At 39.0% G+C, this 144179-nt stretch overlaps 4 protein-coding genes across 4 annotated transcripts in view; 2 read left to right on the forward strand and 2 right to left on the reverse strand.

Annotated features, from left to right (window-relative positions):
- onecut2 (one cut homeobox 2) overlaps positions 1-3833 on the forward strand; it is a 43332-nt gene extending 39499 nt beyond the window's left edge. The window contains exon 2 of the mRNA XM_067424447.1: positions 1-3833. This exon is cut by the window's left edge and continues 542 nt beyond it. The gene's annotated coding sequence lies outside the window, so the exon portion shown is untranslated.
- Positions 3834-44490: 40657 nt separating this feature from the next.
- Positions 44491-64630, reverse strand: fech (ferrochelatase). The gene is made up of 11 exons (XM_067424449.1): positions 64412-64630; positions 62398-62512; positions 57686-57805; positions 57457-57605; positions 50044-50178; positions 48321-48427; positions 48114-48212; positions 47296-47403; positions 46424-46588; positions 45927-45986; positions 44491-44942 (listed from the first exon to the last, which is right to left on the reverse strand). Exons 1-11 carry the CDS (start codon positions 64449-64451, stop codon positions 44808-44810), a joined length of 1233 nt encoding a protein of 410 aa, XP_067280550.1. The 5' UTR covers positions 64452-64630; the 3' UTR covers positions 44491-44807.
- A 2283-nt stretch (positions 64631-66913) lies between these two features.
- On the reverse strand, positions 66914-103635 carry nars1 (asparaginyl-tRNA synthetase 1). The gene is made up of 15 exons (XM_067422947.1): positions 103471-103635; positions 91993-92075; positions 90951-91016; positions 88130-88222; positions 87945-88034; positions 86299-86377; positions 84971-85041; positions 84504-84590; positions 82968-83189; positions 82015-82214; positions 74524-74659; positions 74315-74428; positions 73634-73765; positions 68687-68818; positions 66914-67217 (listed from the first exon to the last, which is right to left on the reverse strand). Exons 1-15 carry the CDS (start codon positions 103502-103504, stop codon positions 67086-67088), a joined length of 1671 nt encoding a protein of 556 aa, XP_067279048.1. The 5' UTR covers positions 103505-103635; the 3' UTR covers positions 66914-67085.
- Positions 103636-106781: 3146 nt separating this feature from the next.
- Positions 106782-118839, forward strand: txnl1 (thioredoxin-like 1). The gene is made up of 8 exons (XM_067422968.1): positions 106782-107031; positions 108186-108282; positions 108826-108999; positions 111789-111911; positions 113267-113336; positions 116852-117024; positions 118303-118407; positions 118543-118839. The coding sequence occupies exons 1-8, from the start codon at positions 106934-106936 to the stop codon at positions 118570-118572; spliced, it is 870 nt and encodes a 289-aa protein (XP_067279069.1). The 5' UTR covers positions 106782-106933; the 3' UTR covers positions 118573-118839.
- The last annotated feature ends 25340 nt before the right edge of the window (positions 118840-144179 follow it).

Consider the following 144179-nt stretch of genomic DNA (forward strand, 5'->3'; position numbering starts at 1 on the left):
ACTTTCCATTTGGCTTTGAACTGAAGAGAAGACAAAGGGTTTGCATTTCACATCTGCATTCACTCTAAATTAGCTTTGATTTTCATTTCCTGAAGTGTGTGTGTGTGTGTGTGTGTGTGTGGGGGGATGTTTTTGTGTAATATCTGGACACAAATGTGTATAATGCCATGGGTATGACACAGGTATTACAGGAGAGGGTGAAATATGAGGACATTACCCATGGCCCCACTTTACAAAAGGCTTATAAATCACACAGGAGGAGTTTTTATGAGAAAGTAAAAATGCAGAATGTTTCCTGTGATGGGTAGGTTTAGGGGCTGTGTGTGTGTGTGTGTGTGTGTGTGTGTGTGTGTGTGTGTGTGTGTGTGTGTGTGTGTGTTTAGGGGCAGGGGCAGAGTAGGGGGATAGAAAATACAGTTTGTACAGTATAAAAACCATTACGCCTATGGAATGTCCCCACATTTCACAAAAACAAACGTGTGTGTGTGTGTATGTGTGTGTGTGTCTCTCGAGGTTTTAAACTATAAGGGTAAATCTCATAAACACACGTCCAGGTCACATTCTATGTAATTCAATGCAAAAAAAGTCTTATTTTCCAGTACAAATATCGAAACATTCTTAAAGCAAGATAAGATCTCCCAATGAGGTCCGAAAAATACATTTAATTCATAGAGAAAATTAATTCAAATATAATTATAAAAAAATTATTATTATATTATATAATGATAAAATATACAAATATATTAAATGTTATAAATTATATTATTCATAGTTTTTTATTTATATTGTGCATAATTAAGTGCATATTGATTTAATGTTTAGATATTTTTACTGGAAACTACAAAAATTCTTAGTAAGAAAAGCATTTGCAGTATCAGTGGCAATTTTTCAATTATAATAATAATGATCATTAATGTCAAAAGTAATTCTCATTAGATTATCATTATTGTAATCATTCTTTTTATTGTAGTAATGAGAATGGAATTTTTTAGGTTTGCATTATGGCAAATCATTTTCAGCAAAACAAAATATTAATGCATTTTGGAGTGAAATCTGGCCGGTTTTTGTGAGATTCACCCATCATAGCAGCATTTTCTAACACACTGCACCTGGTTTCAGCTAGAAAAACAGCCGTCAGAAGCACAAAGCACAACAAACACGCAGATCTCTCACACCGTTATTGGCCGGCCGGGTTTGTGAGCACAATCCTGAAGCACATTCAATTTGCAATAGAACAGGGGCTGGACCACACCGATCGTTCTTCTTTGGTTTAAAAATAACTCAGGATGATAAAGCCGAAGAATGAGCTTCTGTTTCTCAAACACACTTGATGAAATTGCAAACACACACACACACACACACACATCAGCTTCACGTTGTGTATCTGTATTATGCTAAGAAACCAAACTGGCATTGGTGATCAGGGCCTTTACAAGAGTTTAAGAGGACAATCTCCACACCAACGCCAACCAGTTTAGCTTTCCAAAGGTCTTTCTCTCGTAGTTGTAGCTACTTTCCAACTTTACTGAGCTCTTTCATATACTCATTTCAAGTTCCATCACTCGTGCTCATTTATTATTGAACCGAGAGCCGGTAAGCAGTTTTCTCCCGGGTAACGCTTGAGGGCCTCTTCGGATCGCTCAAAACGGACACTAAAGACTTTTTCTATTTATTGACAAATCGACACCAAAGAAACTTTTTTCTGCACCTAACTGTTCTGCAAACAAAGGACAACAAAAAGGAAAAAAAAAACACAAAAAAACAACAACAACCAAAAAAAAACTGCAAAGATGACAAAGGTGGGGCGCCGAGCCGGCGTCTTTGTTGTGTTCGGATCGGTGGAGACACTGGGAAACAGGAAGCAGAATGGGATCGGAAGGGTTTTAACGGAGCTTTTCCCACAGCATCGGCGGCTCCCGAATGATGCGTCTCTCAAACGAAGTTGAAGATTGTCTTTAATGTGTGCCTATGCAGTTTTTTCAACCCAAATGGAAAGAACAACAAGAACCTCATCAGCTACAATACCAAAGATTCAGAGTTACTCCCGCCGCAATTCCATTCCCACAATGCATCGGTGCGGCGTTGCCTCTCTCCAAACATGGGGCGTTTAGGTTTTCGGCTCTTTGGGTCCAACACCCCCGCATCCGTCTCACCGCTAAAACTTAAGGTGTAACTCAAGCCTGACGGGCATACCAAAGATAAAACACCTTTAAGCACATGCAATCCCAAGTAGTTCCATATCCCAAATGATCTGTATACCAAAGAGTTGCAAAATCTTCCAGCCATCTTTGAACACATATGCACGTGGTTTCCGGGAGCCGAATCCGCACGTGTCCCATGTTTGAGAGAGCCGTTGGCGTTATTGCAAGGCACCAATGCAGCTGGTACAGAATACATTATAATCCAACTGAAAAGCCAATAATCTGCCAAAATGCTCACTTAATTCTGTAGAGAGGAAACTGCAGACTGTAGGTCGAATAGCTTTATCCTTTAGGTTTCTCTCTTTAAAAGCTTCTAGTCCAAAGATTCTCCAGCGGAGAATTCATCTGCTCTTCACGACAGTCAGGTCTTTTAGGAACATGGGCCAAAGAGCTTTTCTTTGCGTAGTACTTAAATTTTGCCAATGCCTCTGTACAATGTCTTACCCAGGTTTTGCAATATGTGATTTATTTATGTAATTTATATTTGCTATGATTGAACTTAATTTAAGTTGCCAAACCCCCATCCCTTTTATCCTGATTAGCTTGCCAAAGTTTACATTTACTTCTTTTGCATGTTGGACACCATCAGACTTATTTATTTATGACTAAATGTGCTAGAAGTTTGTTATTATTATTATTTGTTTTCTTTGTTATTTAATTAGACGTAATTGTGTGGATGACTAATAGCGCATCAAAGATGCTGTTAATTTATTAGTTAGCTTTACTTTAAAAAGCAAGACAAAGGGTGTATTTAATTTTTCGTAGACAGAATAATTCTGGAAACATGTTAGCGATCAGGTTTTAGTTGCAATGTTTGTATGTTTGTCAAGATTTTATGTCAATCGTTTCGTTGATTTTCTTTCGAATGAAAACAATCTGTCTTTGCGATCGATATTAGCAAGGACAAGCACCGAATTTCAAGCCTGATGTTTTCGAGATCGTACACGGGGCCACACGTTAACGGAGATCAACGCAGGACTCACCAAAGATAAAACCCACGGACGCTGAGAGGCCGTTTATTCATTGCTTCACTCGTAGAAGGACATAGAGGAATCCCTTGAAAACTAGAAAAAGCTGCTTCCAAGACTGACTTGTGTGTGTGTATAAAAGTCTTTCTATCTCTATAGTGAGAACCACAGAGGCTACCTCACTGAATTTTCCATTTGTAATTTTAATCGTGTTGATGAAACCAAAGATACCAAAGATTTCTTTTTTTCTCGAGGACGGTCTGCGCTTGACGCCATGCTTGGGATATTTTGATAACCTGTTCCACTCTTTTTTCTTCTTCCTCTTTCAGACTCGAGTTCCTCCTCTCCTCGGAAAAATAAGTGCAATGGAGCGGATGGGACTCGACGTCGAGCTGTAGTTTTTAGTGCTGTGTGGTTCTGATCGTCCGTAAAAATAACTGGATGCAAAAACCAACCCACTAAGAAAGATCTGTCTGGCACAGAAACATTAACACCCCTCAACCACATGGGACATGATATTGAAATTGCTTGGAAATGTTCTGATATTCAACGTTGTGTTGGTTTTTTTAGTCAGTGCATTGCTTTTAATCATATGCTGCATTGCATTTATTTCCAAAAACACTAATTTTCACTCAGAAATAGTATTTTTTTTTTTTTTTTTTTTTTTACAAAAAAATGGCAACACATTAAATTAACATTAAATATTGAAGTCAAAAGATTAAAATTACTATATTTTCTTGTCAAATTTACAACTTTTTTAATATAGTGTAGGCTACCTACTTGGAAAAGTGCAATAAAATATCACTTCAGATTGCAAAAATTATTTTTTTAATCAGTATTTTTGTCTTGTTTTCTAATACAAATACCGTATTCATTCATCAATATACATTTACTGGAGATGCAAAATGACTCAAGTCTTGTTTTATGTTTTGTTTTAAGCCAAAGATCTGCCAGTGGAGTCCAATAAATGGCAACACATTAAATTAAACACAATTTTAGTTGAAGTTGAAAGACTGAAATAGAATTTTTTTCATAAACCATGCTCCTATAATATTTTATTTACATTAAAAATATTTTTTTACAGTGTACCTACTGTGAAAAATCCAACAAAATGCCACTTCAGACTTAGAAACTTCTTAGAAACTGCACCTCAAAAATGATATACTTTACCAGTTTTTTTGTCTTGTTTTCTAATACAAATATCAAATTCATAAGCCAAGATACTGCAGAAGAAGAATGAAAAAGTGTATCAAAATTGTTCAAAACAAAGGCAAATATCTGCCTTTGAAGTCAGAAAAATTATCTAGTGTTCCCTTTGAATTAAGTTTATCTTTCTGATGCCACTGGCAGATATTTGCCTTTGTTTTAAGCTTAAACTCACTTAATTGTTATGTTTCATTAAACAAGACTCATCTTTAAGTCATTTTGCTTCTCCGGTAAATGCATCTTGATTTAAGAATGCTTAGATGATTGTGCTGGAAAAGATACAAATATTGAGGAAGAACATTGTTTTCGCTAAAATGATAGACATTCACTTGTAAACAAATAAAATAGGCCTACATCAATTACTCAAAACATGACATGTTGATGTAACCAGTTTAAGTAGAGTTTTACTTTTAAGCCATTTAAAATAAACTTCCTCAAAGATCTAAGTCTATTCTGTTAAAAACAACGTTGGTGTTTCTGTGCACGACAAACTCCGAAACCAAAGACCAAATCGAATCATCTCGTACCAAACCGAAGCGACTCGATATATGGGAAGACTCCCAAATGCAGATGGGATCGTATTGATCCGTTCAGCTATTGGTCATACATCATTCCGTCATGTTGGAAATGTAACCTATTTACATGTGGGAAAAAATAGTTAATAGAATATGTTAACGGAGACACGAGCGTGGACGGTTATTAGGTCAATGCTCAGTGATTTCGTATTTATGATGTGGAGAAAATCTGATCCTTCCTCAGTGTTTTTGTCTCGTTTTCCAGTACAGTACAGATATCTAAACATCTGTAGGGAGTACAAAAATAATGTTATATTGTTCTACGACTTTAAATAGGAGTTGGGGGATCATAATATCGCGAGAACAAATTTGCGCGGCAGTTGCGGAGAGAGAGATGAGACGCACTATAATCGGCTGTGGCTAATTCATGATATTCGCCTCAAAATGTTAAATAAAGCTCCTGGTCGGTGTCCTCCATACAACGGTGATAAACCTATCGACAGAGCAAATCCAAGAATCAACGCAGCGCTAGGTAAGATCTGTGAAGCTAACGTGAAGACCATAACGTAGACTGTAAAAAAAAACAAAAAAAAAACGCGTCGCCTTCATGTGCTATGGAAATTTCCTACTTGTGATTACGAGCTCGTCCCGTCCAAGTGCTTTATTGTCGGAAAGAACGGGAATCATTGAGGACACCATGCTTATTCTTGCCTATTTGTGGGAAAATACTATATAAACCCAAAATAATATATTTAGCGTCCCCCATTCATTGACAACAATAAACATTCAATGCGCGATCTGTAGCTTGCTGATGACTCAGTAAATTTAAAATACAGGATCTTTTCACTGTGTATAAAATATGCTTCAAATGAATTGTAGCCTACTGTAAACATGCAGGACTTTAACTACAATGCTTTAACTACAATACTTAGTAAATTTGAAATACAGGATATTTTCATTGTGTATAAAATATGCTTCAAATGAATTGTACTGTAAGTGTGCAGTTATTTAACTACAATACGATGTAGCTTTTGTGGAAAAATCTAATAAACAGTATCAGTCGTTTTCCCACCATGTTTAAAGTTTATGGGAACACGGGTATCAAAGTTTCCCAGTGTTAAATACTACTTGAGAAGTCGTTCATGTCCAATTTTTAACTAGGAAACTTGTTTACCATAGGCTAGCATGTGAAAGCAGCATAAAATCAAGATACATTTGCTCGGAAGCAAAATGACTTGTTGTCTGATATTAAGTGAGGTAATACGGAGTCACTAAAGGGACATAGTGATGACAAAAAGATATGAGATGTGAGGATAAATTATATTTTAATGCTTTTGCGTTCTGTCTCTAGCATCCCCAGAGAATCCTTTTGGGTTCTTTGCGACCAAACGTAAAGTTTCTTGAGGGAACTTAAAGGTTTTTTGAGAAGAAACAAACAAAAAAAGGTTTTGAGAGCGAACGTGCTTCTTTACGGACTCCGTAAGTTTATGCTTTAAACAAGAACAAATATATGCCTTTGGGGTCAGAAAATAGTTTTCCTTCGAATGCTTTGCAATAAAAGCTTTTCCTATTTATTACTTTTGTCTTGTTTGCAGTCCAAATATCTAAACAAATTCTTAAATCAAGATGCTTTTACTAAAGTAGTAAAATGCAATACGATATTTTGTCTAGTTTTCTGGGGAAATAAATCAAAATGAAGTGAGTTTTTGCTTAAAACAAGCAAAAGTTTTCTTACCACATTGGTAGATAATTCAGCTTTTTTTCCCTTTTTTTTTGGAGAGCAGCAACTCACTTCGTTTTGATTTATTTCCCAGAAAACGAGACATATTTTATGTAATTTTACTAATCTAGTAATTGCATATTAATTAAAAAATGTAGATAATGGACTGGAAACAAGACAAAAATATATTTTAAATTGGTTTAATTGGCAGATATCTGTTCTTGTTTCTCAGTTGATGTAAAACTTTAGATATTACTGGAAAACAAGACAGAAATACTTAGGAAGAACAACATTTGGTTATATGTTATTTTGATTGTCCATATCTAAAGGGACCATCGAAATAAGTGTCACCAATAGTTTTTTGCAGTGTTCATTGATTAAATCAAAACAGATTCTCTCCAAAGTTGTATTGTTTTTTAAAAAAGAACCTCCTGACATAGATGTAGATAGCGCTTTTGTTGTAAAGTATGAGATATTGTTGGATGAGTGCCTTGCTTGAACCAAAGCGACGTTTCGACCTCTTTTTTTCTTCTTCTGTTAGTACCTCAGCGACAAACTCGGGCGTTATGGTGCTTTGCAATGCAATCCTGCAAAGAACAAAGATTAACTCTATACCAAAGGCTTTCTAGACTTCTGTTCTCTCTCTGCTTTCCTATCCTTTGAATGGTTGCAAAGCTTTAAAAAAAAAAAAAAAAAAAGAAAGAAAAGAAAACCCCTGGAGCATGTTGAGGGCGCAGACCGTGCTTTTCTTACCAAATTTTTCTCGGATATACCTCATAGAAGATAGTGTTAGGGTATTGTTATTATAGCGTATGTATTAAATTATTCACTTACTCTTATTTTTTAGTAACTGTGACTTAAGACAAACCAAGAAAAAAGCTTTATACATCTTAAGTTGTGATTTTTGTAATAGCTGAGGTTCGCTTAACAAAAACACAATGCTTGTCTTTTTCTCTCTTGTTAATAATGTGACAACTTTCACGATTGTTTTGTGGTGCAAGTTTTACAAAAATCTGATTTGTTTCTTATTTTGTGAAGGGTGGCTCATATTCTCAACAAGGATGTTATTTTTGGATTGGGAAAGGTTGGTTGCTAGAATGAGCCTCAAGTTTACAGTTTTCATGGCTTCTGTTGTACAGTTCACTTCGATTTCATTTACAACATCCATTTCTCTTCCAATTCGTTTCTCGTTCTGTGTGGAAATGTAGCATTACAGCCGACCCTTGATTTTATGCATGAGTATCTTTGCGGTTCTAGCTAGTGTGTAATGCATTGTCGTTAAATAGCGTTTAAGTTCTGGATCCGTCTCAGTTTCATTTGGTTTGTTTTTTTAACCGAGCCTCATTTTTTGCATGTTGGCCTGATCTAATTCTTGAAGAGTTCATCTCAGATGTGTATAGAAACGTCATGCACTTGATCAGTTCGGTTTTCAAAGTCACATTTACCCAAGTGATCAAAATGATCGCTTTCCATTTGAGCAAATCTTTCTGATCAAGTGTATCGTGACTGTTAATCTTCCACTATCTCAGAAACCGAACCGCTGTATGTGTGTTGGACTCAATTTTGACAGATAAGAACTTGTTTAGACGGTTTATCGGTCTGTACCGAATCATTCTGCACTAGATGTGTCGACTATACCAATCCTGTTCAAAAATACAACAGCTAAACATCCTCAAACACAGGATGAAATGTACCAGACAATCTACTGCTAAAGTAAAAACACTTCATTCTTTTGAGAACCAAAGTCCACACAGACGTTGCAGGAGTTAAAGTGAGTTTTGACGTCTTGTGTTTTCAACTGAAGGAAATTCCAAAGGTTGTGTATAAATGGATGTTACGCTTGAACCGACTGCAGGATATTGTGGACTGTATTTCAAAGATCTGCTTTGAAAATGGATTGGAAACGGATTATTTTCTTTTTCAGTTTCATCATTTGACATTTTGTTCATTTGTTGGTTTGTTAAATCATTATATTCATGTAAAAAAAATGGATTTTTGTTGTTGGAATCACAAGAGAAAATTGATCAAATTTTTGTTTTGCATTCATGATCAACATATTTGAAACATTCAAAGTACATGTTCTTCCACAAAATGTTTGACCATAAATAAAGAGAACAAGTGATTTTATTCGGAAACCATTTGTTTGGTTAATAATCACAACAATAAAACCTGTCTCATGATGTAAATACATTTTTTATTTTTCACAACTCAAAACAATGACATGATTTCCACTCATTGATAAATTGAACAGTAGTTTATAGAGTTGATTTTCCAGTGGCTTTGGTTCTGGAAGGATGTTTTCCATTCATTCCTCCCATAGGGATTTTTAAAAAGTCTTTGTTACACCGTTATAAGCAACAAAGAAGCAAACTAACCAGCTATGAGGAGAATCACAACATTACTTTGATTGATAATCAAACAAAAATACAAGACTGTGACCTTGGAGAAAGAAATACAGTCCCATGATAATCCCAAATAAAACATAATTAAGAAATATAAAACTACTAATTTAAACATGTTGATGATTTATATCAAAACGTATGTATAGCATACATACATATAAGGGACTTGATTACTATATACTTGATGAGTGGGTGGAGCTAACAAGGTGTATTTTTCTGCACAGCATCATGGGTAATGTAGTTTTTAGCATGAATTCTGCTGGTAACACAATTATTTTAAAATAAGCTTAACTAATGTGTGCTGACGCCTTAACACAGAAGCAAATACCATTGATTAACAACATCGCAGCTCACAGCAGAGCGGTCTTCAACAGCTTATAAGTCATCATTAAAAATGTGTGTCCCTATGGAGAAAATGAATGGAGTTTTTTCCTCCGGAACTCAAATGTTGTGCTCTATTTATGCAACAGTTTCAGAGCTTTTGAGTTGTCACTTAATTTCCTTACACACACAGCAAACATGGGTATATAGAACGAAAACGTAATTGGATTTAAAAAAAAAAAACTTGCGCACAATTTTTCACATTTTCATTCAAACTTCACGAAGAAATGATATTGTCAAAACATGGAATGTGTGCAAATTTTAGCTTAAGCTTAACATCAGAATTCAAAGCTATTCTTTCACGTTGCAAACACCAGCGCACCCGAATAGATGTCAGAAAATCAAGAACAATTCATTAAACACCTGAGAAGAAGCTTCTGCCTTTTTTTGCATGTGTTTGAGTCGTTCTCACATCTGAATCTTCCATCATCTCAGTGTATAAACTTTCCTACAATCAGGTGGGATTTACCAAATAGTATTTGAGCCTCTCATCTGTGCAATATTAATATGTTTGCAAAAAAAAACAAAAAAAACGATAAAAAAACAAAAAAACAATGCTACTTAAAGTACAAACTCAGTGTTGTTATTGTCGACTGTTTCTGCATCGTTTTCTTTCTTTCAGGCAGTGTTGAAAGTTGTTGCTCAACAAAGTGAAACATCGTTTTTTTTTCTTCTTCCAGCACATTTTGTTTTCCTGTCTTTTACCGGATTACATTTCACCATTGCTCAAGGCATTAGTGTTTCTGTCTGCGTCATTCTCACAGATTTATTTTGGCTTTGAGTTTCTTGTTTTTTTTGGTCACTATCATCAGATGGTAGTGTTGTGCTCTTTGCTCTTCAATAAATGACCTTGATTCATCATGTAAAAAACTGTGGCATTTGTCTTTACTAATGAATAATGTTGATTTTTGTTCCTCCCTTGTTACAGTAAGTCTCTGTTTGTAGTAACAAAAGTTTGAAGTTAAAATAACACCAGTAAACTAGAAATATACTGTGATTCACACACATTTTAGTGGTGTAAAAATTCCAACATAAAAGAAGATTAAACATTAACACATCTATTCTTGTTATTTTGTGCAAAAACACATGACTGAGGTGTGGTCAAGACCAGACCAATCGAGACCTGAGGTGTGGTCAAGACCAGACCAATCAAGACCTGAGGTGTTGTCAAGACCAGACCAATCAAGACCTGAGGTGTTGTCAAGACCAGACCAATCAAGACCTGAGGTGTTGTCAAGACCAAACCAATAAATACCTGAGGTGTTGTCAAGACCAGACCAATCGAGACCTGAGGTGTGGTCAAGACCAGACCAATCGAGACCATTGGTGTGGTCAAGACCAGACCAATCGAGACCTGAGGTGTGGTCAAGACCAGACCAATCAAGACCTGAGGTGTGGTCAAGACCAGACCAATCAAGACCTGAGGTGTGGTCAAGACCAGACCAATCGAGACCTGAGGTGTGGTCAAGACCAGACCTCCAAGACAAATCAAGAGCTGAGGTGTTGTAAAGACCAGACCAATCAAGACCCGAGGTGTGGTCAAGACAAGACCAATCAAGACCTGAGGTGGGGTCAAGACCAGACCAATCGAGACCTGAGGTGTGGTCAAGACCAGATCAACTGAGACCTGAGGTGTTGTCAAGACCAGACTAGGGCTGGGACAACGCGTCGACGTCATCGATGACGTCGTCGCAAAAAATACGTCGACGCAAAATATGCGCGTCGATTCGTCAGACTCAAAATAAAGATGGTGGCGCCGGAGAGTAGTAGCAACCATAGATATACATAATAAAGTATATTATGTAATTAAGTATATTATTTATTATGTATATCTATGGTTGCAACACGAGTGGCTCCTCAGACTTTCAGAAGTGCAAGGCTTGCGGGTTGGCGCGCGGCGCGCACGGAGCACAGGTGCGCATGCACGCGTTTTGTCACTGCTACGTAAACAAATTTCTGCACACAGGAAGACAGATGTTTAAATTAAGTTACGGTACCGACATCCAGTTATGGTGTCCCGCCTTTGTTTTACTGTCTATTAAAGTCTGCCGCGTTAAAGTTACGGTGTAGCCTGTGTACTGTCATACATGTTTTCATAATGCAGAATATTCACTCAGCGCGCTGTCAGGCAGTTTGGGGCTGCCCGACTGTGTGCACTCGAATGCCGTGACAGCGTGCGCTCACGCATACAATCAGTAGTAACAGTTCGCAATTATATCCATATATCCTACCTTTTCTTGTAAACCCGATTAAATCCATGGCAATGAACGTCATCTGGGATGTTTAATCCACAAGCATTCTGAGAATTATTCCTACTTGTCGTTCACATCAATCTAAAAGTTGTCCTTTTAGGCGATAGGCGATTTTCATTCAAAGATGTAAAAGTAATTAAGCTATGTAGCCTATTGTATCATTTTTTTTAATAGATAAAAACATTAAAAACATATTGCAATAAATAATTACTCTGTTTAGCCTATGAATGGGCAATCCGTTCCAGTCAGCGCTGTCATTAGAGTGTGATAGCCAAACTTAACCCTTGATTAACCAGCGGCACTATTTGCTATTTATCTTATTCCAATCCCATGCATTTTTACATGATTTATTTGTTCTATCTTTGCATTATATATGCAAATGTTTACTCATAAGAAATAATCTTATCTTGTTCATATAATTCAGTGTCACCTATCAACCTGTAAGTTTTGCTGCACAGCAATGAAGATACTCTTTACAAGACGTATTGTGTCCTTAATAATGGCATCAGAATGCAACCAAAGCACATGATGGTAATAAGAAGATGGCTATAATTAATTGTAAATCATCCAAAATAAATGCCATGATCATTAGATTTTATACAGGTGTTACTATATTGATTTTGTAAAAGGTGATCAGCAACCAAATATTGATAATATGGAAGTTACTGCCTTTTGCCTTGGCATGACTCCACATTTTTTGCAGACAATACAAAGGCAGAGTGCAGTAACTTCAAAATAGGGTGTGTGTGTGTGTGTGCACTTTATGATTTTATTGAATGCATTGTTCTTGTATAGTCTTTTACTTTGGAATTTTAAGAGCAATAAACATATATTGCAATGTTAAGGAATTAGTTTTTTTCATTCAGATAATTAAATCAACATGTATAAATTGCTATTAGGCAATTAATGGGGAGATAATCGATAATCGAATCGAATCGTAACCGAATCGGACAGGGAAAATTAACCGTTAGATTAATCGATGCATCGAAAAAATAATCGCTAGATTAATCGTTTAAAAAATAATCGTTTATCCCAGCCCTAGACCAGACCAATCGAGACCTGAGGTGTGGTCAAGACCAGACCAATCGAGACCTGAGGTGTGGTCAAGACCAGACCTCCAAGACCAATCAAGACCTGAGGTGTGGTCAAGACCAGACCAATCAAGACCTGAGGTGTGGTCAAGACCAGTCCTCCAAGACCTGAGGTGTGGTCAAGACAAGATCAGTCAAGACCTGAGGTGTGGTCAAGACCAGACCTCCAAGACCTGAGGTGTGGTCAAGACCAGACCTCCAAGACCAATCAAGACCTGAGGTGTGGTCAAGACCAGACCAATCAAGACCTGAGGTGTGGTCAAGACCAGACCAATCGAGACCTGAGGTGTGGTCAAGACCAGATCAATTGAGACCTGAGGTGTTGTCAAGACCAGACCAATCGAGACCTGAGGTGTGGTCAAGACCAGACCAATCGAGACCTGAGGTGTGGTCAAGACCAGACCAATCAAGACCTGAGGTGTGGTCAAGACCAGACCTCCAAGACCTGAGGTGTGGTCAAGACAAGATCAGTCAAGACCTGAGGTGTGGTCAAGACCAGACCTCCAAGACCAATCAAGACCTGAGGTGTGGTCAAGACTAGACCTCCAAGACCAATCAAGACCAGACCTCCAAGACCAATCAAGACCTGAGGTGTGTCCAAGACCAGACCAATCAAGAGCAGAGGTATAGTCAAAACCAGACCTCCAAAGCCAATAGCAAGACAAAACAAGACCAGAGGTTTAATCAAGACCACACCTTCAGTACCAAAACTAAGACCAGAGGTGTAGACAAGACCTCCATGACTAGGAGCAAGACTAATCAAGACCTGAGGTGTGGTCAAGACCAGACCAATCAAGACCTGAGGTGTGGTCAAGACCAGACCAATCAAGACCTGAGGTGTGGTCAAGATCAGACCAATCGAGACCTGAGGTGTGGTCAAGACCAGGGGCCGTATTCACAAAACATTTTAATTTACCACTAAGAGCTCCTAAATGGCAGTAAAAGTTCTTAGTTAAAACCTATTCACAAAGCTGCTGAGAGCAACTTTTACTTAGGAATAGAGAGAAGTCTTAAGCTAAGAGTCAGGGCGGGGTTGACCTCATTGCTATAGATGATGTCATCACGCTTGCTAACTATTCCCCCTTTTCCACCAAGGCAGTGCTGGTGCTAAATCAGAGCCAGAGCGTAGTTTAAAATCGGTTCTTTGTGTTTCCACAGCCAAAGCACCAGCTCCGAGCCAGGAAAAGTGGTTCTTAAGTAGCACCAAAACATTGTAGGGCTAGAAGTAAGAACCGCTTGCGTCACCGGCTGGGGGCGGCGTTACCGTGACCAACAAGACCAACAAAAACTTGTGACCGCCATTTTTAAATATCAGCTATTCAAGCTAACAGCTGTAATCTCCATCTATACAAATCATGGAGAGCTGCACGAATGCTTTGGATTTGCGGCATTTTGATGCTATTATAGGATCATAAAGCCATGAGCCATTGAGGGAAGGCTTGCTTGAGATGCATCGGCGCTGTGCAGACTGATCGCGTATGACATCAAAGTACAGCAAGTGCAAACGACTCCTTATACTTTTGAATCGCTCACGTGGTATTTTGATATCATACACGGATCAGTCTGAGCAGCGCCAATGCATCTCGAACAAGCATTGCTAAAACGCTCGCGAGAAAGATGAGACGTATACAGTGACGTAAGACCTAGCTCTGTGGTGGCTCTAGTCTGTGGAAAGCCAAACCAGTTCTTAAAGGCTCTCAAGTCGAACCAACTTAGAACTGACACTAGCACTGGTTCTGAACTCGCACCGGGTTCATTCCGGTGGAAAATTGGTATATGATCACAGTGATTGGCTGATAGACGAGACGTCCCTGTCCAGGATTTAATTATATAAATATTTAGTTGAACCAGGTTTCATGTTGTTCATGTTGTAAAATTGTTTAAAATAAGAACATTGCCATATTCAAAATAAAGATTTTAAGGCTAAGTGTCAGTAATTAAACCACTATATGTTCAGCTAATTGTCAGCCTCTTACATGTGTGCATCTTAAGTGATTGCAGAATTCAAGTGAAAATAATGTTTAATAAGCAAAGTTAATGAGGAGCATGTTCAAACTGTCTATCTATCAGTGCGAGAGGAGCAGCCGAGAGCCGACTCGCCTAATGTTAGTTACCTCCACAGTTTTCTGCACTAAGTGTGAACTCGTAAAGCCAAATACCACAGGTAATCTGACATAATACATTTTTTAATTAAAGATACATTAATTATCACTATTGCCTCAATGTTGTATAGTGTCTTTGGGTGGATCATGATTGCCATCAGGATTGTTTGTGATTTGGTCTTAGTGACTTAGGAGTCCTCTTGACTACTCCTAGCGTTTCATGGATTTAGGAGCTAGTTTTAGTGCTAAAATGTATTGTGAAATACTTGTAGAACAAAAATTATCTAAAATGAGGAGACACGCCCATTATTTTTAAGACTTTCTCCTAAATCGGCAAGTTAGGAGCTACTTTTAGCCTTAAGATGTTTTGTGAATACAGCCCCAGAGGTAGTGTCATGATCTATGGACTGAAATGGTATTACCCAGAAATGAGGTCAAACTGGTTAGTAATTAATGAACTTGTAATGTTGGTAATTTTCGATCCAATAAATGCAGCCTTCGCGACCAGAAGAGACTCTTTCAAAACCATTAAAAAATCGTAACGACCACAAACTTCTGAATGCACATTGAATGTTTGTCAAGTCAATAGAAACAATGTATTTAAAGCGTATAAATAAACACAAGTAAAGACCAAAACACAAACGTAATGTTTGCATTTTATCCCCATTCACTTCTTCATCAAATGTATGAAACTCTCAGCTTTCCTCTGGTAAGTGGCTTATGTTGGTGTGATTTCTGTCAAACATCTTTCTCTCAATCTGTTCCTTCTTTCCGTCATGGCTGCTGGGGTAACTGCCGTTTGTGCTCCCATCTTATCGGGTGACATTTGGCTTTTCATTACTTGTGAGGAGGATAAGAGCTGAGAGATAAGGTGTGACATTAAGAGATTGTTCATACTCGCATGATGTGGAGAGACAGACGCCGGTCAAAGTAAACGCTGACAGCTGCCATCGACGAGTTTCATTCTTAAAACAGAGCTGGAAAAGGGCATAGTGGCCACATAAATCCATCCAAACATGAGAACAGACGGAGAAGATTCGCCCTCAAACTCAAACTGGAGTTTATGCAGTGTAGCAGAGTTTCTTTGAAAACACCAAGTAACAAAGTTTTCTGCCTAAAGAAAGGACCAGTCCTTTTGGCAATTCGGTTCAAAAATTGCATGGACGTCAACGTCCTTAAAAGTATGTTTATTAATGGTAAACATTATACCCATTCTTTCAAAGGATTTTTAATTTAATTACCAAGTTCATAAATAATCTCACTCATTTGGTTTGTAATGGCAAAATAATTAACTCCGTCGCTTCACTGAATAAGAGACAAACATTAGCCAATTTTAATTATAAAGGTTTATTTAATAATAAAAAAAATTCTTGCAAGAAAGAGGCACGGTTGATGCAACCATAAGGCCACACCAAGCGTACACTGAAGTCATAACAGAAGTCACAATCTCTAATACTGTTGGCAGCATCCTCCCCCCTCTGTACATTTCCATACAGGCCGTTGTTTAAGTCAGGATGTATAGCTCATAGTACATGTATGTCATGTACTGCATATCTCACACCATGGGAAGCTAAACATATGGTTATACCAAGATTTGCATTTTGCCACAACAGGTTAAAAACACACAATGACTTATTTTCAATATAAAAAGTGATAGTGGACTTTGCACAGGCTTATCAAAAGGGTTAATGGTGTTAAAAATTACACATTTTTACCTCTTCCCAACAGGGAAAACCACCAATGAGTATATGGTACCAAAAATATAGATGAATATTTCGATTTCAGGAAATTTACTTTATAATGTAAAATATAATGAGCTAAATCTATAATATAAATTAGCTTTCACGGATAAGTTAACTAGCAATATCGCTAGCTATTTTAGTCTGACTGATTCTGATGGCCAACTAACGTCACCATTACTAATTATATAATGACCAAATGCAACCAGAAACAAATATTTAGTTTTACTTGTGAAAAATAATTCCCGAGACATGTTTTCCAATTATGTGGCCAATTGTACAACCCCAAGGAGCACATGACGCAGGCATATTTCTCAATTCCAGTTATTAGAGTTATGGGGAAGTTACCCTCCGCAATATGGCGGCGCTGTTGACATACGATTCAGCGGCCAATAGCGCGTCTATGTATTTATGTCTATTAATTTCACCTTGGGCAGTTACTGTGGGCAAATTCAGACTCAACAGCACCCCATAGTGGAAAAAAAATCCTCAACATAGCATAAGAGTTAACTGGTTGTAAAAAATGTGTAATCTGTACTTACATACTATGTTTTGTTTACTCTAGGTAGTACAAATAACAGCTTTGCGTAAAAACGGCCATGCGTTTAATTGTCCAATAGGGGGATAATTACACAAAGGGAACAAGGTGGATGAAATAATAACTGGGTGGATGAAATGATAACGGTGGATTAAAATTAATAATGGTGGATGAAATAACAGGGTGGATGAACTGATTCCTGGGTGGATGAACTGATTCCTGGGTGGATGAACTGATAACAGGGTGGATGACACTGCGTGCTGCTTCCTATTATCGGGCGGCCACTACATAAATGGGAAGTTGTATGTCTTTGTGTTTTCGGCTCCTGTTCAGCTCTGGAAGGCTCTAGGGACACCAGACTGGCGTTCCTGTCTACACCTCAGCGCCCTCTATCAGAATCTAGAGTTTCGAGAAGATCAGAGAAACTCAAAAATGTCCCCCCAAAAAACACAAAGGGGTACCACTTACATATTTTTTGAGTCAGAAAATAAAGTTTGTCCAATCTTCTCGAAACTCTGGATTCTGATAAAGGGCGTTGAGACGTAGACAGGAGCGCAAGTCTGGTGGCCCTAGAACCTTCCAGAGCTGAACGGGAGGCGAAAACACAAAGACATACAACTTCAAGGTGGATGAACTGATATCTGAGTGAATGAAATGATAACAGGGTGGATTAAATAATTGGGTGCATGAAATAAGGTGGATGATTAAATGGGAAGTCGTATGTCTTTGTGTTTGCGGCTCCCGTTCAGCTCTGGAAGGCTCTAGGGACACCAGACTGGCGTTCCTGTCTACACCTCAGTGCCAAGCCTGCACTCTCCCTCTCATTTACTGAAGCTTTCGCGCCTCGATCGCCCCCCGGTGACCGGTCCCAGTATAGCCGCCCCTCTGTGTTTTCTAATGGACGCGAGGCAAACTAAATAATAAAATTATACTTCAAATATTTTTCCCCCAAAGTTAGTTTATGTCACTGAAGGTAGTTATCATCACGATGATTTCATTTCAAGTGTTCGTTTTTAAAATAAGTTTAGTTTGAGTTAGTTATTTAATGCTATAAAAACGGGGGGTGTGACGTCATGATTGACAGCTGAGACTGAAGGCTTCTCTGAGTGAAGCTGTCACTGAAGCACTAACTGACTTTTTTCGAACTTTTTGGGAGCAGATTGGAGCTTTAGCTTTAATTTCTACATTTCCATAACTATTTATTTCACACCAACATAATTAATTGTTCTGCATCTGCGAGAGTGTGGGCGGCTTTAGATATCGCAGCTGTACTACCTGCTCTACTTCCTGCGCTCTACTGCGCAACTCCGGTCCCGAAATCGCTACTGCGCAACTCCGGTCCCGAAATCGCTACTGCGCAACTCCGGTCCCGAAATTGCTACTGTGCAGACTCGGTCCCCTCGGCTTTCCTGTAGCTCAACCAGTAGAGCATGGTGCTAGCAACGCCAAAGTCATGGGTTCGATTCCCAGGGAAAGCAAGAACTTACGATAATGTAAAAAATGTGTAGCTTGAATGCAATGTAAGTCGCTTTGGATAAAAGCGTCTGCCAAATGCATAAATGTAAAATGTAAATGTAAGATGTCCGCGCCGTGCAGGCCGCCTAAAAGCTTCAAATCTGCCAAGCGGAAACGGATGATGTCGAGTTGTCCATATTTTTTTACGGTCTATGCTCAGCGCCCTCTATAAGAATCTAGAGTCTCCAGAGAAGATCGGACAAACTTTATTTTACGACCTAAAAAAAATATATAAGTGGTACCCCTTTGTGTTTTTTGTGAAAACCTTGTGAAACTCTGGATTCTGATAGAGAGTGCTGAGGTGTAGACAGGAACGCCAGTCTGGTGTCCCTAGAGCCTTCCAGAGCTGAACGGGAGCTGCAAACACAAAGACATACAACTTCCCATTTATTTAGAGCTACCAGATAACCGGTCCAAAGACACAGTGTTTATAGATATTTCACATTTAAAATAAATTTTCATATGAAATGGATGAAATGATAACGGTGGATGAAACTGATAAAAGGGTGGATGAAATAACAGGGTGGATGGAATGATAACAATGGATGAAATGATAACAGGGTGGATGAACTGATAACTGGGTAGATTAAATAATAACAGGGTAGATGAACTGATAACCGGGTGGATGAAATAATAACGGGGTATTTCACAATTGCTAAAACACTAAACCCCATTCTCTGAACCCAATGCTCAGTGGCCTAACCCATTTGTCAAATCAGTCACTCTGTAGGCAAACCCTTAAACAAGCTCAGGTAGTTAAGAGTTAAGACAATGTTTGAAAATTTCATCCACTCTTTTTGCAAAACTCTAAACACATTCTTACTCACTCACATTTTGCACTGTGTGGCAAAATGGTACATACATGTGGCAAAAGTAAAACACAACTACAACACAGCTGTCATCTTTTAAACACAACAAACTCCAGTTTGTTCACACTCCTTTCTAATGATGTGATCAAATCAGTTGTCTAGAATATAAGCCAGTTCAGAGTAAACAGGTGGCTCAGGTACGATTAGTGTTGAGACCACAATGATGGAAACAATGTGAGAGACAGAGGAGGAAGAGTACAAGGATAACAAAGAGCAATACCAAGAATAGTAATTTCAGATCACATTCGGGCAACTGTGATAGACCATGTTCTGGTGTAACTAAAAAATTGACTGTATATTTCATATAATACAAGATTTACAATATATTTTACATATGAATGTGATTTCCATTACTATTGTTTCTATATGTATACATTTGTAAGAGCATTTTCCCTTTTGTAGAATTGCAAGAGTACCAAATGAGGGTGGCAGGACTCCTCTGTTCTCCCAACAGCAAGAGGCTCTCATTGACTTTGATTTTGCAATTGCACAATATTTTGTATAATACGCTTTTCATTTAGAGTTGTCTTTGTTCTGTGGGCTTTATTTTTATGCTGAAAATACAGAAATTCAATACAGTATGCAATATATTTGCTGCACTGAGTTGTGAATTATTTACTTTTATTTATTGCAAAATTACTTTCTATATGCAATAAACATTTTTTTATCTGTAACTACATGCCCTGGACGCTGTGTTCTCAATTTTTTTATGTAGTGTCTAATGAATTCTGATTAATTTGTATATATTGACTGGCTGTGTTTATGTTTTGAAAGCATTGTTTGATTTTGAGCACAGGTCAAATGGTTTTGAGGCAAGTGTTTGATTTTGCCAGAAGAGTAGGGGTTTTGTGAATGTAGTTTAAAGACTGGGTTTTGTGTTTAAAGTTTTAAGTTTGAAGGTTTCAAAAAATGTCTTTTAGCAATTGTGAAATACTGTAATAACAGGGTGGATGAAACTGATAATAGGGTGTATATGAACTGATAACAGGGTGGATGAAACTGATAACAGAGTGAACAAAATAAAAGGGTGGATGAAACTGATAACAGAGTGAACAAAATAAAAGGGTGGATGAAACTGATAATGGGGTGTATGAAAAGATAACAGGGTGGACAAACTGATAACAGGGTGGATGAAATAATATCAGAGTGGATGAAACTGATAGCAGAGTGAATAAAATAAAATGGTGGATGAACTAATAACAGAATAGATAAAAGAAAAAACAGGGTGGACAAACTGATAAAAGGGTGGATGACACTGCGTGCTGCTTCCTATTATCGGGCGGCCACTACATAAATGGGAAGTTGTATGTCTTTGTGTTTGCGGCTCCCGTTCAGCTCTGGAAGGCTCTAGGGACACCAGACTTGTGTTCCTGTCTACACCTCAGCGCCCTCTATCAGAATCCAGAGTTTCGAGAAGATCAGAGAAACTCAAAAATGTCCCCCCAAAAAACACAAAGGGGTACTACCAACGTATATATTTTTTGGGTCAGAAAATAAAGTTTTATAGTTGTTATTTCACATTTAATACAATTTTCATATGAAGTATGAAATGGATGAAACTGATAACGGTAGATAAAACTGATAACTGGGTAAATAAAATAACAGGGTGAATAAAATAGGGTAGATGACCTCATTTCTGGGTGGATGAACTAATAATAGGATGGATGAAATAATAGCAGGGTGAATGAAATGATAACATGGTGGATGAACTGATAACTGGGTGGATGAACTGATAAAATGGTGGATGAAATAATATGGTGGATGAAATGACGGTGGATGGAATAACAGGGTGGATGTACTGATTACTGGGTGGATGGACTGATAACTAGGTGAATGAAACACTGTGTCTTCGATGTACTGATTACTGGGTGGATGAAAAGATAACTGGGTGGATGAACAAATAACAGGGTGGTTGAAATGATAACAGGGTGGATGAAATGATAAAAGGGTGGATGTACTGATTACTGGGTGGATGAAATGATAACAGGGTGGAGGAAATTATAAGAGGGTGGATAAAATAATATCAGGGTGGATGGAATGATAAAAGGGTGGATGAAATGATAACAGGGTGGATGTGCTGATTACTGGGTGGATGAAATGATCATTGGGTGGATGAACAAATATCAGGGTGGATGAAATGATAACAGGGTGGATGAAATTATAAAAGGGTGGATGTACTGATTACTGGGTGGATGAAATGATAACAGGGTGGATGAAATAATAACTGGGTGGATGAACTGATAACTCGGTGGATGAACCAATAACTGGTTGGATGAACTGATTACAGGGTGGATGAAATGATAACAGGGTGGATGAACTGATAACCAGGTGGATAAAAGAATAAAGGTGGATGAAATAACAGGGTAGATGAAACAAGGTGGATGACACTGCGTGCTGCTTCCTATTATCGGGCGACGGGCGGCCACTACATAAATGCAAAGTTGTATGTCTTTGTGTTTGCGGCTCCCGTTCAGCTCTGGAAGGCTCTAGGGACACCAGACTGGGGTTCCTGTCTACACCTCAGCGCCCTCTATCAGAATCCAGAGTTTCGAGAAGATCAGAGAAACTCAAAAATGTCCCCCCAAAAAACACACAGGGTATTATATTTTTTATATACCACTTATATTTTTTTTGGGTCTGAAAAAAAAGTTTGTCCGATCTTCTCTAAACTCTGGATTCTGATAAAGGGCGTTTAGACGTAGACAGTAGCACAAATCTGGTGGCCCTAGAGCCTTCCAGAGCTGAAGGGGAGCCGAAAACACAAAGCCATGCCACTTCCCATTTATTTAGAGCCGCCATATAACCGGTCTGAAGATGCAGTGTTTATAGATGATATTTCACATTTAAAATCAATGTTCATATAAAATAGATGAAACTGATAACAGGGTGGATGAACTGATAAAGGGTTGATTAAATAATATGGTGGATAAAATGATAACAGGGTGGATGTACTGATTACTGGGTGGATGGATTGATAACAGGGTGGATGTACTGATTACTGGGTGGATGGACTTATAACTAGGTGAATGAAACAACAGGGTGAACTGATAACTGGGTGGATAAAATAATATCAGGCTGGTTGAAATGATAACAGGGTGGATGAAATAATATCAGGCTGGATGAACTAATAACAGGGTGGTTGTACTGATTATTGGGTGGATGAACTGATAACTAGGTGGATGAAATAACTGGGTGGATGAACTGATATCTCTCGGTGGATGACCTAATAACTGGTTGGATGAACTGATTACAGGGTGGATGAAATGGTAACAGGGTGGATGAACTGATAACCAGGTGGATAAAATAATAAAGGTGGATGAAATAACAGGGTAGATGAAACAAGGTGGATGAAATGATAACAGGGTGGATGACACTGCGTGCCGCTTCCTGTTATTGGGTGGCCACTACATAAATGGGAAGTTGTATGTCTTTGTGTTTTCGTCTCCTGTTCAGCTTTGGAAGGCTCTAGGGACACCAGACTTGTGTTCCTGTCTACACCTCAGCGCCCTCTATCAGAATCCAGAGTTTCGAGAAGATCAGAGAAACTCAAAAATGTCCCCCCCAAAAACACAAAGGGGTACCACTTACATATTTTTTTGGGTCTGAAAAAAAAAGTTAGTCCGATCTTCTCGAAACTCTGGATTCTGATAAAGGGCGTTGAGACGTAGACAGGAGCGCAAGTCTGGTGGCGCTAGAACCTTCCAGAGCTGAAGGGGAGCCGAAAACACAAAGCCATGCCACTTCCCATTTATTTAGAGCCGCCAGATAACCGGTCCAAAGACACAGTGTTTATAGATGATATTTCACATTTAAAATCAATATTCATATGAAATGGATGAAACTGACAACAGGGTGGATGAACTGATAAAAGGGTGGATGAAATAATATGGTGGATAAAATGATAACAGGGTGGATGAAATAACAGGGTGGATGGAATGATAACAGGGTGGATGGAATTATAACAGGGTGGATGAAATAACAGGGTGGATGTACTGATTACTGGCTGGATAAAATAATATCAGAGTGGATGGAATGATAAAAGGGTGGATGAAATGATAACAGGGTGGATGAAACTGATAACAGGGTGGATGAAATAACAGGGTGGATGAAACTGACAACAGGGTGGATGAACTGATAAAAGGGTGGATGAAATGATAACAGGGTGGATGAAATAACAGGGTGGATGGAATGATAACAGGGTGGATGAAATAACAGGGTGGATGAACTGATAACTGGGTGGATAAAATAATATCAGGGTGGATGGAATGATAAAAGGGTGGATGAAATGATAACAGGGTGGATGAAACTGATAACAGGGTGGATGAAATGATGACATGGTGGATGTACTGATTACTGGGTGGATGAAATGATAACTGGGTGGATGAAATGATAACAGGGTGGATGAACAAATAACAGGGTGGATGGAATGATAACAGGGTGGATGTACTGATTACTGGGTGGATGAAATGATAACAGGGTGGATGAAATGATAAAAGGGTGGATGTACTGATTACTGGGTGGATGAAATGATAACAGGGTGGATGAAATTATAAGAGGGTGGATAAAATAATAACAGGGTGGATGAACTAATAACAGGGTGGTTGTACTGATTATTGGGTGGATGAACTGATAACTCGGTGGATGAAATAACTGGGTGGATGAACTGATAACTCGGTGGATGAACCAATAACTGGTTGGATGAACTGATTACAGGGTGGATGAAATGATAACAGGGTGGATGAACTGATAACCAGGTGGATAAAATAATAACGGTGGATGAAATAACAGGGTAGATGAAACAAGGTGGATGACACTGCGTGCTGCTTCCTATTATCGGGCGGCCACTACATAAATGCGAAGTTGTATGTCTTTGTGTTTGCGGCTCCCGTTCAGCTCTGGAAGGCTCTAGGGACACCAGACTGCCGTTCCTGTCTACACCTCAGCGCCCTCTATCAGAATCCAGAGTTTCGAGAAGATCAGAGAAACTCAAAAATGTCCCCCCAAAAAACACAAAGTTGGGTCAGAAAATAAAGTTTTATAGATGTTATTTCACATTTAATACAATTTTCATATGAAGTATGAAATGGATGAAACTGATAACGGTGGATAAAACTGATAACTGGGTAAATAAAATAACAGGGTGAATAAAATAGGGTAGATGACCTCATTACTGGGTGGATGAACTAATAATAGGATGGATGAAATAATAGCAGGGTGAATGAAATGATAACATGGTGGATGAACTGATAACTGGGTGGATGAACTGATAAAAGGGTGGATGAAATAATATGGTGGATGAAATGATAACAGGGTGGATGAAATAACGGTGGATGGAATACCAGGGTGGATGTACTGATTACTGGGTGGATGGACTGATAACTAGGTGAATGAAACACTGTGTCTTCGATGTACTGATTACTGGGTGGATGAAAAGATAACTGGGTGGATGAACAAATAACAGGGTGGTTGAAATGATAACAGGGTGGATGAAATGATAAAAGGGTGGATGTACTGATTACTGGGTGGATGAAATGATAACAGGGTGGAGGAAATTATAAGAGGGTGGATAAAATAATATCAGGGTGGATGGAATGATAAAAGGGTGGATGAAATGATAACAGGGTGGATGTGCTGATTACTGGGTGGATGAAATGATAACAAGGTGGATGAACAAATATCAGGGTGGATGAAATGATAACAGGGTGGATGAAATGATAAAAGGGTGGACGTACTGATTACTGGGTGGATGAAATGATAACAGGGTGGATGAAATAATAACTGGGTGGATGAACTGATAACTCGGTGGATGAACCAATAACTGGTTGGATGAACTGATTACAGGGTGGATGAAATGATAACAGGGTGGATGAACTGATAACCAGGTGGATAAAAGAATAAAGGTGGATGAAATAACAGGGTAGATGAAACAAGGTGGATGACACTGCGTGCTGCTTCCTATTATCGGGCGGCCACTACATAAATGCAAAGTTGTATGTCTTTGTGTTTGCGGCTCCCGTTCAGCTCTGGAAGGCTCTAGGGACACCAGACTGGCGTTCCTGTCTACACCTCAGCGCCCTCTATCAGAATCCAGAGTTTCGAGAAGATCAGAGAAACTCAAAAATGTCCCCCCAAAAAACACAAAGGGGTACCACTTACATATTTTTTTGGGTCTGAAAAAAAGTTTGTCCGATCTTCTCGACACTCTGGATTCTGATAAAGGGCGTTTAGACGTAGACAGGAGCACAAATCTTGTGGCCCTTAAGCCTTCCAGAGCTGAAGGGGAGCCGAAAACACAAAGCCATGCCACTTACCATTTATTTAGAGCCGCCATATAACCGGTCTGAAGATGCAGTGTTTATAGATGATGTTTCACATTTAAAATCAATGTTCATATGAAATAGATGAAACTGATAACAGGGTGGATGAACTGATAAAGGGTTGATTAAATAATATGGTGGATAAAATGATAACAGGGTGGATGTACTGATTACTGGGTGGATGGATTGATAACAGGGTGGATGAAATAACAGGGTGGATGTACTGATTACTGGGTGGATGGACTTGTAACTAGGTGAATGAAACAACAGGGTGAACTGATAACTGGGTGGATAAAATAATATCAGGCTGGTTGAAATGATAACAGGGTGGATGAAATAATATCAGGCTGGATGAACTAATAACAGGGTGGTTGTACTGATTATTGGGTGGATGAACTGATAACTAGGTGGATGAAATAACTGGGTGGATGAACTGATATCTCTCGGTGGATGAACTAATAACTGGTTGGATGAACTGATTACAGGGTGGATGAAATGGTAACAGGGTGGATGAACTGATAACCAGGTGGATAAAATAATAAAGGTGGATGAAATAACAGGGTAGATGAAACAAGGTGGATGAAATGATAACAGGGTGGATGACACTGCGTGCCGCTTCCTGTTATCGGGTGGCCACTACATAAATGGGAAGTTGTATGTCTTTGTGTTTTCGTCTCCTGTTCAGCTTTGGAAGGCTCTAGGGACACCAGACTTGTGTTCCTGTCTACACCTCAGCGCCCTCAATCAGAATCCAGAGTTTCGAGAAGATCAGAGAAACTCAAAAATGTCCCCCCCAAAAACACAAAGGGGTACCACTTACATATTTTTTTGGGTCTGAAAAAAAAGTTAGTCCGATCTTCTCGAAACTCTGGATTCTGATAAAGGGCGTTGAGACGTAGACAGGAGCGCAAGTCTGGTGGCGCTAGAACCTTCCAGAGCTGAAAGGGAGCCGAAAACACAAAGCCATGCCACTTCCCATTTATTTAGAGCCGCCAGATAACCGGTCCAAAGACACAGTGTTTATAGATGATATTTCACATTTAAAATCAATATTCATATGAAATGGATGAAACTGACAACAGGGTGGATGAACTGATAAAAGGGTGGATGAAATAATATGGTGGATAAAATGATAACAGGGTGGATGAAATAACAGGGTGGATGGAATGATAACAGGGTGGATGGAATTATAACAGGGTGGATGAAATAACAGGGTGGATGTACTGATTACTGGCTGGATAAAATAATATCAGAGTGGATGGAATGATAAAAGGGTGGATGAAATGATAACAGGGTGGATGAAACTGATAACAGGGTGGATGAAATGATAACAGGGTGGATGAAATAACAGGGTGGATGGAATGATAACAGGGTGGATGAAATAACAAGGTGGATGTACTGATTACTGGGTGGATAAAATAATATCAGGGAGGATGGAATGATAAAAGGGTGGATGAAATGATAACAGGATGGATGAACTGATAAAAGGGTGGATGAAATGATAACAGGGTGGATGAAATAACAGGGTGGATGGAATGATAACAGGGTGGATGAAATAACAGGGTGGATGAACTGATAACTGGGTGGATAAAATAATATCAGGGTGGATGGAATGATAAAAGGGTGGATGGAAATGATAACAGGGTGGATGAAACTGATAACAGGGTGGATGAAATGATAACATGGTGGATGTACTGATTACTGGGTGGATGAAATGATAACTGGGTGGATGAAATGATAACAGGGTGGATGAACAAATAACAGGGTGGATGAAATGATAACAAGGTGGATGAAATGATAAAAGGGTGGATGTACTGATTACTGGGTGGATGAAATGATAACAGGGTGGATGAAATTATAAGAGGGTGGATAAAATAATAACAGGGTGGATGAACTAATAACAGGGTGGTTGTACTGATTATTGGGTGGATGAACTGATAACTAGGTGGATGAAATAACTGGGTGGATGAACTGATAACTCGGTGGATGAACCAATAACTGGTTGGATGAACTGATTACAGGGTGGATGAAATGATAACAGGGTGGATGAACTGATAACCAGGTGGATAAAATAATAACGGTGGATGAAATAACAGGGTAGATGAAACAAGGTGGATGACACTGCGTGCTGCTTCCTATTATCGGGCGACGGGCGGCCACTACATAAATGCGAAGTTGTATGTCTTTGTGTTTGCGGCTCCCGTTCAGCTCTGGAAGGCTCTAGGGACACCAGACTGGCGTTCCTGTCTACACCTCAGCGCCCTCTATCAGAATCCAGAGTTTCGAGAAGATCAGAGAAACTCAAAATGTCCCCCCAAAAAACACAAAGGGGTACTACCAACTTATATATTTTTTGGTTCTGAAAAAAAAGTTTTTCCGATCTTCTCAAAACTCTGGATTCTGATAAAGGGCGTTGAGACGTAGACAGGAGCGCAAGTCTGGTGGCCCTAGAACCTTCCAGAGCTGAAGGGGAGCCGAAAACACAAAGCCATGCCACTTCCCATTTATTTAGAGCCGCCAGATAACCGGTCCGAAGACACAGTGTTTATAGATGATATTTCACTTTTAAAATCAATATTCATATGAAATGGATGAAACTGATAACAGGGTGGATGAACTGATAAAAGGGTGAATAAAATAATATGGTGGATGAAATGAAAACAGGGTGGATGAAATAACAGGGCTGATGGAATGATAACAGGGCGGATGAAATAACAGGGTGGATGGAATGATTACTGGTGGATGGACTGATAACTAGGTGAATGAAACAACAGGGTGGATGAACTGATAACTGGGTGGATAAAATAATATCAGGGTGGATGAAATGATAAAAGGGTGGATGAAATGATAACAGGGTGGATGAAACTGATAACAGGGTGGATGAAATGATAATAGGGTGGATGTACTGATTACTGGGTGGATGAAATGATAACAGGTTGGATGAACAAATAACAGGGTGGATGAAATGATAAAAGGGTGGATGTACTGATTACTGGCTGGATGAAATGATAACAGGGTGGATGAAATTATAAGAGGGTGGATAAAATAGTAACAGGGTGGATGAACTAATAACAGGGTGATTGAACTGATAACTAGGTGGATGAACTGATAACTCGGTGGATGAACCAATAACTGGTTGGATGAACTGATCACAGGGTGGATGAAATGATAACAGGGTGGATGAAATAACAGGGTGGATGTACTGATTACTGGGTAGATGGACTGATAACTAGGTGGATGAAACAACAGGGTGGATGAACTGATAACTGGGTGGATAAAATAATATCATGGTGGATGAAATTATAAGAGGGTGGATAAAATAATAACAGGGTGGATGAACTAATAACAGGGTGGTTGTACTGATTATTGGGTGGATGAACTGATAACTAGGTGGATGAAATAACTGGGTGGATGAACTAATAACTGGTTGGATGAACTGATTACAGGGTGGATGAAATGGTAACAGGGTGGATGAACTGATAACCAGGTGGATAAAATAATAAAGGTGGATGAAATAACAGGGTAGATGAAACAAGGTGGATGAAATGATAACAGGGTGGATGACACTGTGTGCCGCTTCCTATTATCGGGTGGCCACTACATAATTGGGAAGTTGTATGTCTTTGTGTTTGCGGCTCCCGTTCAGCTCTGGAAGGCTCTAGGGACACCAGACTGCCGTTCCTGTCTACACCTCAGCACTCTCTATCAGAATCCAGAGTTTCGAGAAGATCAGAAAAACTCAAAAATGTCCCCCCAAAAAACACAAAGGGGTACCACTTATATATTTTTTTGGGTCTGAAAAAAAAGTTTTTCCGATCTTCTCAAAACTCTGGATTCTGATAAAGGGCGTTGAGACGTAGACAGGAGCGCAAGTCTGGTGGCCCTAGAACCTTCCAGAGCTGAAGGGGAGCCGAAAACACAAAGCCATGCCACTTCCCATTTATTTAGAGCCGCCAGATAACCGGTCCGAAGACACAGTGTTTATAGATGATATTTCACATTTAAAATCAATGTTCATATGAAATGGATGAAACTGATAACAGGGTGGATGAACTGATAAAAGGGTGAATGAAATATTATGGTGAATGAAATGAAAACAGGGTGGATGAAGTAACAGGGTGGATGGAATGATAACAGGGTTGATAAAATAACAGGGTGGATGGAATGATTACTGGTGGATGGACTGATAACTAGGTGAATGAAACAACAGGGTGGATGAACTGATAACTGGGTGGATAAAATAATATCAGGGTGGATGGAATGATAAAAGGGTGGATGAAATGATAACAGGGTGGATGAAACTGATAACAGGGTGGATGAAATGATAATAGGGTGGATGTACTCATTACTGGGTGGATGAAATGATAACAGGGTGGATGAACAAATAACAGGGTGGATGAAATGATAAAAGGGTGGATGTACTGATTACTGGCTGGATGAAATGATAACAGGGTGGATGAAATTATAAGAGGGTGGATAAAATAGTAACAGGGTGGATGAACAAATAACAGGGTGATTGAACTGATAACTAGGTGGATGAACTGATAACTCGTGGATGAACCAATAACTGGTTGGATGAACTGATCACAGGGTGGATGAAATGATAACAGGGTGGATGAAATAACAGGGTGGATGTACTGATTACTGGGTAGATGGACTGATAACTAGGTGAATGAAACAACAGGGTGGATGAACTGATAACTGGGTGGATAAAATAATATCAGGGTGGTTGAAATTATAAGAGGGTGGATAAAATAATAACAGGGTGGATGAACTAATAACAGGGTGGTTGTACTAATTATTGGGTGGATGAACTGATAACTAGGTGGATGAAATAACTGGGTGGATGAACTAATAACTGGTTGGATGAACTGATTACAGGGTGGATGACACTGTGTGCCGCTTCCTATTATCGGGTGGCCACTACATAAATGGGAAGTTGTATGTCTTTGTGTTTTCGTCTCCTGTTCAGCTTTGGAAGGCTCTAGGGACACCAGACTTGTGTTTCTGTCTACACCTCAGCGCCCTCTATCAGAATCCAGAGTTTCGAGAAGATCAGAGAAACTCAAAAATGTCCCCCCCAAAAAACACAAAGGGGTACCACTTACATATTTTTTTGGGTCTGAAAAAAAGTTTGTCCGATCTTCTCGAAACTCTGGATTCTGATAAAGGGCGTTGAGACGTAGACAGGAGCGCAAGTCTGGTGGCCCTAGAACCTTCCAGAGCTGAACGGGAGCCAAAAACACAAAGCCATGCCACTTCCCATTTATTTAGAGCCGCCAGATAACCAGTCCGAAGACACAGTGTTTATAGATGATATTTCACATTTAAAATCAATATTCATATGAAATGTATGAAACTGAAAACAGGGTGGATGAACTGATAAAAGGGTTGATTAAATCATATGGTGGATGAAATAATATGGTGGATGAAATGATAACAGGGTGGATGAAATAACAGGGTGGATGGAATGATAACAGGGTGGATGAAATAACAGGGTGGATGTAGTGATTACTGGGTGAATGGACTGATAACTAGGTGAATGAAACAACAGGGTGGATGAACTAATAACTGGGTGGATAAAATAATATCAGGGTGGATGGAATGATAACAGGGTGGATGAAATGATAACAGGGTGGATGAAACTGATAACATGGTGGATGAAATGATAACAGGGTGGATGTACTGATTACTGGGTGGATGAAATGATAACTGGGTGGATGAAATGATAACAGGGTGGATGAACAAATAACAGGGTGGATGAAATGATAAAAGGGTGGATGTACTGATTACTGGGTGGATGAAATGATAACAGGGTGGATGAAATTATAAGAGGGTGGATAAAATAATAACAGGGTGGATGAACTAATAACAGGGTGGTTGTACTGAATATTGGGTGGATGAACTGATAACTAGGTGGATGAAATAACTGGGTGGATGAACTGATAACTTGGTGGATGAACCAATAACTTGTTGGATGAACTGATTACAGGGTGGATGAAATGATAACAGGGTGGATGAACTGATAACCAGGTGGATAAAATAATAACGGTGGATGAAATAACAGGGTAGATGAAACAAGGTGGATGACACTGCGTGCTGCTTCCTATTCTCGGGCGACGGGCGGCCACTACATAAATGCGAAGTTGTATGTCTTTGTGTTTGCGGCTCCCGTTCAGCTCTGGAAGGCTCTAGGGACACCAGACTGGCGTTCCTGTCTACACCTCAGCGCCCTCTATCAGAATCCAGAGTTTCGAGAAGATCAGAGAAACTCAAAAATGTCCCCCCAAAAAACACAAAGGGGTACCACTTATATATTTTTTGGGTCTGAAAAAAAAGTTTTTCCGATCTTCTCAAAACTCTGGATTCTGATAAAGGGCGTTGAGACGTAGACAGGAGCGCAAGTCTGGTGGCCCTAGAACCTTCCAGAGCTGAAGGGGAGCCAAAAACACAAAGCCATGCCACTTCCCATTTATTTAGAGCCGCCAGATAACCGGTCCGAAGACACAGTGTTTATAGATGATATTTCACTTTTAAAATCAATATTCATATGAAATGGATGAAACTGATAACAGGGTGGATGAACTGATAAAAGGGTGAATGAAATAATATGGTGGATGAAATGAAAACAGGGTGGATGAAATAACAGGGCTGATGGAATGATAACAGGGCGGATGAAATAACAGGGTGGATGGAATGATTACTGGTGGATGGACTGATAACTAGGTGAATGAAACAACAGGGTAGATGAACTGATAACTGGGTGGATAAAATAATATCAGGGTGGATGGAATGATAAAAGGGTGGATGAAATGATAACAGGGTGGATGAAACTGATAACAGGGTGGATGAAATGATAATAGGGTGGATGTACTGATTACTGGGTGGATGAAATGATAACAGGGTGGATGAACAAATAACAGGGTGGATGAAATGATAACAGGGTGGATGAAATGATAAAAGGGTGGATGTACTGATTACTGGGTGGATGAAATGATAACAAGGTGGATGAAATTATAAGAGGGTGGATAAAATAATAACAGGGTGGATGAACTAATAACAGGGTGGTTGCACTGATTATTGGCTGGATGAACTGATAACTAGGTGGATGAAATAACTGGGTGGATGAACTGATAACTCGGTGGATGAACCAATAACTGGTTGGATGAACTGATCACAGGGTGGATGAAATGATAATAGGGTGGATGTACTCATTACTGGGTGGATGAAATGATAACAGGGTGGATGAACAAATAACAGGGTGGATGAAATGATAAAAGGGTGGATGTACTGATTACTGGCTGGATGAAATGATAACAGGGTGGATGAAATTATAAGAGGGTGGATAAAATAGTAACAGGGTGGATGAACAAATAACAGGGTGATTGAACTGATAACTAGGTGGATGAACTGATAACTCGTGGATGAACCAATAACTGGTTGGATGAACTGATCACAGGGTGGATGAAATGATAACAGGGTGGATGAAATAACAGGGTGGATGTACTGATTACTGGGTAGATGGACTGATAACTAGGTGAATGAAACAACAGGGTGGATGAACTGATAACTGGGTGGATAAAATAATATCAGGGTGGATGAAATTATAAGAGGGTGGATAAAATAATAACAGGGTGGATGAACTAATAACAGGGTGGTTGTACTAATTATTGGGTGGATGAACTGATAACTAGGTGGATGAAATAACTGGGTGGATGAACTAATAACTGGTTGGATGAACTGATTACAGGGTGGATGACACTGTGTGCCGCTTCCTTTTATCGGGTGGCCACTACATAAATGGGAAGTTGTATGTCTTTGTGTTTTCGTCTCCTGTTCAGCTTTGGAAGGCTCTAGGGACACCAGACTTGTGTTTCTGTCTACACCTCAGCGCCCTCTATCAGAATCCAGAGTTTCGAGAAGATCAGAGAAACTCAAAAATGTCCCCCCCAAAAAACACAAAGGGGTACCACTTACATATTTTTTTGGGTCTGAAAAAAAGTTTGTCCGATCTTCTCGAAACTCTGGATTCTGATAAAGGGCGTTGAGACGTAGACAGGAGCGCAAGTCTGGTGGCCCTAGAACCTTCCAGAGCTGAACGGGAGCCAAAAACACAAAGCCATGCCACTTCCCATTTATTTAGAGCCGCCAGATAACCAGTCCGAAGACACAGTGTTTATAGATGATATTTCACATTTAAAATCAATATTCATATGAAATGTATGAAACTGAAAACAGGGTGGATGAACTGATAAAAGGGTTGATTAAATCATATGGTGGATGAAATAATATGGTGGATGAAATGATAACAGGGTGGATGAAATAACAGGGTGGATGGAATGATAACAGGGTGGATGAAATAACAGGGTGGATGTAGTGATTACTGGGTGAATGGACTGATAACTAGGTGAATGAAACAACAGGGTGGATGAACTAATAACTGGGTGGATAAAATAATATCAGGGTGGATGGAATGATAACAGGGTGGATGAAATGATAACAGGGTGGATGAAACTGATAACATGGTGGATGAAATGATAACAGGGTGGATGTACTGATTACTGGGTGGATGAAATGATAACTGGGTGGATGAAATGATAACAGGGTGGATGAACAAATAACAGGGTGGATGAAATGATAAAAGGGTGGATGTACTGATTACTGGGTGGATGAAATGATAACAAGGTGGATGAAATTATAAGAGGGTGGATAAAATAATAACAGGGTGGATGAACTAATAACAGGGTGGTTGTACTGAATATTGGGTGGATGAACTGATAACTAGGTGGATGAAATAACTGGGTGGATGAACTGATAACTTGGTGGATGAACCAATAACTTGTTGGATGAACTGATTACAGGGTGGATGAAATGATAACAGGGTGGATGAACTGATAACCAGGTGGATAAAATAATAACGGTGGATGAAATAACAGGGTAGATGAAACAAGGTGGATGACACTGCGTGCTGCTTCCTATTATCGGGCGACGGGCGGCCACTACATAAATGCGAAGTTGTATGTCTTTGTGTTTGCGGCTCCCGTTCAGCTCTGGAAGGCTCTAGGGACACCAGACTGGCGTTCCTGTCTACACCTCAGCGCCCTCTATCAGAATCCAGAGTTTCGAGAAGATCAGAGAAACTCAAAAATGTCCCCCCAAAAAACACAAAGGGGTACCACTTATATATTTTTTGGGTCTGAAAAAAAAGTTTTTCCGATCTTCTCAAAACTCTGGATTCCGATAAAGGGCGTTGAGACGTAGACAGGAGCGCAAGTCTGGTGGCCCTAGAACCTTCCAGAGCTGAAGGGGAGCCAAAAACACAAAGCCATGCCACTTCCCATTTATTTAGAGCCGCCAGATAACCGGTCCGAAGACACAGTGTTTATAGATGATATTTCACTTTTAAAATCAATATTCATATGAAATGGATGAAACTGATAACAGGGTGGATGAACTGATAAAAGGGTGAATGAAATAATATGGTGGATGAAATGAAAACAGGGTGGATGAAATAACAGGGCTGATGGAATGATAACAGGGCGGATGAAATAACAGGGTGGATGGAATGATTACTGGTGGATGGACTGATAACTAGGTGAATGAAACAACAGGGTGGATGAACTGATAACTGGGTGGATAAAATAATATCAGGGTGGATGGAATGATAAAAGGGTGGATGAAATGATAACAGGGTGGATGAAACTGATAACAGGGTGGATGAAATGATAATAGGGTGGATGTACTGATTACTGGGTGGATGAAATGATAACAGGGTGGATGAACAAATAACAGGGTGGATGAACAAATAACAGGGTGGATGAAATGATAACAGGGTGGATGAAATGATAAAAGGGTGGATGTACTGATTACTGGGTGGATGAAATGATAACAAGGTGGATGAAATTATAAGAGGGTGGATAAAATAATAACAGGGTGGATGAACTAATAACAGGGTGGTTGCACTGATTATTGGGTGGATGAACTGATAACTAGGTGGATGAAATAACTGGGTGGATGAACTGATAACTCGGTGGATGAACCAATAACTGGTTGGATGAACTGATCACAGGGTGGATGAAATGATAACAGGGTGGATGAACTGATAACCAGGTGAATAAAATAATAACGGTGGATGAAATAACAGGGTAGATGAAACAAGCTGGATGACACTGCGTGCTGCTTCCTGTTATCGGGTGGCCACTACATAAATGGGAAGTTGTATGTCTTTGTGTTTTCGGCTCCTGTTCAGCTCTGGAAGGCTCTAGGGACACCAGACTTGTGTTCCTGTCTACACCTCAGCGCCCTCTATCAGAATCCAGAGTTTCGAGAAGATCAGAGAAACTCAAAAACGTCCCCCCAAAAAACACAAAGGGGTACCACTTACATATTTTTTTGGGTCTGAAAAAAAGTTTGTCCGATCTTCTCGAAACTCTGGATTCTGATAAAGGGCGTTGAGACGTAGACAGGAGCGCAAGTCTGGTGGCCCTAGAACCTTCCAGAGCTGAACGGGAGCCAAAAACACAAAGCCATGCCACTTCCCATTTATTTAGAGCCGCCAGATAACCAGTCCGAAGACACAGTGTTTATAGATGATATTTCACATTTAAAATCAATATTCATATGAAATGTATGAAACTGAAAACAGGGTGGATGAACTGATAAAAGGGTTGATTAAATCATATGGTGGATGAAATAATATGGTGGATGAAATGATAACAGGGTGGATGAAATAACAGGGTGGATGGAATGATAACAGGGTGGATGAAATAACAGGGTGGATGTAGTGATTACTGGGTGAATGGACTGATAACTAGGTGAATGAAACAACAGGGTGGATGAACTAATAACTGGGTGGATAAAATAATATCAGGGTGGATGGAATGATAACAGGGTGGATGAAATGATAACAGGGTGGATGAAACTGATAACATGGTGGATGAAATGATAACAGGGTGGATGTACTGATTACTGGGTGGATGAAATGATAACTGGGTGGATGAAATGATAACAGGGTGGATGAACAAATAACAGGGTGGATGAAATGATAAAAGGGTGGATGTACTGATTACTGGGTGGATGAAATGATAACAGGGTGGATGAAATTATAAGAGGGTGGATAAAATAATAACAGGGTGGATGAACTAATAACAGGGTGGTTGTACTGAATATTGGGTGGATGAACTGATAACTAGGTGGATGAAATAACTGGGTGGATGAACTGATAACTTGGTGGATGAACCAATAACTTGTTGGATGAACTGATTACAGGGTGGATGAAATGATAACAGGGTGGATGAACTGATAACCAGGTGGATAAAATAATAACGGTGGATGAAATAACAGGGTAGATGAAACAAGGTGGATGACACTGCGTGCTGCTTCCTATTCTCGGGCGACGGGCGGCCACTACATAAATGCGAAGTTGTATGTCTTTGTGTTTGCGGCTCCCGTTCAGCTCTGGAAGGCTCTAGGGACACCAGACTGGCGTTCCTGTCTACACCTCAGCGCCCTCTATCAGAATCCAGAGTTTCGAGAAGATCAGAGAAACTCAAAAATGTCCCCCCAAAAAACACAAAGGGGTACCACTTATATATTTTTTGGGTCTGAAAAAAAAGTTTTTCCGATCTTCTCAAAACTCTGGATTCTGATAAAGGGCGTTGAGACGTAGACAGGAGCGCAAGTCTGGTGGCCCTAGAACCTTCCAGAGCTGAAGGGGAGCCAAAAACACAAAGCCATGCCATTTCCCATTTATTTAGAGCCGCCAGATAACCGGTCCGAAGACACAGTGTTTATAGATGATATTTCACTTTTAAAATCAATATTCATATGAAATGGATGAAACTGATAACAGGGTGGATGAACTGATAAAAGGGTGAATGAAATAATATGGTGGATGAAATGAAAACAGGGTGGATGAAATAACAGGGCTAATGGAATGATAAGAGGGTGGATAAAATAATAACAGGGTGGATGAACTAATAACAGGGTGGTTGTACTGATTATTGGGTGGATGAACTGATAACTAGGTGGATGAAATAACTGGGTGGATGAACTAATAACTGGTTGGATGAACTGATTACAGGGTGGATGAAATGGTAACAGGGTGGATGAACTGATAACCAGGTGGATAAAATAATAAAGGTGGATGAAATAACAGGGTAGATGAAACAAGGTGGATGAAATGATAACAGGGTGGATGACACTGTGTGCCGCTTCCTATTATCGGGTGGCCACTACATAAATGGGAAGTTGTATGTCCTGTCACATTTAAAATCAATATTCATATGAAATAGATGAAACTGACAACAGGGTGGATGAAATAATATGGTGGATGAAATAATATGGTGGATGAAATGATAACAGGGTGGATGAAATAACAGGGTGGATGGAATGATAACAGGGTGGATGAAATAACAGGGTGGATGTACTGATTACTGGGTGGATGGACTGATAACTAGGTGAATGAAACAACAGGGTGGATGAACTGATAACTGGGTGGATAAAATAATATCAGGGTGGATGGAATGATAAAAGGGTGGATGAAATGATAACTGGGTGGATGAACTAATAACATAATGGATGAACTGATAACTGGGTGGATGAAATGATAACTGGGTGGATGAAATGATAACTGGGTGGATGAACTGATTACTGGGTGGATGAAATGATAACAGGGTGGATGAAATGATAACAGGGTGGATGAACTAATAACAGGGTGGATGAACTGATAACTGGGTGGATGAAATGATAACAGGGTGGATGAAATGATAACAGGGTGGATGAAATTATAACTGGGTGGATGAAATGATAACAGGGTGGATGAACTGATAACTGGGTAGATGAAATGATAACAGGGTGGATGAAATGATAACTGGGTGGATGAACTAATAACTGGGTGGATGAAATGATAACTGGGTGGATGAAATGATAATAGGGTGGATGAAATGATAACAGGGTGGATAAAATGATAACAGGGTGGATGAACTAATAACAGGGTGGATGAACTGATAACTGGGTGGATGAAATGTTAACTGGGTGGATGAAATGATAACAGGGTGGATGAAATGATAACAGGGTGGATGAACTAATAACAGGGTGGATGAACTGATAACTGGGTGGATGAAATGATAACAGGGTGGATGAAATGATATCAGGGTGGATGAAATGATAACAGGGTGGATGAAATGATAACTGGGTGGATGAAATGATAACAGGGTGGATGAAATGATAACTGGGTGGATGAACTAATAACAGGGTGGATGAACTGATAACTGGGTGGATGAAATGATAACTGGGTGGATGAAATGATATCAGGGTGGATGAACTAATAACAGGGTGGATGAACTGATAACTGGGTGGATGAAATGATAACAGGGTGGATGAAACTGAAAACAGGGTGGATGAACTGATAAAAGGGTGGATGAAATAATATGGTGGATGAAATGATAACAGGGTGGATGAAATAACAGGGTGGATGAAATAACAGGGTGGATGTACTAATAACTGGGTGGGTAAAATAATATCAGGGTGGATGGAATGATAACAGGGTGGATGAAATGATAACAGGGTGGATGAAATGATAATTGGGTGGATGAAATGATAACTGGGTGGATGTACTGATTACTGGGTGGATGAAATGATAACTGGGTGGATGAAATGATAACAGGGTGGATGTACTGGTTACTGGGTGGATGAAATGATAACAGGGTGGATGTACTGATTACTGGGTGGATGAAATGATAACAGGGTGGATGTACTGATTACTGAGTGGATGAAATGATAACAGGGTGGATGTACTGATAACTGGGTGGGTGAAATGATAACAGGGTGGATGTACTGATAACAGGGTGGATGTACTGATTACTGAGTGGATAAAATGATAACAGGGTGGATGTACTGATAACTGGGTGGGTGAAATGATAACAGGGTGGATGTACTGATAACTGGGTGGGTGAAATGATAGGGTAACAGGGTTACAAGGTATAACAGTAATTATTTTTTATTTCTTTTAGTTACCTGTTGTTTTATTTCAAGTAAGGAAAATATATATTTTTTTAATCATGGTTTTTAGATCAAAGCAAAACAAAAGACACTTGCAAACTGATGATGCAACAAATACATTTATTTCTAACAAACACAGATGCAAATATCTGATCATCTTAGATATGTACACGATTCATTCACCTCTGCTTTCAGTGTAAATACATGTTTAATAAATTCAGACATCCACACAAACTACAGATGGCTTGAATCAGAAGGACCTCCGACTCCTGAAACTGCTACACAACAACGACATGAATTGTGCAGAGAAAGAAATGAACTTGGACGACTTGTTTTGGAAGCATTTAATTCAGTGTTTTCTCTGATGAACAGAGCGGATGATGAAGTGGGTTTCCTCATTTCACTCCTGCATTAAATAATAAAGATTCTAGTCTGTGTTTTTGGCGTGAAAGACCAGAACAGTTCGTAAGGCAGTCGACAATGAAAACTAGCAATTCAGACACACAGTCTGACCATGGCTGAAAAATGAAGAATTAAGCATACTTAAAAATAAAATAAAACATTTGTATTGTGGCATTGCTTTCATGATAATTAAACACAAATGTGAAGCGTCCTGACCATCTGAATAATAAATCAAGTGTTTGCATTACAGCAATAATGAGATTTTTTTATTCTGTAACAGTAAAAATGCTTTTTGGGGGGAAATGTGCTTGACTGTCATGATAATAAAATCACAATACAAAATATTGTAACGAACCTCAAACTAATAAAGTTCACTATTTAGAATTTAATCTTTTTTTTAAACAACTTTTTTGGGCGTAATAAAGCATTCACACAGTGATCAAACAGCAGCGAGACTATATTTTGTGCGTTTCTGCAGCTGAATCCAGAATAAAATCTGGTGGAAGTTACGATTAATCGAGAAAAACATATATATACAGCTACCTTATCCAGTGATTTAAACTTATCGTAAGTGTTAAGAAGCATCATTTTACCTTCTAAGTCTTAATCAATAAACACTAACACAGGCTGGAAAAAATCAAATGTGAAAGTAGTGCTTCTTAGAATTACAATTTTACATGGATTTAATTTTATCCTGAAAAAATGGCAAGTTCTTGAACAGATGATGAAGTCGTCACTACACTACATAATCGACTAAAATCTGAGCGTAAAAACGAGAACAAAGATAAAGTGCTGGCTTTATCCATACATTTAGTTCTCATCAAAATATGCATATTTGCTAATAAGGCAAAGTTAGAAACACGTCTGAGGACAAAAGACATCCGAAAGAAGCAGAAATCCAGTGTACAGGATTATTATACATCACACAAACAAACGCTATGGAAACTAATTTATGACTCGCAGACGCTTCAAAGCTTCCACTGAAGCTCAAGATCTCTCTCACATAAATAATAAATAATCATTTTAATACATTTTCAATTGATTTACAGATTTCAAAATACATTTTTACTCGTATTGGGATTAGAATATAAGACGCTGTGCAGAACAAGCGAAAACTAAGATGTGTGTGTGTGTGTGTGTGTGTGTGAGAACGGCCCATGGAGGAGAACTGTAATTTCTCTCTCTCCACTCCATGCTGTCTCTCTCTCACTCCATGTGTCTGTCTTTCAGCACATCTGTCCTTTCCAATCATCCATCTGATCAGTCTCTCCTCCAGAATCACTCACTGCTTCATTTCTCCTTTCTGCTCCATCATCCCTCTGTTTCTCTCTCTCCCTGCAGAAATCAATGCTCCCTCTCAATTAGAGGTCACAGAGCCGCTGCTGCAGCGTTACACTTTTCAATTACCAGGAGACTCCTGCGGCCCAGGAGCGTCACACACACGCTCACTCACACACAACACCTCCCAACACTCATGCACACACTCTAACTCTCGTCACACATGCGGGCGCTCACACACACACACACACACACACACACACCTCCAACACTCTCACACACACGCTCACACTCACTCTCACTCACACTCAAAACCTCCCAACACTCACTCACACACTCACTCACACACACACTCACACACACACTCTCACACACACTCTCACACACACTCTCACACACACACTCTCCCACACACTCTCACTCTCACACACACTCTCTCTCACACTCTCTCTCACACACACTCTCTCTCACACACACTCTCTCACACACACTCTCTCACACACACTCTCTCTCTCACACTCTCTCACACACACTCTCTCTCACACACATTTTCTCACACACTCTCTCTCACACACTCTCTCTCACACACTCTCTCTCACACTCTCTCTCACACTCTCTCACACACACTCTCACACTCTCACACACTCTCTCACACTCTCTCACACTCTCTCACACACACTCTCTCTCTCACACACACTCTCTCTCACACACTCTCTCTCTCACACACTCTCTCTCTCTCACACACTCTCTCTCTCTCACACACTCTCTCTCTCACACACTCTCTCACACACTCTCTCTCTCACACTCTCTCTCTCACACACTCTCTCTCTCACATACTCTCTCTCTCTCTCTCTCTCTCACACACACACACACACACAATATTGAAGTATTTATACATGATGGTAGTACTTGTTGTACTGCCTTGAATTTTAATTGAGAATCATCTTTAACAATAAAACAATACAGAAAATTACACTAATGTATGTAATTTTCACGGAAATAACGAGAAAAAAAGTCCTATTGTCCAACTAGTGTCATTTGTTATGCACATTATAATTTATTAATATTACCCATTTCTTTTCATTTTGAGGTGAAACATGGCGTGGATGTTTTCTTGAGATTCACCCATGACCAGAACAGACCATAATACAGAGAGAGAAACAACAGGAAATGACATGAGCAGCAAGGAAACGGAAGACATGGCAACACTTCTCCATCATTGTAAAGGCACGAGATATCAAGGTGTAGGCACGCAGGGGTCAAAGGTCAGAGACGCCGAGCAGGGGCTAATCAAAGCAAGAGTTCAGCCATGAGTGACGTCTGTTCCTCTGCGGAGACATCATATTTAATAACCAAAACATGTTGCACACAATCATAGTATCCTTTTAGTGTAATTGTGCAAACATCCATCTTTATCAAGTAAACATAAGCACAACATATTGTTAGTAATATTTCAACTGCACTGAAGCAGGTTTACTTTATTATCCTTATTTTGAAAAATAAGTATCAAATTTAAATCATCAGGCTTTTATTTTTTCATCTGTCAATCAACATTGTATTGCATTGATATTTTAAAAATACAGAGCTTTATCATAAAGCACAGCATTAAATATATTACTGGCAGATATTGATATTTATCATTTTATGCAACTATCTGCTATCCTTATTTACATATCAGAATGATTTCACTTTTTGGCCCTTTAAATATCAGCACCTGCCCAAAAATAAACATTTGTGCTAATTTTATTATACATTAGTGCTGTTGAATCGATTAATTCTGTCCAAAATAAGTCATATAAGCATATACATACTTTTATTTTAGATGCAATTAATCGATTCGACAACACTAATATAAAGATCAGCGTCTGCACAAAAATGCTATTTTTTTATATATTGTAGTGCTGTCATATCCATTAATCACAATTAATTATACCCAAAATAAAAGTATGTTCACATATATACATGCATGTGAGTGTATTTATATATACATAATTATACACAGTACACTTATTTGTAATGTATTTTTGCGCTTAATTGATTCAACAGCACTAATATAAAGATCAACATCTGCACAAAAATGCAATTTTTTGCTCATTTTGTGCCTCTGAATAAAATTTAGCTGTTTATTTCACTATATGAGCCATAAAAGCCTGATGTATTAAATATGATACTCAATAAAAACACATGCACACTTTCTTTTTTTGATTTTCTTTTATATTTTGTCTAAATGTTTCAATTGAATGTGCACTATATTCAGCTGCACTGAGTCATGAGTTGTGTTTTAATGGCGTTTTCAGCTCAACGTCTCCACAGAAGGAATGAAATCACACAGGTCTGAAGCCGCATGAATGAATGAATGCCAACTCTCGCGATTTTAGCCCCATGTTATGTTATGTTATGCGTTTATACTGGATAATTTGTTCCACGCTGACTGTTTTTGCATTGTTGTGGTCTGCGTTTAGTTGTTTAAAGGAACACTCCACCGTTTTTAGAAATAGGGCAACTTCTTTCCTACATTTAGATATGTGGGCAAATGCATTTTTATTTTAGTTTGGCAGGGTCGCCGCTAGCTTAGCTTAGCATAATGAATGGAATCCTATGTTGCCAGCTAGCATGTCCAGAGTAAAAGTGATCAAAAAACCCCCGCCTAATTACTTCTTGTGGCCTGCGTATTTACAACGAGTACAAATAGCGATGCAGATTAAGACTAGGCAATTTCCTAGGCAGATATTGACTTGGGACTATATTATGGAGAAGCAGAGATATCACAACACATTGCGATCGCTCAACAGCCGGAGGACGTGAGGATGAGAGCCGTGATATGTTGTGAAAATATACTCGTTGTGAATACGCAGGCCACAAGTAGTAATTAGGTGTTTTCTTTATTTTTTTTTATCACTTTTACTCAGGACATGCTAGCTGGCAACATAGGATTCCATTCATTGTGCTAAGCTAAGCTATCGGCGACCCTGCCAAACTAAAACAAATCATGCACTGAGACAAAAATGCATTTGCCCATATACCTAAATGTAGGAGAGAAGTTGAATAAGCCCTTTTTCTGAAATGGGTGGCGCGTTCCTTTAAAGGGGAAGACATGATCACATGCACGGAAAAAAACTGGACAGAAAGAAAAAAGGCGAGAGGTTTCAGCTGTAATGAATGCCGGGATTAGTGCGTTTATCTTGCATGTTTATTCGTCTCCAGATTCCCGACACTCTCCTCTCCGGGGTCAAGCTAACCTAGAGCCGCCATGTCGGTCCTGCCCTTCATCGGTAAATGTCCGTCTTCACGGCTGGCGAGGGGTCAGAGGTCAGGGTTTCTGGCTGGCGAAGAAGGCCTTGGTCTGAGCACAGGTGGGGTTGATGCACAGCGGACAGCGGAGGGTGAGCTGCCGGGAACACGGCTCGTTGGTCTTCAGATGGGCCTGAACCAGATCAGCCAACGCCTGAGAGAAAGAGAGAGAGATGAAGAGTGTGAACGTGTGTGTGTGTGTGTGTGTGTGTGTGTGTGTGTGTGTGTGTGTGTGTGTGTGTTCCTTGTATGGCAATACTTGTGAGGGCACAAATGTCCTCACTTATATAGCAAAATATGAAAACAACTCACTAGTGAGGACATTGGACTGGTCCTCACTAGTTAAAAAGGCTTATAAATCGGCCAAAACAAGTTTTTATTCATAATAATCACAATAATAATTTGTTACATTTATATAGCGCTTTTCTAGGCACTCAAATCGCTTTACATAGAAGGGGGGAATCTCCTGAACCACCCCCAATGTGCAGCACCACCTGGATGATGCAACGGCAGCCATGTTGCGCCAGAACACACACACACACACACACCAGCTGATTGGTGGAGAGGAGACCGAGTGATGAAGCCAATCGTTATATGGGGATTATTAGGAGGCCATGATGGACAGAGGCCAATGGGCAAATTTGGCCAGGATGCCGGGGTTACACCCCTACTCTTTATCGAAGGACATCCTGGGATTTTTAACGACCACAGAGAGTCAGGACCTCGGTTTAACGTCTCATCCGAAAGACGGATTTAGATCTATTGTTCTGCTCATGTTTCTGTGATGGGTAGGTTTAAGGATAGAAAATATCATTAACCTGATATAAAATCAATGGAAGTCTATGTAATATCCTCAATAATATAGTGAAACAAACGTGTGTGTGTGTGTGTGTGTGTGTGTGTGTGTGTGTGTGTGTGTGTGTGTGTGTGTGTGGTTGCACTGGAGTGCACACCTGCATGATTTCCTAACAGCAACATCCGTTGTAACTCCCAGCGTTAATGCAGGGAAGTGAATTTTAGTCAGGGAAGCTGACTTTTGGCTACTACTTTTGACAGTGTGTGTGTGTGTGTGTGTGTGTGTGTTAAGGCTCGCAACATCTTCCACAATGTAGACTGTCGCATGATGAAGAACTCTTACCCTGAAGAACAGTGGATTTCCATTCAGAGATTCTGCTCGTCTGATGTTCTCCACTCCACACTGAAAACACACACAAACATGTTGCGTTTTTTTGTGAATTGTGGGGACTTTCCATAGGCTTAGTGCATTTTACACTGTACAAACTGTACATTCTATCCCTACACTGCCCCTAAACCTACCCATCTCATACACACACACACACACACACACACACACGCGCGCGCACACACACACCCTAAACCTACCCATCTCACTCACTCACACACACACACACACACAGCCCCTAAACCTACCCATCACAGACACAAACTGCCCCTGCCCCTAAACCTACCCATCACACACACGCCCTAAACCTACCTATCACAGGAAAGATTCTGCATTTTTACATTTTCCAAAAAACATAATTTAGTATGTTTATAAATCCATTTACATTGTAGGGACCACTGGCTGCTAATCTGAGGTTTATAAAACACACACACACACACACACACACACACCTCTTCCCCGAGGATCTGCGAGTACTCGATGTCGAGTTCGTGCAGAGTCTCGATGTGATCGCTGGTGAAGGCGATCGGCACCAGCAGGAGGTTCTTCTTCCCGCGCTGACACAGGCCCTTGATGACATCATCAGTCTGCGGCCCCAGCCACGGCATCGGCCCCACCTACAGGAGCCCAGCAGGGACACACAGAGCCCGCTTACAGCACACACCAAAAATCAGGCTTTTCCAAATCAGAATTATGACATAAAAAGCCACATTTATGAGATTTAAAAGACTTAAAGAGTCAAATTATGACATAGTAAGTAGCATAAGCCAAATTTATGATCTAAAAAGACATACTTGCGTAAATTTCGACTTTCTCTCAATTTCAAGTTCAACTTCATAGTCAAAATATTAGCACATTATAATGAAGCATGATTTATCTGTGATGTGGCAGAAATGGGCTTCAGTGCAGTTACAGCAAATTACCACAAGATGCCTCTGTTTATCAGCTGGTCTGAAGCTACAGGACACTCATTTATGACACATGTGTGTGTGTATGTGTGTGTGTGTGTGTGTGTGTGTGTGTTTCGCCTGATGCTCTGAGACAACTCATTTATGATGATGATGTGTGTGTGTGTGTGCGTTTCGCCTGACGCTCTGAGAAGAAACTCATTTATGATGGAGGGAAAAGAGCCTGATTGAGAAACTTACAGTTTATGACTGATATTTTGTGCTAATTTCCCAGGAAGTGACGATTTTGTTTGATGGAAACGCTGCTTTATTAGCAAATGTTTTTTTATGCCACATTCCAATTTAAATTCGGATGGATTTGGATAATTTTGGATGGAAACACAGATAGACATGTGGCTTTATGAAGCGATCGTAACCTTTGACTGCCAGACGAGTCTGTACGGGTTACAGTGGCCTAATCGGTCCATCACCCTCTGAACGGTAGCGCCAACCTCCTGTGGGTACGGATCGCCCCTGTTCACCACCTGAAAACACACACACACACACACACACACACACACACACACACACACACACACACACACACACACACACACACACACACACACACACACTTCATTACGGTTTCCTCTAAACTAGGGGTTTTCAAACTTTATTATGCCAAGGACCCCCAAATATAATGAACCTTTTATGAGGGACCCCCTTCCTAAAATCCATCTTTATAGTTTTATGTATGAAAAAAACATTTAAAAACATTTAAACTGTTAGATAATAGTAAGTGTGTCATTATAAATACAACATTTTGTTTCCAAACTTAAGAAGAACATTTTCAATAAGAAATGATTTGTAGAAGCAACTTTAACAATAAGTGTGTGTAAGCAGCTCACTTACTGCGTTAAGAATACCGCCTTACAACCCCAATGAGCAGGATAAAGGGGACTATAGTGTGAGAAACTCACCAGAAAGATACAGAGCAAACATATATAATCCTAGAAACGGTATGTTTATACCTGATATGTAATTCTGGTATGCATTCGGCAAGAAATAAGAGAAAATGTAACCATTAGAATGTTTGGTAGACTTTTTTTGTGTCTTTTTATTCTGTGAAATTTTTTGGGGACCCCATAGAACCTTCTGGAGGACCCCCGGACCCCAGTTTGAAAACCCCTGCACTAAACAACACGAGTGCGCATCACACGTTGTGTGTGTGTGTGTGTGTGTGTGTGTAACTCACAGAGAGCGGCAGAGAGTGAGCCGAGAACAGAATCACCACATCATCTCTCTTCTCAGAAGGAAACTTCTCCAGCTCGTTACGGATATGTTCAGCAAAACACTGAGAGAAACGACAGAAATCCTCTTAAATTGCAGCCAGAGACGTGGCATAATAATGGACATTTCAGTTCAAATCAATTGGGTTCAGAAGAGTGTGTGCATGTGTTACCTCAATCAGTAGAGGGTGTGTCGGCCACCTGTCAATCACACTCCAGCGCATCTTTGGCCTGTCGGCGCGGGTATTGTAGTATCTGTATATAGCGTTCAGACTGCTGCCTGATCTCACACACACACACACACACACACACACACACACACACACACACACACACACACACACACACACACACACACACACACACACACACACACACACACACACACACACACACGACTTCAGATGATTTTACAAAAACAAGGGGCAATTTCAAACACTAAGGGCCAGATTTACTACCAGAGAAAACCCTCTTCAGGCGTTAAAAACTACTGTCAGGATTAACTAAAGACGTGCAGTGAAAGATTAGCGCTGTAAAGGTGCATTTGTTGGTGTTTTCCTCTCAGATGCTACATTTATAGGAGGAGGGTATTTAAAGAGACCATTATGCCCTTTATGACTCTTGATTGTGTGTTTGTTCTCTACTGGAGCAGGTTTTCCTGCTTGAATGTTGATTATTTCCTCATGTTCTCCATTGTTGCAGCTCCTCTCTTCCCAGTCTGTCAGTAACGCTCTGTTTAGTTCCTGTCTCTATGAAGCCCCTCCCTCTGAAACGCACACTGTGCTCTGATTGGTCGGCTGGAGCAGAGTGTTGTGATTGGTCAAGCATGTTTAAGGAAATGATCCCGGTCCTTACCATAACCAAAACACTACTAATTAACTCAACCAGGCCCCGCCCCTTTTAGTCTGCATATTAATTATTTAAATTAGGAATATTGTGACCTGTTCGTTCCCGGAAGAATAGCTGTCCTGTCAGTCTAATCAAGGTAACAGTCAACACAAATGGAAGGCCCACCTCTCCGTTCATTCAGTTGGACGTTGGGGAAAAATAGAGATGATGTCGGGCACTTTTCTGCTCAGAGTTTGTTTATTTTTTACAATTTCATGTGTTCAGAGCGCTCCTTCAAACACGCGAGGCGCCAGGGGGCATACACAACGCATATAATGCTCTCTGCCAACAGAACTCATTCAAAAGACACGCCCCCACCACCTACTGATTGGCTCATTCTCTCCTCCCCTATCATAAGTGGACACACCCCCTACTGCTGATTGGCTCACTCCTCCCTCATCATGAGTGGACACACCCCCTACTGCTGATTGGCTCACATCTCCCCCATCATGAGTGGACACACCCCCTACTGCTGATTGGCTCACTCCTCCCTCATCATGAGTGGACACACCCCCTACTGCTGATTGGCTCACATCTCCCCCATCATGAGTGGACACACCCCCTACTGCTGATTGGCTCACTCCTCCCTCATCATGAGTGGACACACCCCCTATTGCTGATTGGCTCACTCCTCCCCCATCATGAGTGGACACGCCCCCTACTGCTGATTGGCTCACATCTCCCCCATCATGAGTGGACACACCCCCTACTGCTGATTGGCTCACTCCTCCCGCATCATGAGTGGACACACCCCCTAATGCTGACTGGCTCATTCTCTCCGCCCCCAGCATGAGTGGACACACCCCCTGCTGCCAATTGGCTATAAGTCTGTTGTGCTGCTCAGTCCGATGCACTGTCAACATCGCTTCTCAGAAATCCCTTACTGTGCCTTTAATTTGCTCATTATCAGTAGATCAGCCGCAGAACTTCCCACTAGCATGGGATTGCTAATGCTGCTGTTTAGTAAATCCAGCCCTGATTCTTTTAAAGGTGAAAAGCGAGCCTCACCTGTGGTGGAGCAGCTGTATTGTGGGTACTGCGTAAAGGCCACGGCTCTCTGGACTCCATCTTTCTCCATCTGCTCGATGGCCTCCTCCGTCAGAGGATGAACGTACCGGAAACCGATATAAAACTTATGTGGAGCTACACACACACACACACACACACACACACACACACACACACACACACACACACACACACACAGATGATTAACACTGATTATCACACACATTAATTATTAATGGCACATTTCATCTTATATTATTCATTTAAGCTTAATTACTGTTTTTGCTTTTTGTTACATTTTGTTTATTCTGCCGTTTATTCCATTATATTTTACTTTTATTTATTATACCTATTTTGAGTTTTCATATTCATTTTAGTTTAATATTTTAATAATTTCACTGTGTGCTTTTATAATTGTATTATTTTAGCTTTTTAAATATTGCTATTTAGGTTTAAGTATTAGTTATTTATTTCCAGTTAATAATTTTAGTGCTTTAATTTGAATTCACTTCAGTTTATTGCCAATGCATTATTTCCAATTTTGGTTTAGTTTATGCTTTTCGAATAATATTTATATACAGTGGTGGAATGTAACGAAGTACAAATACTTCGTTACTTTACTTAAGTACATTTTTCACGTATCTCTACTTTACTTAAGTAGAATAAATAGTGCATACATTTTACTTTTACTTCGTTACATTTTGCAGCAATTATTATACTTTCTACTCCACTACATTTCTACAACGTTTCGTTACATTTTCGTTACATTTTCTGATCAGTTTCAGGGCTCGAGATTAAGGCTTGCCCGGATAGTAATATATAATGTACGTTATAGGCTAACGTTAATGAATTGACGGTTGCGCTGTTGAGGCTCGCGCAGCCTCTCGAGGAGAAATGGAAACAAATCAGCCCTGCTCACACAAAGAAACTCAGTAACATACTATATTAAAAATTCAAAATGTTTAGTTTTTATATTTTATAACAGTTAAAAAAAACATCACATGACACGACCAACGAGTGTAGTTTTCCTGAATACCATCACGACAGAAAATGTGACACTGATTTCATTTGACAGTTCCATAAACAAATAATTAACATCAAGTCACTTACATTTTATTGATTGCTTTATTGCTTTTGTTCTATTTCAGCAGCGAAAATATTTCCAAGATCAGATTTCCACACCCGAGCCATAACGTATTGCACAGCAACAGTGCGTTACTGAATCAAAGATTCAATGCCCTATTCATAAACGGCTGCCTCATTTATGAACGAATCAGCCATTTGAACGAATCGACTCAATGACTCTCTCATAAGGATTCACCTGCCGCCATCTACTGGTGGTTTAGTTCACTTTAACTTTTTTAAACAATCTCATAGCATTATTTAGTGCAGTTGTAATTTTTCAGTGTTAATTATTTAATTTGATTGGTAACAACCCAATTGTATCTTATTATAATTTAATTTATTAATCAAATGTAAGAATATAAAGGGAAAGCTGAAGCAAAGCCTATATTTAATAAGATTAGGGGAAAATGTCCTTTATAAAAGGTAAAAATATCATAAATATGAAGATTTAAATACATCAAAGCTGATGAGAATGTTGCTTCAGAAAAATGACATTTAACTTTGCAGATAACCAGAAATGTAAGTCAGAATGTAAACTAGGCAACAGATGAACAATTACATTACCCAAAACTAACCAAATTAAAATGCCCCCGCTCATACTGTTTTCTTCTTTTTAATTATTAGAATTAGACATTAAGAGAATACATTTTTATGCAAGTACTTTTACTTTTAATACTTTTACAACATTTAAAATCAGGTACTTTTTACTTAAGTAGGGTTGTCGTTGTAGTACTTCTACTTTTACTAAAGTAAATATATTTCTGGTTACTTGTACTTTACTTAAGTACTGAGATTCAGTACTTCCTCCACCACTGTTTATATACTATTCTAGATTTCAATTAACAAATGTTTTAATAGTTTTAGTTAATGATAATAATCCTGATTTGCACAATGATTTCTCATCTCTTTTGTTGATATTAGCTAGATATTATAATTTATAAATGTATATATATGTATGTATATATATATATATATATATATATATATATATATATATATATATATATATATATATATATATATATATATATTATTATTATTATTATTATGCCATTCCAACATTTTACTATAAATTGAGAGTTAATTTTTTAGTTAATATTATTTGATCATTAAATTGAAAACATGTTTGGAGGGAAATTCAAGCATTTTGTTGTAAATACTTCATATTTAATGCTCAGAAGCAAATCCTAACACAGATACTGGCATATTTCCACATGCTTAAGTATTATTATTATTATTTGGAAGATCAATTCACTATTGTACATTTGTTGATTGCTACTCTCAGGGGCGTAAATTTCCTCTAAGACTTGGGGGGGGGGGGGGGGGGGGGACAATAAACATAACATTTCTCAAGAGCAATTTTTGAAGGGGAAATAATACAGCCAAAATTGTACTTGTTAGGATATCTGCAACACAAAAAACACGTATTTGTCGGTTTGCATGCATTAATCCAATAATGTCGCCAGGTTTATAATCAGTGAGATCACAAATGTTAGGGAGGTTGGGGGGCATGCTCCCCCGAGAAAATGTATATTTCTATGATCTACATATGTGCATTTTAAGATGTTCTGAAGGCCAAAAAATTAGACAACAATTGCTTGAAAACCGGGAAGCAATGGGCAGATTATTTGTCTCTTATCTGCACATCTGTTTTTTTTTATCTTGCCCTGTTTCTTCCCGTCATAATCGTCAGTAAAGAAAGTAAACATATGGTTTACATATTAACATACTGATATTTATATGTTTTATTAATAATTTTCTTAGACACATTATTTTACTGTTTATTAAAGTTTTAAGTTTATTAAATTATTTCACAATATGCTCACATTCATTACTAATCTTATGCCCAATACAGGCTGAAAAAAAGATGAGTTTTTTTTTTATTTACTGAAGGTTACAAATGGAATGATATTAATTTACAAAATATACACAATCATTATTAATCTTCTGCCTAATCTGATGAAAACGGCTTTGTTAATATGTCTTGTTCATTAATTAGGCCTACATAGGCATATTTGCCTACTAGAAACGGCACTGCGGCAGCACAGAGGGGGCGGGTTGCTTGAATTTTTATTAGCGGGTAGGCTAATAAACCTCGGGTTTATTAGCCTATTATTCTTAATGAAAAACACAGCAAGAAAACAGTGCAATGACACACTCCCTTAGGCGCTTGTACATTTCGCTTTGAAGCCAAATCTTCTGTGATGATCATGTCTGTCAGTCTCTATGGTTTGCTCTCGAGAAGAATGAAATGTTTCTAAACTTAAAAATATTTTTTTTGTCCCGTTTGCATTAGTATTGTTTTACTACTTACACATTTATTTTAAGTATATATATATATAATTATATTAATTACAATACTCAGCATGGTTTTTAGAGGGGTCCTCCCGCGATTTATGCCCCTGGCTACTCTATTGGTTTACACTGCACAGTTGTTGTTTTTTGTTTTTATTGTTGATATGACCAGACTGATTTATTTTCCTCATATATAATAACATACATATTTATTTATATGTGTGGATCACAATTAAATCTTGTCCGTTAATGAAACAATGCCAACCTTATGAAAAGAGGAATGTGCCGCTGTTCAAGCAGGAAGTCCCACTAAAGTCATTCATGAGTTTATCAGAGGTGTGTGTGTGTGAGGGTCACAGGGGTGTGTGAAACACTCCTCTGAAGTTCATCTATCTCTCTCTCACACACACACACACACACACACACACACACACACACACACACACACACACACACACACACACACACACACACACACACACACACACACACACACACACACACACACACACACACCTTTATCAGCACTCAGCACTGCCTGCCTATCGTTTCAACAAAGATGGCAGTTTGTCTGTTTGGCTCGGATTATTTTATGAGCCGTTACAAACGACAATCAACCCCATCAGACTCCGCCTCGATGAAATGCTTGTCAGCATGAGCGATTGAATTTCAACCTCGAACCTTCCTTTGATATTTGCACTATTTTATACACCACAGACCTCACTAATGGAAGCTATGTCTTAATTTATAAAGACAGTTCATAAGTTGGTATTGCACTCTAAAAAATAAAGGTTCTGGTGTTTATGAAGAACTTTTAACATCCACAGAAACTTTTATTTTTTATTAGATCACCAAAATGTTCTTATAACCAAGAAAAAAAATGGTTCTTTTAACTATTATTCTTTACTTTAAGGAATCACAAATTATTCTTCTATCACATCACTTTGAAATATTAAATTTTGAAACCTTTATGTTTAAGAGTGTATTACATTGTGACTATATGACTGTACTGTAAGATTTATTATAACTTTTTTATTTATGTGAATGTAATTTTTAAAAACATTTATTTTTATTATTTATGTAAATCTATAACTTATTGTAACATATTTCATTAACTTTTTATTTAAATAAATAGTTAAAATAATAAAAAAAATTGTATGCATGAATTTAATTTAATCTTTTTGTCCCTACATTAACTTTTTTTTTACATATACTAATGTAAATGACATTCAGACATGAATGAAAATCATCCCATAATTTCATCACCCACAATACCCTAACTAAAGTCATAATCAAATCCTTAAAGGGTTAGTTCACCCAAAAAGGAAATTTCTTTTATTAACTCCTCCCCCTAATGTCGTTCCACACCCATAAGACCTCCGTTCATCTTCACACACAGTTTAAGATATTTTAGATTTAGTCCGAGGGCTTTCTGTCCTTTGAATGTAAGTATATGCACACTATACTGTCCATGTCCAGAAGGGAATAAAAACATCATCAGAGTAGTCCATATGAGACATCAGTGGGTTAATTAGTCTTTTGAAGCATCGGAAATACATTTGGGTCCAAAAATAACAAAAACTACGACTTTATTCAGCATTGTGTTCTCTTCCGCGTTTGTGTTCAATCCTCAAATAAAGATTCAAACGGTTATGAATCAGAGAATCGATTCATGATTTCCGCAGTTTGCCAGTTTGACACGCGATTCGAATCTTAAATCATGACCGCTTGATTATTTATTTGAGGAACGCGGAAGGGAAGACAATGCTGAATAAAATCGTAGTTTTTGTTATTTTTGGACCAAAGTGTATTTCCGATGCTTCAAGAGACTCTAATTAACCCACTGATGTCTCATATGGACTACTCTGATGATGTTTTTATTCCCTTCTGGACAGGGGCGGAGCCAGACGATGTAAACATTCGGGGCTTGGCCCAAACCTAGGGGGGTCCGGGGGCATACTCCCCCGGGGAGATTTTTTCCCCATATACATCAGCTAAATGCACTATTTTTCAGGCTGTTTGAGATAATAGAATGCCTAATAAGTTACTAAAAGAAAAAAAATCACCCAGTAGAGCCTACAACCTGTTTTGTATTTAACTGTTCTCCAGCTGTAGTGAATCAAAAACACCAAAAATGTTAAGGATGACTCATTTTCACCGCTGGCAAATAAAAAAAGGCAACCATTATCTGACTATTGACATGTTTCTGTGAATGGAGACGGCACGGGAACTCACGTTAGAATAACTTTGGATGATTTCAGGTAGAAATCTAAAGGCGTACAGTGATGAAATAACCACCTTAAATGTGTAATGTTGCCTTTTTTTTATTTTGACATGAAAGCTTACAAGTTAAGGCAGTAAACTGGCCCAAAATCTCAAAATTGACTATGTTTTCACCTGTCGTGTCTCGCCTTAATAAGTAACACCTAACGTTAACTCGCTAGCAGGCCAGCAATACAGTCATGTAACTCAAGTGTTACAACAGCGGATTCACAAACCTGTAACACTTTCGTCTGACGCAGAATCTCTCTCTGGCCGGTGAGGTTTAGTGTTCCTTTTTAAAAAATGTGTAATGTCCATGTTAACTATAGTTAACTACGACGCCGGTGAAATACAAAAGCCCGCCAATCCCTGATGACAACGACGAAGAAGAAGATGTATATTCTTCTTCATTAGTTTTTATTGGCAGTTGGCATTGGCAAACAAACTGATTGATGTGCGACTGCCACACACACGGTAAAGGAGCTTTTGTTTCATTTTTTGCCGCTCCAGTCTGAAAGACTGAGAGGAAATTAAACAACGTTTAAGGAATTTTGTTTTTTTCAACTAAAAGATTCGGGGCTTTTGACAAATCAATCGTGGCTTAAGTCCAATTAGCCATTTATTGTGTGGATTTTGAAGGTATCACACACCCCTAACATGTCAGGAGCGCAGGAACAGTGTTTGCTCACTTAGCCCGGCTTCCAGATATGAAATATGGATTTGTTTTTCATTTAATTTATTATACTTTACATTTCCTGAAACACTAAATAGTCAAGATGAATATTGCCTGTGCTATTGTCTGTACCTCTCACTGAGAGAAAGCACATGCTATCAGTGTGTTTTGGGTCAGAACTGGAGCTTAATCAGCTCCAACCTTGAAGAGGCTGTGTATCTGTGTGCGCAGTATTCTGCTTTGAGTATGGACATACTAAGAGATAAGCTGGCGCCTGCTCCAGATCTGGAAGGTCACTACGGGCCTAATTTCGGGGTGAAAGCATCAACACGTGATCTATGGACACTAGGGATGTCACAATACTCTATATATTATATTATATTATATTATATATAAATAGTATAATATTTAACCGTTCAGTACAGCATTCACGGTTCAATACGCGCTTGCAATACGACCGCCGCCGTTCGCCAGTTTCTGTGTTTACTAGAAGCACGCAAACGCAACTCGGCCGTCGTCATTATGGCCCCGCCCTCCGACTCTATACACGATGTGATTGGTCCGGCAAGAGTTTGGCGAACACAACTCATAAGGGTATTGAGAGTTGCTAGACGACACTTGCGGGCAGATTAAATTTGCTGCCGCTAGGGTGCGTCTAGATTTCTAGGCTAGCTTAATCTAAGAATTTTTAGATATTTAGACTAGAAAGTAGACAAAAATACTAAGTAAGAAAAGCATTTTTTGCAGTGTATTATGACTGCGTGGTGAACCTTACTTATATTTAAACAACTATCGCTTTGTGCTGTTGGTCAGATAAACAGAGAAAAGAAAAACAGACATTGGAGAATTCTTCAGTGCACCAAAACGCCAAATAAAGTATGATTTTGGCTGTATTATTTCTGTCCCCTTAAAAAACTGTTTTTGAGAATTTTTATGTTTATTGTCCCCCCCAATGTTAGATGAAAATTACTCCCCTGGCTTGAGGATATTTGGGGGATCTCTTTAAGCGTCCGCGTACACTTTATTAGTGTACGTGGGCCACATTTCTGCGCTCTCACCCGTCTCTGGACACATCTCGTCCAGCAGTTTGACCATTCCTTCCCCCTGCATGGTGGTCCAGGCTTTGATAGGAGAGCCTCCTCCGATCTTGCTGTACTGCTCTTGGATCTTTGGTGTGCGTCTTTTGGCAATGAAAGGGCCGAGTTTACTGCGACACATGCAAAACAGACATATTTGAGAACACTTTTCCCTTCAACAATTTTTTTCAGTCACTTCAGGAATTCTTACTTTTGCACAGGAAGTTGAATGAGGTCTGTGTCCATGAAGAGCCGCAAGAGAAAATCATGCACATCTTCGAGTTTCTCCGGGCCGCCCATGTTCAACATCAGGATCCCTGTTTTGGGTTTTCTGCAGATTAAACAGAGATGGACAGTAACTAAGTGCATTTACTCGAGTCCTGTACTTAAGCACACTTTTTTGAGTGTCTGTACTTTACTGGAGTATAATTTTTTTCTGGAAACTTTGAGGATATTATATGCTATATGGATATTATATTGCATATTTGTCATCCTCATAAATACTACACACTGCAGATTTAAAGGTCCCGTTCTTCGTGATCCCATCTTTCAAACTTTAGTTAGTGTGTAATGTTGCTGTTGGAGCATAAATAATACCTGTAAAATTATAAAGCTCAAAGTTCAATGCCAAGCGAGATATTTTATTTAACAGAAGTTCCCTTTCAAAGCCGACAGCGAGCGGCCGGTTTGGACTACACCGCTGCACTTCCTGCTGTGATGACGTCACTAGAACCGTTTGTTGACTAAAGCTCCGCCCACAAGAACACGCAAAATAGGGGGCGTGGTCTCGTTGCTCTCCCACGTGGAGAAGAGCCGCATTCAGCGCTGGCATCTCCCCGTTACGGTAAGAGGTGGGACCTTTCCGGGCAAAGTGCGCTAAGCTGCTGTCCAATCACAACACGGGAAGCGCTGGCCCAATCAGAACTCGTTACGTGTTAAGGAAATCATCAGGCCGTTTTTAGTACAGAGGAAACAGCGCTGTACAGATAAGTCAATTGTGGGAAAAATACAGTGTTTTTGCACGCGAAACAGGAATGAAACATGTTATATTGCACACTGTAAACATAATCAAACATATTTATTGTTTATTGTTGGGACCTAGTAACATTGCGGGATTCGACCCGGGACGAGCGCTGTGTGAACAAAAGCCAAAACTAATGATGCAACGTGTACGTAGTTATCGTGCGACTCCTACAGCTTGTTTTTTCAATAACACAACCCTGCAGTGCCAGTAGAGCTCGTCGGTGTTTTAAACGCAGAGAGTTTCCGTATACAAAAGAAACTAAAATTAAACAAGCAGAAATGTGCGCAAACTGGACACAAGTCGAGACCACGGAGCTCCTTACTATCCGCGCTGAGGTGGTATGGCAAATGGTAAATGGACTGCATTTATATAGCTCTTTTATCCAAAGCGCTTTACATTTTTGCCTCACATTCACCCATTCATACACCGACGGCGATGTCAGCCAAGGCGCCATCCAGCTCGTCGGGAGCAGCTGGGGTTAGGTGTCTTGCTCATGGACACCTCGACACTTGGTCAGGTGTAACCGGGGATTGAACCACCAACCTTCTGGTTTGTAGACAACCTACATGAACCACTGAGCCACTGCCGCCCCGAGATCGCTCGCCGTTATACGTCACATCCGGATGTCACGTGTCAACTCGATCCGGGAACGTTAAGCGTTGAGTGTGAAATAGAGCTGCAGCTATCGATTCTTTTTGTAATCGATTAATCTACCACTTAATCTATCGATTAATCGGATAATAATTACTTTTCCTTTATTAAAGAGCAATAAGAGACAATAAGACGGGTATCTTAAAATTAACATCTAATTTGTTTTCTTTTTAGAAAAATGTAGTTTTATTGCTGAAATTGCATATATTAATGACTGTGAAACTAAATTTTAATGCATACAATTGCCATTTATTAAATAAAAATCTATTTCAAATTACTTTAAAAAGGTAAACATAGTTCAATCTAAAACTAAACCTACAACCAATAAATCTAAATAGTAGTAATATAAATAACAATAATGCCAATATAAATAATATAAATTTTCTATAAATTCTATATAATATAAATATTCTAATATTCTATAAATATTCAATAAATAATATAAATAACTAAACATTGTATTTATGTTGTGCAACTTAACTTTCATGTTTCAGCTTCAGCTCAGGCATGACATAAGCATTTACTGTCTTATTTACTCCTTTACTGAAGCAAAACATATTGGACAGGTTAACCTGGAACAAGAGATGTGCGGATCAGCTCTATCGTCACCGAATCAGCTGTTAGAAGCAAACCATCCACCCGCAAGTCACAACTTCAAATCCTCAGTGTTATAGGAATAACCGCTAGAACGTGATCAAACGCGAGATATGTTTAATTCAGTTAAAGTACATCACACATGCTCATCTTTAGAGCTAATCATTCATCATTGTAACACAGCTTGTTTTAAGTTAGTAGCTATAAATATAATTAAAGTGTGATATTTAAATTACACAAATCAATGAAAGCACGCAGCTCTGAGCTCTGAAAGCACGAGCGCTGCTCATCACAAACACGCGTGCGTGCACATTACAGCTTGTTCTTATGTTTGTTGCGCCTAGTATTGAGAATATCTAATGGTGCATTTCGAAGATATTATCAAGTAGGATATATCAAGTCTCATTAAAGATTTCACACACATCACAATGACGGTGATCCATGTGCAAAGCTGCAAACTCCATCGAGTTCATGCGTTTGGAGTTGCTCGTATCTCCTCAGCTGACGCGTGAACTGCAGCAAATGAAACTTAAATGTTCAGCATCGCATCCTGAAGCTCAACACACAGTTGTCTTCATTTAAAAACAGCGATATTAAATGATATTACCAGTCATGATGCCCGCCCGCTCTCTCTCTCGCGCATTGCGGTCTTTGATCTCGACATGAGCTGAAAACGAAAGTTAAAGAACGACGCGCATTCATTGCGTTTTAGCGTGATATGAGAGTTCCGCGTCTTTATTAAAATCAACATATTAACGATTTCTCTCATCCACCTGCAATGTTTGGGATGTTTACGCACCTGAACCGCGGATATAACCGCAATCCGCTCATACTCCGAGTCCTTACACAAAAAATGTCTTTCTGCAATATCTGTGTGTAGTTAAATGGACTAAGCGAAGCGTCGAGGCAGATGATTTTGCCTCGAGGATTTTTTTGATTCGATTAACTCGAGTTACTCGATGAATCGTTTCAGCCCTAGTGTGAAAGCGCACATATTACAGCATTTCGCTGGCAGTGTGAATGGACCAAATCTAGCGGCCCGGGAACAAATGCCGGGTGGCATTATCCGTGTATTTGCCGGAATCGCAGTGTGAAAGGGGCTTTAGTAACTTAAAACTTTCATTTGTTTGATACTTTAAATTTGTTAAAATGAACAGTCCCTTCTAAAGCATCTTAGTTAATATTAGTTTCAACATTTACTAATATATTATTAAAATCAAAAGTAATATTATTAAATAGACCTGAACTATGAAGTTATGGTTTTATTAACTAACATTAACAAAGATTCATAAATACTGTAACATGCATGGCTCATTGCAGAACTAACGGGAGCTTATTTTAAAGTGTTACCTTGATTTTTAATATTTTTAGTAAACAATAACAACAAACTAACGAGAATACGTTAAAGCGGCTTTAAAGCAGCACTTGGCTACTTTTGCTCTCGGGGTCCCCCTACAGTTTGGAAAAAATAATGTCCTCCACTACTGTCGTAAGAGCTGTCATCCTACATCAGGGGATGCCATCGCGCGTGCATTTGTTGACATGACAGCCCTGATAGCCCTGAACTAGTGATGCGCGGGTCGTCTCATAACCCGCGACCCCGTATGTCAATTTAATGGTCGCGGGTGCGCGGCGGGTTGTAAAAATATATACAGTGGTGCGGGGCGGGCCAAATAACTTCATAAAAGCGTCCCGCGGGTCGGTGCAGCACTAACAGTTCCCCTGAACACTGCAGGAGGAGTTCACATGCAGGTGTTCTTCTGGCGGCGCGTGGGAAATGTCTTCATCCCAGGTAACGTTACAGTCAGTAGCATGTGCTTCAGCATGTCATATGAATATAATTTCATGGGTTTTATTTTTTTCAAACGCCAAATAATCACGACGCTCACGTTTACAAGCCAGCGTCATTATAGTAGTCTATTGGTTAGCGTTTTCCAGAATCTATATGATGCTTCAGGTCAATGTTTGAGTGGTAGCTCACCGTAACAAGCAGGACAGCATCGGTCGGGCACGCCTCCTTCAGCTCACGCCGACGAGCAAACGCTGGTCACATGTTGATCCTCGTCCTGCCTTTAATCACATCACTTTTTCGTTTCCTCTTATTGCTTTCCTCCAACTAAACCTTTTCTTTCTTATTTGTCTGTGCTGCTTCGCACACGTCCGAATTTAAGGAAGTGTGTGTGTTGGTGGAAGTGACGTATATGCCGTAAAGCAGTCGAATTTTGTAGTTCTTTTTGTTCTCGTGTTACTACCCGAAACCCGAAGTTTAAAAGTACGATTAAAAACGATACAGACCCCATCAGGCTATGGCAGACGTGTCATTCAACCTATTGTTAGTCGATTTATCATCACAAGAGTCTTAAAAAATATATTATGAAGGTTGAAAAGTTACCTAGTGCTGCTTTAACAGTTCTGTCCACCAAAAGCTGGAAAATGCTGTTTTTTGTCATGATTTGAGCATTTAGAAACAACTTTTACAAGACAGTTGTTGTCAGATGTCATAAAATATGAAATGTAATGGTGTAGAATTTATGTGATTCAAGGGAAGAGACTTTGGTGCATCAGTAATCGAGGGTTTTCCACAGAACAACACGGTGTGTGTGTTTGAGGATGTGTGTGTGAGTTCCCAGCAGGCATTGAGTGTTTAACTGTACCTGTTCTCTTGAGTCTCTGGAGTGGGTGAGCTGGCAAACGCAGCCGCTGTGGCCGTCGAGCGTCGTCTGAGGAACACACTCGTGCACAGACTCACGGAGGGACTGCATCTGACCACTGACACACACACAGCAAATTTATGGCGGGAAAATAAAAATATACATTTTGCATGAAGTAAATGAATTCATTTTTGCATTGTGCACAAAACCAAATCACCCCAATATCAGTATATCATCAAAACTACATCATGATTATGAGTGAGCTCATTTTATAGCTCATTTAAAATAGACGCAGCATTCATTTTCTTTTTTAGTGTGAAATGTATTGTTTGATTTATAAAGGCTCAAAACTGCATAATTAATCACATAAATAATATGAAAATAAATAAAACAATAGTGATTTTTTTTAATTTCATATTTAGGCCTGATTTTATATTTTGCATTTTTTTTTAACAACAAATGCACATTAAAAAGTTATGCATCAAACATATGGAGGAAAATATACAAATAAATATACAATAAATACACAATGATTACGAGTCTGCATTTCATTTGATTAATTAAAAGCAGCGTTTATACTTTATTTAAAACAGACACAGCATTAATAGTCTTTTAGTGTGTCATTTCAGACTTTTCTTTAAATTATGAAGGCTCACAACGGCATAAATATTATGAATATATATATATATATATAAATGAATATATTTTGCATAAAGTAGATTTTTATTTATGAAGGTTAGAAACTGCTCGAATAAATGCATTAATAATATGACAATAAATAAATTAATATAGGACTTCATAAAACAATACAGTTCATTTTTTTTGTTATATTTAGGCCTGAATGGTATTAATATTATTATTTTAAACAAATGCACATTAAACAGTTTTGCTGAAAAATGTATGTGGAGGGAAAAATATAAAAAGAAATATATTTTGCATATGTACATTTTTATTTATGAAGACTTGAAACATCAGAAATAAACGTGAAAATAAATAAACGGACAAGATAAAACAATACACTAAATTATTTGAAAGGACTGATTTTAGTGTGCTATATTAATACTAATAATTATTATTATTTTTGTTGTTGTTTTTTAAACAAATGCATATTAAACTGTTTTGCTAATTAAATTTATGCATGTATGCATGTTATATATATATATATATATATATATATACACATACATACATAAGTTATGTAATCAAATAATTTTTGCATAATTGTCATTAAAAATTGTGTTTACATATACATATATATACACACACATACATACATACACACATACATATATATACTATATATATATATATATATATATATATATATATATAGACACACACTATTCTTAATGCCAATTATGCAAAAAATTATTTGATTACATAACTTATTTTATACATAAATTATGCATTAATACACTGTTTACACACTTGCATCAGCTTTATGTTGTTTTATAAGTCTATTGTCTATGCACAGTTTCTAATTTCTTGCACTGTTATTTTTTTATTGAATGTATATTATTACATTCATTACACATTATTTTAACAGCATTTCAATATTAACACCACCATATAATACGACACATTACTTGGTCTGTATAGTTTTTTAAGCCTGAACACAATAGCAGTGGCATTGTTTGATGAATAAACGCATGAGAGGCTGCAGTGGCGCGCGCGGCCGCCGGGAGGCGCTGGTGACGCAGTTACGCAAGTTGTGAAAGCGCGTGTTGTGTAACATGACGTTTAACGCCACAGAAACTTTAACTCCTGCTTTATGTTGACGACTCTCGCGTGCAAACCCCGTGCACTCATTAAGCATTAATACATTAATACATAAATGAAAACACCTCACAGAGATGTGAGGAACTACGGGAGGAAAGTCCTTTAGACACTTTAACCTTCATGAGCTGAGCTGACACACACACACCGCTCATTCCGCACGGTTAATCACACACACGATTACACAACCATCTCAATGAATGAACGCCATGTGTGTGTTTAGACTCATAAACACACTTACGCTGCATCAGCCGGCACGCGCCTCCCCTAACCGCCATCATCTCCCGCTCGGGTGTGAAGTCTGCTCGTGTCCCGACGGAAAGAAGCGGAGAAGTGTTTACACCGGAGATTTAACAGGCTCTCCGGTCTCTCTTCTGTCTCGAAAGCGCTGAAATTCCGATATATAGAGCTGCGGATCGGTGTCACTGTTATCAGAGCGTCATGACGTGCACTGCTGGCCCCGCCCCCGCGCACACACCCTCACGTACGTCATCACGCAGGAGTGACGCCGCGATGTTAGCGCGTGCAAAATTAGCAAGGGGGTAATCTAGCGCTCGGAAAGCGTTCCACCCCTAGGGGCTGCCATTGCTAACCAAACCATCACCTGCTGTTAGCATCCCATTGACTCCCATTCATTTTTGAGTCACTTTGACAGTGAATAACTTTGCATCTGAGACGTTTAAAGACTCCATTTGTCCATTGTTTATTTCTAAAGAAACACGACAATGCATAAAAGGCTCCATTACCTTGTATCTTACACTATCGCCCCGCAGAAGCTGTTTTTGTAAAAATAGGCTAATGATTGCGTCATAACCAACGCGACCCTGTCGCACAGTTGAGAAATTACCGTATAGACCTGAGGAGACGCTCGCAGGCAATCTTTACTGTCTATGAGACCGTCGGGGGGACGTGGAGACATGTCCTGGAGACTAGTCTGATAAAGTCAAGGGGGAAGAATGGGGAGAAGCCCATAGTGAGCCAAAAGCAGCGGGAGAAAATATTTAAACAACGTGATTCAGATTTCGCTTTCCACATCTACTAGAAGACCTACAGCTGTCCGACAGGAGGCTCACGTCACATCTACGTCCTCAAGCTCAGTCTGAGCCTGCGCAGTTCGCTCAGCCATCAGGAAGTGAGCGCCCCTAGGTTGACTTCATTCTTTCGCCGTTGCCTGTTAGCTTCATTTGAGCTAGTCACACTTTTTTTTACGGTCTATGGTCACACTCTCTATGGTTTACTGCACAAAACAAACTTTGCCAAACCGCATGTGTATGTATAAAAAAAAAAAAAAAAAAAAAAAAAAAATATATATATATATATATATATATATATATATATATATATATATATATATATATAATGTAATTATTATTAAATTAATAATGATTGTTAATTTTTACAATAAAATTAATAAATATATATATATATAATACATACACACGCGGATTGGCAAAGTAATAAATTAAAATAATAATTAAAATAAGTAATAAGTAAATAAATTAATAAGTAAAAAGCTAAAAAAAAATAGCTTTTTAAGTTTAGCAGTTGCTTTAACATTTTTTATTTTCCCAATATTCGTTTGTTTTATTTTATTATTTTTCACCTCTCACATTTAATTATTTATAGCTAAATGTATTTATGCGGAATATATAAGCCTATGGAAGCCCGTTTCTGCCACAAAAAAAAGTAATTGCAATTATCTCAGAATTCTGACTTTTTTACTCACAATTGCGAGTTATAAAGTCACAATTCTGAGATATAAACTCGCAATTACTCTTTTTATATATTTTTTTATTTAGTGGTGGAAACAGGCTTCCATAGGGAATATGTAGATTTATTTTTTTTATTTGCACATGTATATATTTATGCAGCAATATGTGGATTTTTGTATTTATGTGCACATTTATATATTTATTTATGCAGGAATATGTGGATTTTTGTATTTATGTGCAGATTTATATATTTATTTATGCAGGAATATGTGGATTTTTGTATTTATGTGCAGATTTATATATTTATTTATGCAGGAATATGTGGATTTTTGTATTTATGTGCACATTTATATATTTATTTATGCAGGAATATGTGGATTTTTGTATTTATGTGCACATTTATATATTTATTTATGCAGGAATATGTGGATTTATTTGTACATGATATTTATGTAGAATTTTGTGGATATATTTGTTATTTATCGCGTTTGCAGGTTTTGTCCTCAAGTCTATGAATAATTTAACTTTTTTTTAAATATAATAAACAGGCCTAAAAATAAAATCTTTTTGCATGTGACTGAAAAAACAACAATCCTTTCTAAAGTTCATCTTCCCCTCGCGCATCACGTTTGCCCAGATGGGATTGCTTCTTTTATTAGAAGGAAGTGAAAAGCACAGCCGTTAGATTTTTAACAGGCATTTCCTGTAGTAACTGGTTCTGTTACAATACATAAACTGCTTTTCTCTCGCATTACATAACCAACAAATCATCATAATTTGTTCTTATACGTTTTTTTTTTTGTTATTCAGTGTGTCGTTAAACAATTAAAATCTCTATCCTTTTGCAATGGGTCAGAATTATCCAAATTTTCATTTTACTACCTCAACATAATGCTCGCAGATATTAGATTTGACAAAAAACATGAATTGCCTCTGGCAACACTTTCCCTCTGTTATATGTCATTTCTTCTGAATGTGATTATAGTGGAGCTTCTCTGTGGTGCCCTCTGGTGGAATCAAACACAAGTGCATCATCTCATAGATTTATTATGCCACATATGAACATACAGACACTGAAACCTCGTGTGATTAGATGTTTAAGCATGACATGCGTGTATAACTCTGGTCTCCAGCGTTGAGGGTGAGTGCTGTAGTGTTGAAGCTGGTCTCGTGCGGTGTGTGTGTATGTATATGTGTGTGTGCTCAGGGCCGGCAGCGCTGAATGAAGCGCGGGTACAGACAGACGTCACGGATATGGTGGCGGTTCAGCAGCCAGGTCAGGAAGCGCTCCAGTCCTAAACCGTACCCACCGTGAGGACACGTGCCGAACTTCCTCTGCAACACACACACACCGTTACACGCTTACATGCTGAACGTGTCAATACTTCAACCAAAATATTCAATATTCAAGATGATATCAAATCTCTTCTGCTCACCAGGGATGCATTTATTTGATCAAAAATACAGTATAAAATGTGAAATATTATTATAAATTAGAATAACTGTAAATATATAGTAAAGAGTAATTTCTTCCTGTGGTCAAAGCTGAATTTATCATCATTACTCTAGTCTTCAGTGTCACATGATCCTTCACTAATCACTCTCAGATGAGGATTTGATACTCATTAATGATTATTATCAGTAGGGCTGCGAAATATATTGAAATTGTTGAAATACCGCAAATGTACATATCGCGAAATGCATATTGCAACGGCACGCAATATCTAAATGATTTAATTAGGCTACTTCAACATAGTAAAAAAAAAAAACACGACTACTGTTACTTTTGTGACTTGCTTGATGTTAAAAAGAGTTTTTAAATGCAATAACTTGTGTAAAACAACTGAAGTCTCGTGCTGTCTTGACACACACACACCGAAACGGGAGCACAAGCGGCCTCTCTAAAAATGTGTGATCCCTTCAGTTCTGTTTCGCGTCTTGTCACTCAAACTACCAAATACACACACTCATTTTTTAACATAAATTTTTGCTAAAACACGGCTGGTCACGTTCAGAAGTTTTTTCCCCTAGAAAGAATGTGAAACACATAAATGGTATCATTCTCAGTTTTTAAATACTTTGTTAAAGGGGTGGTTCTGTGTTTTTTTTCTAGGCTTGGTTGTGTTTATGGGGCGCAGTATAACATGTCTTAATACTTCCTTTTTTTTTTTTTTACGCCGTATTTTTCTTCTATTCTCTCTTTATTCTACACTGCTGTCTGTCCTCTGAACGGCTCGTTTGCTTCCTGCTTCTATGAAGCCCCTCCCTCTGAAAAACGCAATGGTCTTAGATTGGTCAGATGGCCAAATGTAGTTTCCTGTATTTTTATTGGCTGAAGTGCCAAGCACAGGTTGCCGAAAGCCACGCCCCTTCCCATTACGGGCAGAAGTCACATCTGCGTAGACTAGCGAGGGTTTATGATGTCACCAACCCAGGAAGAAGCTCGTTGTAGTCCAAACCGGCCATCTTTGTAGGCAATAAACTGCCGTAACTTTAAAAGACAATTTCTCCGTTTGCATTGAACTTTCAGCGCTGTAACTTTGCAGATACTGTTTATGCTCAAGCAGCGACATTACACACTTACTAAAGTTAAACAAGTCAAATCGCATGACACCACCCCTTTAAAATATAATTTAAATAGATTTTACACACTAAAAGCAATATCTTATAGCATATTGAAGATCACATTATTAAGGTATTGCATATTGCAATTTTCTTCAATATCGCACAGCCCTCGTTATCAGTGTTGAAAACAGTTCATATGTTTGTGTAAACTGTGATATGTATTGTCAGAAGGCTGTTACCTGGTCAGTGTACCAGTAGTAGGGTGTGGAGTCGATTCCCTCTCTCTTATACCCGTCCAGCAGCTCCTCCGCATCCCAGATACGCATCGAGCCGCCCACTATCTCCCCGACATTGGGCATCAGCACATCCACCTGACCAACACAAACACACCCACCATTAATGTTACAGCAATTTTACCCTTTTGCATATTAAACTGCATCTGTTATGCTATTTTAAAGGCGTCTGATCTCCTACAATAGTTTCACATGCACCCGAGGTCAAAAACACTTTAATATTCTCTTATAATCTCCACTGCAGAATCAGCTCTTTTCTCTCAGCGTCTGAAACGGTTTGTGTGAAGATTCAGTCTCTCTAAACCCCGCCTCTCTGAGAGCTGCTCTGCTGTGATTGGTCAGAAACCAAACGCTCATTATCATATGTGAATCTCAGCTCTCCTATCACAGTGATGCGAACAGTACCGATGGCGTGGGTTTGACCGTATCGATCTCAGCAGAAAACAGCGTCTTCTCCACATGAACAACACCAGCCAAACTCTTCCAGCCTCAGACACGACTACAGGGATTGAGGGCGGGGCTAAGAGACGCTGCTCGGCCAATCAAGACCAGAGGCGGGCATTATGCAAATTAGTTGCAAACCTACGCAGCTTTTACATTCAGAAACAGCTTTATTACACACTACAAAATAAGAAAAGATAACACTTAAAATACAGTGCCACATTATCAGAATCAGCTCCGCCTCATTTTGAGCCTGGCTGGTAGCTCCGCCCACAGTAAAATCCCATTGGTCCACATAACTGCATGCTAAATCACTAAATGCGTTTTGATGGGCTGTAAAAGTGCTGGTTTCTCCGAGATGGTTCTCCGGAAATAAATGGCGTTTGGAGGGTAAATTGTGTTATTTTGGCAAGGTTGCCTTCTAAAATTTGCATTCATTGGTCTATATAATCACAAAATTGAGGTCGCTTCAACCCGCGAGAAAACCACAGACAGTTGAGCTCTGTTGACATCTGACTAGGGCTGCACGTTTTCAAGTTTTTCATTAACCGTTAACCGAGGCCCTTAGCGGTTAATACTCGGTTAACCATAGTGTGCGTCAGGGTTATTTTTAGTTTATTAATTTGATGACCGCCATCTCCGTAGTGAACGCGCCTATAGAGAGAAATGCACATCATGGATTACATAATCAGAGAGTAGCCTATTTCTTTTCGTTTTAAATTGTTAAAACAGGGTATATACAGCAATCCTTAAGTTAAATTTACTACTTTTTAATACCTTTTTTACTACCTTCAGAATATTTTTTAAAACCATCACAACACTGAATTGCAAGTGTTAATCAGCGGCCTATTATTTACACAGATTTTGACATATATAACATACAAAAAAAGAATAGATTTAGAATCGACACCAGGAGGAAATCTGTTATAAGTTATCATTCAGACACAGTAAAATAGATCTCAACATTCACAAAGGTTGGTTAAGGAGAAGCATTACTGCATACACATCTGATTTCAATTAATAATTGGTAATTCAGCAATTAAATTATTTAGTTTTTTTTTTTTCCAACAATAAAACCTTAGCCAAATATTACATTTCTATAGCTGTGATAAGTTGTTTAATTTAACAAAATACTAAAAACTAGAGCTGTCAATCGATTAAAAACTTTAACAAGATTAATCACACATTTTTTCTGTGATTAATCACAATAAAAAAGAAATGTTTTTGTACGTTTTTAATATATCTTTTAATATAATAATTTCACAGTTAATCAAATTAAAGTAGAAACAACATAAAGACAGTATATTTTAAATACTTGTTTAAATGGCATCTTTTTATGAATGAAGGTCAGTATTACTGATATTAATACAGCTACTGATTTTTTTTTATACATTCATTACATTTTTTAACAGTTTTTAATTTAAGTAAACTTAAAACAATGCTAACATAAACCCATAATATGTTTACTCCTGCCCTTCCTGTTTTAACAGTTAGAAAATATACAGGCATTTAATAAAGTTATCAAAGTTATATGCAGTCTGCACTGCATAAACTATTAATTAAATAGTTAATCCTTATTAAAGCTACAAAAGTTATTTAGTCAAGAGCAGCGAGTCCTTTTCTCTGTTCCCTTTGTTCTTTAACTTTACTGACAGGAAGCTTTATTGGCTGCTGTCCCTTTAAGAGCAGACAGACACGCGGATCTCACTGTTTATATACCGTCTATGGATCGCGCCTCATTCTCTCACAACTCTTTTTGTTTATTTTAGACTTTATATAAATCATTTAAGATTGCTCTTATGAGGATAGTCGTTGAAGATATGCCTTGAAGCAAGTCTAAAATAAACCGTAAGCCAGCCACTTCTGTTGAGCGCGCAGTGTTCTGAGATGATGCCGAACGACCACTGAATATGACGTCAGCATCAAACATACGCCGAGACGGAGACGAAAGATCTTTGATTATGTGCCCAGATATGCTAAAGCCCATATTTAAACGAACTAACGCGAACGCAGATACAATTTCAATCAGAATAGGACACCTGATAGTCTGAAAAAATAATACCTAATTTGAAAAAAATAATACCTCTGAGACCACATTTAACACTTTTAATGGCCTTAAATTTGACAATTTTGATTTATCACTTTTTAATACTTTTTAAAACCCCGCGGACACCCTGTAAAAGACATTTCAAGCTTTCTTAAGATATATTTCATGTCTGTGAAGCGTACGCTGAGTTTCGTTAAATTAGGATGAGATGCGCTCCAGTTCACGAGCAATGCGAGTGGCCGCGAGGGCGCCGTCATGATTAGAGCATGTAACGTTAGTAAAATATGCAGCCGAGAATGATTCCCACAGCGTTTGACTCGCGCGGCTGAGCCTCTCCCGGCAGAGAGTTCAAGCATCTGTGGACTCGTCCCTTCAGCTCTGGCCATCTTGCTTTCAGTCCGCGATCAGCTTTTTTGTTTTCTTCATTAACGTTACAGTTAAAGTAACGTCTGCTTTTCTCTAGTCATTCACAAGTTTCTCACTTCAAACTTTCTTTCTTCTGATCCGTTATGCACAGCGCGCGCGGCTCCCGCTCTGCTTCTGCCCTAATGCGACTTTTAGTCCAATGCGACGTATGTTATTTTCCTCTTCATGACGCATATTTTGACTGATGCGACTCATACTCCGGAGCGACTTATAGCCTGAAAAATGCGGTAAGCACTGCATTGCAATACTTGCATTTCGCCCCGTCACTCTCATTTTTAAAGTGCTCCCACGCTTTCTTTGCCCGCTTAGAAAGCTGGTCATGACTTCTTCTTGTGGATATTACAAATGTCTGGCAGCGCTCTAACGGTCTATAGGGGTGCAAACATATATTACAACTAAATTCAAAGAACGTCATTGACGCCACTTAACCGAGCAAAATGTTTCACTCGGTTACGCAATTTTTAACGGTTAATCGGTCAATCGGTTAACCATGGACACCCCTACATCTGACGACTAATGTTATGCGTCGCTCCGTTGCTCTGATTGGTTGTAGGTCTATCCAATTGAGGTCTTTCCTGGTTCAGTTGAAACGCCCCATAATCACAGCCCAATGGAGACTCAGACTCATATTCTGACTAGAGTTGAGGCTAGTATACAGTATTGTTCAAAATAATAGCAGTACAATGTGACTAACCAGAATAATCAAGGTTTTTAGTATATTTTTTATTGCTACGTGGCAAACAAGTTACCAGTAGGTTCAGTAGATTCTCAGAAAACAAATGAGACCCAGCATTCATGATATGCACGCTCTTAAGGCTGTGCAATTGGGCAATTAGTTGAAAGGGGTGTGTTCAAAAAAATAGCAGTGTTTAAAGACCCCGTTTACTAGTGTGTTTTGGGTCATTGTCTTGTTGAAACAACCGTTTCAAGGGCCTGTCCTCTTCAGCATAGGGCAACATGACCTCTTCAAGTATTTTAACATATGCAAACTGATCCATGATCCCTGGTATGCGATAAATAGGCCCAACACCATAGTAGGAGAAACATGCCCATATCATGATGCTTGCACCTCCATGCTTCACTGTCTTCACTGTGTACTGTGGCTTGAATTCAGAGTTTGGGGGTCGTCTCACAAACTGCCTGTGGCCCTTGGACCCAAAAAGAACAATTTTACTCTCATCAGTCCACAAAATGTTCCTCCATTTCTCTTTAGGCCAGTTGATGTGTTCTTTGGCAAATTGTAACCTCTTCTGCACATGCCTTTTTTTTAACAGAGGGACTTTGCGGGGGATTCTTGAAAATAGATTAGCTTCACACAGACGTCTTCTAACTGTCACAGTACTTACAGGTAACTCCAGACTGTCTTTGATCATCCTGGAGGTGATCATTGGCTGAGCCTTTGCCATTCTGGTTATTCTTCTATCCATTTTGATGGTTGTCTTCCGTTTTCTTCCACGTCTCTCTGGTTTTGCTCTCCATTTTAAGGCATTGGAGATCATTTTAGCTGAACAGCCTATCATTTTTTGCACCTCTTTATAGGTTTTCCCCTCTCTAATCAACTTTTTAATCAAAGTACGCTGTTCTTCTGAACAATGTCTTGAACGACCCATTTTCCTCAGCTTTCAAATGCATGTTCAACAAGTGTTGGCTTCATCCTTAAATAGGGGCCACCTGATTCACACCTGTTTCTTCACAAAATTGATGACCTCAGTGATTGAATGCCACACTGCTATTTTTTTGAACACACCCCTTTCAACTAATTCAACTAATTGCCCAATTGCACAGCCTTAAGAGCGTGCATATCATGAATGCTGGGTCGCATTTGTTTTCTGAGAATCTACTGAACCTACTGGTAACTTGTTTGCCACGTAGCAATAAAAAAATATACGAAAAACCTTGATTATTCTGGTTAGTCACATTGTACTGCTATTATTTTGAACAATACTGTATGTGTGTTTTGTGGCGTTTCTGATCCTGACCGATTCAGTGAGGCGACGGTCCTCAGCACAGCGCTGCATGTAGAAGGACTTTATCTCAGCTGGGAAACGGCACAGCAGGATCGTCTCGTTAATGGAGTCGGTCATCAGGCGCTCGGGGGCTTCTGGGATATCCTACAGGAATGACACACACACACACACGGTCAAACATCATAACTTCTAGGGATGCCACAATTCTCAATATAATATTGAACCGTTCAGTACAGCATTCACGGTTTAATACGCGCTAAAAAAAACTTTAATACAGTAGCTTTTAATCAATGTTGTATATTAAAGACTATGTAGTTTTAATTTTAGCCTACATTTATTCATTCAAATTCATACTTAAATGCTGCTGTAGATCTCTGAGCTGCCACTGTAAATCTTTATATATATTTACTTTATATTATACAATACACTGGGAATGTGTACACGGGGTTTTTAAGTAAAGTTAAGTTTAAGTAAGGGTCTTTCAAGCGTTTTAAGTGAAATAAAGAAAGAGCATTACAATAAAAACATTTTCTCCTTAACCCTTTTCTATCCCTGTCGCCTAAGAATTGAATAGCAAAAAACCGAACCGAAAACCGTGGTTAAAAACCGAGGTGTGCATTGAACCGTGGACTAACTGTATGGTTGCATCCCTAATAACTTCAGCAATAACGTTTGAGACTTGTCATAACAAACCTCTCCAAACTCATAAAACGTCCCATCGTCCTTCTTGACGTTGTGCTCTCGCAGCCACTCAATGGCCTCGGTGTAGTTCATCCTCTTGAACGGACGTTTGGGAGGCTTGAAGTCCTGCAAGAGAGACAAAGAGAGAATAGATGTTAGTTTAGGGATGTGTTAGGACACGTCTGGTGGGGTTGTGTGAGGTCAGGGGTCAGAGGTCGTACAGGGTTGACGTCGTAGAGCAGTTGCGCAGCCGGAGACTTCAGGACCCGGTCCACCACGTCACACACCAGATCCTCCAGCCGGTTCAGAAGGTCTTCATAACTCATGAAGGGACATTCAGCCTCAATGTGGGTGTACCTGAGAACACACACACACACGTTTAATGGGGACTCCATTGACGTAATGGTTTTCATACTGTACAGACTGTAGATTCCCTCCCCTTACACTAACCTTTAACCAATCACTCACTCACTCAGACCCTCACTCAGACCCTCACTCACTCCCTCACTCACTCAGACCCTCACTCACTCACTCAGACCCTCACTCCCTCACTCACTCAGACCCTCACTCACTCCCTCACTCACTCAGACCCTCACTCACTCCCTCACTCACTCCCTCACTCACTCACTCAGACCCTCACTCACTCAGACCCTCACTCACTCAGACCCTCACTCACTCAGACCCTCACTCACTCAGACCCTCACTCACTCAGACCCTCACTCACTCAGACCCTCACTCCCTCACTCACTCCCTCACTCACTCACTCAGACCCTCACTCACTCCCTCACTCACTCCCTCACTCACTCAGACCCTCACTCACTCAGACCCTCACTCACTCAGACCCTCACTCACTCCCTCACTCAGACCCTCACTCACTCAGACCCTCACTCACTCAGACCCTCACTCACTCCCTCACTCACTCCCTCACTCACTCCCTCACTCACTCCCTCACTCACTCCCTCACTCACTCCCTCACTCACTCCCTCACTCAGACCCTCACTCAGACCCTCACTCAGACCCTCACTCACTCCCTCACTCAGACCCTCACTCACTCAGACCCTCACTCACTCAGACCCTCACTCACTCCCTCACTCACTCCCTCACTCACTCACTCAGACCCTCACTCACTCCCTCACTCACTCAGACCCTCACTCACTCAGACCCTCACTCACTCCCTCACTCAGACCCTCACTCAGACCCTCACTCAGACCCTCACTCAGACCCTCACTCACTCCCTCACTCAGACCCTCACTCACTCCCTCACTCAGACCCTCACTCAGACCCTCACTCAGACCCTCACTCACTCCCTCACTCAGACCCTCACTCACTCCCTCACTCACTCAGACCCTCACTCACTCAGACCCTCACTCACTCAGACCCTCACTCACTCAGACCCTCACTCACTCAGACCCTCACTCACTCAGACCCTCACTCCCTCACTCACTCAGACCCTCACTCACTCAGACCCTCACTCACTCAGACCCTCACTCACTCAGACCCTCACTCACTCAGACCCTCACTCACTCAGACCCTCACTCAGACCCTCACTCACTCCCTCACTCACTCCCTCACTCACTCAGACCCTCACTCACTCAGACCCTCACTCACTCAGACCCTCACTCAGACCCTCACTCACTCAGACCCTCACTCACTCAGACCCTCACTCACTCAGACCCTCACTCAGACCCTCACTCACTCAGACCCTCACTCCCTCACTCACTCCCTCACTCACTCAGACCCTCACTCACTCAGACCCTCACTCACTCCGACCCTCACTCCCTCACTCACTCCCTCACTCACTCCCTCACTCACTCCCTCACTCACTCCCTCACTCACTCCCTCACTCACTCCCTCACTCACTCCCTCACTCACTCCCTCACTCACTCACTCAGACCCTCACTCACTCCCTCACTCACTCAGACCCTCACTCACTCAGACCCTCACTCACTCCCTCACTCAGACCCTCACTCACTCCCTCACTCAGACCCTCACTCACTCAGACCCTCACTCAGACCCTCACTCACTCCCTCACTCACTCCCTCACTCAGACCCTCACTCACTCCCTCACTCAGACCCTCACTCACTCCCTCACTCACTCAGACCCTCACTCACTCAGACCCTCACTCACTCAGACCCTCACTCACTCAGACCCTCACTCACTCAGACCCTCACTCACTCAGACCCTCACTCACTCAGACCCTCACTCACTCCCTCACTCACTCTCTCACTCACTCCCTCACTCAGACCCTCACTCACTCAGACCCTCACTCACTCCCTCACTCAGACCCTCACTCACTCCCTCACTCACTCTCTCACTCACTCCCTCACTCAGACCCTCACTCACTCACTCACTCAGACCCTCACTCACTCCCTCACTCACTCTCTCACTCACTCCCTCTCTCACTCCCTCACTCACTCAGACCCTCACTCACTCCCTCACTCAGACCCTCACTCACTCCCTCACTCAGACCCTCACTCACTCCCTCACTCAGACCCTCACTCACTCAGACCCTCACTCAGACCCTCACTCACTCCCTCACTCACTCCCTCACTCAGACCCTCACTCACTCCCTCACTCAGACCCTCACTCACTCCCTCACTCACTCAGACCCTCACTCACTTCCTCACTCACTCAGACCCTCACTCACTCAGACCCTCACTCACTCCCTCACTCACTCTCTCACTCACTCCCTCACTCACTCAGACCCTCACTCACTCCCTCACTCAGACCCTCACTCACTCCCTCACTCACTCAGACCCTCACTCACTCAGACCCTCACTCACTCAGACCCTCACTCCCTCACTCACTCCCTCACTCACTCCCTCACTCACTCCCTCACTCACTCACTCAGACCCTCACTCACTCCCTCACTCACTCACTCCCTCACTCACTCCCTCACTCACTCCCTCACTCACTCCCTCACTCACTCAGACCCTCACTCACTCAGACCCTCACTCACTCCCTCACTCACTCAGACCCTCACTCACTCAGACCCTCACTCACTCAGACCCTCACTCACTCCCTCACTCAGACCCTCACTCACTCAGACCCTCACTCACTCCCTCACTCAGACCCTCACTCACTCAGACCCTCACTCCCTCACTCACTCAGACCCTCACTCCCTCACTCACTCAGACCCTCACTCCCTCCCTCACACACTCACACACACACACACACACTCCCTCCCTCACACACTCACACACTCAGACACTCACTCACTCACTCACTCACTCACTCACTCACTCACTCACTCACTCACTCACTCACTCACTCAGACACTCAGACACTCAGACACTCAGACACTCAGACACTCAGACACTCAGACACTCAGACACTCAGACACTCAGACACTCAGACACTCAGACACTCACTCACTCAGACACACACTCACTCAGACACACACTCACTCAGACACACACTCACTCAGACACACACTCACTCAGACACACACTCACTCAGACACACACTCACTCAGACACACACTCACTCAGACACACACTCACTCAGACACACACTCACTCAGACACACACTCACTCAGACACACACTCACTCAGACACTCCCTCACTCAGACACTCCCTCACTCAGACACTCCCTCACTCACACACTCCCACACTCACACACTCCCACACTCAGACACACACTCCCACAGACACACACTCACTCAGACACACACTCACTCAGACACACACTCACTCAGACACACACTCACTCAGACACACACTCACTCAGACACACACTCACTCAGACACACACTCACTCAGACACACACTCACTCAGACACACACTCACTCCCTCCCTCAGACACTCCCTCCCTCAGACACTCACTCACTCAGACACTCACTCACTCAGACACTCCCTCACTCAGACACTCCCTCACTCAGACACTCCCTCACTCACACACTCCCTCACTCACACACTCCCTCACTCACACACTCCCACACTCAGACACTCACTCACTCAGACACTCAGACACTCAGACACACACTCACTCAGACACACACTCACTCAGACACACACTCACTCAGACACACACTCACTCAGACACACACTCACTCAGACACACACTCACTCAGACACACACTCACTCCCTCCCTCAGACACTCCCTCACACAGACACTCACTCACTCAGACACTCACTCACTCAGACACTCCCTCACTCACACACTCCCACACTCAGACACTCACTCACTCAGACACTCACTCCCTCAGACACACACTCACTCAGACACACACTCACTCAGACACTCCCTCACTCAGACACTCCCTCACTCAGACACTCCCTCACTCAGACACTCCCTCACTCACACACTCCCACACTCAGACACTCCCACACTCAGACACACACTCACTCAGACACACACTCACTCAGACACACACTCACTCAGACACACACTCACTCAGACACACACTCACTCCCTCCCTCAGACACTTCCTCACTCAGACACTCCCTCACTCAGACACTCACTCACTCAGACACTCCCTCACTCACACACTCCCACACTCAGACACTCACTCACTCAGACACTCAGACACTCAGACACTCACTCCCTCAGACACTCACTCACTCACTCAGACACTCACTCACTCACTCAGACACTCACTCAGACACTCACTCACTCAGACACTCACTCAGACACTCACTCACTCAGACACTCACTCACTCAGACACTCACTCACTCAGACACTCACTCACTCAGACACTCACTCACTCAGACACTCACTCACTTACTCAGACACTCACTCACTTACTCAGACACTCACTCACTTACTCAGACACTCACTCACTCACTTACTCAGACACTCACTCACTCACTTACTCAGACACTCACTCACTCACTTACTCAGACACTCACTCACTCACTTACTCAGACACTCACTCACTCACTCACTCAGACACTCACTCACTCACTCACTCACTCACTCACTCACTCACTCACTCACTCACTCACTCACTCACTCACTCACTCACTCACTCACTCACTCACTCACTCACTCACTCACTCAGACACTCACTCACTCACTCACTCAGACCCTCACACACACTCCCTCCCTCACACACTCACACACTCAGACACTCACTCACTCACACACTCACACACTCACACACTCACTCACTCACTCACTCACTCACTCACTCACTCACTCACTCACTCACTCACTCACTCACTCACTCACTCACTCACTCACTCACTCACTCACTCACTCACTCACTCACTCACTCACTCACTCACTCACTCACTCACTCAGACACTCACTCAGACACTCAGACACTCAGACACTCAGACACTCAGACACTCAGACACTCACTCACTCAGACACTCACTCACTCAGACACACACTCACTCAGACACACACTCACTCAGACACACACTCACTCAGACACACACTCACTCAGACACACACTCACTCAGACACACACTCACTCAGACACACACTCACTCAGACACACACTCACTCAGACACACACTCACTCAGACACACACTCACTCAGACACTCCCTCACTCAGACACTCCCTCACTCAGACACTCCCTCACTCAGACACTCCCTCACTCACACACTCCCACACTCACACACTCCCACACTCAGACACACACTCACTCAGACACACACTCACTCAGACACACACTCACTCAGACACACACTCACTCAGACACACACTCACTCAGACACACACTCACTCAGACACACACTCACTCAGACACACACTCACTCAGACACACACTCACTCCCTCCCTCAGACACTCCCTCCCTCAGACACTCACTCACTCAGACACTCACTCACTCAGACACTCCCTCACTCACACACTCCCTCACTCACACACTCCCTCACTCACACACTCCCACACTCAGACACTCACTCACTCAGACACTCAGACACTCAGACACTCAGACACACACTCACTCAGACACACACTCACTCAGACACACACTCACTCAGACACACACTCACTCAGACACACACTCACTCCCTCCCTCAGACACTCCCTCACACAGACACTCACTCACTCAGACACTCACTCACTCAGACACTCACTCACTCAGACACTCCCTCACTCACACACTCCCACACTCAGACACTCACTCACTCAGACACTCACTCCCTCAGACACACACTCACTCAGACACACACTCACTCAGACACTCCCTCACTCAGACACTCCCTCACTCAGACACTCCCTCACTCAGACACTCCCTCACTCAGACACTCCCTCACTCAGACACTCCCTCACTCACACACTCCCACACTCAGACACACACTCACTCAGACACACACTCACTCAGACACACACTCACTCAGACACACACTCACTCAGACACACACTCACTCAGACACACACTCACTCAGACACACACTCACTCCCTCCCTCAGACACTTCCTCACTCAGACACTCCCTCACTCAGACACTCACTCACTCAGACACTCCCTCACTCACACACTCCCACACTCAGACACTCACTCACTCAGACACTCAGACACTCAGACACTCACTCCCTCAGACACTCACTCACTCACTCAGACACTCACTCACTCACTCAGACACTCACTCAGACACTCACTCACTCACTCAGACACTCACTCAGACACTCACTCACTCAGACACTCACTCACTTACTCAGACACTCACTCACTTACTCAGACACTCACTCACTTACTCAGACACTCACTCACTTACTCAGACACTCACTCACTTACTCAGACACTCACTCACTCACTTACTCAGACACTCACTCACTCACTTACTCAGACACTCACTCACTCACTTACTCAGACACTCACTCACTCACTTACTCAGACACTCACTCACTCACTTACTCAGACACTCACTCACTCACTTACTCAGACACTCACTCACTCACTCACTCACTCACTCACTCACTCACTCACTCACTCACTCACTCACTCACTCACTCAGACACTCACTCACTCAGACACTCAGACACTCAGACACTCAGACACTCAGACACTCAGACACTCAGACACTCAGACACTCAGACACTCAGACACTCACTCACTCAGACACTCAGACACTCACTCACTCAGACACTCACTCACTCAGACACTCACTCACTCAGACACTCACTCACTCAGACACTCACTCACTCAGACACTCACTCACTCAGACACTCACTCACTCACTCAGACACTCACTCACTCACTCAGACACTCACTCACTCACTCAGACACTCACTCACTCACTCAGACACTCACTCACTCACTCAGACACTCACTCACTCACTCAGACACTCACTCACTCACTCAGACACTCACTCACTCACTCAGACACTCACTCACTCACTCAGACACTCACTCACTCACTCAGACACTCACTCACTCACTCAGACACTCACTCACTCACTCAGACACTCACTCACTCACTCAGACACTCACTCACTCACTCAGACACTCACTCACTCACTCAGACACTCACTCACTCACTCACTCACTCACTCACTCAGACACTCACTCACTCACTCACTCACTCAGACACTCACTCACTCACTCACTCACTCACTCACTCACTCACTCACTCACTCACTCACTCACTCACTCACTCACTCACTCACTCACTCACTCACTCACTCACTCACTCACTCACTCACTCACTCACTCACTCACTCACTCACTCACTCACTCACTCACTCACTCACTCACTCACTCACTCACTCTCACTCACTCACTCACTCACTCACTCACTCACTCACTCACTCAGACAGGTGTCTGCGGGTGCGGGACTGCTCTGCGCGGTAGGACTGGGCGATGCAGAAAGTGTCTCCGAGCGCAGGGATGCAGGTCTCCAGGTAGAGCTGAGAGGACTGGGTCAGGTACGCGTTCTCACCGAAGTAGTTGAGACTGAAGAGGGTGGAGCCGCCCTCCACCTGCGTCTGCACCAGAGTGGGCGGAGTTATCTGAGGACGGATACAAAACAAACCTCCACGTTTACCTCAATCCAATGAAGTTAAAAATCCATAAAAAAACTGGAAAAAAATTCTGGTCAAAAATGACTGAATAGTGTTAAAAAACACTCAATAATAAAAAATAAACAATATATATATATATATATATATATATATATATATTTTGTTTTTGTTTTTTGCACAATTACTTTAAGGGCATCTGCAGGATTTAATTTTTTTAAATTATAATTAAGACATTTCCTAAAGCATTTACGATATTTAAGACTTTTGATGGCCTTTAATTTGCTAAACCTGATTTCAAATGTCCTGATATACCTCAAGCAAAACGGAAAAACGAACTGGTGTGACGTCATTTCAAACTAAATCAGTTGTGAGAGTTTGAAAAAAAGTTTTGGCTGCGAAACAACTTCGAACTCACATTGGTCCGTGGTCAGGATGTAATATGTGGGTAAATCCGTTTTTTCTTCCGTTCTGTCCATCGAGGTCACGAGTCAAAACATAAGAGCCGCTTTATAGTAGAAACTGAAGGCGTCTCATTCTAATCTGAAGCGACACTCGCACTGTTTTTCATGTTTAATACAGTAAATCTACTGCATAAAAAAAGATTAAATGCACACACTCAGACGAGAGAGGTACGGTTTAAGTTGTCTTAGTTAAGGGAATAACAGTTTATTAAGAAAAAGCGGTGAAGTATCACTTTAAAGCGTCATGGCAGAGCATTAAAGTCGACTAGACAACCCCTACCTCGCAGTAGCCCCGGCTGAAGAAATGATCCCGGAAACACTGCGTGACGGCGGACCGCACTTTGAGGATCTTGGAGACGTTTTCCCCGCGGATCATCATGTGCCTGTTGTTCAGCTGCACGTCCACATCAGACTCCTCATTCAGCAGGTTATCAGCGCCGCCCGCCGGAGCCAGACCAATCAGCTCCCAGAAATCACAGATCAGCTCGTGGCCGCCCGGAGCCTTGCAAAACACAACAAAATCATCAAATGCATGGAGGAAAAAAATCAGTTCTTGTGTTTCAGGTAGGGCTGAACGATATATCGTTATCGTATCTTTATCTCGCTATGAACTTTCAAGATATTACTATCAAAAAAAGCAACGATATCGACGATATAGATTTCCTCTCTCCGCGCTCACCCTGCATATACAACTCTGGCAGTCACAACAAACATCAGTTTTACGAGTGCCCTTGGATTCACCGCTAAATCCAGCGCACACACACTACCTGTTGGCGTTTCCATGGTGACGCATCATTGCTCGTCACGTGACACACCGCAGCAGCAACAGTGCTGAATGAATGATGATTTGCTTTTATGTAATTTTTCCTTTTTTATTCAGAATATTCAGAAATGTGTTCGCTGTGGCATGAAATATCTGATATTCCGATTGTCAAATACATGCAAGTGGAAGTATATTGTTGTTTAAACACCTTTATAACGATGGCGTTAGTTGAGCTGTATGCTCGATGGGCGCCGCCATGTTAGTTTGTGCCGCAGACGCAGTTCAGAGAATCGCATCTGTTGGATTTACAACCTCTATGTTTACAACACGTGAATTCATCCACTTCTCCCGAAATACTTAAAAGTAAGCGGCTGGTGAACTGGGAATAGAATAGAGCAAACATTGAAGTTACTTACACAATGTGTGTATTTGATATGAATAAAGCGTGACTATTACCTCTTCCAGAGACATCAGTGTGTATTTTACAAACTACGTATGTGAATTTATATGTTTGAAACCTAAAATAAACAGTATGTGGTTGAAAACACTGAAAAGTTGTGATATATGACAGCTCTGAGCGCCTGTCTCGGTTGATCGTGATGCACTTGATCATACACAGGACCAGCCTAGACTGATTACACCTGAGTGATCGTACGTGCGAAAGGGTTATAAACAATACATTTTGTGACACAAATTTTTTAATGTAGGCTTAAATCTTTTTATTTTTCTGAGAAATGCTTGGCTTTCACGGAGCACGTAGTCATATCGCATTGTATCGATATCGAGATATATGTCATGAAAATCGAGATATGAAATTTTGTCCATATCGTTCAGCCCTAGATTCAGCCAAAGGGTCAATTCCCGACAGGTTTGCAACGGCTTCAATTCACTCTCATTGAGTTAAAAACATCAAAGTTTCCCACAAATGCACGCTGCAATTTACCATTACATGCTACACAATAAACACATGGTTTTGCACCTTACATTTTGATGAACTATCCTTTTAAATATAGGTAATTAATATGAATTATTATTATATTCAAATCATATTACCTGTTTGCCCTCAGGAACAGGTTTCACGGTTCCATAGAGAGCGACGGTGCTCTCGGTAGATAACATCAGTCCATTATAACATTGACACTGCACACACACACACACACACACACACACACACACACACACACACACACACACACACACACACACACACACACACACACACACACACAGAGATATCCATCATCTCATCTCATTTCAATAATACCTTTACTGTGTTTCACAGTTACATGTAATATCATTAAACATCCTGTTTCAGACAACTGAATAAAAATAAGAGATTTTAAGAAAAAGTAAGAAAAATCTTACAGACCCTAAACTTCTGAGTGTATTATATTTCATTTATACAATTTTTTTTTAAATTTTCTTTTAATTAGGGCATCACATAGTCTCAATCCTAATAACTAACAGGACTAATTTTCCCATTTATAATTGCGTAAAATATCAACAAACACACACAGTACCAGTTTGTCCGTGAGAACACACTGCAGGAAACCGGTCCCGTCGCGAAGCACAATAAACAAAAGGTTTTTTCCTGAGAAAACATTAGCAAATACATTTTAAACTATGGATTGTTTTGTATTGAGCTTTATAAATGCAGTAGTGACAAAAATTGACGTCCGGAAAATCTTTTACGTGTTTATGACACAAGATTGATTAAACCAGCATAACACGAGGGGAAATATATATATATATATATATATATATATATATATATATATATATATATATATATATATATATATATATATATATATATATATATATATATATATATATATATATATATATATGTGTGTATATATAAATAAATATTTTAAATATGAGTGAAGAACAAAACACAGATTTGGTTAAGGTATTTTTTACAGGTTTTATTTTACTGTGCAAAAGCAGGCGACAGGAAAAAGCATACATTAACAACAACATAATCAGTTATTAATATTTAGCTGTTTCTCTCGCTTTTGCATGTTTTCATAAGTTTTTGTTATTAAACAGTCTGGCCAACAATTATGTCGGCACAATTTGTCATGTTTCATTAGAAATTGAATTACTATCACGAATAAAACAATTGAGTGCAAGCACAATTACGCAAAATGATTACAAAATCTTTAATAAATTTTTAATATTTGAAAATGAGACAATTTTCCTAATGGGTCCTGCACACTGTGCGATTTTTCAAAATCCTTTGCGAATGTCCCTTGTCAGACTGTACGAACATGATCGCCATGTCACACTGTAAGATCTCAGTTGACATTAATGTCAAACTGCACGATAGTGAAGGCGCGCTAAAAACGGACGCGCGCAAGAAAACTCGTCCGGAGTTTTATATCATCAATGAATGACGCGTTCAGTGACGGTGAGCTGCATTACACGCGGGACTGAAATGCTGGCTACAAAGAAATCTCTAGCTCTCGTTTTGGTCATAGTTTGTCTTGAAAAACGGAGATATTTGACTGTCGTCGTAGCAGAAGTCACACTGCAGGATTGTGTGCCAAATCTTCTGACACTGCCAGAATTTCGTCTGAGGTAAAATTTGATCGCAGCGCTCATTAATCGGCGGCCGGTGAACATGTCAAACTAACGACCAAAGACGGCAGATTTTAGCCTCGGATCAGAGGAATCTTTTAGGATTTGCTAAATTTGTCCCAGACGGCCAAATCGTGGCCAAAATCGCACAGTGTGCACCCGGCTTTAGTCAGACATCACTCTTGGCCACTACTGTATGTGAAGCTCAAAGCAGATTCAGGCGTTCAATAATTCTAAATGAACATACACACACAATCCTACTCACCTTGTCTGCGTAACCGATGGACCCAGCCGAACACCTTCACCCTCTGCTCTCGGAGCGGCTCCAGTTTATCAATCTTCACCTGAGCAGGACAGAAAATAAACCAGAAAGTCGTCAGAAATGTGGGATGTAAACTCAGAATTCCAAGAAGTCAAAAATGTGGGATGTAAACTCAGAATTCCAAGAAGTCAGAATTGCGGGATGTAAACTCAGAATTCCAAGAAGTCAGAATTGCGGGATGTAAACTCAGAATTCCAAGAAGTCAGAAATGTGGAATGTAAACTCAGAATTCCGAGAAGAAAGTCAGAAATGTGGGATGTAAACTCAGAATTCCGAGAAGTCAGAAATGCGGGATGTAAACTCAGAATTCCGAGAAGTCAGAAAAGCGGGATGTAAACTCAGAATTCCGAGAGGAAAGTAATAACTGTGGGATATTAACTCAGAATTCCGAGACAAAAGTCAGAATTGCGGGATGTAAACTCAGAATTCCGAGAGGAAAGTAATAATTAATAAAATAATAACTGGTGGTGGTTGAGGAGAGACCCCTGACATGAGTGTGAAGCGCTTTGGGTGTACAGTAGTACATTTGAAAGCGCTATATAAATGCCTCATTCATTCATTCATAATTGCGGGATGTAAACTCAGAATTCCGAGACAAAAGTCAGAATTGCGGGATGTAAACTCAGAATTCCGAGAGGAAAGTAATAATTAATAAAATAATAACTGGTGGTGGTTGAGGAGAGACCCCTGACATGAGTGTGAAGCGCTTTGGGTGTACAGTAGTACATTTGAAAGCGCTATATAAATGCCTCATTCATTCATTCATTCATTCATAATTGCGGGATGTAAACTCAGAATTCCGAGACGAAAGTCAGAATTGTGGGATGTAAACTCAGAATTCCAAGAAGTCAGAAATGTGGGATGTAAACTCAGAATTCCGAGAAGTCAGAATTGTGGGATGTAAACTCAGAATTCCAAGATGAAAGTCAGAAATGTGGGATGTAAACTCAGAATTCCGAGACGAAAGTCAGAAATGTGGGATGTAAACTCAGAATTCCGAGAAGTCAGAATTGCGGGATGTAAACTCAGAAATCCGAGAATAAAGTCGGAATTGTGGGAAATTAACTCAGAAATCCGAGAAGTCAGAATTGTGGGATGTAAACTCAGAATTCCGAGAAAGTCAGAATTGTTGGATGTAAACTCAGAATTCCTAGAAGAAAGTAAGAATTGTGGGATGCAAACTCAGAATTCCAAGATGAAAGTCAGAATTGTGGGATGTAAACTCAGAATTCCAAGAAGAAAGTAAGAATTGTGGGATGCAAACTCAGAATTCCAAGATGAAAGTCAGAATTGCGGGATGTAAACTCAGAATTCCGAGAAGAAAGTTAGAAATGTGGGATGTAAACTCAGAATTCCTAGAAGAAAGTAAGAATTGTGGGATGCAAACTCAGAATTCCAAGAAGAAAGTAAGAATTGTGGGATGTAAACTCAGAATTCCAAGATGAAAGTCAGAATTGCAGGATGTAAACTCAGAATTCCGAGAAGAAAGTCAGAAATGCAAAATGTAAACTTTTCAGAGAAAAAAAAGTTTGTGCTATTATATCAATATTATATTCTGTATGTAATTCAGAAAATCCTCTGAAACTCACGGTTTTGGGTGCAGGAAGGCTGGGGTCGTTCTTGATGATGATCTTTTTAGCTTCATCCAGATTCTTCTCTCTGCGTTCGGCATCTTCAGTCTGTCAATCATGAGGTCAAAACATGATAGATTTATTGTTTAATTATTACGGGTCTATAGAGGGTCTACAGCTGAATCAAAGAAAGCTCAAGGCACCTCCTTCTTGTCTTTGCTCTCACTCTTCATATGCTCTCGATTGAAGAGCTTCTTTGTGTTCTTCATTTGAGTCTTAGAGATGATGGCCCAACGCTGACGACACAAACACACCACAATGTTAAAACTACTCAGGCCAAACTCTACAAGTCAAATGCTATTCCTGTGAAACTCCTGTGCCCAATCATTATGAACCACCTTAAAGGACAACTCCGGTGAGAAATGACCCTAGGGGTAATTAACAGATGGTTAGCGAGTAGATCGTTCTCTGGGATGAGTTTTCATGGAAATCGAATGTAAAGAGTTTTATCTCTAAAAACAGATTAGCTTATAACGCTAGTCTATGGGGCACAGAGTAAGTGAAATTAAACCGCTAGTTAATACCACTAACAAGACTCAAAATAGCCTCACACTAACACGGCAGCATAATGAGGGTCCCTACATGCAAACCGAAGCATTGAGAACTTTGTAAGTGGACAAACAGTTTAATAAGAAGATACTTTATAAACACAGTGCATTAAGCGTTCACGGACAGGCGAAAACAGTCTCGACTCATCGAGCCACGAGCGCTGTGCTAAGTGATGAACTGTGACTGTGAATCTCATATGGTCCGTTGTTTCCGGAAGAAAACACCGAACACAACAGAGAAAATAAATAAATAAAAATAAAAATGTCCATGTTATTACATTTCACAAACTTAATTCCTATCGACCAGCTCACTTAGAACAGCACTCGTGGATCGATTCGTCGAGACTGTTTTCCAAGATGGCTGCCGTCCGTAAACGCGTAATGCACTGTGTTTATAAAGTATCTTCTTATTAAACTGTTTGTACTCTTACAAAGTTCTCAATGCTTCGGTTTGCATGTAGGGACCCTCATTATGCTGAAGTGTTAGTGTGAGGCTATTTTGAGCCTTGTTAGTGGTATTAACTAGCGGTTTAATTTTACTACCCGGTGCCCCATAGACTAGCGCTATAAGCTAAGCTGTTTTTAGAGATAAAACTCTTTACATTTGATTTTCATGAAAACACATCCCAGAGAACGATCTACTCGCTAACCATCTGTTTATTACCCCTAGGGTCATTTCTCACCGGAGTTGTCCCTTAAAACATGTTCTTGTGCAAAATGTGCATATAAACTAATGTTTGCTAATACGCATACATTACTTAAAAATACATGCATCATGAAAAGAAAAATGCACATTTGTGACTATGTCTGCATTTTTGTTGGGAAAATCACTGTACAGGGAGTGGAGAATTATTAGGCAAATGACTATTTTGACCACATCATCCTCGTTATGCATGTTGTCTTACTCCAAGCTGTATAGGCTGGAAAGCCTACTACCAATTAGGCATATTAGGTGATGTGCATCTCTGTAATGAGAAGGGGTGTGGTCTAATGACATCAACACCCTATATCAGGTGTGCATAATTATTAGGCAACTTCCTTTCCTTTGGCAAAATGGGTCAAAAGAAGGACTTGGCAGGCTCAGAAAAGTCAAAAATAGTGTGATATATTGCAGAGGGATGCAGCAGTCTTAAAATAGCCAAGCTTCTGAAGCGTGATCATCGAACAATCAAGCGTTTCATTCAAAATAGTCAACAGGGTCGCAAGAAGCGTGTGGAAAAACCAAGGCACAAAATCACTGCCCGTGAACTGAGAAAAGTCAAGCGTGCAGCTGCCAAGATACCACTTGCCACCAGTTTGGCCATATTTCAGAGCTGCAACATCACTGGAGTGCCCAAAAGCACAAGGTGTGCAATACTCAGAGACATGGCCAAGGTAAGAAAGGCAGAAAGTCGACCACCACTGAACAAGACACACAAGCTGCAACGTCAAGACTGGGCCAAGAAATATCTCAAGACTGATTTTTCTAAGGTTTTATGGACTGATGAAATGAGAGTGAGTCTTGATGGGCCAGATGGAAGGGCCCGTGGCTGGATTGGTAAAGGGCAGAGAGCTCCAGTCCGACTCAGACGCCAGCAAGGTGGAGGTGGAGTACTGGTTTGGGCTGGTATCATCAAAGATGAGCTTGTGGGGCCTTTTCGGGTTGAGGATGTAGTCAAGCTCAACTCCCAGTCCTACTGCCAGTTTCTGGAAGACACCTTCTTCAAGCAGTGGTACAGGAAGAAGTCTGCATCCTTCAAGAAAAACATGATTTTCATGCAGGACAATGCTCCATCACACGCGTCCAAGTACTCCACAGCGTGGCTGGCAAGAAAGGGTATAAAAGAAGAAAATCTAATGATATGGCCTCCTTGTTCACCTGATCTGAACCCCATTGAGAACCTGTGGTCCATCATCAAATGTGCGATTTACAAGGAGGGAAAACAGTACACCTCTCTGAACAGTGTCTGGGAGGCTGTGGTTGCTGCTGCACGCAATGTTGATGGTGAACAGATCAAAACACTGACAGAATCCATGGATGGCAGGCTTTTGAGTGTCCTTGCAAAGAAAGGTGGCTATATTGGTCCCTGATTTGTTTTTGTTTGGTTTTTGAATGTCAGAAATGTATATTTGTGAATGTTGAGATGTTATATTGGTTTCACTGGTAAAAATAAATAATTGAAATGGGTATAAATTTGTTTTTTGTTAAGTTGCCTAATAATTATGCACAGTAATAGTCACCTGCACACACAGATATCCCCCTAAAATAGCTAAAACTAAAAACTTCCAAAAATATTCAGCTTTGATATTAATGAGTTTTTTGTGTTCATTGAGAACATGGTTGTTGTTCAATAATAAAATTAATCCTCAAAAATACAACTTGCCTAATAATTCTGCACTCCCTGTATATATAGACTGGGAAAATAATTGTGTTTACCTCTCCTTCCTTCTGTGAATCCACATAGATCACTGGGAACGGCTCTTTTCCCACAGACAACAGTGCCTGAGAACATTTAAGAAATTGATATGAATGAAAAAGTATGAAACAGATATAGCATATCTGCATTGGTCTAATAAAAACAATGGCCACGCTTCATACAGATGTCTTCTCTGTTTATTTTTGTCTCTCTCTCTCTCTTCAGTAGACACCATGAAAACGTGTGCGCCTCAGACCATGCAGACAAAAACAACTCTCTTCAGGCCAAATGTAATTTTCTCCTTGTTAATGCTCGACCTTTCCAAATGACACAGACCCGCTATCAACTCAAACCGGGTCATGTGACACATTACGTCTCATAAATCCCACCCAAAGAACACACAACTTCAAACATTTCAAAGGGCATACATTATAAATATTTTTGTTGCTGTTATTGTTTTAATTAAACGAATAAACTCAAAGTGAAATGAATTTATAACAAACATAAAATACCCATCTTAACAAAAAACACATCCTTTGACAGTTACATACAGAAAATGACCAGAATCATAGTTCCCATTATATTTCATGAGAAAACGATCCCGTATGACTAGGCTGAGGGAATGCAGTGCAAAAAAGGATTTTCTTACTTAGTATTTTTGTCTTGTTTCTGGTCAAACTATCTAAAAATTCTTACATTAAGAAACATTTACTAGACAAGTAAAAACTAATGTCTTGTTTTGGGGGAAAAAATTACTCAAAATTAAGAGAGTTTTTGGTTAAAATTAGCTAAATAATTTGCCAATGGGGTGAGAAAAATAATCGTGTTTTCTGTTTGAGTTAAGATTATTTTTCTCACCCCATTGGCAGATTATTTTGCTTATTTTAACCAAAAACTCTCTTCATTTTGAGTTGTTTTGGGAAAAAAATAAGACAATTACTTTTACTTGTCTAGGAAATACTTCTTGTTTTAAGAATTTTTAGATGTTTGGACTAGAAACAAGACAAAAATACTAAGTTAGAAGAGCATTTTTTGCAGTGTGATCATCAGGTGGTGTGGCACCTTGAGTGGCGTTTTAAAGGGCTTCTGCTCGGATCCGTCTCCATCCACATCACTGCCCTGTTTATCAGACACGTACAGTTCTTCTGCAGGAGAAACAACAGCACATTCAACATTTCACCAAGGCTTGCTGACAGTGTTCAGACACAACACCGGTTACATCCCACCGTGGCACCGCCCCAAACCATCGTTTTTTTATAGCTAGTAAAAAAATTATTTAGTTCAGTTAGAGAACAGATAATTAAAGGGTTAGTTCAGCCATTCCTCCTGTGGTTGGACAGCCGTCAGACCTCCGTTCATCTTCACACACAGATGAAGATATTAGTAATTATTAGAGTAATTATTAAAGGGGGGGTGAAACACTCAGTTTCAGTCAATCTCATGTCAATCTTGAGTACCTCGAGTAGTATTGCATCCTTCATATCTCCGAAAAGTCTTTAGTTTTATCATATTTATAAAAGAAATATGGGCTGTACCGAGTCTTTCCGGAAAAAACCGAGCGCCTGGAGGCGTATCGTGTGGGCGGAGCTAAAGAATGACAAGCGCGCAAAGCGGTGACGTCCTCAAGCGTGGAGAAACCCATCTATCTCAGCTAATACAGATAATGATCCACAATCAAATCTGAGGGAAATAAATTGAACAGGAGAAACGGCAACAGCAGGACGTCCGTCTCTGTGGTATGTAAGTTACTGTATTTAATGGCCTCTCCACATTTCTGTGTGTTTACTCGCAGTGTATGAGGACATGATTCGGTTTATGGACTATTGTATGCGACTAGACCTTAGAAGTAGCAAGCATACTGTAACGTTATACACAGAACAACAATGGAGTAACCGTTAGCGCATTTGAATGACGAAGCACGCGATCGTGTCGTTTACTGATGTTTACTCATGCGACGGTAGCCAACAGCAGAGACATTTGAAGCAGTTTAAGTTAACTCACCATCGAAGCTTTATCGCCGGGATTGCTCCGTCAGAAACACACTTCTTTGGTATGATTTGGTAAAGTCCTGTGACAGCAGTGGCGTGTAAATCCATTTTGAGACGGAACTGAAACGATGTTGTCAAGCTTCCCGTCATTTCTGCGTTCAAATCGGTTCAAATGCAGCGCTGCCTTCCCGGAATGCTGTGCTGAAGCGTTGAAGTCGCTCGACGTCACCCATAGGAATAAAGTGGAGCGCGGCGCCACATAAGTGTTCACGGACGACTGGATCTGCATCTGAGGGACTGTTTACAGCGTGCTCTAGTCACGCGCGCGCGCACCCTACCGGGAGAAGAGCCCGTACGGCCCATACAAGGACCTTCCGTTCTATTAACGTCAAGTAGACCCATACTCGAAAAAAACTCGCCGAAACTTGTGAGAAACCGGAAGGAGTATTTTTGACACAGAAATACTCCATCAAACGTCCAACATTAGTTTTTGAAACTTTGTCTATGTTTAGGATGGGAATCCAAGTCTTTAACAGTGGAAAAAGATCAGTATGCATCAAACAGCATTTCACCGCCCCTTTAACAGAATTTTCATTTTTGGGTGAACTAACCCATTAAAAACTGCTCAATACAGCGAGAGCCGAACGAGAGACGCAGCAGCAGTCAGATCTCATTCATCACGAGAGATTGACAAGATGACAGCGGAAGATTTGGTTTCAAAGTGCCTATTTAAGGTAGGTTGTCATTGTACTGTTTGTTGAATAATAGTCTAATGAACCCAAAGTTCAAGCAATTCTAAACTGAAAGTACATTGCGCACTGCCGTTCGTTCACTGCAGTGTTTATTTCGTTGCCAAATAATTTGTCATAATTTTCGTCCATTACCTTTTTTTACAGACAGAAAAAAACAGACGATAAAATAAAAACCAGTCTTGGATGGCAAAAACTATGACGAAAATGTACTGCCATTATCGTCAACAAATAAAAATGAGACTAATGTTAGCCAGAACTGATGTCCTGTATAACAGAATTATTATTATTTAGTTTTTTTAATAACACACATTTATGACAGGGAATGTTTATGAACTAATGCTGAGGAATAATGACACCGTTAACTTTACTATGTGTATATAGTGTTAGACGGTTGTAAAAATGCCTATTTGATCTCCCTCAGTCATCTGAACTTTAATGAGGAGGAGTGGCATCTGCATTAGTAAGGCACAGGCATTTCACAATAAGATATTTTTTAAATCAATGTTTATTTCGAGCTTGTTTGTAGTTAAAGGTCATGAATTATTTACACATTTTTGGTTACACAATACACTGTATTTAATTTCATTCCCATTTATTTCTTAGTCAGAAGGAAAGACCAGAATTTGACACATTATTCAGTAAAGTATCAGGTAGGGATGGCTCGATACCACAATTTTGGCTTCGGTACGGTACCACAATCTAATACCGAAGTACCGATATTAAATCGATACCACAAGGTCTGATATTAGCGCGGGTATATTGCACGCGAATGAGAACAATTATGCAAGTTTTGAGTTTATAAAGTGGGAAATTACCACAAATGTTTATTAGTAAATTAATCAGCGAAGCTTATCACATCAAATCAGTCATTTGAAAACTTTCTTGTGAGAAATAATTTCAGCAAAAATCTCTCAAAATTAGCAAATTGCTTCTGGTTTCAAAAGACATCGCACTACACTAAAGCAATCTGCATAATCCGATTCAACATTTCACGCTCGTCTCGGGATGGAGAACGGAAATCATTTGAACACGCAAGAGATTTTATAGCATTTCGTAATAACAGTTACAGGAGACATGAGCTTATAACAACGACACACACACACACACACACACACACACACACACACACACACACACACACACACACACACACACACACACACACACACACGCCTGTCACTTAGTCACGCTCGCACATTACACATTAAGTTTCCTTAAACAGTCAAATACACAGAATTATGTACAAATGTCCGTCTTTAGTGAGTATTCACATAAACACAGTCGGTTGTGTCTAACGCGAATGTAAACAGTGCAATAGTATGCGTGCAAATATAATGAGATCTAAATGTCATTGGTTGAAACGAATGCTGGAGATTGTGATATTTGATCTTATGTTAGGCTGTGTGTGTGCGTTGATCAGTGTTAAAAAAACAAAAATGTCTAAATGAGATGGTTTGAATGATCCACTGACCTGTCGATCTCTTCAGAAGTCTTAAAGTCAGGATAGTGACAGATGCTTCTTGGCTAGGTTTGATGGTTCTTCATCAGTTTTATAAGCAAAGTCATTACAAATGTCACTTCTACTCCTCTCTTTATTCATTCGTTTTGGGCATCTTGAGTGAGATTCAACTGCTTTATCCATTTTGTCCGTCTATGTCAGGGCTATTCAAATCTTACCCTGGAGGGCCAATGCGCTGCAGAGTTTAGCTCCAACCCTGATCAAACACACCCACCTGTGATTTTCTAATGATCCTGGAGACATTGATTAGCAAGTTCAGGTGTGTTTGATTAGGGTTGGAGCTAAACTCTGCACCGCATTGGCCCTCCAGGGTAAGATTTGAATAGCCCTGGTCTATGTTGTTGTCACATTTGCCGGTTGTTTCGGGTCAGTTGGGGTAGCGCGCTGCCATCTAGCGGTGAACTTCGGAAAAGCAGCATATACCGATATGTGCAAAATCATGATATCGTACCGTTTTAAATAAAATATATACCGGTATTTTTCCAGTACCGGTATATCGCGCATCCCTAGTATCAGGATTATAATAGTTTACTAAAACCATTCAAAAATATTCATTACTTGAAATTAAATAAATGTTAACTGAAATAAAAATAAACTTAAACTTATTTGAAGCTTTAGCTTAACCTGATATACCAACTAAAACAGAAATACAACAAAATAAAAACAAACATTTTGTGTATTTTGGCATTTTTAAAAAAACTGTATTTAAGAAATGTATTTCAACTAGTGTTGTCAAAAATATCGATATTTCGATATATATCGACACTGAAATATCTGAAACGATACGATTCTCAGTTTTTACAGTATCGATACCAGCTGCGCTCTCCTCTCTGACCGAAAGCGAGTTGACACACACACCGGCATATTCTCCCTCAGCCCGGTTAACCTCTGAGCGCGGCGAACGCGCGTTCTGCTGGACTTTTTCCTCATGACAGTGTGTTAGTGTTAGTGTGTGATCGGTCTGAATTTCGCGCGGGATTGCACATAAATTAATTCTACTAATCCCCGCAGATTTCGTGCTCACATCTGAAGCGCACACACACAGCCTACCGTAATAAATCCGCCTCTGACATGATACAAGTGCAAAGATTTGCTTCCTTTTCCAGCTTATTATTGGTCAAATACACTCAAAGAATTATCAGTACACATCTGGAAGAGTATTAACATAAACACAGTCGCAAACAGTTCAGGAAGAACGAGTAACAGGAACAGTGTTTAGGATCCATGCGTCCGTTAGTCTTAAAGGGACAGCAGTCATTTGTTATTCAAACTACAAAAAGACAAACAATCACACTGCTCTTAACTGATCAACTTGTGTAACTTTAATAGTTTCATCTGTAGGCTATTGAATTTTTTACAAAGAACATTATCCAATGTTGTTTTAAATGTAATTATGCATTTTTTTATTCAGTTTCTTATCTGAATGTTAGACCTACCTGAAAAAATAAAGCAGTCTATTTAATTTGTATCTTCTATTCTATTGCATTTATTTGTGCTATTGTTTGTAATCTGTTTATTTGTTCTTATTTTATTACTGTTTACTCGTCTTTTTAAATTCAATTTGCCATTCGAAATCAAGCTTTCTTGTGCTGTGTGTAAGCTATTGCAACACAATTACCCCCTTGTAAAAAACACATTGAGATAATTTTAATAGTAATTGATCAATAATTGTTCAAATCAAAACGATGCCCAACCCTAAGGAACATGCTGGCCACATGAATTATTAGTAAAAAATAACAATGAATAATAAGTTCTGTTGTCATATTAAGCATCTTATCTTATTTATTTATTTTTTTACTGTGGTATCGATTTAGTATCGATATATCGATATTTTAGTCTGATATCGTATCGAAGTCATAATTTTGGTATCGTGACAACACTAATTTCAACTAATCATAAATTGGCCCTGACGTCACTAGACATTAAGCCTGTCACGATAACAAATTTTGCTGGACGATAATAGTCGTTCTGAGACCATTTTCATCTAAAATAATGATAATGGCATAATAATGCAGGTACATTTTTTTAAAGATCAATAAACTTTTATTTCTAAAGACTATTTAACACTAAAAATGGAAAACATTTAAAATATCTACAATAAATGAACAAAAGATAAATGAAATAATAAATGATAATGAATAGATTAAATGGATGAAAACGGCAACAGATGAGGTGCAGATTAGGGGTGGCACGGCTCACAAAACCCACGGTTCGGTTCTGTATGGTTCTTGTTTTTTTTGTTCAATCGTTAAAACTCCAGAAATTTACATCAGCATATAATATATAACTTAATTATCAACAATTTAGGATACTTAGATTAAAAAAAAAAGTGATATCATGTAATCATGCTCAAACAACTTGACCATCTCTGAGGAAAGCTAGGTGAGATTTTGATACAGAAAGGGAGAAGACATTGATGACATGCTTTTCATTTATTTGGCAAAAAAGGAGAATGTGTATTGCTATCTCTACAGGAACTTATGTGCCTTTTTTAGCACACAAAGATTGAACTGAAGAATTAACTTGCATTTACAAAACTGCCAACTTCAATGTAGCTTTAATCGTCTTTTATACTCGGCGCGTCTGCAGGACCGCGAGGGTGCACCAGCCAAATTAACGTCAACGCGTAGAGCGCGAAACCCCATTACGCTTCGTGCTGTGCACGTCAAATTTGGTAACTTTGCCTGCGGCTCCGCAACCGAAGAAGCACGAGCTCCAGACGAATCTGGCCGAGATTGAGGCTCATAACACCGGCACCCGGTCTCCGCGTCGAGTTTAAACATCTCCCCAAACGAGGCGCGTGCGCAGTCAACGAGAGAGACGAAGAAAACAAACAAGCATACAAATGGAAATTATCGCGGCCGGAAAAATTATCGAGCTCATTTTCAAAATGTCAGTTTTGATGTATACAAGTAACAGTCGGTTATGTAATGCTTAAATGCTCAATTAATGCATTAAAATTGAACTAAACTCATTAGATTTTAGTCGACTAAAACTAAAAAACATTTCAGGTTAGTTTGTTCAAAGCTGTGATTTACCATTTTAAGGTCCCATGGTATGAATTTTTTATTTTATGAGGTTTTTCAACATTAATATGAGTTCCTCTAGCCTGAATGTTGTCCCCAAGTGGCTAGAAATTTGGATCTGTGTAAACTGAGCTGGCTGTCTTTCTCTGCCTTTGAGAAAATGAGCGCCCAGACGAGCTGATCTTGAATTCTCCTGTTATGACGTCATACCAGGAAAGGTTACCGCCCTTCCTCTGCTTTGCCCGCCCAGAAAATTATAGTTGAGAATAGGGCTGCACGTTTTCAAGTTTTTCATTAACCGTTAACCGAGGCCCTTAGCGGTTAATACTCGGTTAACCATAGTGTGCGTCAGGGTTATTTTTAGTTTATTAATCTGACGACCACCATCTCCGTAGTGAACGCGCCTATAGAGAGAAATGCACATCATGGATTACATAATCAGAGAGTAGCCTATTTCTTTTCGTTTTAAATTGTTAAAAGACATTTCAAGTTTCTTAAGATCTATTTCATGTCTGTGAAGCGTACGCTGAGTTTCGTTAAATTAGGATGAGATGCGCTCCAGTTCACGAGCAATGCGAGTGGCCGCGAGGGCGCCTGCATGATTAGAGCATGTAACGTTAGTAAAATATGCAGCCGAGAATGATTCCCACAGCGTTTGACTCGCGCGGCTGAGCCTCTCCCGGCAGAGAGTTCAAGCATCTGTGGACTCGTCCCTTCAGCTCTGGCCATCTTGCTTTCAGTCCGCGATTAGCTTTTATTGTTTTCTTCATTACAGTTAAAGTAACCTCTGCTTTTCTCTAGTCATTCACAAGTTTCTCACTTCAAACTTTCTTTCTTCTGCTCCGTTATGCACAGCGCGCGCGGCTCCCGCTCTGCTTCTGCCCTAATGCGACTTTTAGTCCAGTGCGACGTATGTTATTTTCCTCTTCATGACGCATCTTTTGACTGATGCGACTCATACTCCGGAGCGACTTATAGCCTGAAAAATGCGGTAAGCACTGCATTGCAATACTTGCATTTCGCCCCGTCACTCATTTTTAAAGTGCTCCCACGCTTTCTTTGCCCGCTTAGAAAGCTGGTCATGACTTCTTCTTGTGGATACTACAAATGTCTGGGAGCGCTCTAGCGGTCTATAGGGGTGCAAACATATATTACAACTAAATTCAAGGCACGTCATTGACGCCACTTAACCGAGCAAAATGTTTCACTCGGTTACGCAATTTAACAGTTAATCGGTCAATCGGTTAACCATGGACACCCCTAGTTGAGAATATATTCAGTTTATCAGTGGATGTCAGCAGCACAGGCTTTACCATATGGATTTGACAGCACCGCCACAAACAGTGAGTAACAGTGTTTAATAATGCCTGATCTGGGATCAGTGAGTTCTGATGTGTAGCTAATCATTCAAGTTCACACAGACTTTCTTTCTAAATCGTTTAATACTGTCAGCCCCGCCGCTGGCCGTCTTGATGCATCAGTGAATCAAGCCAGTGACTAAAACCATCAACTTCAAACTACAGAGGGCGATCAAAAAAACACTCTTTATAATGTTCGGATCGGTCTATCACACGTTTTTTTTCGGCAGTGCACACTCATCCAAACTGCCGTTTGAACGACGCTGCTCATTGTGCTCAACAGAAGCTCTTACTGTATTCATGTCGTGTGCTTGCTGTTAGCTGTGGTGAAAGCATTTTGTGAGAGAAATAACGTTGCAAAGTTCACTCGTGTTTATTCAGAGCTCTCAGATACAAACAAAATAAACTCACGCTCTCAAAAACTGAGACAGGGGAAGCTGCAGCCTGGAGTAATGGGCGTGGCAAGAGGTAGGGGCGTGGCAGGAGGTAGGGGCGTGGTGAGAGGTTTCTCATTGGTCAAAGGAGCTTCCTCCTGGCGACTGCGTTGGCCAATCAGCAGTAACCATAGTTTTACTATAGTATGAATCAGTGGAGGAATGAGTTTTGACTTGAACACAAGCCTTTGATGACAAATACAACTGACATTTTAAAAAACTTAATTGTAAAAATGACTACTAAATAAATGTTTTTTAGGATAAAATGTTGTTTGTTTTGCTTACTTGATTAATGTCACTTAAAAGTAGTTTATTAAACCGGTTTTACTTCATTTAATATTATATGAGTGTTTGATCAAACACATATACGTATGCCTTTATACAGCAAAAACATTTGCTTTACCATTATTATAAAAATAACATTACTTTAAGTTTGTATGTACTTTAAATGAAAGTACAAAATTAGTATGTTTTTAGTAGTGTCAGGAGACATTTTTATCTTTAATATAATAATTTGTTTTTAAATTATTTTATATTTTATTATTCAGTTCAAGTACAGACATTTCAAGTATAATACAATAAAAACAATCAATACAAAGCATTGTAAATACAGCTCAAAATATGTAAATGAGAGAATAACAATAATAAGTTTAAAATTCAAAATACACATAAATACAAAAATCTAAGCTTATGAATCAAGGTAGAAAACTTTTTGTTTTGTGATCTCATGTTTGAAAAGGTTTCAAAGTATACTGTGAGATCAGTCTTATAAAAGGTAATATAGGAAGGGTTCTTTTATTTGTGTCATGCATATAAAACTTCGGCAAAATAATTTAATTATATAATTTTGTTTTTCAGAAAAAAATATGGGTTTTGGAAACAAAGTAAAATGTCATGAGGATCTAAATTCTAATACTAGGAATTTTAGGAATATCTATTTTAAAGTCAGTCCAAAATGAAATAGAAAAAGGGCAATACAAAAATAAATGTTTAATATATTCAAGTGATGTGTTAAAAAAGTGCATTTATCACAAACAGTATGAACGTTTTTTTAATGATTGATCCTAAAAAAGTCACGGTGGCGATGACGTCACGTAACCCGCGCCATACAGAAGGTTTCGAAGGTAACATACTTTTGAATGTATTCTTAATATCATTATTGCTTTTTTACAGTGGAAGAAATGTATTTTGTCTTGTGTAATTATGCGGATCAGGAAGCTTTTCGCGTCCTGGTCATAGACTGTAAAAAGACCTCTCGGCACGCCCCATTCCTTTCCGACCTCATGGCACGCCCATTGCTCCAGTCTGCAGTTACCTCTACTTGCAAATACTTGATACAATAACACTTCCTTTAGCAATCTTTTCCCAGCTTGGTCTCTCTCTGTCTCTCTCTCGACTGGCAGCTGCAGCTGCTCCAGTGCCTGACTAAACTACGTCCCCTCCGCACGTAATCTCATTTCAAATGCAAAGATGTCAGCCAATCACAACTCTGGGTGTTTTCACTGAAGACTCACAGCCCTTGAAACTTGAATGCCTTTTTTTTCTAAATTATGACATTTTTGGATGTAAAAACCATACTAACAATATAAGTACACCCCAGGAAACATTATAAAATAATAAAACAATCCATGCCATGGGACCTTTAAACAACTTTCGCGGATATCTTCGAAACTGTTTGTCCGATTGAGACGAAACCAAAAAAGGAAAATCGGAATCATAGCGGGTGGACTAATTAATAGGGCTGTTTCGAATGCCATTTTTTGAGCTTCGAAGCTTAGGTGGCAATCAATATCGAATATTCGAAGCTTCGGTGGGTGGGGCTAAATATATAATAATAGTGTCGGTTTGCATTTGTATCATCTTTCACGACTTCACGTTTCACTCTTCGGCATCGTAAATGTGTTGCGGCAGACCCAGTGGAGTGCAGTGTTGCATTTGGTGCAATATGATCAGGTGGCACACATTCTATAAATATTAATAAACATTTAATAATCTTTTAAATAGAACAGTTTCCGGTACGCATTACACGGGCAGGTTTATGCTCCGAAAACGGACAGTGCACAAGTGATACAAAACACAAAGTCTGTTGAGAGCAAGAACTTTAATAAGGTATAAATAACGAACCTTTCTTTAAAACAAATGAATCCGAAAAACAGAAATTAAATTAGTAACACACAGTGATTTCAATGAACTGTAATAAATAAAGAACACGGTAGCATGCTTATAAACAGTTGAATAAGAATAAATGAATTGTTTTTAAAATGACACAAAATGTAATATCTATTACAATTAGTTTTATTCTATATAAGGGATTTATTTTGTCTTATTCTGACTTTTTGTTAATTTAAATCTTTAAAATGCGCAATGCTTTTATTGAAAGCATGTTGCGGTGTTTTTTTTAATTTATTATTATTATTTCAAGCATGAGTGAGAATGAGTCCGCGACGGAAGTCACGTGTTGAAAAAAAACAACAACGAATATTCGAATCTCAAAACTGAAAATCGAATGCCACCTCACCGAACGAATATTCGAATATTCTTTTACAGCCCTACTAATTAATGGCCAAATGTCAACATTTTTATAAACCAAACTTGACACGCTTATGTAAAGGGGCACTCCGAGGACACACACAAAAAGTCGTGGAACTGGGTCACTTGGTGGCACTGTAATGAAACAAAACATGAAATTGGCTTTTTATAACAATGTATTTATGGGATTCAACCTTTTTTGGTAAAATTGTCTACAAATGTCTTAAACAGATGTAACTGGGAATACATAGCTAAATTAAAGTAGCAATGTTTCGTAGTGAATTGTATTTTATGTGCAGGTGATATTACAGAAACTATGGTTTTAAAAAAGTGTAAAATAAATCAGTTTGCCAAGCAGTGTTGGTATAATTGTCAAAACTAGACACAATATAATAGAAATATCGATTATGTATATCGGTTATCAGGCACATAAACATGCACATCGGTTATAAAATTATTAATACTCACTATTTAAAACTATTCTTTGAGTAGTAGTTTCATTTAATTAATCAACATTTGAGAGTGTATTTATGAAAATCAGAAGCATTATATATTTCAAAGCATAAGTGCACATGTGATATTTGACAGACCTTGTCAGTTTATGGCTAAATATTATAAAACATATTCTGATGCAATCCTCTGCAGAGATTGTGTAAATCTAATATATGAATGACAATACACTATGAATACTAGTGCAGTATAATGAAAGCAGCACTGGTGTATTAAGGTGTTTATGTAATGCTAGTATATTAATCTACATAGATACAGTACTGGTAATATATCTATAGTATGTTGTGTACTGTAGTATATATAGATATAATTCAGTATGTGAGCAGTATAACGTTACAGCATGATCTGACGCAACACTGCAGAAAACACGCAGCATCATCTTCATCGCCATCGCCATCATCATCATTATCATTATCAAACTCACTGATCGACATCTGACCGACGCCCTCGACCGCCATGTTGTGCTCTTTTGGCCTCGGATTAATTGAGTCCGGCTCGGTTCGGTGTTGTTTTCAGGGTAAACGCTCCGGTAATCGGTCCGGCCGTCTCGCTTCCTGTCAGTACACACGAGCACACGAGCTAAAGGGGACTCATGCGCACGCGCGAACCGTTCACCGCTGACGCTTCAGCTGGGGATTGGCCCGTTCGCAAGATGACGCTTTGTCCGGGAAGCTGATTGGTTGGTTTTGAGGTTGGGGGCGGGAGTTTAGATAAAGGCGTTTAGCGTTGTTTCAGTCGCTAAACAGATAAATAAAAAATATATAAAATACGGCGGTAAAAGGTGTAAATAAAACAATAATGCATGTACCTATTGTCTTATTTACGTATTTAATCTAATGTATATTTGTTTATTTATTTTAATCTTTTTTTTTGTTACTTGTACGTTTACGTTACAATAATTATATATTAAATAAGAATGAGTCCGACTCCGATTCAGAGACTTTCAAGTTATTTATTAAAATTATATATATATTTATATATATTACACACACAGGCTGTCAGGCAATTAGTCGTGATTAATCACATCCAAAATGAAAGTTTCTGTTTACATAATATACCATATATATGTAAGAAATATTTGCATGTATATACTTTATATATATTTATATCAGTTATATTATATATATATATATATTTAAATTATATATACATGCATGTGTATTTATATAAACATAATAATTATACACAGTACACACACACATATTATGTAAACACAAACTTTTATTTTGGATGCGATTAATCATTTGACAGTATATATATATATATATATATATATATATATATATATATATATATATATATATATATAATTTAGGTTAAGGTTTCATCAAAGTTTGTGTCTGTACAATAAAAACTTTAAACACATAATTAAAAAGTTCATAAAACATCAAGGTATTTAAGAAACCAATGTGTTTTTTTGTGTTTCTTCTACATCTCTTCATCATTACTGTCGGCATCATCGCGTCTCGACCATCTCCAACTCCTCGGTCCATTCTTTACTCCGCAAACATTTCCGGCAGAGCTGCAGGATTCAGAAAAAAAGAGACGCGTTTATTAGCCATGAATAACGAATAGACTTCATCCACAGCACTGAAAAATCATTATTTTGACTTTTTTTGCACACAAAAACTCTTCTCGTCACTTCGTAAAATGATCGTCCAGCCGCTGTAGTGAGATGGGCTTTCGTGTCGATGTGTTTAGGGCCTTTATGGGTCTTGTGAGTGGGAATGGACTGAATGCCAATGGAGGCCTATCTGAAGCCTTTCTCAGCTTTACACTAAAATATCTTCATTTGTGTTCTGAAGATGAACGAAGGTCTGACGGGTGTCCAACGACATGAGGGAGAGGAATTAATGAAATAATGTTCATTTTTGGGTGAACTAACCCTTTAAGATAAGTTTCATAACCCTTGCAGATTATGCAAAATGTTAATAATTTTAACCAAATAAGAGGGATCTGGGATCATAAAAAATGCATGTTATTTTTATTTAGTACTGTCTTGAAAAAGCTATTTCACATAATAGATGTTTACATACACTCCACAAGACAAAATGACTGAATTTATACAAACTGCCCATTCAAAAATGTCCAAACCCTTGAATCTAAACTGTCTGTCATTGCCTGATGATCCACGACTGTTGTCATGTTTTGTGAGAGTTGATTGTTGGATATAATGTTTGCAAAATTATCAAATGGAACTTTGCCATAATGTTTGAAAACGGATCAAATGAAACGTTTTTGTCAGCTGCGCAGCAACACACGTCTCAGTTACACAAAGCTGATGTGTTTAAATGAATGAGAAGAGCCTTACAGGATCCCAGAATCGCATGTGAAAAAATCCATACAGGAGCGCGACACAGAAAACGGTCGTTTCCAGGAAAATAGTGCTTTTAAAGAGCACTTCGAAATCCTCAGGCAGCTTCTCCAAGAGCTGAAACAACAACAACAATTCATTCAATAAGACATATTTCACTATTTTATAACAACAGTCTTTACATGATCGAATTCAACCATTCACTACCATAGTATGGGGGAAAATATGGTTGTTCTATCTGCTTTGCTACAAACATTCTTCAAAATATCTTCTTTTGTGTTCAGCAGAAGAAATAAACTCATACAGGTTTGGAACAACATGAGGGTGAGTAAATGATGGCAGAATTTTTATTTTTGGGTAAACTATCCCTTTAAGATCATGGACACGTTTGTGTGCATTTTGCTTTGTGATTTCACCGGAAAGATTAGATATCCCTGAAACCACATTAAGCGATAAATTGACACGCTCCTCTGTGTAAACGAGCCAAAAGAGAACATAACCCCGCCTACTTTGATTTGATTGGCCATCATATATATATATATATATATATATATATATAGAGAGAGAGAGAGAGAGAGAGAGAGAGAGAGAGAGAGAGAGAGAGAGAGAGAGAGAGAGAGAGAGAGAGAGAGATGATTATGATCTAGTGCACTTATATTTATATAGATGAGTGGTTATGATCACACCTGCTCTTGTCGGCCCCTGTAAGGCTCGAAGAAAGGGGAAAACTTTGTTAGCTCCTTGTTTTTCCTAGTTAACGAGGCCACACCAAATCTCCTCTCTTCTGCTTTCCTCTCTGTAAAACAAACACACAAAAAATGCATGTAAATAAGAGCATAAGAGAATATTATAAGTTTTAAAAGTTCAGAATAAATTCCTCTAAATCAATATGTTTATCAGTTTTTTTTACATTACAGAGAAACACATCTGACATATTTATATGTGGCTAGTCAACTTTCTGATTGGTTTTGTTGTTACGGTTTATTAGCCTTAAAGGTTGGAATCTAGCATCCAAATAAATGTGTATAACATAAATATATTCTTATTATCTGTGATACATTCTTAGACTAAAACACACCGTTCTCAGTGGTCGTCTGGTTCAGCGCGAATAACGAAAATAGAAATAAAACCATCAAAGTTTTCATGTTTTGGTCGCGTTGAATCGACCCGTCACCATAGAAACACAAACACTCACTGCACGTTCATAAAAAAAATATTTATTTTGATAATAACATGAAATATTCACATATTCACCTATACGGTGATGGTAAAACTGGCTTATAAAAAATGTACATAAATAAAAAAACATAAAAATAAGTTATTTTTACCTCACGACAGTCGCTGAAGATTTGCGACATCTTATCAACGGTTTTGGTGATGACGCTGACAGGCACCGCCGCCTGTGATTGGTCAGCCCGCCTCCCCTCGTCATCACTACACAGGAAGTGTGTGTTACAGGAGAGCCGTCGCGCCGCGCCGAGCGTTTTAGTGATTTTGCTCAATCTGACCGATTTGAGGTGAATAATAATAATAATAGCGCTAATCCGCGATTCGTTCCCCGTGTGTTTGAGTCATGGTCGGGGTGAAGGTGATCGGGAATGACTCGGAGTTCCAGGCGGAGCTCAGCGGCGCCGGATCCAGGCTGGCCGTGGTGAAGTTCACCATGAGCGGGTGAGTGAGTGAGTGTGAGGCCGCTGCAGCCGAACCCGACAGAACCGACACACGCACACACACACACACACACACCCTTAGCCGGCGACCGGAGGCCGAACCGGGCCAGAACAGCACAGACAGAGACAGACCTGCCTCTCAGACACAAGACTGACCGGAGGACAAGAACAGGACCAACACCGGCATGACTTGGCAAAACACACACACACACACACACACACACACACACACACACACACACACACACACACACACACACACACACACACACACACACACGTGAAATAAGTTGTTTTGGTTCGCTGTTGTCTTGACTTATTTGACCCACCCAAAATCTTTACATGAATTCTGAGATTTTATATTAATATTTCAATAATTTAACAACTCATTCACGTGTTGATGGTCACATGACATGCAGGTAAACATAAAATATTTTAGCAGGTGTTTACTAATTTATGATAATTAAATAATTTTTATAAACAATTATTTATAAATATGTATTTAATATTTTTATTGTGCATTTTTATGATTGTTATTATTATTAATTTTATTAGTTGTTTATGTATTTATTTATTTTAATTGCACTGTGTTATGGTTATTATTAAATAATTAATTTAATTGTCTGGGTATTTATCTATTTTTAACCATACTTTTGTATGATTGTTATTATTAATTCTTATAATATTTAGGAGGATAATTTATTTTTAAATAAATGTATTCTTAATGTAATTTGGTGTTAGGAGATGCTGTTTTCTGATGATTCGAATAACATTATAACAGAATTGAGCTGTTTTTAATCAAACACAGATTTAAAGTCACATTCAGTTCTTATTGTTTATTATAAATGATAATTTATTGTGTTAAATTAATGTTCCCGGTGATATTGAATCAGAATAACTTAATCTCATGTGAGTGACAGGGGGGCGGGGCATCCTGTTACTCTTATGAGATCCACCAATAGCAAACCACAGCCATCCAATCAAATCCCCAGGACAAAATTAAGCCCCGCCCTACATTTGTTCTTGTTTGAGAAGCGTTTCACTCGCATATAAGGCACAATAGGGAAGAAAAGACGAGTGTGACTTGCCGACTTTAAGGGGAAAGTGTCCCAACCCTTAGCCTAACTATAACTGATTGTGTTTCTTTCTGTCCAGGTGCCGTCCCTGTGTCAGAATAGCTCCAGCGTTCAACATGTTGAGCAACAAATACCCTCAGGTTGTGTTTCTAGAGGTCGACGTCCACGTCTGTCAGGTGAGAGCGCTTCATTCACGCCCGCAGGACTCGATGGCCATCTTAAAGGAAAACTTAAAGGAACATTAGAAATAGGGCTTATTCAACTTCTTTCCTACTTTTAGATATAGAAAATACATTTTTGTCTCGGTTTATAGCAAAATGGAGAAAGACGGATGTCAAAATGTTCACATGTATTCACAGTGTATAGGATCCTGCCTTAAAGGGACAGCAGCTTTATAAAGAGCTTTGTATCTTTTATAGAAGTATTTAAATGAGTTTAAGTTAGTCGTATGCTAGTGTGTCAGATGGAGCATCACTGACTGGATTAAACCATCATGAGGGCATAATGAGCATTTATACAACTATAATAAAATTGACATAAAAAAGAAATTTACTTTTGAAAACAAATACTTCTGTACTTTTACTTCAGTAAAAATCAGTTTTTACAACTTTCACTTGTAACGGAGTAATATTTGACCAGCAGTACTTTACTTTTACTCAAGTGTTGAAGTTGTGCACTTTGTCCACCACTGAGAGTGTGTTTTATTTCCCGTCTCCTAGGCAACAGCTGCAGCCAATAATATCTCAGCAACGCCGACGTTCCTGTTTTTCCGAAACAAAGTGCGCGTGGACCAGTATCAGGGCGCGGACGCTTCCGGGCTGGAAGAGAAAATTAAACAGCATGTGGAGAACGACCCCGGGAGCAATGAAGACTCGGATATTCCCAAAGGATACGTGAGTACTGGGCTCCTCTGGCTCCTGTCACTCAGCCTCAAAATTATATCACGATATTTCGAGAATATTTGCGATAACAATATTTATGACGATATAGAAAAAAATATATGGAACAAAGTTTTATTGGTTATTTCAGCTGGTGGGCCTCAGCATTTATTAGTGCAAACAAAATGAACGGCATTGTTTATCCTTTTCCAATGAGCTAATGTCAAAGATGAGAGAATATTATTTCAAAGTGTAAATCTACTGTCATAAGGTATATATATATTAGGGGTGTAACGATACGCGTATTCGTATTGAACCGTTCGGTACGAGGCCCTCGGTTCGGTACGCGGTACGCATTATGTACCGAACGGTTCTTGGTCTAATTAATTAGATTTGGAAAATAAAAAACTATGTAAAATATAATATTATGCGTTCAACAAGGAAGCCAATAACCAAAACGATGGCAATGCCCCTGACTAAGAGAAAAAAAAACAAATATGTTTTAGGCTGCTCAGTCAGGTGCGCTTACTCAGTACTACACGCTGAATGCTCGTTGCAAAATGGCTATTGCGTTTAACAGGCCAGAAATAGAAGATCCTCCAATAACCAACGGGTCTGATGTGTTGGTGAACTTTGGATTCTCTGTAAGCTATGATGGATTAAAAAACAATGGTATGTCGCATTTGCTATATGATGGTACAGCAGCGGGAATAATTCATGTCATGTCAATCAAGTCATTTACGCCGACAACAAGACGATAAAAAGAATAAACAGCCACAAACTATCCCACAAACTATCCCGCAGCATTTAGACCGACATTTCCAACTTATTCAAATGGCAAAAGACATTTATAGCCGCGGATATGAGACCTTACGCCCGTTTTACATAAACTCCGTCTGCAGTGCGTAGCCTATGCGGTGCGTATTTTTTCTGTACCCATGTTAACGGTTGCGGACTGAAAACGCAACATATGTGGAGAGAGCTATTGTAAAGAGCTAATGTCTATTTCTGTAACTACATAGAAGATGGGTAAAGTATAGCTCCATCTTTGTTCAATGTAAAAAAATAATTTAAAAAAATCATACTTTGTTGGTTTTAAAAAATAAAAAAAGGTAATTTATCTGCCAATTTTTTTAGTTTTGCTGTATCTAAAACGAACCGAACCGTGACACCAGTGTATCGTATCGAACCGTGACACCAGTGTATCGTATCGAACCGTGACACCAGTGTATAGTATCGAACCGTGACACCAGTGTATCGTATCGAACCGTGACACCAGTGTATCGTATCGAACCGTGACACCAGTGTATCGTATCGAACCGTGACACCAGTGTATCGTATCGAACCGTGACACCAGTGTATCGTATCGAACCGTGACACCAGTGTATCGTATCGAACCGTGACACCAGTGTATCGTATCGAACCGTGACACCAGTGTATCGTATCGAACCGTGACACCAGTGTATCGTATCGAACCGTGACACCAGTGTATCGTATCGAACCGTGACACCAGTGTATCGTATCGAACCGTGACACCAGTGTATCGTATCGAACCGTGACACCAGTGTATCGTATCGAACCGTGACACCAGTGTATCGTATCGAACCGTGACACCAGTGTATCGTATCGAACCGTGACACCAGTGTATCGTATCGAACCGTGACACCAGTGTATCGTATCGAACCGTGACACCAGTGTATCGTATCGAACCGTGACACCAGTGTATCGTATCGAACCGTGACACCAGTGTATCGTATCGAACCGTGACACCAGTGTATCGTATCGAACCGAACTGTGAATTTTGTGAACCATTACACCCCTAATATATATATATATATATATTTGGGGTGTATATATAAATATATATATATGAAAATATAACATTTAGTTTAGCAATAAAGTAATTTATGCCATGGTCTGTCTGAATATTCAATTCTGATTGGGAAGGTGGACAATAGCAGAGGTAATTCCAAGTTAGCTAAAGTACCGTTCTGTATTAATGAGCTGTTTTCATTATGAAGTGCGCACACACACACACACACACACCACTCGCATACAGAGATCGCGCTGCAGATTCAGGAGCACGGAAACTAGTTATCAACGCCGCCCGCGACTTTTAGAAACAAAATAGCTAAGCTACTGGATCACTACATTATATTTCTCAGCAGTGATGGGGTTACTCGCTATTTTACAGTAATAAACGCTCATCTGTCTGCATAACGGCATTGTTAAGAGAGACGCCGAACATACGCAGCCACGCATGTACGAATCTCTCTCTCTCTCTCTCTCTCTCTCTCTCTTTCTCTCATTCAAATAAATGCTATAATCCATTCATTCCAATAAACGTATTACTTTATACACTACTTACTTTATCTCCGTGTCACATTCGAAGCGTGCACAATGCTAGATCTAACTAGCCATAACTGACGAAAATAACCGCCAATGTTACCCTTCCGGTCAAATATTGCGCGGCAAACATCATTAACAGCTTTAAGCTGACAATGTAATGTCAGTTGTCAAGAGAGCTGACCTCTTGCAACCAATTAGCTCCCCTTTAGGTACTTCATCATCATCATCATCGGAGGCTGACGTGCTGATCGTTGTGCTCTTCTCTCTCAGACAGGTGTTGTTAAGCGCACTAGGGAAAGTAAATGCGCCATACGTCTTCGCGTCGCTTTATCATTGATATGACAGTTTTTTAGCATGTAATAATTTATACCGGTATTATCGCGGACGATATGATATGGCACACCCCCTAGTGGTGAGACGGGCCTCATGTGTGTGTGTGTGTGTGTTGTGTTCAGATGGACCTGATGCCGTTCGTGAGTAAAGCGGGCTGTGAGTGTCTCAACGAGAGCGACGACTGGGGCTTCGACAACTGCTTGATCAAGGACTCGTCCTACCTGGAGTCCGACTGTGATGAACAGGTGAACATCAGCTTCCTGTTACTTTAGCAACACAGTCACATGTTCTCTGATGTTGGTGGCATGGAGGTCAACAAATATAATGGTGAAATATATTTTTGTGTTTTATTAATTAATTACTCATTTTCAGGTTGAAAACGCAGTGTTGTTAGTTTTCTTTAATATTTTAAACTTATTTTCAGCTTTTATTTTAATTTTAGTTTGATTGGATTATTATTATGAATACATAATTTATATAAATCCATCGGATGTTTAGGCACACTAATATTTTAGTATTATTTATATTCTATTACATTTTTCATTAATATCTTAAATTTATTTAATTTCACATTTTCAGCTTTCATTTTTATTTGTTTGATTTAATTATTATTATTAATAATTAATTGTTGTTTTTATCCATCCAATGTTTTATTTTAACATTGTTTTAATTTGATTATTATTTGTATGAATTAATTATTTAGTTTATATTCTGTTTTAATTTTCATCAATATTTTAAATGTATTTTCACATTTTCAGCTTTCATTTCAATAAAATTTTGATTTGATTGAATTATTATTAATTTTTTAATTTATATCCATCTAATGTTTAAGAAGTTTTATTTTTTAACATTGTTTATATATTATTAAACTTTTGATTACTATATATAGAATGATTTTTTTATGTTTTCAGTTTTTATTTGCCTTTTTTTTGGTTAATTATTATTATTATTATTATTATTATTATTATTATTTACCTTATATCCGTCCAATCAATGTTTAGTAACATGTTTTGAGTATTTATATACTATTCTAGTTTTCATGAATATAATGAATTAGCTTTTGTTTTTACTTTTTAATTAATTTAAATTTTAGTTACTTAATTACTTATAAAATTAATAATAATCAATTTCGTTTATATTCTATTACACTTTTCATTAATATTTTTAATGAATTAAAATATTTTCAAATTTTCAGCTTTCGTTTTAATTTAATTTAATTATAATGATAATTATTAATTCATGATTTAATTTATATATTTTCAATGTTTAGAAACTGTTTTATTTTAATATTATTTATAATATTATTTTTGTATTTTAAGTTTAATTTAATTTTTTTTTTTCATGGTTTTCTTCTCAATATTACTGTTTAGGTTTAATTATTATTATTTTTTTCCAGTCATTTCAGTTCTTCGGCTTGTATTTATTTTCTGTATTGTGTTGCCGTGTCTAATGTCTGTTAAACTGAAAGTGAAACTGTACGGTTGATGTTATATAAGATCGATCACAGCTACTGTGGGTGTGAGTTTCTCGAGTACAGACTGTGTGTAAATATGATCTGTAGTGTTGATCTCATGACTTAGCGTTCTGCGTTTGTTTGCAGCTTCTCATCACAATCGCCTTCAATCAGCCTGTCAAACTCTTCTCTCTGAAGCTGCTGTCGGCTGAACTCGGTAAGACTCCTCTGCGCAAAAGATCTCCATTCAAACACAGACATGATCTTATTCCTAAATTACTGATTCAGCTGTTTGTTAAAGGGTTAGTTCACCCAAAAATGAAATGTCTGTCATTAACTCCTCCCCCTAATGTCGCTCCACACCCGTAAGACCTCCGTTCATCTTCACACACAGTTTAAGATATTTTAGATTTAGTCCGAGAGCGTATGCAAGTGTATGCACACTATACTGTCCATGTCCAGAAAGGGAATAAAAACATCATCAGAGTAGTCCGTTGTCCATTGTCTTCTCTTCCGGGTTTGTTTTCAATCCTCAAATAAAGATTCAAACGGTAATGAATCAGCGAATCGATTCATGATTCGAATGAAAGAGAAGACAATGCTGAATAAAGTCGTAGTTTTTGTTATTTTTGGACCCAAATGTATTTCCGATGCTTCAAGAGACTCTAATTAACCCACTGATGCCTCATATGGACTACTCTGATGATGTTTTTATTCCCTTTCTGGACATGGACAGTATAGTGTGCATACACTTGCATACGCTCTCGGACTAAATATAAAATATCTTAAACTGTGTGTGAAGATGAACGGAGGTCTGACGGGTGTGGAGCGACATTAGGGGGAGGAGTTAATGAAAGACATTTCATTTTTGGGCGAACTAACCCTTTAAGCCTTTGACTAGTGCGATCATTCAGATCTGATCCAGACAGAGCCGTAGTCATGTAATAGATATGAAACTGCTTCACACACAGTTTGGGTGTAAGAAAATATCGAAACACATGAGTATCTCGATATTATGTTTGGCGATACTGTATCGATTCTCAATAACACTGTATTGATATTTATATATTTACAAGATTTGTGGCTTTGTGTTCGGTTTAAACCACAGACTGTAGACAACCCAACCCGTAAATGGCAGTGTAATCTCAGAACGTAACTGACACTGAGCCGGAGAAGCGCAAGGTGTGTGTGTGTGTGTGTGTGTGTGTGTGTGTGTGTGGGTGTGTGTGTGTGTGTTTGTGTGTGTGTGTGTGCATTAGCATTATGTCCATGTCTAGACATAATGGGCATGGACATAACTCAGACTTGTGCATAGGCATAAGCAAACCTCACAATACGATAAAATTATTCCGCTAACGCGGTTAACAGAGCTGAAGCGTGGACTTATTTTGGCTTCAGCTACAAAAAAGCCACTAAGAAAATCGACAGGAGTCATTTTGTTTGCCACGTTAAAATCTAGTAGCCTACTCAGGAATCGGAGAGCTTGCTTAAAGGTGCACTATGCAACTTTTCGTCCGCTGGAGGGCGCCTATTCTATACGGCTCGCGAGTAACGGGACTTTTATTATGACGGGACGGGACACAGTCGCCGCGCGCGCACTTCCGCTTTTTCCGGTCAGGTAAAAACAGCTATTTTTATCATATCAGATACATTTAAGGGGCCAAGGGCTTCGGCCATCCGTCCGCTCTCTTCCCTGAACTGAAATGAAGTAGTGGGCTGTACTTTCCACACGATTGACAGCAGGTTCAAGTACGCCCACAAGCCGTGCGAGTTATTCGTGTATTGCAGGTTGGCTGGTGGTTATGTTGCCCGTATACCGCCTCCCATGGCCGAGACTGGTATTACGACACCTGTCAGGCCGGGGCTAGTAATGCTACTGCTAATTAAGGTTGATATCTCTGCAGCACTATAACTTGACATTTTTTTAATGACATCATCGCCAGTATTCATCATCACAATATTTCAAGAATATTTGCGATAACAATATTTATGACGATATAGAAAAAAATATATGGAACAAAGTTTTATTGGTTATTTCAGCTGGTGGGCCTCAGCATTTATTAGTGCAAACAAAATTGAAATCATTGTTTATCCTTTTCCAATGAGCTAATGTCAATGATGCGAATATTTATTTCAAAGTGTAAATCTACTGTCATAAGGTACAAGTTACTATTGTTTTCACTGGAAATCTAAAAATAAAAAACCTTTATATATATATATATATATATAAAACATTTAGTTTAGCAATAAAGTAATTTATGCCATGGTCTGTCTGAATATTCAATTCTGATTGGCTGGAAGGTGTACAATAGCAGAGGTAATTCCAAGTTAGCTAAAATACCGTTCTGTATTAATGAGCTGTTTTCATTATGAAGTGCGCACACACACACACACACACACACACACACACACACACACACACACACACACACACACCACTCGCATACAGAGATCGCGCTGCAGATTCAGGAGCACGGAAACTAGTTATCAACGCCGCCCGCGACTTTTAGAAACAAAATAGCTAAGCTACTGGATCACTACATTATATTTCTCAGCAGTGATGGGGTTACTCGCTATTTTACAGTAATAAACGCTCATCTGTCTGCATAACGGCATTGTTAAGAGAGACGCCGAACATACGCAGCCACGCATGTACGAATCTCTCTCTCTCTCTCTCTCTCTCTCTCTCTCTCTTTCTCTCTCTCAAATAAATGCTATAATCCATTCATTCCAATAAACGTATTACTTTATACACTACTTACTTTATCTCCGTGTCACATTCGAAGCGTGCACAATGCTAGATCTAACTAGCCATAACTGACGAAAATAACCGCCAATGTTGCCCTTCCGGTCAAATATTGCGCGGCAAACATCATTAACAGCTTTAAGCTGACAATGTAATGTCAGTTGTCAAGAGAGCTGACCTCTTGCAACCAATTAGCTCCACTTTAGAGCGAGATTTAGACTCAAGAGATTTGTTCAAAATCACTGAATCATCCAGTAATTAAACAAATAAAGTCTTTGAGTGAGTCATTGAATCATTCACTCGAGAGTTGTTCAAAATCACTGAATCATCCAGTAATGAAACAAGTGAAGTCTTTGAGTGAGTCATTGAATCATTCACTCAAGAGTCGTTCAAAATCACTGAATCATCCAGTAATGAAACAAGTGAAGTCTTTGAGTGAGTCATTGAATCATTCACTCAAGAGATTTGTTTAAAAACGTTGTGTGGCTCTACTTGACAAAATAATCGATAAGGGAAATAGAATACAATGCAAACCACCTAAAATGATTTCATCTCCAAGCAACTTTACTGATTTTTATTTAGTTTACCTTATTACACCGAAATAACTAAAACTAATATAGACATGTAAAAAAAAAGCAAAAGCTAAAATGCATACCAAATTTAACGTAAATATGTGCCTTTAATGTAAGTTGCTTTGGATCAATGCTATTTAGACGAGTAAATCGAGTTTTTCATTCTGGGTCAATAATGTTTGATGAAAGCTAAGAACAAAATAGGCAACAACAGCTGCATTTATTATGCAAAATTATCTGATATTTTAATACACGTCTGTTTACATTGAGACAAACTGACTGCGTTGACATTAATAGGTAAAGAACAGGTATTTTGACCATGAAGTTTTCTATTCATCCCTTCAGATCTGGAGCAGAAGTGCTCTCTCTGATATAAACACACTCCCGCTGAATCGTCTCTGTGTGTGTTTTCAGCTCAAGCCCCAAAGAGTGTGAAGATCTTCATTAATCTTCCTCGTTCCATGGGGTTCGATGACGCGGAGAGAAGCGAAGCGACGCAGGTTCTGGATCTGTCCGAGGAAGACTATAAAGATGACGGACTCATCCCGCTCCGATACGTCAAGTTCCAGAACGTCAACAGCGTGACTGTACGTGCTCTTACTCTCTTCATACTCACTCGACTCGTTCAACAGCTGGACTACAGGCTCATCCGTCACCTCATCCTTTACTCAAACTCACCGTTCAAACCTCTGAGTTTCTTTGTTCTGTTCAGTAGAAAAAGATTTTCTGAAGAATGTTGGTCACCAAATAATTGTTAGAAAATTTTTCATAAATAATAAATGTAATTACATAATATGAAAAAAATTGGACTTCCATAATATTAAATACAATTGACATCCATATTATGGGGGGAAAAAATTACTTCCATAATATGATTTTTTTTATTTTAATTCCATAATATGTAATAAAACTGACTTCCATAGTATATATAAAAAATTGACCTCCATAATATGAAAAAAATTGACTTCCATAATGATTTTTTTTTACTGCCATAATATGAAATAAAATGTACTTCCATATGTAATGAAACTGACTTCCATAATATAAAAAAATATATATTTTCATAATATTAACACATTTTTACTTCCATAGATGAAAAAAAAAGAAATTGACCTCCATAATATGATTTTTTTTAACTTCCATAATATGTAATAAAACTGACTTCCATTCTAATATATAAAAAATTATCTTCGTAAAATGAAATAAGTATTTGACTTCCATAATAATAAATTAAATTGACATCCATATTATGGAAAAAAAAATCGACTTCCATATTATTATTTTTTTACTTCCATTATATGAAATAAAACTGGCTTCCATAATATAAAATAATAATAATTTTCATAAAATGAAATAAAATTGATTCCCATAATATGAACAAATTTTTACTTCCTTAGATGAAAAAAAAAAGAAATTGACTTCCATAATATGATTTTTTTAACTTCCATAATATGAAATAAAACTGACTTCCATAATATATTTAAAAAAAAATGATTTTCATAATATGAAATAAAATCCACATCCATAATATGATTTTTTTTTTACTTTCATAGATGAAAAAAAAGAAATTGACTTCCATAATACAAATTTTTCAACATTACTTCCATAATGAAAAAAATTACCCCCCCATAATGTCTTCTGTAGTATGAAAAAAAATGGTTAGTCTATATTATATACTTTTTTTTTCTTCTGTAGTATGACCTTTTTTGTGTGTAAATGATGAGAATTTTTATTTTTTTTGTGAACTATCCCTTTAATAATATGGTATCTTGGCCCCCTTGTGGTGTAAAAACATTCAGTGAATCTGAACCGTTTTCCACAGCGCTCGATCAAAGGTTTGTCATTTTCCTCCTGTTTATTTTCAGCTGTTTATCAAGTCAAACCAAGGAGACGAGGAAACGACAAAAGTCAACTACTTGACGTTCATCGGCACTCCTGTCCAGGCCACAAACATGAACGACTTCAAACGGGTGAGGAGATATTATTAACCAATACTATCATCATTGCCCACTCTCCACCATTCAATCAAATCCTGATGAATCCACAGAATGTATTTAAGTGTTATTACTTCTCATGCTGGAAGGTAAATGTGTGTTTTGTGTCAGGTTGTGGGTAAGAAGGGAGAAAGTCACTGAAGAGGAAAAGACGACACGACATATTGCTGCAATCTCTCCACGGGCGTCTCTCTCCGCCAACATGACTGGGCAAAATCAACACACACACACACACACACACACAGCAGAGCGCTGGATATGTCCCTGGGCTCGCCATCAGAGGGAGAGAGAAAGAGAGAGCGAGAGAAGACACAGCGTTGTCTCAATGAGGCCGTGTATCACAAATAATTTTTATCTGAAAACCTCCTGAAAATGTTCCTGTAAATAAAGTCGATACTGTTTCAAAGGCATGTGGCTACTGTCTATCTGTCCTGACACTCGGTGCTCAAACTGCTGCCCTTCCATCATTATACAGTCATTTAAATGCATTTTTCTTGAAAATAATGCGCTGTTGTTTTTAAGATGGCCGCTGGGTGGCAGCAGACGCCATGTAATCGGCGCGTGTCTGTCTGAAGCGCGTTCCTGTGAGAGGAGCTCCGCTATTTAAAAACGAAACGGACATTTATAACACGGTTTATTGATATATTCACTGCAAAACCCATCGCGTTTGATTGGAATATTATCATTGCATTTGTTTAAATTATATAAATTTGAAATAAACACGAAATGGGGACAATTTACAATAATTATAATTTAAAAAAGATAATTTACAGGCCTATAATGAAAACATTTAAATAACGGCGTGTTTTCAAGCCAGAACAAATAACATTTCCCGGAATATAACACTTATTTTTCTTCTTCTTTTTATCTTTTAAACACTGTGTTTTAAATACAATAAACGATGTTTTTGTTGTGGGAAACAGAAGTCGTTTTTGTTCCACAGAGGCAGTGTTTTAAATCGGTGTTTTTGCTAAATATTTTGTTCTTGCTAAATATTTATTATTAAGTATGTACAGAAAAAAAAAATGCATTTGGCCATTTATTATTTTATTTTCTATTTGTAATTGTTCAATTAGCATATTAAGAAACACTGCCATATTATACATTTGCTATTAATAACAAAAACAACAGATTCAACACATTATTGCTACATTTATTCAATTGCTTATTCTCTTAAATCGGTCGAGATGAATAAATACAAATCTCACTGTATTTAAATTGCGTTTTATTTCTCATTTAATTATTATTAAATGATCAAAAGCCTATAATAATGATCCTAATATGTTAACGATTGTTTTTATTTTTCAAATTTAATTCTGTACGCTATTGTTTTAAGGTTTATTTGAGAATGTTTTTAGACGTAATTGTTTTCTTTGGAATATGTATTATGATAGAGCATAAATGACAAAAGAAAAATACATTTATGCTCGTTTTAAAAAGGCTAAATATGTTCGGTGCTTTTTTTAAACGGCCCGTTTTATTCAAATTACCACAGTTTTAAATTTAAAATAACGGCCTTTTTTTAAACGTTCGTCAGGAAAAAAACAAAAACGAATTTGTCTATGCCTTTCTATAGGTTGTAGTTCCAGCTTACACATTTTTCCAATTTCATGTTCCATAATTAAAACGGTTATAGGCTATATTATAATCCGTATGTTATAAATACAAGTGAACCATTTTAAAATAAGACCATTTTTCAGTATTCATGCGTTCACAGTGAAACCTTTGAGAGTTCGCCGGTCCATCTGTGGTTCATTTCTCAGTATAATAAACTCTGAGGTGTTTTGTTGCCATTTAGCTCTACGGTGTTGTGTAAAAGAGACTGAACTCACAGGCCTGACGATCTGAAGCAGAACTGAGATCCTGTGGTGGATGTTGAGCTCTTTAACAGACTCGAGCTCGGGTCAGATGGTTAAACAGGATGTTGGACGGCAATGAAACATGTTCAGTAATGTAATAAGTGCATGAAAGAGGCTTCAGTACTGCGTTAGCGGTCAGTGCAGGGCTGCTTTCTGGATCAGTAAAAGGAGAACACCGAGTCAACAAAACGAACGACCGCAATACACTGGAGCCGAGATCAGACGCTATGTTCCTCATGTTTTTCATTAGGAAAGGTTTTTAGGAATTCGGATCACTGCTAGCTAACAGATGAAGCAGGTGTCGTCGTGTGAAATCGCACAATCTGTCTCAAAAAATGCACGACACACCCTAAAGAAAAGAGCAAAAAATAGAATATAGGCCCGCTACTTTTTTTAAACCAATCAGAAACGTCAATCATTTTGCGGGCTCACGATGGTTGAAGTGCCGTTGGAACAGGCGGGGATTTTTCCGTTTGAATTTAAACAGAATTGTGGCGGTTACGGAGTCTCGCCTTCGCCTTCAGGCCAGCATTGTCAGTTTAAACAGATAATTTATATTTACCACAATATACATAAATATAAGTAGAATTCATGTTGAAAACAAATGGGAGAACTGGATTTGTTCTTAAGAAAATGTGAGTAAAATGTTTGTACCTGCACCACACAAAACTGGAATGAGTGCTTTACTGTGCCGTTGCTAAGGTGTTCTGAGTTGCTAAGCAGATGTTATGGACTTCTATGGAGTGGTTTTAACAAACTGTTTCTGTGGTGTTTTAACGTGTGTTGTAGTGTCCTTTCTAAAGCGTGTTCATAGTGGGGTTTTATCGCGTTTCTAAACCGCTAATGGTGTTCTGAGAGGATTTCGGTAACCGTTGCTATGGTGGGTTTGCTACAGTCGCTATTGTTGTGTTTTGGGCAGTTGCCAGGGCATTGCTATGCAGTTGCTGAGGCGTTGCTACGCAGTTGCTAAGGTTTCTGCATTTCTAAGCAGATGTTGTGGACTTCAGAATGGTTTTAACACACTGTTTCTGTGGGGTTAGCTGTAAATGTGGTGCCCTTTCTAAAAGCATAGATGTGTTCATAGTGGGTTTTAGCACGTTTCTAACCCATTGCTATGATGTCCTGAGTGGATTTTAGTGGCCTTTGCTACAGTCAGTATTGTTGTGTTTTGGGTGGTTGCCAGGGTATTGCTATGCAGTTGCTGAGGAGTTCTGAATCATTTTACTGCATTGCTACCCAGTTGCTAAGGTTTTGCACGTGGCTGATAAGTGGTTGCTTATTGGCCCAAGTCAAAAAAGGAGCCGAAGCTAAATTTTTATATACTTTCTCTCTTTCCCTGGCCACTGACCTCATGTCAGGAGAGAGTCGCTGCATGTCTTTCATTCATTCATCACTTAAAAATACATCGCAGACATGAGCCTCCATCTCTCTCTCTCTCGCTCTCTTCCTGTCGTCTGTCCATGTTTCTGTCAGGCACTGATCTCTGGTTGGCTGCCGTCTCTCTGCCTGGCACATTGTTCAGAAACACCACCTCCCCTTGAGTTCCTCCTCGATGGCACTGACGCTGGCCTACGTTTGGCACAGCACTAGCTGAATGTGTGCCGCCTTTTGTTGCCCAGAGAACAGGCTGATCCTGGCACAGAGTTGCTCTCCTTTCACAACCCTCCTCCCCCCCGATGCCCTGGAGTCAACTGGCATCATTCCACCAGACATCAGACCGCCCGCGTGCCCCCGCATGAGCTGGAATACTGGAGCGGATTGTGCCAGTTTAGGCCTGTGTGTTCTGCTACTACAGCACAACGTGCACTGCATTTAAAAAATAAAATAAAAATACCAGGGGTGCGCGATATGGCAAAAATATCATATCACATCATTTTTTTAAGGAAGATCACAACTCCCAATTTTATCATGATTATTTGTTTCCATATTGTTTTTATTATGTCACTGTGAGGTGACCTTGGGTTGGGTGTTATGAAAGGCGCCATTAAATAAACTGTGTTATTATTATTACTGAGCAGTACATACACTAACTAATTTTTAATTTAAATTAACCTTATAAGGTAAGAAAATATAAAAGAAAAAAATAATAATTTAGACTCAAGTTGGGATTGAACATCTTTATTTCATTATTTTATCTTTGTTAATAAAAAAAAATAAGAACAAAGCAAATTACAAATACAATATAGTAAATGGACTAAGCACTTTTTCAGCTGTAGTTTAGACAATAGCTTTCAAATGTAAAAAATAAAACGTTATATATACTTAAAGGCACAATATGTAAGATTTTTTTATAAAAATGTCAAAAAATCACCACACTGTAAAAAAAAATGTTGGTTTAACTTAAAAAAAGTCAGTAACCTGGTTGCCTTAAAACGTTGAGTTTATTGAAGTTAAAAATTTGAGTTGATACAATGAAGGAAATTTGTTTAATAAATAGAAACTCAAAATATTATTGTATCTGAACCACATAAAAAATGTGATAAATCATGAAAATAGCACAATTTGGCTCCGTCATCACAAATAAAACACACACAATTACCCAATATGCTTACAAAATCTTTTAATAATATTTTAATAAAGGTTGTCGAATCTCAAAAAATGTTCATTGTATTAACTCAAATTTGTAATTTTAATGAACTAAAATTTTTAAGGCAACCGGGTAACTTTTTTCTAAATCATTTTTTACACCGTAGAACAATGTTATGTATTTTGTTGACGTGTGTACTTAAATTATTCCAAATGTTTTCAAGAATGTTTAAATCAGGGGTCTCAAACTCAATTTACTACACTGTAAAAACATTTTTTGGAAAAAAGTTAGCTGGTTGCTTTAAAATTTTGAGTTCATTGAAATTACATTTTTTTAGTTAATACAATGACATTTTTTTGAGATTCGACAACCTTTATTAAAATATTATTCAAAGATTTTGTAAGCATATTGGGTAATTGTGTGTGTTTTATTTGTGATGATGGAGCCAAATTGTGCTATTTTCATGATTTATCAATTTTTTTATGGGGTTCAGATACAATAATATTTTGAATTTCAATTTATTAAACCAATTTCCTTCATTGTATCAACTCAAATTTCTAACTTCAATAAACTCAAAATTTTAAGGCAACCAGGTTACTGACTTTTTTAAGTTAAGCCAACAACAACAAAAAATGTTTACAGTGTAGGAGCCGCTGGAGGTAGACTCAAGCATCAAGTATTCCACATAAAAAAAAGAGCACAACTGATCCAATCTTCTCAATCTTTATCATTAACATTTTCTTAATGAACATTAAAGGGGGGGTGAAATGCTGTTTCATGCATACTGATCTTTTTACACTGTTAAAGACTTGGAATCCCATACTAAACATAGACAAAGTTTCAAAAGTTAAGGTGGACGTTTGATGGGAGTATTTCTTTGTCAAAAATACTACTTCCGGTTAGTCATAAGTTTCGGCAAGTTTTTTGAGATCATGCGTTCCCATTGACGTTAGTGGGGGCGGAATTTCCTTGTATGGGCCTTACGGACAATTCTACCGGAAGCGCGTGAGAGAGAGCGAGGGAGAGAGCGAAAGCAACAGGCTACCCCCATCAAAGCGCTGGCTTGTAGGATGCTAAACAGGTGATATAACCAGTAGCTACTGACTTACCCACTGATAGGCCGGCGGTCGATCTGTATTAGCACTTTCCTCACGCGACGGGCGAATCACTTTCCTCACAGAGCGACTCACTTTCCTCACGCGGCAGGCGAATCACTTTCCTCACTGAGCGAATCACTTTCCTCACCGAGCGACTCACTTTCCTCACGCGGCGGGCGAATCACTTTCCTCACTGAGCGAATCACTTTCCTCACAGAGCGAATCACTTTCCTCACAGAGCGACTCACTTTCCTCACGCGGCGGGCGAATCACTTTCCTCACTGAGCGAATCACTTTCCTCACAGAGCGAATCACTTTCCTCACAGAGCGAATCACTTTCCTCACGCGGCGGGCGAATCACTTTCCTCACTGAGCGAATCACTTTCCTCACAGAGCGAATCACTTTCCTCACAGAGCGACTCACTTTCCTCACGCGACGGGCGAATCACTTTCCTCACAGAGCGACTCACTTTCCTCACGCGGCAGGCGAATCACTTTCCTCACTGAGCGAATCACTTTCCTCACCGAGCGACTCACTTTCCTCACGCGGCGGGCGAATCACTTTCCTCACTGAGCGAATCACTTTCCTCACAGAGCGAATCACTTTCCTCACAGAGCGAATCACTTTCCTCACAGAGCGACTCACTTTCCTCACGCGGCGGGCGAATCACTTTCCTCACTGAGCGAATCACTTTCCTCACAGAGCGAATCACTTTCCTCACAGAGCGAATCACTTTCCTCACGCGGCGGGCGAATCACTTTCCTCACTGAGCGAATCACTTTCCTCACAGAGCGAATCACTTTCCTCACAGAGCGACTCACTTTCCTCACTGCAGCGCGCTGCTTCACACGTCATTATTTAGCTCCGCCCACACGATACGCCCCCACCCGCTCGGCTTTTTTCGGAAAGACTCGGAACAGCGCATCTTTCTTATATAATTATAAAAAAAATAAAGACTTTTCGGAGATATGCAGGATGCAATGCTACTCTATAGGTACTCAAGATTGACATGACACTGACTGAAACTGAGTGTTTCACCCCCCCTTTAAAATGAATGGTTCATATAGCAGGGCTCTACATAACGCCCATTTTGGGTGCATTTACGCCTAAAAATTACTGCGTGCGACTGTGAAAAAATATTTAGGCGCACCTGTGCGAGTGACCCGATCGATTCTCATGAATGGATGTGTACAATCGGAATAAAAACTACAACACTGACTGAATCAACACTGAGAAACTGTTAGGCTATGTTTCCTACTGCAATCAACTGCTTTTCATGCCTTCAGTCAGCACTCAGCAGAAGAAGTGCAAAAACGTGTGCGACGGACTACACTTCAAACAACGATTGTTTACAACGATTGAAGTAAAACATGTGTGACGAGTCTGACGACGCAGCCATGCGCACTTTACCAGACGCTTCGCGCTGTTTATCAGCCAAATCAAAATGAACTGGAAATACCACGTTTGGATTATCATAAACAAGCCCAGAAATTAGCGGATGCTTGGGGCATAAATGCCATCAAACAATAATATATTAATAATACATTTAAAAAGCCCTTGAGTTAATCTTTATCACACATGCTGTTTAAAAAAAATACTAAATGTATATAATGAGCGAGTATATCATGAAGATTTTTTCCAAACCGGGTTTTTGTCTTATTCTGAATCACTGTAACGTTACACACAAAATAAATTATTCCCGCTGCGGATTAGCACAATATCTGCGTGACTCACCGCAAACAGAGAGAAGTAGATCCGGCTGCAATGTTCTCCCGCGAGACGCATGCGGTTCTGTTTATGAAGCGCCAGAGCGCCAAAAGTTACAGCTTGCTATTGCTCCGAATATTGGCATGATTGCATGTGTGATACTGATCTCGTACAAAAATCTAATAGACAAGTTGATATTAAGTAACAACGTTTTAGCCACAACACTGTCTATTTGTGAAAATCAAAGCCTCACCAGAACTGATTCGCATCTCCAAGCGATTCGATTCAAATGAATCTTGTGTTTTGAACTATTGACTGAATGACTTGCCGCCACCTACTGGCGGTTTTTATTTTCATATTTATACTTTGCATGGACTTTTTTTTAATTTAAAATATTAAACTTTTAAAGTTTAATTTGTCCATATTTCTAAATTCAAAAACTTATATGTAAAACATTCATACAACATTAACTCATGCATTAAATGCATAGGTGTTTGATAGTATGAAGTCCAGTCCTGCTTTTTGTGTGTATTTGTGCTGTACTCTCAGAAGTTAATGATAATATTATGTCAGAATTATGTTGAATTTAAGAAATTGACAGATGATGCATACATTTAATAAGATTAGAAAACATTGCTCTTATAATGGTAAAAAGGACCCTGGACATTAAAGGACAAATATCGTCCTGTAATAGGAAAGTTATAATTGGAATGTGTTTGATGGATTAGAATGTGCTCCTAAATTTTTGACTGTGCTCCTAATTTTTTTTAATTAGGAGCACAAGTGCTCCTCAAGAAAAAAGTTAGCGTAGAGCCCTGTATAGGCTTTTCTTGCCTACTCAATTTTATTATATTTTTAAATACAGCCAATAGAAATTAAATCATTATGTAATACTGAAATAATAAATGTTTTTATTTTTATTTAAAATAGACTAATTCATATAGTTGAATTGGTTATGGCTTTGCTTTGACTAAATCAAAGCAAAGCCATAACCAGGTCAAACAGAATAGTGAACGAAATTCTAGGTCTAATTCTAGTTGGGAAATAATCTATTTGGTACTCTTTGCATTTATTTATGTCAAATATATAATTAGCCCAAGATTTTTTGCATGAGGGATTAAATATGTTCATCCGCTGCTTATATTTGAGTTCCTCAATGGTCTAGTAGTAGACTTTTAGAAAATCGTCTCATATGTTCTAATCCGCTCTCATATAGTTTTCTTCCTTATTAAAATGTTCATCGATGATTGAATATTGAGAGTATGCAAATGACAAATTTGCATTTGTGTGTGTGCATTTAGTTTTGTGATTTCACCGGAAAGATTAGTCTCTCTCCACAACGGCATCGAGCGATAAATTGACACGCTCGTCTGTGTGTGTGTGTGAAAGAGAGAGAGAGAGAGTGTGTGAGAGTGAGAGTGATTGTGATTGTGATTGAAAACTGCGCGAGCCAAAAGAGAATGTAAACCCCCGCCTATAATTTGGCCATCTGAGAGCTGTTGACCACATTCGTTTCGACTTTCTGATCAGCCTCTGTTCCTGTCAATCACACGGTGATAACCAATGATACTGCATGGGGGAGGGCCGATCTCTCTCTCTCTCTCTCTCTCTCTCTCTCTCTCTCTCTCTCTCTCTTTCTCTCTTTCTCTCTCTCTCTCTCTCTCTCTCTCTCTCTCTCTCTCTCTCTCTCTCTCTCTCTCAAACAAACAAACAAACACACACACAAAGTGAGGCAGAAAGCGTGGCAAGCGCGGCACATGCAACGACTCCGCAAAAAGATAATTTTAAGAACAACGCACGGGCCGGACTAACACAACTTTGATGTCAAGTAGGGGGCCACAAAATATCCTCCTGCAGGCCGCAAGTTTGAGACCCCGGTTTTAAATCCAGAGAAACAAGCTATTTTAACCAGGACACGGATCATGCGTCCCCATCAATGACATCCTCATACCCGCATTACCCTCGATTTCCAGTTTTATTCAAGATTATATCAAGATGTTTGGTCTGGAAACTCTCCATTGACGGCTCAATCCGAGGGGCGGATAAACGGTCGTCTTTAAACTCCCTCTGCACGCAATAGGATAGCGCTACAACCAACACAGAGCAACGAAGGTGAAGCGAAGCTAGTTGATGGATTAAACATTCGCCGTATCCGGTCGGCTAAACTCCGAACACATCTTCCCTTTTTAAGAATGACTTCAGTGCCGCTCTTTGTTCTTTTCTCAGAGAAAAGCTTAACTCCAAGTCTTCCAGAGTCGCGGTCAAAGCTGATTCGAAAGACCGCCGTTCGCCAGTTTCTGTTTTTACTAGAAGCACGCAAACGCAACTCGGCCGTCATTATGTTAAGCCCCGCCCGCCGACTCTATACACGATGTGATTGGCTCGACCAGAGTTTGGCTTTTACAGCTCAGAAGTGTATTGAGAGTTGCAAGACACCCACTCGCGGCAGATTAGATTTGCAGATTAGGTAGGGTGCGTCTAGATTTCTAGACTATCAGTTTGGATCATTGATGGACCGAAACTGATCATTGTTCGTCAGCTCAACACAGTTACCCTGCATTAACCCACATACAAATGAGCAGAAGAAGAGGAAGTGCTCACATGGTGCTTCTTGACTTCACGTTAGAGGACCAGACGGAAGACAAGAACGTGTTGAATAAAGTCGATATGTAGTTGTTGTTTTTTTCACGCACATAAAACGATTGTAGTCGCTTCATAAAATTATTGAATATCTTAAAGGGCTAGTTCACCCAAAAATGAAATGTCTGTCATTAACTCCTCTCCCTAATGTCGTTCCACACCCGTCAGACCTCCGTTCATCTTCACACACAGTTTAAGATATTTTAGATTTAGTCCGAGAGCGTATGCAAGTGTATGCACACTATACTGTCCATGTCCAGAAAGGGAATAAAAACATCATCAGAGTAGTCCATATGAGACATCAGTGGGTTAATTAGAGTCTCTTGAAGCGTCGACAATACATTTGGGTCCAAAAATAACAAAAACTACGACTTTATTCAGCATTGTCTTCTCTTCCGCGTTTGTGTTCAATCCTCAAAAAAAGATTCGAACGGTTATGGATCAGCGCATTGATTCATTGATTGATTCACTGATTCACAACCGTTCAAATCTTTATTTGAGGATTGAAAACAAACGCGGAAGAGAAGACAATGCTTTGTATGTAATAGGAAAAGTTTAGTGTATTTTTCTGAGAGCATTGTGTTCTCTTGTTTCATATTTTGTCAAACACAAAATATTCATGCGTACACTGCACAGTATACATATTACTTGGTTTCCTTTAGCAAACATGGATGTATTCATGCAACTTAAATTTCCTGACGTCTGCTAATTCACACAGGATATAAATTAAAAAGAAAGGGAGGGAAGCGTCTATTTATGCACCTGTTCAGACAAATTATAAATCCTGTAGTTTTTATTTGTACATTTGCAGTTTATGCGCTTTATCAAAGCAACTTACTACGTTTGTATTTTTGTTTTGTTTAGAAATAGATGTTTTTTCTATATATGATACATCATATAAACAATAAAGGCTGATAATATATTTATTATTAATTACACTAGGGTCAGTGCTAATTTAGTTTATATTTTAGTTTTATTAATATTTTGAATAAGCTTTTATTTTTATGTTGTAAGTTATTTTTTAGTCATTTTGTTTGTGCTTTTGTAATTTTTTTATTTTACTTTCTTATTTATTTACATTTAATAGTTTTAGTGCTTTAACTCATTGCCAATGCAACATTTAAAATTTTCGTTTAAGTTTTTCAACTTATATTTAATTTTATTTCAGCTTTTTTTAACAGAATTGTTTTTCTTTTAATAGTGATACTTTACTAATGAGTGAGTCATTGAGTCGTTCATTCAAACGATTCATTCAAACAGCTGAATCATTAAAGAATGAGGCAGTCCTTTACGAATAGGTCAATGAATCTTTAATTCAATCGATTCATTCAAACGCTGAATCATTAAAGAATGAGGCAGTCCTTTACGAATAGGCAGAGATGGGCATAAATACATGGAAATGTATTTAAAATACAAATACAAAATACTGTGTGGAAAAATGTATTTAAATACAAATACAAAATACTGTGTGGAAAAATGTATTTAAATACAAATACAGTATTTTGTATTTTGAAAATACACCAAATACATGTGAAATTGGCAATTCAGTGAAGGTATCCATATTAGGCTGTAATCTATCTGGGCCTATTCTGAATGCCAAAAAGCATTTAGATGTGTGCAACTGCTTAGAAACTTTCGTTTTCAATTTGAATTTGAATTTCCTTTAGCGGCAGTTATAATAACACAAATTACGTCAATAACTCATTCGCCCTCACTTCTTTTTCCACTCCAACATTCCCCTTTACCGTCAAAGAGCACAGACGGACCCACCGCCCCAGATTATTGTTGTTTAAAATTAGTTACTTGTTAAAACGCGATCATACCATGGGTGTCGGAAGCAAAACTGTGGGTGGTCTCAGAATTTGTTTTTGCTGGAGTAACGTTAGATACAAGTATACTATTTGTTATTTGTTTGAGTTATTTGCCCTGCCTTTTGCAGAACTCACGCTACTCCCTTTTCACATCACAGATCAGAAAGGCATTTATTTTCAATAAAAATTTAAAAAATAATAGAAAAGTGGAAAAAAAGAGTCAAACACCTAATACGTTTTTCTCGGTAGGGGTAGGTAAACAGACGTGTTGAATTAGTGACGATAAAAGTGAAAGTGTCCAATATCATTGGTCTTTAAAAGTGGGTGAGTCTTGTCCTCACGACACACAATGGTTCCGACGCCAATGGACCATACACAGACACACGTTAATCATCACTCATAAAGCATTCTTTTTATTTGTGTTCATAGGCTACATACAATATCCAGCATCTGCCAGGGCTTTTAGTCGATCATGTGCGCATATTTGGAGAAATAATGATTCATAATCACGTTTGTAAAATATCATGTGTCCCGACTTCAGAAGACTGGTAGAGTAGAGCTATCAGAGTAGGCTAACTTACATGTTAACGTCCAGCTCACAAACCTCGCGGATGTCTGAACAGAGTTTGTTTCGGTGTCAAGGTCAGCGTCGTTGTTTACATACTTTTTTTTTTTAGAAGATTTCCCAATTTTACTTTTCTTAACCGTGTTAGTAGTAACGTAACTCAAAAAAAGTCTACATATACGTTTCTGCTGCTTATTGCTAACCATGACCAAACAAGAGTGAGCGAGGTGATGATGGTGACGAAAGCACTTCCTAAGGAATTATTAAAATAATTATTAATTAGTTTATATCTTATCCACGGCCCATTATTTTAATCCCATTAAAACACAGTATGTTATGTCAGTCTATTTTAATTTATTTTATTTCATTTCATGTTTTAAATACAATACAATTTTAGTCCACAGCCCCCCACCAGGGGGGCTGATGCTATAACGAGGGGGGCTGCAGCACCCCCCTTCCCGCGCTACTGAGCAAATCTAATCTGCCACGAGTGCCGTCTAGCAACTCTCAATACACTTCTGAGCTGTAAAAACCAAACTCTGGTCGGGCCAATCACATAGTGTATAGAGTCGGTGGGCGGGGCTTAACATAATGACAGCAGAGTTGCGTTTGCGTCAGTGTTGCCAACTTGGCGACTTTGTCGCTATCTTTAGCGGCTTTTCAGACCCCTCTAGTGACTTATTTTCAAAAAAGCGACTAGCGACAAATCTAGTGACTTTTTGGACAAACTTCAGCTACTTTAGTTTACAAATGTCGCCAGTACTGTCCTGCGAGCGCGAGGTCTTTTTTCCCCTCTGCCGTCACACACACCTCTCTCTGCGTCTGCCCTGTTCAGTGAATGGCTGAGGGGAGCTGCTCGCGCCTACAGACAGCAGCTGACAGACGTGAATGAGCGAGCTACACATGAGCACACAAGGTTGCCATCGATTTCTCACTTAATGTTATCTGCTTCTTTTGTTTTATATTTGAATAAATTAGTTATGATGAGTTCCATCTCTTGTGCTTATCACTTATATTACTCACTGTACAGAGCTTTAGTTCATTCAGTTTCTCAATTCAGATTTTACACATATAATTTTTTTTGTAATTCACTATATCATATATTGTATGACAAAAATGTATAGGAAATGAAAACATTTATTGGACAGTCGGCTGTATTATATTATTGTAAAATATAGTAAATGAGCACGGATTAGGAGAGAAAAAACGTCAGGCAGACTGAACGCAAGGACGGCGTGATGACGTCACTGATATGCTAATTAACGCATGACGTCATCTAGCGACATTTAGCGATTTTTTGGGCAGGCTTTAGCTACTTTCCTTGGAAAATAGTTTGCAACACTGGTTTGCGTGCTTCTAGTAAACACAGACGCTGGCGAACGGCAGTCTTTCGAATCAGCTTTGGCCATGACTCTGGAAGACTTGAGTTAAGCTTTCCTCTGAGAAAAGAACAAAGAACGGCACTGAAGTCATTCTTAAGAAGGGAAGATGTGTTCAGAGTTTTGCCGACCGGATACGGCGAATGTTTAATCAGTCAGCGAGCTCTGCGTCACCTTCGTTGCTCTGGTTGGTGAAGCGCTATCCTATCGCGTGCAGAGGGAGTTTGACAGACAGCCGTTTATCCGCCCCTCAGATTGAGCTGTCAATGGTGAGTTTCCTCACCATTCCTCACCATTCCTCACCATTTCCCTAGCTTGTCAGGCTAGGGTTGTACAGCTGCGGCTCACCTGAATGAATGTTGGGGGGAGGGGCGTGTCTGGTCTGAACTAGTAGATGCATGAAAACAGCTCCTGATAAAGAGGTTGCCTGGCTCAAAGTATTTTGAGTATTTTGAAAATACAAAAATACTCATCTTAAATGTATTTAAATACAAATTACATTCGATTTTTTCCAAAGGCTTCAAAATACAAAATACAAAATAGTATTTTGTATTTCAAATACGTATTTTAAATACATGTATTTGAAATACTGCCCATCCCTGCGAATAGGTCAATGAATCTTTAATTCAATCGATTCATTCAAACGCTGAATCATTAAAGAATGAGGCAGTCCTTTACGAATAGGTCAATGAATCTTTAATTCAATCGATTCATTCAAACGCTGAATCATTAAAGAATGAGGCAGTCCTTTACGAATAGGTCAATGAATCTTTAATTCAATCGATTCATTCAAACGCTGAATCATTAAAGAATGAGGCAGTCCTTTACGAATAGGTCAATGAATCTTTAATTCAATCGATTCATTCAAACGCTGAATCATTAAAGAATGAGGCAGTCCTTTACGAATAGGTCAATGAATCTTTGATTCAACCGATTCATTCAAACGCTGAATCATTAAAGAATGAGGCAGTCCTTTACAAATAGGTCAATGAATCTTTGATTCAACCGATTCATTCAAACGCTGAATCATTAAAGAATAAGGCAGTCCTTTACGAATAGGTCAATGAATCTTTGATTCAACCGATTCATTCAAACGCTGAATCATTAAAGAATAAGGCAGTCCTTTACGAATAGGTCAATGAATCTTTGATTCAACCGATTCATTCAAACGCTGAATCATTAAAGAATGAGGCAGTCCTTTACGAATAGGTCAATATTCGTAATTCATTTAAATGCTGAATCGTTCAGTAACACACACTGTTGCTGTAAGAAGCGTTATGGTTCTAGTGTTTGGAACTATTTTCGCTGCTAAAAATAAAACAAAAACAGTCAATACTGCATCTAAAATGTAAGTAACTTATTGTTAATCATTGTTTATGAAACTGTCATATGAAAGCATGTCATTTTCAGTCGTGATGGTATTCAGGAAAACAGCACTCTTGGTTGTGTGATGTTGTTTAACATGTTTCATACACACTTCCTGGTATGTGTTGAGTTGCATTGTTTTTGGATTCGTAGGTTTTTGTTTATGTTGTTTTATTTCTGTTAATAAATTCTCACTTATCCTGCACTTGAGTCCTCACCTCAGTTTTCATTTATTGAATGTGACAGTTTTGTTGTTTTAATAGTGCGAATGCAGTCGACAACAGTCAAATATCTCAGGTTTTGCTTGAGCAATTTTGGCAGCCCTATAGTGTATAAGTGTATAGTTTGTCATTTAGGACACCCTCAGAACCGTCCATAACGGCTCAAAAATTAATTAATTAATCATTTACTAATTTACTGCTGATCTCAGTTCAGCTTCATGTGATCTTTCTAACAGGGTCTCGTGTCCTGCGTCTCGGCCCGCCTTCGCAAACACGTCATCATCATGTGAAGCAGTTTTACAGAAAGCCAGATGTCTGACAGCATGCTTTTAATCATGTGTGTTTGCACATTTTCTCTGATTTCTTTGTTTGTGTGTGTGTGTGAGTGATGGGGGTGCTAATGCAACATAAATTCTGTTTGCATTTATATTCACACACACTCAAAAAAAATAAACTGCTGAATGAACGTAATTAAATTAAGGAAAACTTTTCCACAACATTTTTTATTATGCTTTTCCCAACAAAGTCTAATTGGTTTGAAATAATTTGTTGTAATCTTGTATGAATTTTAAATAATTTAGTCAAAACTACTTTAAAAAAATCATTCCAACTAGATAAAGTAGGATAGAGAGGGGTAGAACCGGGTACCATATTATGGATCTGTCACATGAATTTAATTTCTTTATTTTTATACAAACTATTAGTCAACAACATTTCATCACTTGCTAAGGATTACATCTAAGTAATAATGAAGTAACACATGACTCTTCACTGGCATTAGCACAGTTACAGCTCATTGAGAACAGCACAGCTTAAAGGGTAACTAAACCCTAGAACAACTTTTTTTAGTTAATGATCTGCAAGAATGGAGCTTTATTATTATTGTTCATTGAGTCGAGTAAATGTTTTGACAGTTGGGTTTAAAGTGTTTAAATTCTATAATATATGGTGTAAAAACGTCTTAGTGCTGCCCTCTTAAGGTTGAACGGTGGCTACTGCAGTTGAATTTTCCTATTGGACGTTATGGTACTTCGTTACGTAGGTTTGTACTTCCAACGGCTCACTACCACGCCCCTGGCGGGAACTCACAACGCCCCTGGCGCGAGCTCACCACGCCCCTGGTATAAAACCATCCTGTTTCAGTTCAAAACCTCTGTAGCAAGTCAGGAGTTGTAATTGCGAGTATAGAAAATTATCAGGATAGCATATATTATCATCTAGTTAGCACAGCCATTTGTATAGTTATTTAGATTAATTCCTGTAGCCTAGTTAGTTAATTAGCATAGTTGTTAGTGTAGCATTGTTAGAAGTTCTCTTCACTTGCTTTCAACATCCTAATTAAGAAAATAAAGATATATAATGCAGTTTTAAGTACATGTTTAGCTTTTCTTCTGATATTTTTGCCGCCTGTCATGTCTACAGATAATTTTCATACCTCAGACGCTTTCATACAAACCCTGACACGCAAATGGTTGCCGTGGTAACGAACAACAAATCCGTAACGTGCTAGACTGCTGGCGTATGTAACGTTAGTCTAACTTTTATTTAATGCATGAGGAATATTTAATATGAGGAAATCTGTTGTAATAGTCTATTAGGTTTGAACTTATTGGTCCTGCGCTTTTTTAGTGGCATTCAGTATAAGGATATGGCTGTTCAGTGTTCATAGATTAGATATTGATCTCATTCTCTCTTGCGCTGCTGCTTCGCTAGCATGAATGAATGAATGAATGACTACAAACTCTGTGTCTACAGACATTTCACCTTCCTCCAGTCCACTTCAGGTGAAGGTGGTGGAGAAAAGTCCTCTAGTTTAGATGACTGCTCTGTTGCAAAACTACTGTCCTCACGCCAGTCACTATCCATCTTTGCGAGTCTGACAGATGTCAAACAAGTTGTCACTACGGGTCTCAGGTGCACGCCCCCCCGCTCATCCCCGCCCTCGTCTCGTCCCCTCTGTTTCCGCTGGGCTCTGCCCACTTTTGCAGCATTTTTCAAATATTGCCAGAGGGCGGAGTTAGGCTGTGATCAGGGGTTTAGTTACCCTTTAACCACAAGCTCTACACTTTACCATAATGGTAACCTCAAAAAATCGACACAACACAACTTTTAAATGTCAAACATAACATCAAACGTTAACAGGTCTTTCCCTTCACTAAAACATATTAAACAGCACTTCATTTCAACATTTACTCTCCTGATCCATCCTGGGAACTAGAAACACACTGCCCAGTTCAGTCAGCGCAACATAAATGATTCATGTAGTACCAACACAAATGGTTAACACTTCACACATTTTAGTTAATTTAACGTAATAAAATTGAGTAAAATGGCAATTAAGTGTTGTTTCAGTTTGTTTTATTTAAATAAACTGAGCTAACAGCAGATTTTGTGTGTGTGTGTGTGTGTGTGTGTGTGTACTTTGTTTGGACCGAGCTTGACATTCTGGGAAAATCTGAAGAATGCTCATGATTGGCTTAAGAATTTAATAAGCACAAATCATTGGTAATTGGTAAACCTCATGTGGTAGAAAAACGCGGAATAATTGTAATAATATGTGACGAGGGCTGAGCGAGCCAGGGCCGGCCCGTGGCATAGGCGGAATAGGCAAATGCCAGGGGCGCCACTCGTCCATAGGGGCGCCAAAATGAGTGATTTTTCCGGTTTTATTACTGCTACTTTTTATTAATATTAATTCGAAATATTACCAAAAAAACCTTAAACAAATCCCCAGACTCTTCTCAGACCGCCGCATCAATCTCCTCTTACCCAGCGAGTGCTTTAGTGTGTCCGTTATTGAACGCGCGATCAGTTTAACGTTGGGAATTTGTTGTTGCGTCGCCTCTCGGGTTTGCTCTCGCACGTCTAACAGACAGGAATGTGCTTGTTTGCTCGCGCCAGTGAAAGTTGCCGAATTATTTATGATGGATGGCCAATGTGTAAAAAAAGGAATATAAAGGAATAAGGGGATAAAGACAGAGGTAAAGTGATGAAATGAACAGTTTATCTAAATGCATTATCTAAATATCAATGTTTGCTAATTAATTCCAGTTATTTTTATCTTAAACTTAAGCAACTGTTCTGGGTGATCACAATCTGTAAAAAAATCATGTCAATTGTTTATAAACGTATATAATTTTTTTTTTTATAGCCTATAATGTTTTTACTCAGTTGTGCAATTGTAAGGGGATATATGGCGTTTGTAAAATTTATTTTCTGAAATTAGTAATGATATTTATATACAAGTTTATCTAAAATAGCTAAATAAAATAAAATGCAGACTAAATATAAGAATTTCTTAAAAAGTTTAATTCATGGTGAAAATATGAGCATGCAGTTTAGTGGAGGATATACGTATACACACATTTATATATATATATATATGTGTGTGTGTGTGTGTGTGTGTGTGTGTGTGTCCTTGTTTATATTACATTGTGGGGACCAAATGTCCCCATAAGGGTAGTAATAGCTGATAGTAGTCACTTTTCAATGAGCCGGTCCCCACTTTTCAAAATGCTTATATATCATACAGGATACGTTTTTTGAGAAAGTAAAAATGCAGAATGTTTCATGTGATGTGTGTGTGTGTGTGTGTGTGTGTGTGTGTGTGTGTGTGTGTGTGTGTGTGTGTGTGTGTGTGTGTGTGTAATGGGTCGGTTTAGGTTTAGGGGCAGTGTAAGGGGATAGAAAATACGTTTTGTACATTATAAAAACCACTACGTCTATGGAGAGTCCCCACAAAGATAGTGAACCAGACGTGTGTGTGTGTGTGTGTGTGTGTGTGTGTGTGTGTGTGTGTGTGTGTGTGTGTGTGTGTGTGTGTGTGTGTCTTTGTTTATTTTAATTTTAAAAATTATAAAAACAAAACCAACATATAAAACCTTGATACAAGGGGCACCAAGTAAAATCATGCCTAGGGCAGCAAATTGGTCAGGGCCGGCCCTGGGTCTGTCTCTGGCTCGGCGACAACCAAAGCGCAAAAGCACGTTTGAATTTATGTGGCAGCGAAATATGCGTTCTGATTCGGTCCGGTACCGGTTAGGCGCCATATTGGCATCGGTTTTTAGTACCCAACCCTAGTTATCGCAACTTTTTATCTTTTGTCAAATCAACTTAAATAATTAATGTGGTTCAGATTACATCAGTGTTGGGTAAGTGTGTTTTCTCAGTGTTTACTTTAAAAAAGTAATGAATTACTAGTTACTAATTACATCTCCATAAGTGTAATTAGATTACTGTACAAATTACTCTCTCCAAAAAGTATTTAATTGCTTATTACTAATTACTTTTTAATTACTTTCTAAGTCCTATCAACATTGAGTTAAGCAATTCAAGGTTAGACATGAAACGGCTCGTTTAATTAATTCAAACAAATAATATAAAACTATATAAATGACTCTTATTAACTGACCAAAGTATTACAAATGTGAGAAGGATACATAAAAACATGCTTTTTAAAGTTAGACTTTAAATGCTGATGTTAAGTCCACGATTATATTTAGTATTAAGTTCAATTACATCAGAAGTAATTAAATTACAGAAAATATAAGAGTAATCCCTTACTTTACCTTTTTTCCAGGGAAAAGTAATAAAGTAAATAATTACTTAGTAACTAATTACACCCAACCCTGGATAACATACACTCTAAAAAATAATTCAGTGGCTTAGTAAATATCACAGTAATAATGAACTTTATTAACTTAATAAAATCTCTCAATATCATTTACTTGATGGTTTTAGTCAAACATACCAAAATAATTGACTAAAAATCCAACAGTTAATTTTGTCTAAAATGTATAGTTATATTTAAGTTTTTTTCACTAAAATAATTTTGTATTCAAATAACCAATTATTTATTTTAAATATACTTAATACATTTGCGAAATTTATTTCAAAATATTTGAGAATGGAGAATTAAACCGATCTGTTTCAAGAACCACAAATATTACTTAATTAAAATCAAGATTATTAATATTTAACACACACTGAAGAAATTGAGTAAGTTTACTCGATTAAAACTATGCGCCCCTCCCCCACCCTCTGACGTGACGACAGCTCGACGGTTGAGTGAGTGCGGATATTTGAATTCTCCTCAGTCACCAGAGCAGTTTCTTCTTCTCAGCGTCGCAGAATTGAGGCATTTCCTCTGTGAAATTCAGGTTTGTATGTTTTTTTATTATCTATATAATCATTACTGTGCTTAAAGGCATTTTATTTAATTCAAAACAACATACAGGGACAGTGTGAGTCACCTTAAGTTAACGTGTGGCGTTGGTCTTTGAAACGCCTGCTGTGTTGCTCAAAACACACAACTTTATTCGTAAAGATAATGAATATTATGAATTTGGATGATAAAATCTTATTAAAACTGGGCACTGTTTGTTTATTGTCAGGTTATGGAGTCTGGGCCTCGCAGCATCTTTCAGCTACGAATGAAACGCAGGACAGCGGTCTCAAGTTCAAAGTCCACCCGCAGACCGCTAACGTTAGTCCATCTCAGGCTCGAGAAACAGCGCTGATACGGTGGAAATGAAATAACAGACCGGTTGATTACACTTGAATTACTTTTAAATGTTTAATTTTTACTTCTAAAATGTTTGTTACATGAGTTTAAATGTTGTAAAATAACTGTTATTCTTTACATGTCAAAACAGTAATATATGCTGTAACGTTATTGCTGTACTCGTCGACAATAAAGGCCATGTCATGTATAAGTGTGTTTGTGTGGACTGTGGAGTATTTTACAAAGGTTTAGAGGAAATTAAAGTTATAGTATACAAGTTAAGAATACTCATAAATAAAAACAGTTCATATTAGTCATAAATATTGTTTTTTAAAATGCTTTTTACCCATTTTTTTCTACTCAGTTGAATTTGTTAATGTAACAAATGCAGTTACTCAGATCTACTTAATTTTTTTACTTACATTTACTCAGATCATATGGTGGGTGTCTATAATTGATTTCACTGCTTTAAAATTTACTCAATTTTTTTAGTGTAAAACCACCAAAAAAATTGAGTAAATCATAGTATTAGTTTTTAGAGTGTAGGCTACTGTTTTGAGTTTCTATTTAATAACTCAATCACCTTTGTTGTTTTAACTACATTTTTAAATGAACTTAACTTACTTTTTAAATTCAAATCAACAGATTTTTTTATACATCTTTAAAGGGATAGTTCACTTTAAAATGACAATTCTGTCATCCTTTACTCATCCCCAAGTTGTTTCAAACCTGTATGAATTTCTTTCTTCAAGTGAAAACAAGGGAAGATATTTTGAAGAATGTCAGTAACCAATCAGTTAACTGGAGCCATTGACTTAAATAGTATTTTTTCCCTCTATAAGTCAATGGCCAGTTTGGTTACTGACATTCTTCAAAATATCTTCCCTTGTATTCAGCTGGAGAAGTAAATTCATACAGGTTAGAAACAACTTGAGGGCGAGTAAAGGATGACAGAATTTTCATTTCAAAGTGAACTATCCCTTTAAAAGTCTCTCCAAAAATATAGTGCAAAAAGTGATTTGGAAGAACATGACTAAATCAACAGGTCTGTATGAGGGTTTCATATGAAATAAAATGATATTTTTACAGTTTTATACTGTCATTAAAGGGTTAGTTCACTCAAAAATGAAATGTCAGTCATTAACTCCTCCCCCTAATGTCGCTCCACACCCGTAAGACCTCCGTTCATCTTCACACACAGTTTAAGATATTTTAGATTTAGTCCGAGAGCGTATGCAAGTGTATGCACACTATACTGTCCATGTCCAGAAAGGGAATAAAAACATCAGAGTAGTCCATATGAGACATCAGTGGGTTAATTAGAGTCTCTTGAAGCATCGGAAATACATTTGGGTCCAAAAATAACAAAAACTACGACTTTATTCAGCATTGTCTTCTCTTCCGCGTTTGTGTTCAATCCTCAAATAAAGATTCAAAACGGTTATGAATCAGTGAATCGATCAATGATTCGGATCGCCAATGTCACGTGATTTCAGCAGTTTGACACGCGATCCGAATCATGAATCGATTCGCTGATTCATAACCGTTTGAATCTTTATTTGAGGATTGAACACAAACGCGGAAGAGAAGACAATGCTGAATAAAGTCGTAGTTTTTGTTATTTTTGGACCCAAATGTATTTCCGATGCTTCAAGAGACTCTAATTAACCCACTGATGCCTCATACACTCTAAAAAATGCTGGGTTAAAAACAACCCAAGTTGGGTTGAAAATGCACCGACCCAACAATTGAGTTGTTTTAACCCAGTGGTTGAGTTGTTTTAACCCAGTGGTTGAGTTGTTTTAACCCAGTGGTTGAGTTGTTTTAACCCAGTGGTTGAGTTGTTTTAACCCAGTGGTTGGGTTAAATGTTGCTTAAGACAACCCAATTGCTGGGTAAGAACAACTCAACCATTGGGTTAAAACAACTCAATTGTTGGGTCGGTGCATTTTCAACCCAACTTGAGTTGTTTTTAACCCAGCATTTTTTAGAGTGTATGGACTACTGTGATGATGTTTTTATTCCCTTTCTGGACATGGACAGTATAGTGTGCATACACTTGCATACGCTCTCGGACTAAATCTAAAATATCTTAAACTGTGTGTGAAGATGAACGGAGGTCTTACGGGTGTGGAGCGACATTAGGGAGAGGAGTTAATGACAGACATTTTTGGGTGAACTAACCCTTTAACACACTATGGTGTGCTTATTAAGCATGTTTCTCAGTGAGGACTGTTGGTTGGTGTCAGTTTGAAATCTTTCAGTCAGTGAATTTGTCATTTATTTGTTCGTTCACTGATTCATTGCGGTGTTGTTATACATCTGCTCTTCAGTGTGTGGTCAGTTCTGCTTTTTAAATCTGTTTTTGTCGTCTGGAATGAACCCGGTCTCACGTAGAGCGCTAGTTGTGTCTAGTGAAGTGGAAGAGGACAGAACATGTCATTTTAAAGCAGTGGATATGAAGAGAAACACACAGATCTGGGATATCAGCGGCGTGTGTTATTAAGGCTGTCAGCGCTGGCATATGGCAGAAGCTTTGACGCTGAGCTTTTGTGTGTCTTTCATATGGATTCTGTGCGCTCTCTTCACATATGTTAAGACACATCACACCTGAACTAAAAAAAAAACACTCAGACACGAGCGTGGAACTTGACAATCTGGTTCAGGAAAGGAAATATTACGCTTTTAAAAAGGCATCTCTCATGTTTTAATACTCTTTAAACTGACTCTCGCTTGTCTAATTCTTATTTAAAATCTATGTAATGCAATAGTTAACCTAAAAAAGTTTTTAAGTTGTATAAAAGCAGGGCTCGACATTAAGTATGTTCATGTGTTTCAAGTAAATTGGTCATTCACTTGCCTGAGTAAAGAATGTACTTGTCCGAAAAAAATGTTTTATCTTTATTTTGTGTGTGTGTGTGTGTGTGTGAGCCTGTTTATGTGGTTTATGAGGACACAAATTTGTATAACTACATGGGTATTACACTGGTATTACACTATAAATGTGGTTTATGAGGACATATCAAATGTCCTCATAATTCAAATGGCCTTAAAAACACTAAATGATGATTTTTTGAGAAAGTAAAAATGCAGAATGTTTCCTGTGATGGGTAGGTTTAGGGGCAGTGTGTGTGTGTGTGTGTGTGTGTGTGTGTGTGTGTGTGTGTGTGTGTGTGTGTGTGTGTGTGTGTGTGTGTGTGATGGGTAGGTTTAGGGGCAGGGGCAGTGTAAGGGGATAGAAAATACGGTTTGTACAGTATAAAAACCATTACGCCTATGGAGAGTCCCTGTAAACCACATAGACCAACGTGTGTGTGTGTGTGTGTGTGTGTGTGTGTGTGTGTGTGTGTGTGTGTGTGTGTGTGTGTGTGTGTGTGTGTGTGTGTGATGGGTAGGTTTAGGGGCAGGGGCAGTGTAAGGGGATAGAAAATACGGTTTGTACAGTATAAAAACCATTACGCCTATGGAGAGTCCCTGTAAACCACATAGACCAACATGTGTGTGTGTGTGTGTGTGTGTGTGTGTGTGTGTGTGTGTGTGTGTGTGTGTGTGTGTGTGTGTGTGTGTGTGTGTGTGTTGTAACTAATTTATTCTGAAGCAATATTCTCACCAGTGTTCAATCAGCTTTGGCATATTTTAAATCTGCATATTTGTGATATTTTTACCTTTTACAAAGGGCATTTTCCCCCTAATCTTATTAAATATAGACTATGCCTCAGCTTACATATTATATTCTTAAATTTGATATATACATTAAATAAAAATAAGACACTATAAGGCTGTTACCAATTAAATTAAGGTATTTAACTGCATTATAATGTTATGAGATTTGTATTTTTGATTAAACAAATAAGAAATGTTAAAAAGTATGTTTAAACATGAAACTAAACCACCAGTAGGTGGCAGCAGTTAAGTCATTGAGTCATTTATAAGTTGAGAACTTTTTATTAATTTTTATACTGTTGTTTGAGGTCAACTAATGATGTTCGTGTGGTTTTTACATTCAAAAACATCATAACCAGTAAGTAATAGGCTATTTTTTACACTGGTTTTGAGGCTCTCTCCTGAACGCAGTTTTTTTTTTTTGATGGGCTTTATATAAAAGCTTTTCTTTGACTAACAAGGAAGTTTTCAGCTTTGAAACTTAGAGGATAATCTTATATTACCGTGACCTTTTATATATTAAAAGCTCAAGGGAAAGTTGATTTCTCAATTCATTACCCCTTTAAAATTCTGAAATTCTTTATTTATTTTAATGAAGGCATGAAACATTAATTTAATTGAATTTATCTTTTGATCATATGAAATTAAACCAACAAAACATTTGTAAACCATAGTAAATCGCACATCTTAATCTAGAGCAGGTTGTCTCGATTCAAACAATCACACACATAACCTAACATTGCGTGTAGATCTTGAGAAAATGTGTTGGATGAGAAGGCCTGACTCGCAGTCTTCGCTCTAATTCATCCCAAAGGTGTTCTATCGGGTTGAGGGGTCCATCCATGTTTTTATGGACCTTTCTTTGTGCTCTGGTGCGCAGCCATAGCCCCGTTTCCACAGGAACTTTACCCAGGAACTAGGAACTTTGGGTGGTACTCGGTGTGTTTAGACCGCAGGAACCAGGGTCTAAATGAAGTTCCGGGTAAATATTTCCCCCTCCAAACGGCCCTGCTCGCGGGGTAGTACTTTTTCAAAGTTCAGGAACTTTCGAGGGCGGGACTTGGGCGCTGAACATGCTGATTGGTTGAGCTCACGCAGCATTTTAGTTCAACCGGCATTTTTAAAAGTCTTTTGCGAGGTTCGTTCTGCGTTCAGTAAATATCAGTCTTGCTCTCTGTCTGATGGCGCGCGGTCGTCTCAGCCATCTCACGTTCAATGTCCGTAATAGCTGATAATAATATACATTGTCATTTTAAATCTAGCTTTACAAGCTTTCTGAATATGCTGCTGAATCTGCATATTAGTGCTCTTTTCTGTCGTTGTTAATTACCTCTTTAGTAAACCTATACATAACCAGCAAAAGCAGCACAGCTTGAATCTCTTCCATACTCGTTATTCATTTTTTTACAG

Source organism: Pseudorasbora parva, chromosome 18 (assembly GCF_024679245.1).
Source record: "Pseudorasbora parva isolate DD20220531a chromosome 18, ASM2467924v1, whole genome shotgun sequence".
Taxonomy (NCBI): Eukaryota; Metazoa; Chordata; class Actinopteri; order Cypriniformes; family Gobionidae; genus Pseudorasbora; species Pseudorasbora parva.

Excerpts from the sequence above, each read along its gene's own strand:
- fech (XM_067424449.1), bottom strand. The coding sequence starts at position 64,451 with ATGATGGCGGTTAGGGGAGGCGCGTGCCGGCTGATGCAGC. Across the intron at positions 57,806-62,397 it reads CCAGAGACTCAAGAGAACAG|AAAACCCAAAACAGGGATCC; the intron begins GTACAGTTAAAC and ends TTTAATCTGCAG. Across the intron at positions 48,213-48,320 it reads CACACCCTCTACTGATTGAG|TGTTTTGCTGAACATATCCG; the intron begins GTAACACATGCA and ends CGTTTCTCTCAG.
- nars1 (XM_067422947.1), bottom strand. The coding sequence starts at position 103,504 with ATGGCGGTCGAGGGCGTCGGTCAGATGTCGATCA. Across the intron at positions 88,223-90,950 it reads ATTCACAGAAGGAAGGAGAG|CGTTGGGCCATCATCTCTAA; the intron begins GTAAACACAATT and ends TTGTGTCGTCAG. Across the intron at positions 88,035-88,129 it reads AGAGCAAAGACAAGAAGGAG|ACTGAAGATGCCGAACGCAG; the intron begins GTGCCTTGAGCT and ends CATGATTGACAG.
- txnl1 (XM_067422968.1), top strand. The coding sequence starts at position 106,934 with ATGGTCGGGGTGAAGGTGATCGGGAATGACTCGGAGTTCCAGGCGGAG. Across the intron at positions 109,000-111,788 it reads CGGATATTCCCAAAGGATAC|ATGGACCTGATGCCGTTCGT; the intron begins GTGAGTACTGGG and ends TGTTGTGTTCAG. Across the intron at positions 113,337-116,851 it reads GCTGCTGTCGGCTGAACTCG|CTCAAGCCCCAAAGAGTGTG; the intron begins GTAAGACTCCTC and ends GTGTGTTTTCAG.